Raw genomic sequence first — 144,179 nt, forward strand, 5'->3', positions numbered from 1 at the left:
TGTGTGTGTGTGTGTGTGATACCCTGCTGGTGTAACTACCTACATCAGCATGGTTTCCAACTTGTCCAAAACTGTTTAGTTATGCAGTACCCGTTTCCACCATAAGGTGGTGTATTTAGTCAAAGAAGTAGCGGATGGAATAACAACAATGTCTGAAGGTCTTACTAATACAAAGAGTGTAGTCAACTGTGAATAAAAGCCAAAGTACTAAGAGTGTGAAGTGTGTGTGGCAGACTTACAAGTACAGATGTGTTTACACCCCCACAGGGGTAAAACCAGGTCAATAATGTGATATTTTATTGTGTTATCGTCCTGTGATGGACTGTGACATGTCCCGGTGTCCTCTCCCATAGCGAGCCGGCTCAGCGCTCCTTGACCCTGAACACGATTTAAAAAAGAAACGTTATAGAAGATTGATGGATGGTCATGGTTTTGTCCTTCAAAATCTGTCCATCTTTTCATTTTTCTCCGCCCTGTCCTACACATTGGTGATATTTGCTTCCCGTGTTTCTGAGTGAGTGTTAGCATGTTTGTTCCTTCACTGGGATTATATGACGCCCGCTCCTCAAGCTGACATTTATCGCTAAGGAGAAAGTTCCAGAGATCTACTTCTTCTCTGCACTCGTTCCTGTAGTGGGACGGCAGATTTACAGCGTCCATGCTGACCTCCATTGCTGTTGGACCACAGACTGTGGACTCTGTAATATTATTTTTTTTTCTTTTTCTTTTTCTGTTCGTGGATGATGCAAGACGAGAATAAAGAGCCCCTGACAGGAGTGAAAGATAAAAGTGAAGGGGGGGAGTGATGAGGCGCTGAGATGTGAAGATGAAAAAAAAGGATTACATTATGTAAAAAGCACATTAGTGATGGTAATGCTGGTTACTAGATTCAGCGCTGTAGCCTTGACAACAATGCCTCAAAATTTGGCTGGAACAGTATTGACCCTCAGCAGAGCCTGTAGTATATAGATGAATTAATGCTGGGAATTAATGCTGGTAGAAGCCACGATGATCAAAGTCTAAGAACAGTAACGGGCCGACAGATGTGAAGCGTGAAACAGACGAGAGTTGGTTTGACTGTTGGACGGAAAAAGTTTCACGTTGACAATCTACGTGATGGAAACATTAATAATAAGAGCACAGCTGTGTGCAAAATATGCAAGAAGGAATTTACTAGTTATGCATCACCTCGAAAGCAATTGGAAAATTGCCTCATGTATAAAATACTGAGATAGATTTTTTAATCAGATTATTTTTTCACTCCTGTCCAATCAAAAATGATTACATATGATCTAATGTACAGTAGTGGTCCAAATAGGAGGTTTTCCACTGGGAAACAGGTGAGAAAAAGGGTCGTCTTCAATTCTGGGTGTAAAGAAAAAGTGAAATCTGCTTTTCTTGAGCTTTTTTCTCCTCGTCTTTGGAGCTTCTGGAGACAAGACAAAACCAAAATACCCCATTTTTAGGGTTCTATGGGAGGATTTCTGCTGCATTTGAGGATCTAATCAACAGGTTTGTCCATGTTTCATTCCGTGGTCGGTTGACAAAGCTGATGGCACGGTGTTGTTGTGACTCCTTCCTGTGCATGTGGCTTCCTGTACTATTAATGTTTTAACTCATTTACTTTCTAAAACAATCCGAACACAAGCTTGTTCAGTGGAATGGCGACGTTAAATTGGAGGAGATTACGTCTCTCTGTGTGTTTTCTCTATTGTCTCTGTTATGTCACTATTACACTCCGACACGACTATAAAAAGAAAAAAGGACATCACCCGTTTGCTCTAAATTCCTCCATCTGCGTCTCTGAGTCTTGAGCCCTGCCGGGGGCTCCGGGCTGGAGGTCATGTATCGGGACAGGTGGGAGGGCCGGGTGCCGTTTTGGGGGAAAGGCTCCCTTCTGGATTCCCATCTGTCTGACAATAGAGTGGAATTAGAATTTTCCATAATCTGTAAAAATAATCTGTAAACTCATTTGACCTATTCTCTGCACAAATTTTTTTTTTTAAAAATCTGTCATAATCTGTCTCTAAATCCAAAAAGTGTGTCATTCTGTCATCGGAATTCAAAAGTGTGATTTAGTAGAATTCTTCACATAAGTAGTCAAAGTGCTGCTCTACGTGCTCCAGAAGCTTATTTGACTGTATGAGAGGTTGAAAGACGGAGTACAGACGTCAGATCGAACAGCTACAGTGCGCGAGCAGGACGTGAAGGGGAACATGCTCTAAAACTGAAAGAAAACACAGAAATCAGCACCAGTTGTGACCTGGACCCAAGCTCTGACGGTTTGCACTAAACCACGCCGCCTACGCAGCCAACAGTTAAATGAGTCTTGACCATATAAGCGGAGCTCCTATTACTAGTCCAGAGAACTGAGCTGATTAAAGAAGAGCTGAAGCTGCTGGATGAAAACCAGGCAGACACGTTTTATTCATTTCATGTTTTTTTTTTTTTTTACTTTCTCAATCATGGAAATGAGAAGAGTTCATGACAGGTTAATGGGATGTTCTGATGAACGGTACCAAAAGAAGCACTGCAAACCTTTGCGTGAGGCAGATGATTTTCTTACGACCAATAACAGTTATGGAACCAAATTAGCATGAGCAGTGTTTACCAGACAAACAACTAGATATAAGTACATAAATAAATAAAAAAAAACCATAATGGACTCAGTTCTTCTTTTAAAAACAGTCAGTGTTGCTCTGTAAGATCAGGTTATTAATAATAAAAAGTCTTATTTGACTTTCTCTGTTTAAAGCAGGGGTCGGCTACTTTCTTGACCAAAAGAGACGTTTTTTACGATTTTCCGTCCCAAAAATCTTTTTTTCTGGATCCTCAAAAAATGAGAATTATCTCAAGTCAAGGAAAAAAAAATAAACACTTGAATACAATTTGCTACATAGCTACTAACAACTGGTGTTGGATTCATGACATTATAATTTAAACACATTTTATTGCTTTTGTTTTTTTTGCTTTTGTACCCAATTTTAGCAAGTTTTCCTTTTTTTCTATAGATTTTTAACCATTTTAACTATTTTAGCATTTAATAGGCACTGTGGATTTCTTAATGGTGATGACAGATTTAGCCAAATTAGCAATTTTAACCTCCTTTGGACTGATTTGAGTTTTTTGTACCATCACACCACTATTGTAGCTGTTTTTTCCAGTTTTTTTCCTTTATTTTTGTGTGTGTGTAATTTTAGTTTTCTAGCATGGATAGTGTTTTAGTTACTTTGCCTATATTGGCTGTTTTAACCAGGACATTAGACTGTTTCTTAAAAATAATACAATCTAATATATACAATACACAAAATACAATATAAAAAATGTACATCGAGCCGCAGGTTGCAGATTCCTGATGTCGAGGCGTCTGATGGTAAGCTGATGGTGGGCTGATGGTGGGCTGAATGACGCAACAAGTGCATGAAAGGGACAGCAGGTGGTGTTGGAGCTGGATGTTTGTGCGGGTACCATGAAGGAAGAGTGGGGGAACAATCATCAGGTGTTGAGTATGGAACCGCCTGCCGGATGTCGGAAGTGTGGAACTGGAACTCTTTGTGGAACTGCAGCTCCTGACCCGTGTCCCTCTGATCCGTCTGAGCTTCGGTGTGAACAACTTTGACTCCTCGCTTCATCACTGGGGAAAGAATCTGCTAATTGGTTTCCAGCTGCAACAACCAGAGTTAATGACTATAAATTCCAGCGTTTGTTAAATTCGCACATGACACGGCAAAGTGAGAAACGGAGGAATTGGTGTGGAGAGTTTTCACCAAAATTGTCAAAAGCTCTTGTGAAAACGGATATTTAGGTTGGAAGGGAGGCGTTGAATCCTGGTCCTGGAGGGCTCCAGCCCGGCATTTTCATAACACCTTATTATCATGAGCAGATTTTCTTTCTTTTTTTTTTTTTTTCTTCTCCCAGCTCAATCCTATGACCATTTAACAACACAACCTGGAACAAAACCACTTCAATCTTCATTCTCATTGACAATATTTCCTTTTTAGTGGAAACGATTCTGCCTCAGCCATTCTGAAACGACCTCCTTTCAGGATATAATTTAACTGCAGCAGGAACTTTTCACATTTTCCATAAATATCCCCCTGAAAGCTGAATATACCAAACTTTTTTTCGTGAGTAGTGCAATAAGCAAATTTAATAACCCTCACCACAATCTGTCAAACACTGCCCGTCGAGACGCCCGGCCAAATCAGCTGTGAGCCCAGAACTGCGGTGGAAACAGTTAATTTAAATGATTAACATAATGTAACACTTGAATACTGGAATACTGAAAAGTTCTGTGGTGGTGCACAAAATAGAAAATTAATTATTTCTTCTGTGATTAATTTATTTGAATTACCGTTTTAAAATTTCGTTGAAATACACACATACACTTTGCCAATGACGGACTAAAGCTCGGAAGTACAGATGAATCCCTCGTCCCGGTCGCCTCTAAGTGCACAGATGCTGCTTGTTTGTATGTGTACAAACAAAAAGGCGGCAACCTTGACAGGGTCATCGGCCACAATGTCTGCAGTCACCAGAGGACTGGAGTCCGGTCTCCTCACACCTCCCGTCTGCAAATAAATTACCTCACATATCTGGGCTGCAGCTCCAGATGCTCCGAGTCACCTTGAGACAAAAGGCTGTCCTGCCCTCCCTAATAGGTGAGGAGGAGGAGGAGGAGGAGGAGGAGGAGGAGGAGGGGGGAAAGAGGAGATGAAAGGATTGGGAAAAAAAAATGAAGAGAGTCAGAAAAACATGTGGGATGATGGTGGAGAGTTTCTGAACAAAGGATTGAGAGAAGCTGGAGGTGGCAGCGGGGAAGTGTCACGAGAGGAGAGAAGGAAGAAGTGAAGGAGGAGGAAACAAGGTTTAACTCTCTACGGAGCTTTAGTCATAACAAATGAGGAAGTATTGTGTAAATCTGTCTGGTATCTCTTCTTCTCTGTTGAGTAGCTGTTATAACGGTTTACTTTAACTTATATGTCATATACATATGAACACAAATATCTGCACTTTTTGTTCACAGTCCTCAGAGATCATGATGATCTTATGAGGCCCTATAAGACATTTGTATGGACAGAATACGAAGTTGGTTTCCTATTACAGGAGACTCGACTCTAAAACTACCAAGGAGAATATGGACAGGGAGTCATGACACATTACTTAGAATATACATCCCCCAATATTTCTCATAGTTTTTAAACAAACCTCTCGTTCATAAAACCAAACGCTCTAAATGGGAACTGAGATCCTGAGTGCATCCTGTTAGGAGCAGATCCTTCGTCAGCCCTTAGTTTCCAGGAAAGAGGATACAGGCGGAAAAGTCAGAGGAGGGAAGCATTAAGGAGCAAACAGTGTGAGAGCTGTCATGAGGACAGGTGGGAAGTGATCAGGAGAGCACAGCCAGAGAGATTTATTTCTCTGTCTCTGGCAGAAAAGGGATTATAATTTGAATCACAGGACGGCGATGATGATGATGATGATGAGGAGGAGGAGGAGGAAAATCTGGGAATTGTAGGAAGGAAATACATTTATTGATTTTTTACAAGCGCATGAGAATATTCTGCACATCCTCATCTCCTGCCTAAAGATTTGCAGTGATAGCCTCATTAAAGAGGGACGAACAAGCGTCCAAAAGACAACATCATTAGCGTTTCTCGGACGGACATGAAGAAACGTGATGTAACTGACAGCCGCTGTGGTTGTTTTGACTCCAGCGATCACATTAACCAAATCATCAAAGCAGGACAGCAGTGAGTGTGACAGCTGGCTGTGCATATGAGGACACGTCATTGTGCTACTAAACTTTGAATTGGAGATGTCGCGTGTGCGTGTGCGTGTGCGTGTGCGTGTGCGTGTGCGTGTGTGTGTGTGTGTGTGTGTGTGTGTGTGTGTGTGTGTGTGTGTGTGTGTGTGATACCCTCCTACCCCCCACCTCCACCCCGTCTCTGAGACAAGACGATTGGATCTGCCAGCCGGCAGGAACGTTAATTACTTCAGTAATCTTCAGGCTCACTTTCTACAATCACTCTCATCTCTGGGGCGGGAATGAGCTCGGCCATTCAGGAAGCCCGAATCTGTTTCCAGGAGAAAGAGAATCAACATGAAGAAGCTGACACACTTCACAACAACATTTGTGAACGTACTTTAGGTAGTATTTAGAAACATAAATACTACCTAAAGTATGTTCACAAACATGGTTGTTGTTACTGGGTGAAACAAATTAGTCACAATTTGAAAAATGGTGATCCGTGCACTGCACCTCATCAAAACGTTTTCTAGTGAAAACGCTAAACTTTTGTTGCATTTCGGCTCCGTTCACACGACAACGGTGCCGGGAGCCACTGAAAATGCATCTTATTGAGAACAGCTCCCAAGATGGAACCTTTTAAAAATGCTCCGTCTCCGTGGTAATGGCGTTTGGGGGAAACACATTCTTTGCTACTACTGCGCATGCACACCAAGGCCGTAGAGCAAATACTTCCTCTGCACATGCTCAGTAGAGGGACAATAACAAACATGGCAGCCTCCAGAGTGTCATGACTCACAGTCCATAATCTCTTGGGACTTTGTAGTTTTATAGTCGACAGTCACTGTAATAACAATCCTTCGTCTGTCCAAACAAATGTCCGTGTACTCCCACTGTTAATGTTTATAGTGTATTCTTCTCTGCATGTGTGTGTGTGTGTGTGTGTGGTTTCATTACAAAAATAAACAACAGCAGCCGCTAGTGGCCCGACATGAAAACTACATCGTTTTCAGGGCATTGCCAGGTAAACGTGAAACTTTTGCAGAAATGATGCATTTTCACTTGAAACGTCGCTGCATAAAGAGATACTTATTTGGTCTTCTTTTAATAAAACCCTGTTCATTTCCATATAATCAGTTTATTGTAACGAGCAGCCAGTTCATTCCTCCTGAGATCACTCACAGGCAGCACTATAGAACAAGCACTTTATTTACTCAAAAAAGCACTACAGCACACAGGACTTTAAGGATAATGTCATTTTAAAAGTATTTATTGGAAGCTTTTGTTGTTGTTCTAGGTCTAGTCGGGGTGCGTCACCAGTCAGGCCCCTCTGTGGAGGCAACATGCCAATCAACTAATTTAGTGTGGTGCAATATATGTGATATGAGAGGAGCTGATTCCTGTAGTGGTGCGCTTGGCAACATAGTTTTAACCAACCTGGTGTCACCTATGGAGTTTTATTGTTGTTGTTTTTTCCCAGTAAATGTATTTAAGGCACCTCTGAACATCATTCAAGGTTCTGCTGCTGGAGAAGCACTCCCCTTAATCCTCCACTGTACTTTCTTGCACTTTGCACTTTTTGTTATGTGTGCACTTTTGAAAATAAAAACAAAAAGACACGTGGACCACCGAACAACTTGCCTTGTCACATTCTTTTTTCTACTCACTGACCCAACCCCTCTGCAGCCAGTCCGGGCCACATCGGGGAACCGAGAGGCTCACATTCATCATCTCTTGAAGTGATGTATGTTTCACAGATTTCAGTGGACAAACTATTGAATCGTTCCTTAAATGTCGCATTTATCTTACGAGACCTTTGAAAGACTCTATTAAAAGCAGATTAACACGTCTAATGTTGGTGAAGCATGAGAGCCACTTGTGGATCCAGACTCTGGGGTTAAGTGAAGCCGGGATTCGTTAATGGGACTCCACGGTGCAGGCCGCTGGTCTTTTGGAAGAACTTCTGGGTCATCAGATGAAAACTGTGATTATCCGGTTTGGTGGGAACAAACGACACGATCACGCACGCACGCACACACACACACACACACACACACACACACACACACACACACTGTCGCCTCTCCTCGTCCTTCCAAGGTGACAGCTCCCGGGGTGTTTTGGCAACGGCTGGTTCGGCAAATTAACAAAACCCCACCATGAGTCCGCCAGCGGCACGGCTGAGGAAGCAGGCCACACATCCTCCAGTCTGCCAGCAAGACACACACACACACACACACACACACACACACACACACACACACACACACACACACACACACACACACACACACACACACACACACACACACACACACACACACACACACTGCAGGCAACAGCAGCCACTACCACAGTCCTCTAATTAACCAGTCCCACCCTCCTGACCCAGTAGCCAAGAGCGTCCTTATTATCAGCTCCATCTTCTCCCTCCCCGAATCGTCTTTCCGCTCCGAGGACGAGGTGGAAGACCGGAGCCAAGCGAGGAGAGGCGAGGGAAAGACTTTCGTTAGGACGTTATTAACAGAGACTCAAGCTTTTTGAAGTTGTTAACCCGTTTTAGCAGCTCAGGGGTGCGACGCCGTGTGAGGTTACAGCCTGTCTTTTCCACTCGCTGGATGAACTCTCCTCTGCTGCATCTGTTTTCACATCTCAGACAAGTTTCCTGTTGATTAGGTGAGAGCCTCAGTTTGGACATGTGGAGAAGAACCCAAATTCATTTTCAGACTCCAAATACTGAATTACAAAAAATATTCTCATGCAGAACAAATAGAAATACAAACATGAGAACAGCCGTGTCCATTCATAGTAACAGGATCAGACTCTAATTGATAAACAACCATGACAACTAGAAGTTTCTCTCCACAGACAAATTACTTTGTATTTCCTTCTCATTTTCCGTACATGCAACATAAATTATCAATAAAATCCTGTTGTCCGTTTCCAGGTATCTGCACTGTTTGTGTTTCAATAATGAAAGTTCCTCTAAATGAAATTGTTAAATGGCCTTCATAGTGTTTTTACACAAAGTTCAGGTAGTTATCACCTTCTGTTATTCTTCATTTCAATGGATTGTGTGAATCAATATATGACTATTTAAAGGGAATTTAAGGGACAAGTCCTGATGAATCGTTTGTGTCGTCTGAATCTTGAGTTGAGTCTTTGCTTGGTTCTGTATTCCTGGTCAGTGCATGCGGTTCACTGTGGAAGGTCGAGACATAGAGGAAAGGACATGTCGCTCATGTGACCTTCACTTCTCACCCTGCCGCCGCCTAAAAGTGTTATAGTGCCACGTATGTGTTAACCATTCTCACATAAACACTTCTCACATTTCTTCAAGGAAAGAAAAGTGACTTATAATGAATATTGGAAAGAAGCAAAAAGTTTTCATTCACACACGGTCTCCACGCCGTAACATCGGCCATGACTTTTCGTTGCACGGAGACAAGGTTATGGTTTTGTACAAGTGTGTGTGTCCGTGATTGTAAAGTGGTATCAGAGAGATCAGAACGGATAAATGTTGACAAGTTTGCACTTTGAGGGAAAAGATAAGATGAGTGTATCTTACCTGAGTCAGCACAAACCACCTCTTACTACACAGTTATTTACTGAGGTTTTGGGAGACGTCTATTTACAGTCGCTGCAATGAAAAAACGGGTTTGCTTGTTGTTGACGGGAGGGCAGGTTGATTGAGGTCAAATGTCGCCACAGTGGCAATAAATCCACCTCCACTTCAACCAGGTATTATTATCAAGCGATGTTGGAGTGCACGTAATCGTTAAGGTACTATTTTTCAAAAAGTTCCACTTTGGGAGCCGTTCTAAAAAAGTTGCATTTTCCGCGGCTCTGAGCACCAAAACGCCATGAGAGTTCTCCATCTCCACTTGAAAGCGTGTTAACGGGGCCAAATAGAAAGTGTTGATCTCACGGCTGTGGATTTCTGTCTGAAGTCTCTCCTGCTCTGCGCCAAACGTTCCAACGCCACCCGTCTGCTCTGCCGCAGCGTTGAAGCTGAACTTGCTGTGCCGGCGAGGAGTTGTAAGTTGAGTCTATGCTGACCAGGACCAAAGTGTATTTTCGGAACGACGGATAAATAAATCTCCCCTACAGACTATAAACTTTTATCACTTGTGATCGGGAGAGTGACTGGAGTTATTTAGTGTCTTTGTCTTCACCGCTCAGGGTTTAATCACTAAGATGCAGTTTTCCTCTGTTCTTCAGTGGCCACGTCCCCCCGCCTTCACCTGCACTCGCCATACTTCTGAGCCCGTCCATTTACGGAGGAAGGGAACATCGCACTTTCTAATCACTCGTTCCTGAGTCATCGGGCGGCGAGCCGAGGATGTGAAGCTCGTCGTACCTGTCAGCGCTCCGGGCGAGAGATCAGCATCAGCCAGCGATCAAACCAGACTCACTGGTCTGGACGTAATGAGAGAGGAGAGAGTGAAGAGGAGACCAGAATGTAAATGATCAAAAAAGGAAAAGAAAAGAAGAATAAAGAAGGAAAGAATCATCAATTTAACGATTCTCAGAATGGGAAAATAGAGAACAGTTAAAGGGAAAGTGGATATACGTAAAGAAAATTAGAGATATGGTATAGATAGGACGAGGAGAAGAAAAGAAAGTTCATAGGGTTTGATGAAAAATTAGAGGAAGGAAGGAAGGAAGGAAGGAAGGAAGGAAGGAAGGAAGGAAGGAAGCAAGCAAGCAAGGAAGGAAGCAAGCAAGCAAGGAAGGAAGCAAGCAAGGAAGGTGTGTGTGCGATCACTGATCATCTGCTGCTGTCGATTAGCACCCGGCGAGCGGACGCCGCCCATCAGCTCCCAGCCCGCTGCGCCCGCTAGTTTGCTTATTCAATCACGCTGAATGATCCCAGAAAAAAAACGGATCTGTGCCAAAGGTCTCTGTGTTGTCCTGCTTTCATCTATATTCATATCAGTGGCCGATCCCGGTTGACGTTGGGTGAACTCGAGGGAACAACTGAATGCTCTCTTGAGCGTTCTGATAGATTTTAGCCGCTACTCTTTTCCCCGTTAAAGTCGGAGTCACAATAAGTCTGAGATATCGCCGTGTCCCGTCTTTCCTCCGGGACACGGTGCACAGTGCGGTGGCCATCAGGGAGGTGACCGGGCTGGTTGCCGTCATCAATGACTTTGAGTTGTGTGTTAGAAAGATACGGTACCTCGAGAAATATATATAGAGAAATATAAACATACCACTCCGACTCTGTCTCCATGGTAACGGGGCATATCGTTCTACGCAGGTGTGCGTGGCTTCAATACAAAAAACAACCAACAGCGCCAACTCATGGCCTGGCATGGTAACTACATACTTTTTGCCATTTCCGTGGAATCTGACGGAATTTCTGAAGTGAAAACACAAAAACGATGCCTTTTTACTTGAAACGCACACGGCCTAATTGTTGATCCCGATGGACACAAACCGACAAATTATGCTGGAAACTGTATTAAGTCTCATGAAGTCACATAATCTCTTTTAATTTATTAAAATATCTTTCCAATAATCTCTCAGTTGGTGAAAACAGCAGCATACCCAATCTTTGCTGTCAAAACGCTAAACACTACTACTACTTTTGTTGTTGTTATAGAAGATGGATGGGTCAGCAAAGCTGCAAACATTTGAAAAAAGAAAAAAAACTGTTCAAAGCAATCTGGACACTGTTTCGTCATTTCTTCAGGGTAAAATATTGCAGAGGTCAAAAACCTTCGCTGCTTACTTTTCAAGTCAAATTATATGTGAAAAAAAAAATCAAAAATTACATCGCGCCAAAATCTGTTAACAAACCTGCCCGGAGTCATACAGGTGGGACTGTGTGTGTGTGTGTGTGTGTGTGTGTGTGTGTGTGTGTGTGTGTGTATCAGGAGAGGTAATGAATATCACTGTGAGGTTTGTAGACTGTCAGTGTGACTTCCAAACCCACTTAAATGTCTTCACGCTCTACATCCCGCCTCATATCTTCTGGCCTGCAAACTACACGGACACAAAAATGAGGCTATGCAATCGCAGGGAAATGAAAGTTGAACTGAACTCTGCCCAGGGGAGGTTTCCCCTTCCTCTGCGTCCACGTTCCTGCCTGTTGTTCTCCATTCGGGAGATTTTGACCAGTTGAAGCGGGGCCACTCGTTCATTTGGGGAAGAAATGTCCCCAAACTTTGCTCGGTTTGACTTTTTCTGTCTTAAGATTTGGGTTGCTAATTGGGGTTAGGCCGAGGTTAACCCTCCAAGGAGAGAATTTAAGTCGGTGCCGTGACCCTACGGATCCCTGAAACATGTTGAGGGGGGGGCTTTCATGCATGCTTTAATTCTCATGAGAAATCTGGCTCCTGTCAAATTATTCCTGTTCCCATTTTGTTTCCATTTATAGTCTCTTGACCTTCAGGAAATACATATATTCTGTGCAGGATTGAGTTTAAAATACATTTCCAAGCATTCAGAATTTTTTTTTTTATCTTTCCAAGACACTGGAATTTACAAGAAGACTTCGATATGTAGAAATTTGTGTAGCATCACTCATGAATTTACTGTCTTAGTCTCTAATGAAGTTTTTCAGTTAAAAAGTGAGGTGATTATTAACTATTTCATTAATGTGCACATGTGAGCAAAACATAAACTGTGATAGTGACAGCAGCGTTTATCTATTAACTTACTTCAGGGGTCTTGCAACCTTTATAGCCAAAAGAGCTGATTTCACTAAATAAAATTTGTCTGGAGAGACAAAACATGTTAATTATCTCACATGAAGAAAAAGCATCTAAAAGAAAATTGCTATTGGCTGCATGCAATAACTGACATTGCATTCATGAAGTGTCATAATAACAATTTAGATGCTTTGTTTTTGCTTTTTTTCATGCATTTTCTATCTTTAGCCATTTTATGCATTTTGTCTATTTTAGCATTTCTTTCTGTTTGTAGTCACTGTGCAGTTTCTAATCATTGTAGCGGTTTTGGACATTATCTTATTTTCCCCCATTGTTTCTTTATTTTCTATTTTTTTCCTTGTTTTTTTCTTCCATAATCATTTTAGTCATACTTTTTTTATTTATTTATTCCGTTTTGACTTCTTTGTGTGTTTATATCACTGTGGTATGCAAATAAATGAAAACGTAAACAAATGTTTATTGACATTAAAAATCTTCTGAAAGCTCCATGGAGCCACTAGAGAGGAGCTGAAGAGTCACGTGTGGCTCCAGAGCCGCAGGTTGGAAACCCTTGATTTACCTGTTTTTGCTCATTGGTTGACTGAAAGTATATTTCAGATGATTTGAAGGATGTTTTCTAGTTGCTGAAGGAAGAAGCATCTTTGTAATTGCCTCCTTCATCTCAGTGCTTTCATGAGAGGATATTTGAATAACTTTCACTATCAGTTACACATAAGTACTATGCTGTCATTTCTATAGGAAATATTGTTTGTAATTATGAAAATATCACCCAAGTTTATGAACACAGACTTTATCAATTATGTTTGGTTATGAGAGGTGACAAATGCCAATCTTCAGATAATTACAATAGATTCTCCAAAGCCAACGCCACGTCCTTATTTTAATTGTCATTACTTCTAATCAGACATTTTGAACTATTTCTGTTTATTACCTTTGCTTCTCTTTCCACGTGTTTTAATTTATGCGCTGACAAGGCCATGAAAGTCAACTACTTAACAGCCCCGCTTACTATAAATGGAGATAAACATATCTGCATAATTGCCTCTAAAAATAATCAAGCGTTTGAAACTGTGTGACCCTGAAACCCTGCTGCTTTAAGAAGTGCTGTCTTCTGACTGACTGACATAAAGTGCTTCCCATAGCCTTTTTTATTTTTTTTTTCTTTCCTCTCCAAGAAAAGCAATTCACACTCGGCTAACACGGGCGTGCACAATCTCGACGAGCCAATCAGAAGTTCTGACAGAAGCTGTTGAGACGTTCCTTCAAGTAGCCTTTCATCTGTCTTCCACTCATGCAAAAATCTGAGATGTTTGAGGAGGGCAATTAATTTTTCACCTGCAGGAGATCGCTCGGTGGACCGCTGCGATGCCGCCGGCGGGATGTTGCAGGAGCGCGCTACACGCTTGAGAACACATCCGGTTCATGTTACGTGTGAATTTTAACATTTTGTTCTCCCTGCTGTCTGAGGTTTCTTTAACTCCGGGTGGATGCAAACTAATAATACAGAGACTTTCATCTGCAAAGAAACGTACAACATCTACTACCTCTCTCTCTCTCTCTCTCTCTCTCTCTCTCTCTCTCTCTCTCTCTCTCTCTCTCTCTCTCTCTCTCTCTCTCTCTCCCCTTCCTCCAAGAGGTTAAAACGGAGAGAAGAAGCGCCTGTCTACATCATTCAATTCATTTCTTATTATTTATCAAGTTGAGAAGTTAGCTCTTCTATTAGGCGGTGCTCTTCTATTGGGAACTATACGGTAGTTAGCAAGCCACACCACTAGTGGGTGCTGTTGGTTGTTTTTGTTATCATCAGTATGAAGGCTACCTATTACACGTTTGAGTATAATCAGTAATTGTTCAGGCCCTGTTCACACGACATGTACAAACGCACATTTTTTGCGTTTTCATTTCAGAAAGGTGTATTTATACATCAGCGTTTTGAAAAAGATGTCCATTCCTATGGAAATGGCAAACAACGCTAAAAACAATGTGGTTAACATGCCAGGCCATGAGTTTGCGCTGTTGTTTGTTATCGTAGCAAAACCACACACGCATGCGTGCGTGCGGAGAGCAAAACGCTATAAGCATTAACAAAGGGAGTAAAAAGACATTTGTATGGACAGAGGATAAAGTTGGATTGTTGTTACGGTGACTGTCAAATATAAAACTACCCAGTTATATTTATATGTATTATAAAAAGTTGCATTTTCAGGCAGTTGATTTAAGTTCATTTCAGGCAGTTGGCTTGAATAAATCCAGAAAGTACAATTTACATCATGAATTTTACTTCACTTCACTTCTGTCATATGTTTGCAATTGTTCACAAAACAAAGTACGAGTATAATTTTTATATAATCATGAGTTTGGAATTTTGCTTCAAAAATATAAATCTTATAGAAATAATTAAAATTAAATTTCTCAGTATTCACAACAACAATTTAAAGCAGTTTAAGAATAACTAATGTTTCAATATTTCACAGAACGGTACAATGTTTTGTTTCTTGAGTAGATTTCTAACAATATTACTTATAATCAAGTACAGGATTGTACTTGAGTACAGGTTTCCAGAAATATGTTTGCTTTTCAGGGCCAAACTTAATGTTTCTATGAGTTTTCTTTAGATGCTGCAGCTTCTTCTTGCACTACAACAACATGGATATTATGTCAAGACATTAGGTCAACTGATGGCTCTACAAGGCCTGTGTGTGTGTGTGTGTGTGTGTGTGTGTGTGTGTGTGTGTGTGTGTGTGTGTGTGTGTGTGTGTGTGTGTGTGTGTGTGTGTGTGTGTGTGTGTGTGTGTGTGTGTGTGTGTGTAGCCTTGTGCAGATGTGTTGGCCTCTCCAGGGAGCTTCCTTTATGCTGAGCCATCAGAATTTGTTATGAGGCGTTGGGTTTCACTACCTTTTGCAGAAAAGGGACTGGAATGTGTTTTTTGATGTGAGCGTCAGTGGAAGTCATCTAAAGGACGACAGTGAAAGAATCTGCAAGAAGTAAATGTGTTCCGGTGCTTCCTGCGGCGCAAGGTCAATTTGACCCGGCAACAAATGATCATTATGCAGTTATGGTGTGTGCCTGTGTGAGAGAGGATATGACAGGTTAGCGCTCTGCATAGGGGAGAACTGACCTTGGCTGTTTGATTGAATTAAAGTTTTCATTACAGAGCGAGATGTCGTGGAGAGGGGAAGGAAAAAAAAAAAAAAAACATCCTCATGTCTGGAACGTGGCGCTAACAGCTGCAGTTCACGTCGCCGCTGCTGCGAAATCATTTTGCCACTCATAAGCGCGCCAAACACGGTGTTGTTTGATTCAACAGTTGTAGCAGATCTGGTGACGATTTGTTGGTAGTAGGAGGTGTAAATAAAACCCTTTAAAATAAAGCAGCGTAAATGGAGCATTGCTGTGACTTAACCATCAGACTCCAGCTGAATGTTCCTCGTCTTTACAGATCTGATCCTCAACAACAGTTTTTTCTTATGTGGACCAAAGTCTGCCGCTTCTGATAACACAGACATTTCTGCATGTTTTCAGATTGTCGCAGTCTGGCCTTGATGTTAAAGCTTTTCATGCTTTTCATGCACTGATCTCGCTTTCTGAACTCTATTAACGGAAACTGTACCATTCCAAGTGGAGTGATTCTTTTATAACAAGACATTACAGTTAACATCTTCTCTGTTGTTTGCAGGCCAGTTTGGACCCACAGGACACATACTTGAAAATGTTTTAAAAATCTTAAGCATAAGAGAGAAAGTGCAAGATCTTTAATTTCTATTTACATTTTGAATATGTTGTGTTGTTGAGCCCTGCTAACAGGAGCTCAACGGGTTGAAGCTGCGTTAACGTGTGTGTGTGTGTGTGTGTGTGTGTGTGTGTGTGTGTGTGTGTGTGTGTGTGTGTGTGTGTGTGTGTGTGTGTGTGTGTGTGTGTGTGTGTGTGTGTGTGTGTGTGTGTGTGTGTGTGTGTGTGTGTGTGTGTGTGTGTGTGTTCGACCTCAGTGGCTCAAACACATTCATAATGTGTGGATGAGTTCCACTGAGCAGCACTACAGGAGGGGAGAGGAGATCACACACACACACACACACACACACACACACACACACACACACACACACACACACACACACACACACACACACACACACACACACTAACATTGGTTTTCGGTGGTGAGGTTCTGTTGCTGGTTCAAATCCTGCAATGCAACAGGAAGTTTCTCTTGGAAATCTTCTCTCTCTGCCTTCATGAGTTCATTTATTGTAATAATTCACTATTATTTTGGATGTGTGCAAACGCGAGTGTTTGTGTGTCATCGATTGATGTTTGAAAGACACAATTTTTTTTCTCCATTTCATCTGAGCAACTTTAACATTTTTCTTGAGTCACGAACACGACCTGCTTAGACTCGGCAGGCTGAGACTTTCACAAGAGCAAATACACTGAAGCCATAGATTTCTTTTTCGTCGATGCTCGAGACCCAAAACACACGGGTTCATATTATTTTCCTAATATAATCATTTTAAAGGACATTTCAAGCACAGTTAGTGCCGACTGAAGTGAAAATGGAAATTTACTGAACATGGAGTGTCACCAGATGGGGTCCCCGAGGAACTCCGAGCACATCAAAAGTTGCTCGATGTGCTCTTTGGGTTACTTCATGTGAAAATATTCTGCACCGACATGACTTGAAGTAGTACGCCACGCCAACATGGAAACACGCTCGCACATAAATTATGTAAAAAAGTCTCCGTTTCTGGTGGCATCAAAGTTTTCTTTGCTCTTTCTGGCACCGCCACTGTTTGCGTAATACACACACGGGTGCAAATCACACCATCTTCACCACACTACCAGAAGCGGCTGAGATGTGCCAGTGTGTTGCTATCTTTCTGCCCAACTTTCCTCTTTTGGCAGGATTTCTTTCCTTCGGGTGCCTCACAGCCAAAACATTTCTGACGCAGCCAAATATTAAAGCAAGATCACACTCCTGTGCAGGCGGCAATGTGCTGTATGAAGGTGAGAGGACAAGATGGGTAATTGAAAAGTTCACTTTGTATTGTATTATAATGAAGATGGGCACAAAAAAAAAATGATCGTGTTTTTAAATGGAGTTGAAAACTGAAATTGGTCTTACTTGAACAACATCGATCTAAACTCAAATATTAAATATATTGCGATCATTTCAGACACTTCATAGCAAAACAAACTGCCTTTTTTTCCCCCCTGTATTTCAATAAGCATATGTCTCTGAAGCAGAAGACAAAAATACAAACCAAAAATTATACAAACAAACGACCAAAAAAAAAGCATACAGGACATCAGAAGCTTTAAATGGTGGTCATCGTTGCACATCTGACCTTCCAGTTTGGGGTGAAAGTCCATTCATCCCTGCCTCACCGTGATTCTGAGCTACGGCTTCCTCCGAAAATGCAAACTGACTGAGGACAAAGTGACCCGACACGTCACAGTCCTGAGGCAGAACTGGAGGACGCAAAAGCTTCACAACTGGTGTTCTCTCTCTCCCCCTCTCTGTCTCTCTGTCTCTCTCTCTCTCACACACACACACACACACACACACACACACACACACACACACACACACACACACACACACACACACACACACACACACACACACACACACACAGAGTCATCTGCAGTACATTGTCTCCGGGCCTCCCCTGCAGTGGTCTCACGCCGGGCGATGGAGTGTCAGTCCTGTTGGGCGGCTGTGAACGGGGAACAGGTGCAGCAGTCAACAGATGAGGCCGACCGGCTCTCCTACCTTCTGAATAAAACACCATCCATCTCAAACTTTCCCTGCACTCGCTCTCTCTCTCTACCGGCTGAAGGAAAAAAAACAACTCTGAGGCTCTCCCCCTGACTGAAGAATCTCTTGGTCGTTGTTTTCAGTTCAAAGTTAGTGTGTGTGCTCACTTTTACAGCACGGGATCTGACTTTACTTGAAAAAAATACAAAAATGTTCAGTCGTGGTGAAGTGAAAAGTGATTTTAGAGTTTTCTTCAGAACCTGGCACGACAAAGGACCATTAAGGCGTGTTTGAGATGGAGCTAAATCCTTGGAGTTCACACTAATAGATGGATGTACAATGTGGTTTAATGACAATCTGCTTGTTACTCCTCAACTTTGTCTTCTCAGTTCTTTTCCTTCTATCTTTTAACCTCCAACCACAACATCCGAAAGTCTCATACTCGCTTGAATATCAATAGCAAATGGTGTTAATGGAGCCTAATTGTTCTTCATCTCTGCTCTGGCTTCATTTCCCAGTCGTGATTTAACTATGAATATAGTTGTGTGTGTGTGAGCGGTTACTTGAAGGTGTTTTTGTGACTGCAGCCGTTAATGTGTCATTCCCGGTGTGGCCTGTCCCAGGTGCTCCACTGATGCTCTCATATACGGGGCTCGCATCCCTCATCGTTTACCGCGACGGGTTCTTCATCAGTCCTGACGTCGTCGCTGCACACGGAACGGAGATGCAGAAACACGCAACGCCACACCCTGAAGAGATGGATCTGAACCACTGTGCTCTCTGTAAAGATCAACACTGAAATTATACAGTCCGGGTTTTTTAGGTAGTTATATCCCAGTTGCTCTGTTGAAACTGCCACACATAGGTGTTTGTAAAATGTTTGAAATTTCATTAATGCTTCAGTGTACTCACTGAAAAGGGGGTATTTTACCGCCACTTGGTTGTTTTTAAATCTTCTATATAAATAAATTTGACATGACTATGACAAAATTACAATAACATACTTGCTAATGTACATCGCCTGCACACAGAATCCCTCCGTCTGTTTGAAAGAAGGTGGTGTTCTACTGTATCGAGGGCATGCTATTGATGTTTTCTATTGCTTTCTACTCGAGCTGCCTCTCTGTGTTAACGCTGCAATGGATTTCCCCGAAGTGGGCCCTTCTCACCACTTCAGACGTCTTTTTATACGACACGTCACCCATTCGCACAAACGATCTCACGCCTTCTCACGTCGATGTTGACAGCCGCCATGCAAGGTGCTGGACCTCCACTGGGAGCGGCGTCAGGTTTAGTGTCTCGACAGTTTGACTTGTGTGAGAAGAGTTAGATTGGAACATGAACTGCCCGAAAGTCACGCACGCAAAAAAAACAACAACAATTTGCTACTATAACTACAACGAAACATATTATTGAACTGCAAGTCATCTTGAAGGTATCAGAAATGCACTTTCATTTAGATTAGAACCCTGGAAAGCAAATGTGGCTCAGATGAAAAACCGCGAGCAGAAACCGAAGAAAGGATGTTGTGGAGCCTCAGCTGGCCCCGAGGGATAATGGAGAGTGTTTCCAGTCTGATGGCCGTTGAAATGAAAGACTTCCTCTCCTCCAACAGAGGGACGGAGAGGATTACAGTGTAATGAAGAGGTGAAATGACCACTTCATGAATGTCAGTCTGATCAGGATCTTCTGCTACGTGTCATTTAGAACATATATTCATGGGAATAATACTGAAATGCAAAAGGCCCCTCCTCCGCTGTGGATGGCTGCGTCAAGTGAAAACAAAATCAGACTTCAATCCTCTCCCGTTATGTTATCGGCCAATTAGCGACTCTGTCAGAATGGATGTTGCTCTAATCATTTGACAAATGTGCACCAAAAGTCCTCAATATAGCCAACACTTTAAAAAAAACAACTTCTACGAGCTGATTTTGTGCTGAAAGCCTTTGAATGTATTCTACAAACCAGACGGTGACACGTGAGTGTGGGAGTGCAGTTATTTTGGAGAATATCTTGATCTAAAAATACAACGTGTGAAATTATTGTCACTTTCATTTACTCTCACAACTTGGGCTTTTGTCATGTTTGATTTTGTGATAAAAACGCAAGATTAAAAACGTTTTCAAAGTTTCACTTCATCCTGGATCGGTCATTTTGTTCCCTTCTCCTGGCAACTAAAAGAATCGATGACTCATTTACCTCCGTAAAGGAACTGCTTTATAATTTCGGTGGCTTTATTCAAAGAAAGATTAAATTCTCTTCAGCGGTGTAAATCCAGGCTTTGTGTGAGACCAACAATCAAATCTTAATAGCACAATCACTAACGCACGCCGAGCTCCTTCCTGCTCTTCAGAGATCAAAAGAAGTCAAATTACCTTGAACTTTAAAAAATAAGGGATCAGTAGCTGAGCAGAGGATTAAATCAATATTCCGGTCCGATCTGCTGTAACAAAGCAGAGAGTAATGGAAAAATCAAAGTGCTCCACGTTTGGACTCTCCAGCATTACTCATCCAGCCTCCTGAATGGAAACTCGTCTCGTCATGTGGCGGCAGGCAACAGGTCACCTTGAGCTGGAAATATTTCCCAAGTGGGCGAAAATTTATTGAGTAGAGAACGGTAAAATTGAATTGAACCGAATGTTGTGTTATGCTGAGACTAAGGTAGCCCAGAAGGGTCGTCACAAAGGGGAAAAACCAAAAATCAAATGTCAGGTAAGTCGTCGGTACAAAGTTCCTGTGACGGTTCCTATACTGCAGCTGGAAGCAGTGAGCGAGCAGTTCTACTGTTTCTATGGACCACGTTGGGTGTTAAAACTTTCTGGGGTTCGATTTGTACCTATGAATTGTGACTTACATGGATGTGAACGTGTAGAACCCAGTCGAATCAGCAGGTTCATTTTCTGGGGCTGGGGAAATGTGAGGAAATGGTAACATCCTCTATTTTTATTTTTGATCTGTGATATTTGTTTGCAGGAACTATAGAAAATGAACGATTTGATTTGATAAAAGTTGACTTGTTGCTCTTCCTCTCACTTTCTGAGCTGCTGCCTGCAATCATTTCGGGTCTGATATAGGACATTTATTTGCAGCTATCTTGATCACCGCAAATATTCCCTCTGACACCTCCTCCAACAGTTTGGATTCAAGGCGTCAACACTGCTCTTCTTTGTCGTTTGGCTGCTCCCTTGAGGTGAAGCCACGTTGGATGATCTGCCACCTCTAATGTTACCGCAACCGACTCCATGAACCTTCTCTAAGGTCCTCTTCTTCTCCTTCAGCCTCCGTCATGAAACGTTGACATTTTGTAAAGTAGTGATGTGATTATCTGCTTCTAAAATTAAAAAGTCTTTTGGGTGGTGAAATGCAGTTGTGAGGATCTTCATCCCCGTCTGGATTCTTGGGTTGGATGTTTTTTGGTTTTAAATTAGTTTGCAGCATCACGTGTTGTGTTGTTGCATGTTGTGATGAAATATGTGAAGAATCGATGGTTCAGAAGGTAAACTAGCACGGGCTTCACATGTCAATGTGGATTCAAATAAACCTTGAAAGCTTCTTTCCCTGCAGACCAAACAAAACAAACCAAATCAATGTTGGTTTTTGTGTCTGTATTTTTTTTTATCGTTAAGCATGGCTGCCAACTGATGCGTGAAGAGTGAAACTCACACCATTAACTCTGTCTCGCGCCAAGTCATACATTTTTATGGCACGGCAAACTTTATTATGACTTTAACATTATTGACAAAAAGTGATCCATTTAAAAACTCTGGAGCCAATCCCAGCCAAACATGGACAAGGGCAAGGTAGATAGGTTACATTATATAGCTAAATAGATATCCTACAACAGTTGTGTATGCACAATGTGTAGTTTAAGAGTTGATTTTATTTATTCCTCTTAACAATTTAAAAAAAAACCAACATACTGGCCTGCAGTGAAAAGATACTTGATTCAAATCCAGGTTGAGGTAGCGGAGTGCTTGTTTGAATACTTCATGTTCTGTCTCTGTATGTGACGGTACTCAAGTATTTTGCGAATGTGAGTACCCGTTTACACAGCAGCGTTTCAAATTAAAAACATAACTTTTTTGAGTTTTTCTTACAAAAAATGTTTGGCGTTTTCACAGTAACTTTTTTAAAACGATGTCCGTTCACACGTAAACGGCAGAAGGGCTGAAAACGATGTAGTGAGCATGCCAGGCCATGATGTGGAGCTGCTGTGGTTTTTTTTGTAATGAAACCACATACATGCGCATGGAGAACAATACACAATAAAAATGAATAATGGGAGTGCACAGACATTCGTATGGACAGACGACCAAGTTGGACTGTTATTACGGTGACTGTCAACTATAAAACTATCAAGAATATGAACTGGGAGTCATGACATTCTGGAGACAAACGTTGTTGTTGGTGTCCATCTACTCACATACGTGAAGAAGAACTGTTTACTACAGCAGGTGCCTTTTCCCCCGTTTACACAGAAATGGAGTCGATGCCTTTTCAAAAAGTTCCACTTTGGGACCCATTTTCAAAAAATTGCATTTTCAGTGGCTCCAAGCGCTGTTGTCATGTAAACAGACCCTCAGACAACAAATGTCTTCCATTATCACCTGAAAACCTTGTGTACACAGGGCCTTAACGACTAACTTCTCACTGTAATCGTCATATATGAGTAATTAACTAATTTCCAAATTTAAATATCAAAAACAGAGTCGGAGCAGTTGAAGTTGCGTTTTCAGTGGCTTTGAGCTTTGCGATGAAAGTTTTGTGATTTCATTCGATAATGTCGTGTAAACGGACGTTTGCCTGTGGCGGACTGGCGACCAGTAAAAGGTTTAACTTGCTGCTGACCATAGTCAGCTGAACTCGTCTCATGCGCCCCAAACCCTTAAAATAATTTTGTATTTTTCATGGAATGTATCATGTTCCTGCAGGATCGGGCTTCAAGGGTCACATTTAAAATCTACCAACAGCTGCTCTCATCTGAAGTGGTCCCACCTCCACTACCAGTCCACCTCTCCTCTGTTTTTATCACAAATCTACAAAGTCTGCACAGGAAAATCAACAATGACTACACAGATGAGGCCCACATGAGCATTCATTCAAAAAGGCTCTTTAATTGGTCTAAGTGATTAAGTACAGGGTGAGGGAGACAGGTAATATAGATACTAGAATAGCTTTCAATTACCCCATTTAAATCTGATCATTACACAGAGAAGATGTGTGGAAAAAGAGGGATGACGAGGGGAATATAAAAGACTGGAAAAAAAAGGAGTGATGAAAATCTTTATATAGGCCAACTGATAGTTAATACAGTAATAATGAATATTTCAGTAAATCAATGACGGTGTTACAAAAGCAAAAAATCTGAATGTGCCAGATGTGTGTTTAGAAAAAGAGTGACTATAAATTCCTATTATATGTAGAATACATGAATATGACAATAACCAACCTCAAATAACACATTTTTCTCTATATTGATATAGTACTTAGAATACAGAATTTAATGAACGTGAGGCCCTGTGTGACGTTGTGCTGTACTGTGGCCTCACAGCGAGACCCATTGAGGAACAAGAGTCCACGGTTTAAGACACCTAGTGCTGGTCAGTGCTGTCCCAAAACTCTAGTCATCCTGCAGTTTGTGTTCATATGGACTGCTTTCACAAAACTTCCGCTGACTCGTCACTAAATGAAGACATGAGCTCCAAAACATTATAAATATTTAAAGAAGATACCTGAAGTTCGTTTACAGATGTCTAGAAATTATTGTTTCAATATAGAAAATTCCGGTCAAAATGTCTCTATATTGAACGTCTCTTGTTGGAGTTAAAGTCTCCACATCTACAGTTGTCTTCGAATGTCTTGCTACAGTGGCTACTTGTTTTTGGTGGCTGTATTTAAAGAGGCAAACCGTTATTCTTCCATCGTTTCTTCCCAGTGAAATCTACTAGACGACGGCCAAAGACTTTAATCCCGGCCATCCCACAATAAAATATACACAACATACACAGACACACACAGCATGAAAACTGGTTATAGTTTAACCATGTGCCAACACCAGGGACTGTTGTAGATCTTAGTGCACATTAAAGCACGGAGAACAAACGAGTATTGTTCGTGGGAGAGCGGCGAGTTTAACCGGCCAGCTCTCACGTCCCACAGCTTCCTCAACAGTGGAGTCCTCTCACTGTGGTCTGCGTCAAAATCGGTCATAAGCATCTGTCAAATTTGGAAACCCAAATCTTCACTCTTTCCTAAACAAAACCGGCAGCTACCTCAAACCGTAGCCTTAACCCTTTACGTTATTCTACTTATTGATCTCTCTCCACAGTGGTAGATTTTAAGTCTCCTGATTCAACCTTCGGAGGTCGTCACGGTTTCCCATCAGACTTCGGACTCCAGACTTGAGACCCGCCGCCAAGGCCTAAGTACACAGGGGCTCCCCATAGGCTGGCCCCCGGGGCCCTGACTAGCCTGAGCGTCAGATCCAGTCTGGGAGCCCTGATAGACCCCGTAGGCCCCGTACACGCTGTCCTGGTACAACAGGGCCCGTTGTCCTCCACACTGCACGCCACCACATGCGAGCAGCTGGCACACTGGGCTCGGGTGCGTGCTGGAAGCCTGGCTGTGGTGCTGCAGGTCCAGCGGCCCGTGGTAGAGGGGCAGTCCGGGGTATGAATTCAGGTAGTGTGCGTATTGTCTGCTGAGCAGGCTGGTGGCTCTCCGCACCATGCCCCTACCTAGCCCGGCCCCGTGTTGCACTGCTTCTCCATACGTGGGGAGGTGAGCGGAGTGAGAGTAGCGCAGCCTCTGGCCCTTTCGCCCGTTGGGCTTCCTCTGATCCTCCCTGATGTGGAGGTAGGACTGGTTCCTTGGGAGGCACAAGTTGTTTCGGAGGTGAGCGGGATTGTGGGGCTTGCCAGGTGTGGTGGGAGTTAATATGCAGGGGAAAAGGTCGGGCAGGGTTGAAGGTGACTGACTGGACAGGGAAGACTGGGATTCATCCACTTGCCTGATCTGGTCACTGCCCCAAGTCGCTTTAAGAAAAGAGGGGCGGCGGTGCCTGCGTCTCCCACGCAGCACTAGATCTTCCGGGGGCCAGGACCCGTAGTTTTCCACCCGGGGACACATCCCCTCCTCAGAGTAAATATTTTCGACGCTCGGGGCAGAAATGTGGTTGTTCTGTAGGTGGTTGGCTTTCAGCTCGCTCAGACAGACTGGACTTATCTCGCTCTTTTCCACGTCCCCGTGTTTTCTTCTTTCCACGTCTCCATCCTCGCACTGAAAACTCTTAGACCTCCTTTTCCGCCGTGAGAACCCGGCCTGGAGGTGCTGGCTCTGGGGCGAGGAGACCGGGTGAGAAGCGTAGACGTCCGGGAGCTGGAGGTCGGTGTAGGGGATGAAGGACGAGTGAGGTTGTGTGTCTACGTAGAGCCTCCCGGTGGTCTGGTAATGGTGCGGGTGCTGGTAAGGCAGCGGCTCTCCGATGGCCAGGTGGGGGCTGCTGAGGCTAGACACAGGAAGAGGTCGTTCGTAAAGACATGGTGTGGAGCGAGTCGGGAGCGTGTAGCGGAGTGGCGTGGGCCTCGTCACGCTCCGATGCTGTTTCAGGGAGGTCAGAGGTGGGGTGATGGAGCGCTGAGGAAGAGAGCAGTGATTCTCCGTAACGTAGGCAAACCCCCCCGGTATGGCCTCCGTGGCCACTTGTGGAACCCGGACAGGCAAGCTGCCGCCGTGTCGACTCAGCTGCTCGATAGTCTTGGTGGCGTTATCCAGGGAGCTCTCAACATTGGCAGTGGAGACCAAGTCCTTGGCAGTGCGAAGCATTTTAAGCATGTTCGCTTGAGCATAGTTGGACGTCAGGTCAGGTTTGGCCAAACCAGAAAAGCGACCAGGTTCTTCCACTCCATTGAAACAGCTATAAATACCCTGAGAGAGGAAAGACAAGGAAGAAAAGGAGGAAATTATTAAAGAGGCACAGAGAAGCGAGTGATCAAGCAGGCCATTTTCTTATTAAATCAATAGGTAGCCACAAACAGTTTAACCTCAAATTGCCCTAAAGGTCCTAAGGGGACAATTTCCCAGACTTGATATCAGTCAATTTGTGCTTCTCAAAGTTATGACCCTTCTTTTAACCATTAAAACCCGACTGGCAGTAAAATAATAAACCTGCTTTCATTATCATACCATTTTATCACCCAGGCAAGACTTAGTCACAAATTCATTATGCATTCTCCCAGGAGTCAAAGAAAAACTGTTTAAGCTGAGAGATTTGCCCCCAAAAAATGTGCACACACACACACACACACACACACACACACACACACACACACACACACACACACACACACACACACACACACACACACACACACACACACACACACACACACGCCTAAAGTCCTGTACAGAACAAACCGTCTCCGACTGCACGGACAAACAAAGAACCAAATCCCATGACTGCTCTCTGCTCAGAGTTCGCAGAGAGATCCTGAAAGAGCCAAATTTAATTTGGTCCTTGGGGCCGGCCACGTACGGATTAATGATCAGATAGTCAGTTAGCCGTTAATCTGATAAAACCCAGATCCAGCCACAATGGGATAATTACACAGTAGAGGAGGCAGGAGTCCATAGACATTTCAGTGTGTTCAGTGTTTTTTAGTTTTTTTTCCTTTTGTCTCAATAACCACATTCTACAACAACAGCATCAACCAATCGGGTGCTGATTTAGTATAATTGCAAAGGAACATCAGGCAATCAAACGTAAATGCTGAGTAAACACCAGAATTAGATCTGGCTGGCTGTCTTTGTCTCGCTCCACTTTCCCCCCTTCTCCCTCATTCTTAATGTGAATGCACTGCCATTTTAGCTAATATCACAGCGAGGTCCTCCAATAATGCAAATACGCATCCATTTGCATTAATTAATCAATACTTAAAAGCCACTTCATGTACTGCGGTCACTTAACCGGAAAATCAATGTAAAAACCAGTGAAGCAGCTTCACATTCAACCAATCTAAGATACTTAAACAGTCCAGCGTTTTCATAGAAACTGTGTAACGATCCTCTGAAGTAAATCTCACCCTGCTGATGGCCAGCAGGAAGTCCAGTTTGTTGGACTTGTGGATGGAGTGTCGCAGTTTCCAGTAGAGCAGGTGCTCCCAGGCGAAGACCAGCAGGCTGAGGCCCATCGCCACCAGGAGCATGTAGAAGACGCCCGCCATGTTGTCGATGTCCAGTTTGCTGCTCATCACCTCGTTCTTCTCGTTCTGGCAGATGCCCGATAACCAGACCGTCTCCAGGCGCTGCGTGTCTCCTGACGGGACGGAGGTTTAAAGAAAGAGCCTAAGAAGACTTTCCAGGAGGAAGACGAGAAAACGTAGCAAATATGCTGTGTCATCATGAAACGTAAAAACGATGCTTTTTCACTTGAAACGTGTCATGGAAACGGGGCCCTGGATCAATTACTAATCATTGCACATATAAACTACTTTGACTTGGTATTTTGTCCTGTAGATGGTTTTGAGTGGATTGGTGAGAAATATGGCAATACTATTGAAGAAGAGCTCCTTTTGCTGGAAAACTATGGCCAGAAGTAAATAATTCCACTGACAAGGAGTTGGTCCCAGTGAGGACAACACAAGTTTAGCATCTCAGTTTAAGCCTTCACAAAGAGACGGCATTATTGAGGATCCGATAAAAAATCTCAACTACAAACATCTCGAACATAGTTTTCTCAAAACACCAAGATCCATGAAGCCTAATTTCCTTGAATCACATGAAACATTACAGATGCTCTTTATTTTAATACCAAACTTCTTCAAATGGACCTTGTGGTTGCAGAAATTTGGTCTTTCCATTTTCTTGGTGTATAATTTTAAAGCAGAAACCAAAAAAAATAGGCTCACCTCAAAAAAGATTAAAGAAAGAACACATCAAAGTTTTCATCCTAAAGTTTCCAAAGATACACAATATCTGAAGCACCTGGAACGATTTTGAATTTGAATCCTAAAAGCCCTTCAGCCATGAGATGTGGTATTTCTTTCCTGGTTGAGCTCAAGTAAGTGTAATTAAAAAAGGAGATTCTCAAGTCAGGAAATTCTCATCATTCACCATCCTTCTTGTTCTTTAGTGCAATCTCCATCATCGTGACAGTTATGTCGTCTTTATTCTTCAATCTTTTCTCTCTGCCAGTGAAGCACCGTTTGTACGAGGAGAATTTAGTGCTTAAGCACATCCATTAGTGATCATCGCCACTCAAACGGCTCCTCCGGGCCTCTGAACAGGTGGCCACCTCTTGAGCTGAACTCTCCCCGGCGGCCTCCAGAGAGCACCGGCCATATTTTTATCATTCGATTTCCGTATGTTGACCAGAAAGACACTATTTATAAAGTCATCAAGGAAAGCTCAGCGTGGGCATGAGTTTAAGCGAGGGGTAGTCTTAAGCTCTCAGAGGGGGGGGGGGGGGGGGAGTCTGAGCTCCACACCGATGGGCCATCAAGGCGAGTGTGTTTATGTGTGTTTAGGTGAGTGTGTAACAGAGATAATCATATCCCTTACACTCCCTGCTGTTGTGCCGGATATGGACTCCTCCCTGTAAGCCCACCTCCCTGCTGATGCGGCACACGCTGAACTGGACTGATGCCAGTAACAGGGTTTCCGATGGTTCGTTATCGGGGCAGATCTGCGCTCACCGTCTCCGAGGAACTGCAGCAGAGCCAGGTCGATGGGCCGCTTCCAGCGGGAGTCTTTCTCCAGAGCGATGCCGTACCCCGTGGTGGCGAAGACTTTGCCGCTGCCGATGGTCACCAGCTTGCAGCCCTCGTCCTTCCCGGCCATGTAGTTGAGCACGGCGGCGTCGTAGATGAAAGCATCCAGCTTTCTGTGAGCAACCAAAAGCGAATCACAGTGAGATCCAATTATCCCCTGTTTGCTCAGGAGGAGTGTATTTAAAAGATCGTTCTGCACATTGAATACAAATGTTTTGTGCTGCACATCAACGCTGATTACAACTCTACCGAATTCAGCTTTTTCTGTTTTAATTTCCCGGCGTTGTGACTTTCACTACTTACAGATATTCACTAAAATAATTAGCCTGCAGAACCTTACGGCTTCATTGACATTAACAATCTCAATCAATTTTCCGAAAGAAAGATTGAAGCAAAACAATTTTAGATAGGGGTAATGGGCTGTGGACACGCTGACATATATTTGGACCATTTATTGGAAGATCATCCCTGTTTATTGCTGACGTAACTCAGACAAGTAAAAGAAATCTACAGCTTAACGCTCAGTAAGTCTAGATCGGAGTAGATTTATGTACAATGATACTTTGAGTGAAGAACTGATGTCATCACATTGGCTAAGAAAATGATGTGAATAGTTGTGGGAATAGTATTTCAGGTATGTTGAATAAAAATGGGAATCAGATAAGTGAGTGATATGAGTTCCAATACAACTATTGTGTCTCGTTCAGACATGTCACAAAAGACCAAAACCTCCAACCGAATCCGCCTGGAATCATAAACTCATGATGCTAAATGTTAATATGGCTGAAATCAAAGGTGACAAAATGTTCACACTAATAGATTTAATCTCTGAGCGTGTCAAGAGTCTGCACTGACATCCTGAAATCAATAAGAAATCTGAAGTGCGTACTCTCTCCCGGGACCTGTGTGAAGTGTGAGCGGGCTTCTGTGAGAACGCGGCTTGTTTGGCAGCACGTTTTTTTTATTAGAGAGTAACTTGCACTCGACGTGATTTTGAATCTAAAAATACACACATCACACTGGCCTAATTCCCAAATAGATGTAAAACACAAAGAAGCGTCAAATCCCTGCTGTATCATCCGAGTCATGACTGCTAATACGGCAGTGGCAGAAGAAGATGTAACTTCTTGTCAAAACCGAGCTGTGTTGTTGGAAGGAGTGAGGGACCGTACCCGGTTTTGAGGCTTTCTAGAGCTTCTTCCACCCCCTTCTGGTTGTACTTCATCATATGTGTGTGCATGTCGGGGTAGTTGCTGCGGATATTCCTCTCCGTACTCCCGTTTGGGACCGTCCCGAAGCGGAACGGAGGATAATGCTCATGAGGTTTCTGGAACTGGAGAGGAGGAGGAGGAGGAGGAGGAGGAGGAATGTGAGACGATAAAGGAAATAAATAAAGGGAGTTCAGTGAGAAGGGGGTAAAGAGAGAGATAGAAAGAATGAAGGAAGAGACTGAAGGAAGAGAGTGGAAGAGGGGGTGAGTAAGAGAGTAAAAATGGAAGCAGGAGGGGAAAAAGCGATGACAATGATGGGAAGAGATTGAGGATAAGATGAGAAGAGAGATGAAGAAAAAAAATGAAGGGATGGATTTAAAAATGATAGAAAAAGAAAGAACAAATACAGTAAGTACAGAGAGCCATGGGCAAAGAAACGCAATAAAAACAGGCAAAGTGAAACAGAAAGTATGTGCAGGGATGAACAGAGGAAAAGTAAAGTAAGAGAAGAAATGAGAGGAGGGGAAAACATCAGAGGAAAAGAGAGGAGGCAGAAGGATGTAGAGAACGAGAAACGAATGCCAAATGAGAAGAGCAGGCCTCCGAGTGAAGGAACGGGGTAGAAAGGAGTAAAGAAAACGAGCGACTCTCTCAGTTAAATGAAATCCATTTTCTTTTAAACCAAACTGATTCAATCAGCCACTGAACCAAAAGGCTCCATAAACAGACTGAAAGCCACTCGCTCCCTCTTCATTCCATTAAATCTGACATCAGTCAACATGCGTCTGCTTGAACCATCTCGCTGGCAACACAGATGATCCCGATCCAGTCCAATCTGCGCCCGATCGAAGTTCACATTTCATGAGGTGACGCAGAAATACGTCCGTTAAAGCTCAATTAGACCACGGGCGGGAAAGATCCATTCATCTTGGCTGTGGCATTAACCTTTAAAGCTGAGCGCAAATGAATGTGCCAATCGTGCATGCGTGCATGCGTGCGTGCGTGTGTGCGTGCGTTTTAATAAAATGACTCTTCAGCTGCAACAGCTATGGTTGAATTGGCACAATGTTGTAATCACCCACGTTGCAGACAGAAGATTAGAGATGATACTTTGAGTTTCTCTTCATTTATACCCAATAATAGAATTATTATCCAGAGGGGCTGTTTGAAACACTTTTACTGAAAGAAGTTTCATACCTTGTCCATATGGCAACAATTTCAAGTGGAAATGCAAAACTTTCGTTGCACTTTGTGTGTCTATTTACGAGACAACGGTGCTCGGAGCCACTGAAAACAACTTTTTGAAAAGAGCTCCTCAGGTGGGACTTTTTGAAAGCCTTCCAACTCGTGTGAACGGGGGAGAACGCACATTTCTGGAAAGGCTCGGGGCCGTTCTCCTTGTTGTAAATGCCCACTACGGCCGTGATGAATTGTTCTGAAAAGATTCATATTTACACGTCAACGTTTTTGAAAACAATGTCTGTTTACATGGAGACAGCAAAAACGCTGAAAATTCTGTACGTACCATGTTGGGCCACTAGTGGGGGTTGTCAAGTCAGTTAACTTCGTTTATCCCCTGGGGGCAATTCAATATCAGCAAATTGAGTAGTTCCTATTAAAGCATCGAAAAACCATAAAACATTCAAAACACAGAAAAGCATTAAAGAACCATAAATCACATAATAAATATCATTAATACAATAAATACCTATGTAGTTTGCCGTGTGGTGCGCTTATGCAGTAGCAGCATTTCCCCCGTTTACACTGTTTCCGAAAAGTTGCTGTTCACCCGTTTCCATGGAGATGAAGTTGGGCTGTTTTTAAAAAGTTCCACTTTATCAGCCGTTTCAAAAAGTTGCGTTTTCAGTGACTCCGAGCACCGTTGTCGTTTAACAAACACCCAAAACACTTCGGAAGTTTTCCCGTTTTCACTTACACGTTGTCGTGTAAATGAGGCCTTAGCAAACCGATAGAATTCCGGTAGTTTGATCATTCTTTCAAAAAGGGCCTCAGAAATGATGCTGCGCTAAGAGTTTTTCTCACTTCGCATTTACATTCGTCTGCACTCATCCTTCAGATTCATCTTTCGTCCCACAGTCCTCATCGTGGCTCTTTATGGGTTAAATTTGAAGATGATGGACCTGAGAGATGTGAACCAGCTTGTGCAACTAATCCTTTGTCGTGGGAGATTTCGTAATAAAAGGGCAGCCGATGCTTTGTTGTTCATTCAGATTGAGGGTTAATAAAATCATAGATCAGCGAGGTGGATCTGCTGATCCCTGCCTGGGAGTCCCTGCATCGCTCTGTGTGACGAATGAAAAGCTTTTCTGCAAAGCTCCTCTGAGGCGCCGTTTCCAGGATGAGCGAGCGTACACACACACACACACACACACACACACACACACACTTTAAGTGGTATGGAAAGAGCGTGGGTGTTGTTTTGCTCTGTGGCCTTTTTCTTCTTTCACGTCTCTCAATCATTTGACATTTTGCCATCTCGTTTTAAAGGCACGAGGGCGAGGAGGGACGGACGCAGGGCGAGGGGGAATATTGATGGACAGAGCCAAACAGTGACGGGACAAGTTGAGCGTCAGACACCATCTGTATTGACAGAAGGCAGTAATTGATTTGTCATTCATGCTGCTGGGCTCCCCGATGATCGGAAAAGGACAGAGACATTCACCACCAAATCCTTTTACTTGACTTTCTGAGAGTCTTTCTGCCGTCCACGGTTTATTAGTCAATGCTGAGGGTTGAATGGAGGAAAGAGTGGATGATGTGACACAAAGATATGGATAGCTACGTATCTCACACAAAAAGACTGTCTCTCTGTTTAAACGCTCAATAACCAAGCGGGGGCTTTGCGTCCCTTACCTTCTTGTCGGAGAGGCCCGACACCGTGTCGATATATTGTTCCTGGATCATGAAAGCAGCAAGGTTGGCAGTGTAGGAAGCCAGGAAGATGACGGCGAAGAAGGCCCACACCAGGACCATGATCTTACTCGTGGTTCCTTTGGGGTTCTCAATGGGGACCGAGTTGTTGAAGACGATGCCCCACAGCAGCCACACAGACTTCCCGATTGTGAATGTTGGACCACCAGGAGCTGGAAACAGAAGATTTAAAGGGGACATATTACATTATTTTTGTAATCGGCTTCAGGCCCGTACACTTATATATAACAGGAGCATTGTTGAGCTGCCATAAAGGAATGTGGGTTTTCATGCAGTTCAGAAAACTACACACACACACACCTTCAAGGTATATCCAACCACTGATGTTTTGGTCTTTAACCATTGCTTTGTTTGTCAAAGGTCCCATGTAAACAACAATAATTATGACTTGTATTGTTAAGGGCTTCTTTTGTTTCTATGTTGTGATGTGTTCACATTGTATATTGTAAAAGTCAAGTTAGGCAGAATCGTTTGTCTTTTTTCTCGGGTGGCAGTGTGTTTACATGGAGTTCAATATCCTGGGTTTTTCATCAGTGTTTGCACATTTTATCAAACTTTCAAACTCCGGTTTTGACAAACCTAATTTTAAACCAGAATATTGTTTTACTATGTCCAATATGAATGCACCTTTAATTGATTTTTAGCAATTTAATGAACAGTTAACCCTCTTCCTGGCCAGTTGTTGCAATCGTATTGTCACACTCATCTGGAATAAGCAGTAAAAGGATGTTGTAGTTATTCCATAACTTTCTTAATTTCAGATGATTTCATGAAATCAGATATCCTTCAACAGCTCCTGTGACCTTCATGGAACCAATGTCAGCCTGACGTCAGGGTGGAGGATGTGGTTCACATTTTCATAAAAAAAATTTCAGAGAGAGTCTGAAGCTCATAATCAAACCAATCAAATCAGACTCAGGAATTCAAAACTGCCACTTGGCTCCAGCATAAATATTAGTAGTCATTTATCAAGGTGTTATAATTTACCTTGTAGATTTTCTTGTGATATATGCAAAATGCCATGAACCAAATACCATGTATTCCCAACAGAGGTACTGGATTTTCTACTGACATTTCTGTTTGTAAAACCCCCCAGGTTGCCACGATAGGCCCCACTTACACGTTTGTAGTGAAAACGCATCGTTTCTGCCACAGAGAAGTTTTGCGTTTACACGGAAACGTTTTGAAAACTATGTTGTTTTTATGTTTGGCCACTAGTAGGCGCTGTTCAAAATGCAAGATCAATGTGTTTCCACTTAAAACATTGTCGTGTAAACGGGGCCTTAGTTCAGCAATAATCATGAGTCGGTTGGTTTTATTGACAACATATGAAACATCCGGGGCCAAAAATCTTTGAGACATCTTATTAATCGTTGGGTGAAATCCTGATGAAAAAAACTACAACGTGCATTTATTTCCTCAAAAGACACATATCAATTTATTCAAGACTAAATGTTTAAGTAAAACATGATGCAAACAAGTGGCAAAGCTTTGGTACTATTGGTGAAGTGTCAGCCAACAACATGTTGCTGTGGAAATACTGTAAAGCAAAACGATTCAATCATTCTTCTTTAATCAAGTTGTAATCTATTATTCACTTCTCACGGCTGTCTGCCTCGGTGCGCTTCCCCCGCGTGGTCGTTGCTCATGCGCGGCCATGTAGGGTTCCACCGCCATCAATCACACTTCGATTAGCACGGCGATGACTGTTAATTAAAACGGGAAAATGACCTTTCGGACCCGGAGACGAGGCACGCCCCGTCAGCGCCGCATACTGGGATTGATTAGCCCTCGACCCAAAGTCTGGTTGAGAAACTGTAACCTGGCGGGACGTAGATGTAGTGGCACGTATTGCCCCTCAAATGCTTGCTGGGATTCAAAGCCAGTAGCTTTTAAGCAATTCTGTGGAAACAGCTACGAAAACCGGCTGTTTATTTCCCTGCGAACGACAGAAGGAAGGTGTGAAACTCACCTTTGGCGCTCACCAGACTGCGGTTGTATCCGACCGGACTGAAGTATTCAAACACAAAGACGGTCACTGCCACCACGGTCAGGCACATCACAAACATCATGACCCAGACGGCCGGACTATAGGGCTCTGGAGCAGGAAGAGAAGTGGAGGGACAAACAGGGATTGAAGTGAGTCTCTTTTGTCCTCCGTGCCGCTCAACCTCAGCCGGTGATGGAGGTCACCGTGTGCGGTGCGGGGATAGAGGGAACGGAAAAGTGACTGATGTCACAATGAAGAAGAGCGAAATGCAATGTTGAGGATTTTGAGCTGAAATTTGTTGTTTGGAAAAGGGGTGTCTGTGTGTGTGTGTGTGTGTGTGTGTGTGTGTGTGTGTGTGTGTGTGTGTGTGTGTGTGTGTGTGTGTGTGTGTGTGTGTGTGTGTGTGTGTGTGTGTGTGTGTGTGTGTGTGTGTGTGTGTGTGTGTGTGTGTGTGTGTGTGTGTGTGTGTGTGTGGTGGGTAAGGGGATTTAGTTGTAGGCTACAGTTATTGGCGGGATAAAAGCTTAATGGGAAGTTTCCTGAAGCGTCTGCAGAGACTGAACTCGTTTAAGTAGGCCATCCTGGAAGAAAGTGGGGAAAAAAACAAAATTGGTGCAAACATGTTCTTCACACTGCTGGATAACAGATGCTCTTACCAAGTTTGAGCTCGAAAATCAAAATGAATATGAAGAGGCTCCTCATGGCTGTGATTTTAGCAGCTTAGGGGATCCACAGCAGTGGGAACTGTAACGTGGTTGGACTGTTGAAGGTGGACACCACCTTCATGTGTGATCATGGATGGATGGATGGATGGATGGATGGATGGATGGATGGATGGATGGATGGATGGATGGATAGATGGACGGACAGACCAAGAATCAGACCACGGTTCTATTTTTTTTATATTGTTTTTCTTATCGGTTTTACTGTGAAGCACTTTGTGACTCTATGTCTGTGAAAAGCGCTGTACAAATCAAATGTGCTTACTTACTTACTACAAATAGTACAATGGAGTCAAACATGAGACCCATGGGCCAAAGCCAGCCCGCAAGAAGCTCCAATTAAAAAAAAACATTTATTGTTTAAACAAATTTTTAAGAGTAGCAGACACAACACAACGCAATACAACGCTGAGATATCAGTGATGCTGCAGTCACATCAGTGTTGTCGAGTTTGAAAAAAACACCCATAATGCACCAGCGGTAGAATTCTTTGAGACATTTCACTGTATTCTGCAACAGAGGTTTTGATCCAAATTGGCTTGTAATAATTGTAGTCATTTTCAATCACCTATACTCTGTCACAACAAAGAAAGTCTTTAAAGTTTGAATTTAAAGGTTACTAGGGCACTATTTTACCGATCCGATCCACTCGAGATGAACGTAGTCTGTACGTGGCCCCTGAACTAAAGGAGTTTGACCCCCCCGAGCTAATCGCAAGTAAAAAAAAAAAGAAAAAAAGCTTGTGAGCGACCACCATGAGAACGACTGTTTTGATGATGTTGCTTTAATTGCCATCAATACTGGTTGTTAGCAGCAGTCACACTTTGCGGTGTTGTGACGGGGCAAAACCGTGGCAAAGTCCGTCTGTGAATCGTTTTCATTATTCTTGTAAGCCACGATCAAAGACGTGGTCTGAGAAAAACCCATTTAAACAGTGTGTACATACTGTAGCGTCTTTCATTGTGTTCCTTACCGAGAAAGGCCGATGGGGAAACCGTGCCGTTGCTGCGTGCCACCATCACACTGATGCCCGTCTCAACAAACGGCACGGAGAAGTCGATAATTTCAGAACGTTCTTCATTGATCGTGAGCGAGCCGATCGCCATGTCAGCTCGTTTGTACACCACCTGAAAAAAAGAAACCGAAAGAAACCCGTTGAGGAAGTAAGAGTGAAGATTTGCTGCATTCGCTTTTAGTGCTTGGTGTAGACCCGAACCTTTAATCACAACAGCAACACTTTTTTTGCTTTTTTTGCTTTTTTTACGTGAAAGAGGCAAAACTTTCATTTTGGGTCCGTTTGTACGATGGTTCACTGAAAACGGAACTTTTTGAAAACACTCAAATTCTGTCTCTGTGGAAACGGGATGGAAATGCAACCTTTCTGAAACGCTGCTACTGTACATGCGCACCATGGCCATAGTAAATAGTTCTTCTGCATAGTGCGATGAGCTGGACAAGAAGAACAACGTTTCCTCCAGAGTGTCACGACTCCCAGACCAGATTCTCCTGGGACTTGGTAGTTTTAGAGTTTCGTCACCATAATAACGATCCAACCTGGTCGTCCGTCCACTAGAATGTCTGCGTACTTCCATTGTTAATGGTTGTAGCGTTTTGTTCTCTGCACAAGTGTGTGCAGTTTCATCACAACAGCACCCACTAGTGGCCAAACATGAAAACTCCATAATTTTCAAAACTTTTCAAACCTTTTTCAAAACTTTTCTGGGATATTGTGGTGCAAACGGGGCCTTTGTTAGCGATGCCTTTTCAAAAGAGAAGCAGCAAACATTTTTTTGCACGGTTACTCCAGTCATGTCTGTCTGCAGATATAATCGGAAAGTATTTGTCACATCATTTGAGGATCTAGGAAGAGAAAATGTGGCGTCTTGAGAGGAACCATCGCTGAGGTTTTTTTTGTGTTGCAAAAAGATTTTGTCTTTTTTTTTTTTTTTTTTTTTTAATACAAACGCACACACAAGCACACGCACACACACACACACACACACTTTCATACACCTCCAGATGTAAAGCAGAGTGCCTTCAGGCAAGGAAACACAAGTGAGAAGGCTCTCCTGAGGAACACCTGTTTGGGCGTTTCACTTTCTGGTGCAGCCGTGTTTGATGTGACTGTGGGTGGGGAAGTGTGTGTTCGCTTCCTATGTATATGCATGACCTCACGCCACTGACCTACATTAAAGCCATCAAAGAAAACTGTCTGGCGCTGTCTCGGCTCACATTGTGCGTCGTTCGCATTAACTGTACGGAGCGCAGAAGTGGAAAATCACTGTGGAGGGGTTCTCAAACACTTCAAGACGCGTTTTGACATACTTTTTCAGAAGCTTCAATTGACGCTGCTGCGACGCCTGAAAAGTTTCAGGTTTAAGTGTAAACTTAGAGCAAACAATGACTTTTAAAGCAATTGTGTGTGTGTGTGTGTGTGTGTGTGTGTGTGTGTGTGTGTGTGTGTGTGTGTGTGTGTGTGTGTGTGTGTGGGTGGGTGGGTGGGTGGGTGGGTGGGTGGGTGGGTGGTGTGTGTGTGTGTGTGTGTGTGTGTGTGTGTGTGTGTGTGTGTGTGTGTGTGTGTGTGTGTGTGTGTGTGTGTGTCAAGATAATCATCTTTTCCTCTAGATTTAGCTCCATTATTCCATTCAAATGTGACATATTTTGTGACGGTTCAATACTTCAGACTAACCCTGATTTTAAACAACTCAAGGTGTATTTGTGAGCACGCGGGTTTGTGTTATTAGCACAGTTCACAATTGCAGCAGACTGCTGCAGAGCATTAAAGTTATTTGATAACTCCCACTGCGTACCCACCAAACACTGGATGTATTTATAGTTTCTCACATATGCACGGCTGATGCACTTAACAAGGAAAAACAAGTTGTATTGAAGAGCATCAAACAAGATTTATACAAATAGCTGAAGCTGCAGTAAATCAAGAGAAAATGAAAAATAGAAAAATTTGAATACATTTTTATGTACACACATATTACCAATCATAAGTTTTACGACACCCAAATTATTCCAGCTTTTTACAATCATTCAGTCGTTTTAAATTTTGGATTCATCAAAGTTTTGGCAGATATAACAGATGACAACACTTTTTTTCGACAATGGAAGTCAAACATTTTCCAGAAATTTCTTCCAGCTCTGTTGAAGTAACTTAGTATTTGTACATCTTTCATTTACTTATGTAGACTTGCTGTTTTACTTTGAGTATCACTATGTCTTAACCTTTCCTTATGCACATTCTTCAAACCGCTTTATAGCTTTAACCAGTTGATGGTTAAAGCAGTTGATGTTTCAATACTGAAATCTTGACAGTTTTCAAAGTTGAAGGTGCAGAAATTGACAATTTTAAGAAGGATCTTGCATGCTGACACCCCCTGTTCCCATTTTGAAAAATACATTCCTATATAATGTCCAGCTTTGTTATTATTACCTGGGTTTTCTTTCTACTGTGAAAATAATTTCAATTCAAAACTAACCGAAATTGAAAGATTAAGGTGACAAATCTGCACTGACAAACATCAACCACAAACATTTCCTGTCATTCTATGTTCTTTTTGGCAATATCCAACTAATGTATGGCACAATAAATATAGCAAGGACACAGTGTAGCCCAGGGTTTGGTTGATTGTCGTTAGATGAACACCAGGTTTGGATAATTGTCCTCAAAGCAGTTGGTAACTCAGTGCAGCGTCGCAGCCTGCCGCATTTAGGGATTTGTTGGTCTTTAAATAACTCGGACTTAAGTATTACCTCCCCAATCATGCCGTTCCAAGTCCCGCGCACCAGCTTGCCGTGTTTCCCGTTAGTGACCAGGTAAAGGTCATAGGAGAATTTGATGGTTTTGGACAGCTTCTTGAGGATGTCTATGCAGAAGCCCTTACAGCACAGTTTGGTGTAGGACTCTGTGTGGCCGATGATGCTGCAAGAAAAAGCAAGAAAAAACGCAGTCACAAGTACAGCAAATGCTCTTCAACATCTTGTGATCAGACACTCGTCTCTGCCGGCTGAGAGCGCTGCTATCTTTAGTGTTGGACACCAAAGCTGTTGTTTTACAGCAGGCGCTCATGCTGTCGGTGACCATCGTGAAGTGAAGGGCAGGCGACGGCTGGTTCATTAGCCAGAATCAATGCTGGTTAACAAGGTGTCTTTCTGGGAGACGGACGAGACGCCAGAAAAAGAAGCAAAACACGTTCAAATACACTTTGGCGCCGTGTGACAGAGCCCAGAGTGAATGGCTGAGTGACTGTGATGGCCTCTAATCAAAGCCCATTAAGGTGTGCAGCGTTTTCAGGACATAAACACACACACACACACACACACACACACACACACACACACACACACACACACACACACACACACACACACACACACACACACACACACACACACACACACACACACACACACTTCCTGGCTGTGGCCTCGCTACTTAATGGGGTGTAGAAGAAGAGAACAGACGAAATAATGGAATAAAAAAAAAATAATGAAGAACCTTGAAAAGTGACAGCAGACAGTTGGAGGTAAAAGATGGAGGTTTAAAATCTACAAGGGCCGAGTCATGCTGTGTCGGTGCAGCTGATTGATAACCTCGGAACGTCAACATAATGGACAAATGAGGAAAGTCAAGCAATTAGCTGTTTTCAAAGCTGTACAACATGGTGTTAGAAATATCTTCACTGTAGTCGCAGGGCTTGCCTCTTTCACGGGAGTCCACCGCTGATAAACGGAACGTTAATTACCTGCTGCAGGAGCAGGCCACCTGTCGTCATTACACACTAATTCTACTAACAATTCATTAACGCACACAAAAACACACCTAAACTGGGCCATCGCTCGCTGTCTGAAACACAAACAACACGTACACACACACACTGTACAGTGTCCTCGGAGGATTGGCAGCAGTTGTGTTGGGCCATGTGGTTGCCACAAAATGTCCAGAAACTGGTGCAGCACGAAGGGGAGGATGAGGCCATCAGACCAGAGAGAGAGAGAGAGAGAGAGAGACTTTAAGCTGCACAGCAGACAGAAAACCGACATGAACGAGATGAGCAACTTCAGCTTTGAGGGAAAGGAGGGCGAGAGCAAAAGAGGACAGATGGAGGAGGAGAGAGGAGAGGAAGAGGAGGTTAATATGAGAATTTACCATGCAAATTGACCACTGCATAAAACTTGTGTCCTTAAGAAATTTGCCAAATCCTCTCTGCTAATGCTAAACAGCTTTTGACTCTCGTTTTGCATCCATTTTTGGTCAAAGCCTGTATCTTAAAGATCCCAGCTCTGCTGACCTGTGTGGAGGCACAGACCATTTAGAACCTTTAAAAAATAAAAATTAAATACCAACTACTCCTTCTGTTCTGTTTAATTCTATCTATATTCTGTCTCAATGGAATTCTGCAACAGGTGGCAAGCCTATATCTCGACAAATCTCGACCAAACGAGATCTAATATAACGCTGCCCCTCCCACCCCCATCGATCAGGGTTATCTGAGACCACCTCCAGATTGATCATAACATCCTACTACTACTGGTTTCAATCATTGTATCTATCAGACAAGTTCCACTTCGTTCATGTTACTGATGACTCTTCAGCTCAACAGTTGACCATGGCGTTCCACAGGGTTCTGTGTTAGGACCTCTGCACTTCTCTTCACATGCTTCCTGTAAGGAATATTATTAAGAAGCCCTCCATTAGCTTACATTACTATGCAGATTACATACAAATCTAGTAATCTATGAAAGCAGATGATACTGATCAACTTGTCAAACTAGAAGTTTGTCTTAAAGCCATGAAAGCCTGGATTGATTGTAATTTTCCCTTCTGAACTCAGACAACAGAGAAGTTATATTATTTGGTCTAAAACATCTGAGAGAGAAATGATCAAATCATATAGTAACACTGGATGACATTACTTTGACCTCCAGTACCACTCTGAGTTATCTTTGACCAAGACTTCTCCTTCAACTCCCACATTACACGAGTCCGCAGGACTGCCATTTTTTTTCTTTTCAGCTGTAATGTCTATAAAATCAGGAACAATGCTCACTCAGAGTGGCGCTGGGAAATAGAAACGTAGCCCTACATGTTTGACCCAGAGCAGAACTGGAAGACGCGATTATATACGGCCATACACAAACCCCTGTTGAGAAAAATTAAACATGAAGAAGCTGTTTCACCAGACATAGCAGGCTGAAGCACAACATGCTGAGCGACAACACAGCTGCTTCGCCCCGAGCTAAATACTGAACTGCTTCTCTAACTCAGGTAAGGACAATTCAGGACAATGCATCAGGACTTGGAAAGATAAAAGCTGAAATCTGAAGTTACTTTTCTGGACATAATGGTACCAGTATGATGGCTGAAGACCAAATCAAAATATGTTTACTTCTGGTCTGTGGATAGAAATGGAGTCTGTCAGTTTGGTCAGGTGGAGCCAAACAACAGCCAATGGTTGCGTTTGGTTATTTTGTTCGTATAACTTAGGTTTACACACTATAACGCCCTCAAAACTATTTTGCGGCTCTGTACTTGCTTGTATCTTCCGCCTCTGGTTTGGTATGGTCTCCAAGCCAGACCATGGCACATGATTCCATCAAAGAGCTCATCAAATGATCAACTGTCGCTGAACTGTTTAACATTTGCAGCTGCAGCCTGAATGCTGTGTAAAATCATACAATATCAGAGAGCCACGTGGTTTAAAAAAAAAAAAAAAAAAAAAGAAAGCTGGATTTCAGTGTGTTATTTCTGCCCTAAATCAGTGCAGAGGCAGGCTCAGCCTTCTGGCAAAAGAAGTGCTCATCTGTCCAAAGAAAGCGTTTTTAATGAGCAAGACAAAAAAAGTTTTAATCACGCTAAACATCTGCTCCACGGGGAAGCTGCTCAGACCACACAAAAAGATTAACTGATTTATAAAGCAGTCGCCCTCGCTCGCTCTCTCGCTCCTGCTCCCTGGCTGTTGGTCACCTTCCAAATGGGACATGCCAGCCAAAGAGAAATGGAGAATGAAAACCAGAAAGAGGGTAGGGCGGGATAACAATGTCCCATGCTATGACAGATGTCTCCATGTTGGACAGATAAATCTTCTTTACTGGCAATCAATGCGCCATTGCACCCAACAACAGCCGCTACATATCTCTTTCTATAATTAATGTGCCGGCTACGGTCAGCTCTGCAATCTGCATAACCGATTCACACCCACAGACACACACGCAACACCAACATGTGGAGTCTCCCGGCATTTATAGGCTCCATTGTTTGGTTTCTGCTCTGTACAGGCTGAGAAGTGTATTTCATGTTTACGCAGCAGTTTTTGGAAAACGATGTCCGTTTACATGGCAGAATCGCTGAAAACGATGTGACTAGAATGTTGGGCCATGAGTTGTTTGTTTTTGTAGCGAAACCACACGCGCAGACAATAATATGTTACATTAACAATGGGAGTACACAAACATTCTTGTGGATAGACGGCCAAGTTGGATTGTTATTACGGTGACTGTCAACTATAAAACGACCAAGTCCCAGGAGATTATGAACTGGGAGTCTGGAGGAAAATATTGTTCTTATTGTCCAGCTACTGAGCATGTGCAGAACAACTATTTACTACAGCTGTGGTCCACATGCAGAGTAGCATTTCAGAAAAAGTTGCGTTTACCCATTTCTATGGAGAAGCACTTGAAGCCTTTTCAAAAAGTTGTGTTAGCTCCCCCATTTCCACGGAAACAGAGCAATTTCACAAAGTTTTGTGTTGACCCCGTTTTCACGGAGTTTTCCCTCGTTTCTACAGTGACAGAGTCCGAGCGTTCACAAAAAGCTCCACCTTTCAAAAAGTTGCATTTTCGGTGCCACCAAGCACCGTTGTCATGGAAACAGATTCCCAAAACGCAGCAAAAGATTTCCGTTTTCAGCTCAAATATTTGAGGCGTTTCAACTCAGTGTGTTTTGAATGAGCTTTTCCGTTCACCGACACATAAGCTGGAGCTTTTCTCTCATGAGCTCACGGTTCAAGATTTCACTTATCAGATTTCCTGCAGTGCACGGCGGATCCACGGCAGGAGCTTGATTACGCCGTGTTTTACTTATATTTTAAGTTCACTTTTTATAAACAAACATGCATTATTAATTTTTAAAAGGCCGTCATGATGACTCTTACTAATAGACTCCTAATATTGAGGCGACAAGTGAATTATGTGATGATTTATCAATGAAAGTGTGATTTCAGGCCAGCCAGATGGATTTTAAATATCAGGTTTCCCAGCAGTGGTTGTAAAACAATTATGTATCTGTCAGAGCGCTTATGTTGTCAAACTGACTGTAAACCAGGATGACAAAGCGGGTGATGCTGTTTGAGATCGGCAATTAGATTTATGTCCGACTCGTATTGTTCTTGGTTGCTTGATCATAATGAAGACGTTGTGCATTTGTGATGAGCGCCAGTTGTTGGTAGTCGGAGGTAATAGCTGTTTAATGGCTGTTTTCTTCCACGCTGCGATCCGTGTTTGACACCGGAGGTGTGTTTTTAAAGTGCTTAGACACTCAGCACACATAATTACTCCGCGCTTAATGAAGTGTGGAGGTTTGCGGCGTGTCGACTCAGAGCTAAACTAGGGCAGACGAACTGGCCGGGGGGTGGGGGGGGCGCAGATGTGTATGTGTGGGGCCGGGTGTTATTGGAAAAGTTTTGATACTCCTTCCAGACCGATCGTTACGTTTGGGTGAACATAGCAAGGCATTCATTTTTAGAACTTTGCAAGGTTTTGTTTTTTTTCTTTTCTATTTTATATAAGAGGTTAAAGCTCATAAATGGGTTTTTTTGACTATTTTTTTAAGGTAGAGTCGTAACAAAGCAGCAAAATGGTCAAGCACATTTTAGTTCAGGGGCCACAAACAACACAATTTCATTTTGAGGGGGCCGGAGTGAATAAACAACATTTAAATTTAATCTTTAAAGTTTTTCTTTGTTGTGGCGCAGAGTATACGTGATGAAAATGTTGATATTTTCGCAAAAACAAACAATTACTATGGAAAACGACTCCGATCTCGGCATGAAGCCAATTTTAATGCTGCAAAGTACAGTGAAATGTCAGAAAATAACTTTTACACCCAGCTTTGAAGTCAACAACAATGAGAAGCCCCCAAAGTGCTCGGCTATCCGTGCACAAAAACACAGTTCAAAGGAAACAATGACCAAATCTGCTGATGAAGAGAGAGTGCGATATTGTTAAACGCTATGGGATAAGTGAGTAAAAGCCCTTTGTACAGTTTTAAGGTCTGCAAGCTGAAAACTGCTGGGCTGTGCAAAATGGGAGGTGCATTTTGGAGCTGGATCAACACTCCTATAATATATCAATGTATCTGCTACTGAGACACAATCACTTGTTTTGTCTTTTTTGTTCACACAGAAGACAGCATAGAGAATGTTAAACATAAGGCCCGTTTGGCCAAATGTTTAACACAATGGCTCTATACAACAAGATCTGGTGTGCAACACCCTTTTCCAAATCTAATGGTGCTTCTCCACTAGTTCAGCCACTACTTGCCTTGCATTGCCTCTATTCAACTCAGCCTCGGTCGTTTCCCATTACAATATAGTACGACCACAGCGTGGGCGGAGTCATCTGAGTCCCCATCGTGCACAAGTAATCACCCCCGATATGACGCGGAGCGAGCATGCATTGGATATCAGCTCAAATAAAAAATGAATTAGTATATATTTTTAGATGTTTATTAATAATATTACACAATATGGATCGTTACGATCGTGCTTCACTCGCCGGTGTTTTGATCTAACCGGTGACACTGTTAACTGTTAGTAGCAGCTGATGTTAAAATAAGACAAACAAACGGTACGATACTTTAATCTTTAATGGAAATGCGGTTAAACAGCATTCGCCAGGACAGCTATGGATTTTGGTCGGGTTTTTTAACACCTGCTGTGAAAGAGGGACGCTCAAGGAAACCGGTCACCAGTTAACTGGGAAACCAGTTAATCCAAAACAGCGGTGGTATCCGTGCCTCGGAGGCCTCTAGAATACTCGTAGCAGGTCGCTCTGTCAATCTCCCACTGAATCCGCTGGTCGGCCACCAGACAAAAAAAACTGCCTGCACATCGTTGGTGCTTCACGGGGTTTATTTCTGTACATCCATCTCTGTTTCTGAGTTTTTTTTTTGTGATCAAGTTTAAAAAATGGTGGGGTGAACGAACCGCCCTGACTCATCTGTGTTGTGACACACCGGCCAATCAGCGGCCTGACGTTTTCTGACGTCACATGTTCTACTCGCCTCAGCTCGCCTGGAACCTCGGCTGCACAGGTACCACAAAAGTACCTGGTACCAGGTACTAACACGTAATGGAAAAGCGTCAAAAGCGAGTAGTCATGTCGAGTAAGGCTGAGGAGGAACAAGTCGAAAAGCGGCATAAGTCTTGCAGAAGCTGGTTGTCTCATACTCAGAATACATCCGTTACCTCTCCGTGGTATTGGACTGCCGCCTGCAGGGCACCGTGTTGCGGACGCAGGTTCCAGTTCCCGGGTCCACGTTCTCCACCATGACGAAGGGATGCTCCTCCAGCGTGGCCACGGTCAGGTGGCGGTCGTCGGACACGTGCTCCAGGAAGCTGCCGTATCGGGGCCATATGGGGTAGCGGACCTGGAGAATTCCCCGAGCGTAGGTGCCCACCTGCAGGGGGAGCAGTGGAGACAGGAAGCGTATTGGAAGCATCGTCAACATAAACCTTTGAATTTGGGCCTCGACCTTCATGTCAAACTTTTTTTTACCTGTCTCATCAGCTCTTACGTCAGATTGTTCTAAAAAAAATGAGCATGTGCTGACCTGGAGGAAAGGTGATTAGAAGATGAAAGAAGAGCAGAGTTCGTTAAGGCGTGCCGAGGAGACTTGAAAGTCTGTGCGAGACATTTTTGGGGTAAAAAAAAAAAAAAAAAAAAAAGCTGCCGAAACTAAAACAAAGAGCGAAGTGACTGCAGTACATTAATAATGCACTGCAGCATGTGTTGCCCTCAATCTGTGTTCATTTTGTTGACTGATTATTCAATTATTAATCTACTTTTTTCAACTAATGAACAAACTGAAATGTCAGGATTTATAAATTAAAACAGTTCAAGTGATTACAAAAAGTTATTATGTAGTTTTGTCGACTTTCATATTCAAAATATTCTGTGTAAAGTCCATCGGACTGACTAAGACAAACGCAGATTGTGATTAACGCTGCAACAGATCGCTGCTTGAAAAAGCAACAGATAGAGTTTTATAGTGCGAACCAGGACTGTTTGTCACATCAGCCGACCTAATGAGCCGCAGCGCATGAGACCAGCGCTGACTTAGTGCATGTGAAGCTCACTCCATCACAGATTTAATGAGACCTCTTCTTCAAACCAACTCGCTCTCCAGCTCACTCATGCTTTCTCCTCGTCATACAAGGACGACTTAAAGCGTCATGCGAAAGGCAGGCGTTTGTATCTCTGCAGCATCTTGAGTAACGTTGAATAAAATTCACTTCATCCGTCAACTTATTTTACTAAAATACCCAGATACCTCTTGGATAAGGGTGTCACACTTATTTTAGTGCTGCATGATAAACTACGAGGGATGAATCTTTATTTTATGTCGGTAAAATTACAAGTGAATTCTGAAATTCATCTAAATTAAAAAAATTAAATAAAAAATGATGTCCCGTTAACATGAAATCTGCTTTGCCACAAGGACTCTGTGTAGATTCTGTGCAACAGGTTACTACAAACAGAGTCGAGGATGTTTTTCAGCAGGTATCCCACATGATTCCACTTTTCTCAGTCGACAGCAGCCACGTGACTTTGTGTATTGCCCCTAATGGTCAATGAAGTCCTGGACCACCACTAACCGACACGACGAATACATTTTCGTTCGAGACCACCCTGAAATGTAAAAAAAATTTGATATGGCCAGGATCACTACGGATTTGGTCCAGGACCAATAAATCCAATCTGCTGACATTGTAAACCGAGTGGATCGGGAAAGATTTCCTGTTTGGTTGGTTTGGTATGTTTAATTAAGCAAATTCACTGAATGAACCAAACGACTTGGAATCAGCAAAAAAAGATGCTCAAAACCCAAAAATCTCCATCCAGCTGAGAGGAACCACAAAATGACACAATGGGCAATAAAACATTTTGTTCATGTAAACAAATATTCAGTGTTTCTGCTCTTGTTTTAAGACTCCCAGTCGTATCCAGCAGATCGTGGTGAGGAACAGCGTCATGTTAAGCGTGAAAGAGCCAGTACACTGTGACGCGTTTTCATAATACATGACACGAATAGGAGAGGAGGATCCAGCTGGGAGAGATCGGGGTGTAATGAGATGAGACTGAGGAGGAGATAGGCCGCTTGTCTGACGTCTCGGTTTAATGCGACTCGTTATCTGTAACTTCTGCTTATATCAACGCCACGGCGGAGCGCGAGGACGGAATGCGGGATCGAACGTGTGTGAGACTTTGAGCTCCAAAACAAAGTCCGCTTTAGTGCAATTACATGTCCGAGTACACACACACACACACACACACACTCCAGCCCTGAGGTGACATTGATAAAGTAGGCTGGTCTTTCCAGGACAGAAATAAATGGGTTTAAGTGTAGCTGTGAGATTACGTTCAGGACTCTCTGTTTAGTTGCACTTTTTCAATATGCCCTCAGGCTCTGAACGTGCGCTTGTGCTCTTGTGTGTGCGTGCAAACAGGAGGGGAAGTAATTTGGTTCGGAAGCATTGTTATGATGAAACTGAGACGAGAAGAGTGTGAAAAACAGGGTTTCAGTTTGAGTAGCTATATTTTACATTTAAGTACAGCTTAATGGAGATTCTGTAGGCAAATTGTGTAAATGTGAAGTTTTTACCCTGAGAGGTAGTGACATACACATAACGACCTTCTCAACGCCATTCTACATGACTCAAATCTGAACATGATGCATGTTTTTAGGTTCAATCTCATTTCTTCTTTCTATCAATGTTTACTTTTATTTCTTTCACCCATGCACATAATGTACACAAAGTGCTTTCAAGAACAAATCTAAAGACGGTGCTCTTTCTGTTGAGCTGCATCTGGGGACAAATCATTGTGATCAACTGAGGCCATGTTTACATGTACCTGTAGGGGGCAGTGTCATGAGAAGCATGAAGTCATACTAGCCCATAAGAATTCGGTAAACAATTACGACGTCACGAATTGTGGTGTAAATCTCCGCCTGCGTTTTCCCTCATGGTTCATGTTTGTGTGCTGTGCTTTTTATGAAGTTCTAAAGTCCCTGCATACTCCCATAAGAACCCACAGGAACAAGAAGAAAAGTTTGGCTGTTACATCAGCTGGCTGCCGAAAAAAACCGCTTCCTCGGCAGGAGAGTTCGTATTCCAAGAAGAAGCCGTCTAACTCGCAGGCCACGCCCCCTCACGGCAGGCACATCTCTGTGAAGCGGCGTTGTAACTTTTCAACTGCACGGGGTATTTCTCGCTTCAAAGGTTTTCAGAAAAACATTTCGCTGAACTGTTTCAGTATTAAAAGAGAAGGTTTATGTAAGAGCCATGACAGTGGTCTGGTTTTAACTGCAGGAGCTGAGAGCCCAGAGTGATGCGTTCAGGGGCCCCTCGACTTCCTCGCCCCATGTCTGATTGCTGCTGCCTGCCCTGATGTGTCTCACCTGTGTCTGAGTGAGTGATTGCCTTCACCTGGTGGTTGTGGTATAAACTGGGCTGCTCTGGTTGTCAGTCGGTCGGCGTTTCTCTGCCCTCCCGTGCGTCAGTGTCTTTTTGGGAACGTCCCTCACCTTGAATTGATGAACTTTTGTACTTTTTGTTTTCCCTTTATTAAGAGCAAAATCCCCATCATTGTTGTTTACACGCAAAATGCAATGAAAGTTTTACGTTTTCAAGTGAAAACATTGTGTGAACGGAATTACTTTCCAACATTCTGTGGGTTTTGAAACCCCAAATTAGATTCTCGAATATTGAGTCCAGTTTCTTAAAGAATGACTTTGTGAGAAACGGAGGAAGATTTATACACAGATACCAGAATCTGGTCATGGTTTCTTGAAGAAATCCTCCCAGGAAAGGGGCGAGTTTTAATAACTAGTGTACCTCAGTACGATTGACTTCACAATATCACTCTAAACGAAGCAAACCAAGAACAGCATCTTTCTCTTTGTGGTGTTTCTCGGCATGGAAAACCTCCGAATGGTGGCAGATGGAGAATATGGACGCGGTCCAGCATTTTACCTCTTCTGGAAGTGGCTCACTCTTGCTTTGGTGTCGTTGCTGTGATCACCCCATTGATTTCTACGGCATTTATTGGTCGTAAGTGGGAGCAGATCGTGGTCACGGTAACACCGTGCTTGTGTTGACTCACACGGTCAGAAAAATAATCCCCATAACCACGTCAACGCTTGCTGTGCCTGCTCCAATATGTTGTTTGACTCGGTCTTAATCCTCCATACCTTGTCCCAGAGTCGCTCCCGGTCCAAAGCAATGATGACCATGGAAGGGTTGGAGAGGAAGCCTTGATTGTTGAAGGACAGGTCTCTTCTTTCCCACGTCACATTCAGCATGTTCCTGCAAGAAATGTTTATTGTTTATGACGTACAAATATAAATCTCACAATCAAGAAACTTTTGACTCAAACGTTCTGCACATAATTTGCATATTCATTTACATGGATAAACGCACACCCGGCGATCACCTCCTAATTAAATGTAAAGCTCTCCCAGGAAGCTTTAATCTACCGTGGGAGACTGGAAGTAGCTCATTAGGTGATGATAGCAGCAGGTGATTGGCCGGACAGCGCCGAGTTCCTGCACAGTGATTTTGCTGTCTCTTAAATCCATGATAGACTCAACTATGAATAATGAATCCAGAGCGATTTGCATTTCAGACCACCACCCTTTCACTTGACGCCCCGTGCTGGTGAGATTAAAAGATAAAGTTCTCTACTTGCACCCGTAACGATGACTCTCTGTGTGTGTGCTATAGGCAGTAAATCTAGAAGTTGACTCTATTTTAACGCAGCGTTAATGATCTTTAGAGAAACCCTTCAATCTGGGGCTTCGAAGCTTGAATAGATGCTAATAACAAACAAGAGCAAAAGTTTTTAAGAATTAAAAAACAGAGTGTATGATGATATATTTTCAGATAATGAGAAAAGTTGCGAGAGACCTGAAAGAAGGGATTTTCTGAGTTTTCAGGGGGGAAGAAAAGCTTTGTCAGCAAAACTGAGTTTTGAACTCAGAGTAGGACATGAAGAAGAATTTTGATTCTGGAAACCAACTGAACTGAGCAAATCACTCATATATGGTGAATATATTCAGGAGGTAGTCAATTATGCCACGTTTAACCATGTTTTGAAGTGAAACCTTTAAAAAATTTCATAGCGTTTTGGGTGTACGTTTACACGACAACGGGTTCCCCATGAAAACACAACTTTTTGAAAAACACTCCCAAGGTAACCGAGGAAAAGGCAACCTTTCTCAGATGCTGCTACACGTTCGGTAGATGGACAATAACAAATGATCAACGGCAAATTAATTTTACTCATATTGTGCTTTTCTACTGCTGCAACATTGGGACCAGAATAGCAGTCCAACTTTGTTGTTCGTCCCTACGAATGTTGGCGTACTGCCATTGTTACTGTTTATAGCGTATTGTTCTCTGTGCCTGTGTTTGTGGTTTTATTACAAAAACAGCCTCATTTTCCTCTTCGCTTTCGTAAGCGAAAACGCCAAAAACAATGCGATTTCACTTGTCCTGTTTGTTCACAACCAAGTTTCATCGAGCTCCCACTCTGAGTCTTTATCTCAGTGAAGCTTCTCGTTGTCTTGTTTGTTACCAGTTTGTCTCTTTTTGTCCTTGTGTGCCCTTGATCACCGACTTGTCTCCAGTTCTAGCTTTACTTGACATGTCATGTCTTTTCTCATTAAAGGTTTGACCTTTGCTCTTGTTATTCTGCTATGGTCTTTGTCTGATCCCTCTGTGTCGTTGCTCTATGGACTGCCTCATGCGGAGCAACCTCTGCATGCACAATGAGCCTTCGACAAACGTCCTTCAAACCAAAAATCCAAGGAAAAAGGTCTCCTTAATGAAACTAAACAAAAAGAGGCTAGTATGACCAATCAAGCAGTAGATATATTGAATCCTTTGAATACCTGAACAGAGTATTGTTGTCTGAGTGTTTTGCCAGTTTGTTGCAGTCGCCGTGTCCCTCGGGTATAAAGCCGTACTGCTTCTTGAAACTCTCCGCGCCTTTGGATACGATGGCGACGCCCTCCCTCACCCTCTGCCGCAAGCTTTTCCTCCACTGGTCGGTGATCACACCGATCACGCCGATGGGGAAGCTGTCGGGCGGAGGGCTGTCGGGGTTGCCCACGGCCAGGCTGGGGAGGATCCAGATGTAGCCCGGCCCCAGCAGGCCCACCTCGGCTGCCTGGCGAAACAGGTACTGCGCCTCCTCGTGGGAGCAGTACGCCAGCAGGACCTGAGAGTCCACCTGCCGGGGGGGGGGGGGGGAGGAAGAAACAGAAGCAGGGGAAGTTTGACTGCCAAAAACTTCTCTCTGGGAGAAAAACATCGGGTTTGTTAATCATGAATCATTTCCTGAAATTCATATTTAATAAATCTTTAGGATTTTGACTCCTTTATGTAAAGGAGGGCCCTCTTTTTTTGTGTTTCTGTTTTTTTAATAGACGCCACATTTAGATGTATTTGACATTAGCAGGTTGTCTCTCTATGGGAATGTTGCAGGCTCAATTCCCCGAAGTATCCTCGAGCGCGACACTGAAACCCAAACAGCTCCCAATGGATGATTGAGCACCTTGCATTGGTGTGTGAATGGGTGAATGTGAATAACAGTGTAAAGACCTTTTGGGGACTGCTCAAGCTGAAGAAAAGCATCATATAAGAGAAATAAATAGAACACAAAATAGAACAAATTTTTGCTTAAATATATAAACTATAAATGTCTCCTACAATTCAACTTTATTTGCAGACAGTTAAATAGACCTAAAAGAGCTTTGATGCTTTAACTAACCCTACTTACTGGGTTAACATATAACCGGCTACAACTTGAATATACTGAAGGCTTTGTGTTGGGATAATCCAAAAATGAACATTATGATTATTTCTGAAAGTAAAGCTTTGTATATTTGGAAAACGTGACCATGATGTGCCGCTTATGGCATTCTCAAGTGAAAACCGAAAACCTTCGCTGCGTTTTGTGGTCCTACCTGCTGTAGCACACGTTTGGTCTTTGCGTCGCTGGCCCCGACAGACATTTCCAGAGACAAGATATCTTGCAGGTTCCACAGGAAGTAGGAAGTGTCTGTGTAGGTCTCAATTATATCCACAAAGGTGTCATAGCCTGGCAGCAAGCTGGTGATCACTGCAAACTCGCCCCAGTCATACTCCTCCATCATCTGAAATCAAGAATATGAGTTAAATATTACCCATATTGATTACAAAATATTACAGAAGAATATTATTAAGTACTCTAGTTTCTTGCCACAGCCCAAAAACATGCGTTTTAAAAGATTTATCACTGATAATTAAGAACCCACTTATGCAACATTTTAGGAGAAAACACATGGTATTGCAAGCGGGGATGTTTGTTTTGTTTTTGGTCTTTAACAGCAACCAATTTTTCCCCAAAGAGAACTTATAGTCCTTCTGCTGCACTCAAATAATGCTGAGTAATGTTGTTTGGACTGTCTTTATCTTTCACCAATAAACCAGCAGATCAAATAAAAAGTTGAAATGCTTTTCTACAAGTCACTCAAAACTGTTTGATAGACATAAGAACACAACACACTCTCAGGGATGTAATTATTTAGGCCCAGTTTACGTGACAATGTTTTAAGTGAAAATGTATCGAGGGGAATTTTTTTTGTTTTCATTTCAGAAATTTTCACAGCAATGTTTTAAAATTCAAACGATGTAGTTAACATGCCGGGCCAAGAGTTGTTGCTGTTGGTTGTTTTTGTCATGAAAATACACACACGTTTGTGCAGAGGACAATACGATATAAACCTTAACAATGGTTGAGAAAAGTTGCATTTCCCCCGTTTTGATGGCGCATTTTCAAAATGTTGCATTTTGGAAAGTAGCATTTTCAGAAAGTTGTGTTTTCAGTGACTTTGAGTACTGTTGTCACGCAAACAGACCCCCAAAACACAATTGCAGTTGTCAGTTTTCACTTGAAAGCGTTTGTCGTGTAAATGGAGCCTAAAGAATGAAATTTACCGGATTAAAAACTTTTATGTTAAACATGAAGCTGCAGTTCAACACTCACGAATTGGCTACATTTAGTTTTAAACCTTCAATTCCAATTCTGATTAAACAAACTGGCTAAAAAACAGAATTACCATTTATTGTCCTTTTAAATGCATCCCATCAAATGTAGTTAACCGGTAGTTCTGACTTGTTGAACAAGTTTAAAACCATCAACATTTTCCTACAAATTCTTCCAAGGCTGCAACTTGGGTGAAATTAAAGACTTGGTCTTGCAGATTTGCAGTTATTACTGACAGCCTGATTTGCATAAACAGCTCCGGACTTTCAATGAGGTCCCTTTTGTTAACAAAGTCTATTTCTGTACCTTGAACATGCCGAGGACCTGCTGCTCTAAAGAAGCCCCCATCTGCAAGAAGGACGATCCCTCCGCCTGCAAACCAAGAGAAAGGTCTCGTGTAATGATTCAGTTTGTCATGGGTGGAAAGGCAAATGATGCAGAAGCAGCTCCAGAGCTCGATCCATCAGCAGGGTTGATGTTTGCTGTCAAGACGAGGTTATGAAAAAGCTGTTAAACATGTACTTCTGAAGATGAATTATAAGTTCTGAATGAGTTTCGTGGGCCCTCGGGTCATGACATATTCTTCACCTGAGAAGACGAGAGCGCAGTAAACCGGCAGAGGGAACCTGTAGACGCACAGCTTGTCACAACACGAGCAGATTAACTCGGCTGCTGCTTCTCTTTTCGGCGCCGTTACAGCAGCGCAACGTTCAAATTTGGAGGAAACCTCAAGCTCAGTGAATAATTTGTCTTTTTATCCAAAGTAAGCCTATCATGGGTTGTAAAACCATCCGTGTTAAAAGTTGAGTGTCCAGCCGCCCAAACCAATTATAGAAATGCGGCAAATGGAGGAAAAGTGTTTGACTTAGACAAGGGCAAGCAGATTAACAAGGGTTTTTTTGTTTGTTTTTTACTTTATCCACAGTCCTTAAAGGCTGGCAAGTCCATAAAGATGCAAATCATAAGTTCAGGTGTGGTTATTTCGGCAAGGCAAACGTATTTATAGAGCACCATTCAAACACAGGCCAGTTCACAATGATTTACAAATAAATGAACGAAAAGAAAGAAATATAGAGAAGCTTTACAAAGGTATAAAAGAAATACTTTTATAAAAGAAATACTTTAAAAGAGATGAAATGAATACATTAAAACCAGTAATGAATAATCTTAATCTTAATCTACAGATCTTTAGGCCCAATTTACATGAAGTTTCAAGTCAAAAGGCATCGTTTTGCATTTCTTGCGTTTACACAGTAAGATTTTGAAAACAATGGAATTAAAATGCCAGGCCACCAGTTGGCGCTGTTGTTTGTTTTTGGAATGAAACTACATGCGTGCAGAGAACAATACGCTATAAACATCAAGAATGGCATTTACACAGACATTCGTATGGCCAGATGACCAAGTTGGGTTGTTATTCCAGTGACTGTCAACTAGAGAACTACCGAGTCCCCGGAGAATCTGGACTGAGAGCCATTCCACTCTGGAGGACACGTTGTTGTTATTGTCTATCTACCCACGCAGAACTACAGTATTTACTACGACCATGGCGCACATGTGCTGTTGCAGCATTTTCAAAAAGTTGTGTTTTCCCCCGGTTTCCATGGAGACAGAGTCAGACAGTTTTCCAAAAGTTGCATTTTCAGATATCCAAAACACTATCAAAGTTTTATGTTTTTACTGGAAAACGTCACGTAAACAAGGTATTCGACTCTGCAGATTAGGCCCACATTGTCTGTTTCTTGATGTTTCTCATTACAAAGTATGATGCTTCTACATCACAGGAATCCAGAATCGCCGGCTTCCTTTTTAAATGTACAAATTTCAATTATCCTCACTTGGCTCAATATCCACTGTGCAGTAATATCTAGTGCCTGGTTCTTATAACCACCATGTTAGGCCTCCTGTTTCCTCATCTCAAACATCTGTGTGTCTTTAATTCTCGTGACTGGGTTTGTTTGGAATAATGAACCATGAACATGAGATCGGCGTCATTATTCACTATGTTTGAGCTGCGGCTGTCTTCTCGCATTGCGATGGATCGTTCTTATTATCAGTGTGCTCAAACCCTTATCAGGGATCTCAGCTCTGGCAGAGAATACGCTCACTTCACAACCAGCCACAGTGTGGTGGTAACGTGTTACTTTCATATCTGTGCCTGTCATCATATTGATAACTGTCATGGAAACCTCCGTCGTCACTTTATGGTGGGACGTCCTTGAAAACTTGATGATAGAATCACAAGTTTATCTCGTCAGTAAACCTTTAACAACAAACATTTACAAGCTTGCGCACGAGTTACGAAAGTGTCACTGGTGTGTTTATCAGGCACAAATCTTAGTCACATGTAATGTTATTGACAGACGTCAAAGATCCATCTGAGCCCAGTATTATAGGTGTAATATTATGGAAAAGTACCATTTATTACAGATTACTGAAAATCTTTTTTTCTTGCACGCTTGATGCTTTTGTGTTGATAGACGGTGATTTGTAGATGAAACACGCATCAATAATAAAAAAATTTAAAAAGGGTCAGATTTGGGCGTGGAAATGAATATTTGTCCATAAATGTAGGTCATCTGTAATTGTCCCAAAAACATTTCTGGGTTGCTGGTGGTTACTGCAATTGTGAACTGTGAACAGAAATATGAGTGTGAAAAATCTTACTAGACGGTAGACATGTATAAGGAGAGAGAGAGAGAGAGAGGGAGAGAGGGAGAGAGAGAGAGAGTCAAAGTGCCATTTGGGAACAGGTCTCAGATCTTCTTCATCTGTTCTCGTCTCAGAGGTGACTAACTGTCATCCCTCCTTCCTGTTGCTCTTCTCTCTCTCCCACAGCTCAGAGGCTCCACAATGCCCCAGAGAGCGCCGCCGCCCGAGGAATACCACAGGAATATCACAGCTAGACTCTCCTTCACTCAGTTTTACCAGTTTTATCTCCGTCTGAGCTTGTTTGAGACTCACCTCCAGAGCTGAAATGTCACCGGACCACTGACTGGGCTCGGCACCAAAATAGCAATAAAAATAGCGGCAAACAAGCGCTTCGGGCTGTCGCTGAATAAATAAAGAAGTAGCTCGGGATTGGCAGCCCTGGTTAAGTATAGGGCCCCACTTCAGCTGACATGCCGGAGTGAGGTGAAGTGCATCATTCCAGAGAAGCGCCATTAAAATCCAATTAGCTGCGTCTGAGCTATTAAATAAACTATTAATGCAGCGACTCCGCTGGTCCAGTGAGTGTTTTATCACTATCCAATTAGCGGTATCAAATTACATATCAAACACAATGAGAAAATGCTCACGTTTCTCCTCCGACGGTGAAATCAAACAAGAATTCCAATAAAACTATCATGTATTCCATGTATGACTCTCAAAGTAACCCACCCACATGAGGAGATGGAGTTGCACCCCCCCACCCCCCCCCCCCCCCCCCCCCAGTCCTCCACTTCCCCCAGCCGTCTTGTTCTCGCCACCTTGGTGGTGTGGCTGTCACACACACGGGCGTAATTAGCAGTCCTACTGCAGGAGCGTATGGTAATGTGACAGGAAGATGGTGGACATGGTGGCTGCTCACACGCTTCTCTCCTCCCACGAGGAGATCTTTGTGCCGTACCTCCTCTCGGCGGAGAGACTGATGTCGGTCAGATGCTCACTTAAATGTGGACACAAGCACTTTGTACACACGGATGTCTTCTTTTTTTTCTTTCTTTTTTTTTTTTTTTAACAGCTCATATAAAGTTTGGACACCAGTGACCCTGGGTACACTCTGAAGTAAAATAGTCAAGGTCACCTAATTAACTGAGCAACAGTTCTTAGATATGAAGAGAATATGGAGCAGAGCAGCTCTGCTGTGAATCGCTGGTGAACGTCGTCCTCTCGACTCCATGACAATCGTCTCAGATTTTCAAACAACGCCAAGTGGAGTTAAAGACTGTATGGGTGAAAGAATCACCACACTCTAAAATGGGAATTCGAAGGCACTATTTCTTTGCCCACTGTACACGACACAGATGCCACAAGACAGAGCTCGGACAAGCAAGGAAGACCGATAAGAAAGTCTTATAATTCAAGCAACATACTAATAATCTGGATGTCGGCCGGGATTATGAGATGACAAAGTCGCAGCAAAACGGAAATATACGTCACGACGTGACCACGTGCACACACGGGTGTTTTGAGAAAGATAGCGGGAGCAGTAGCAAAATAACCCACGTTGCACCCTGTGCTCGTCTGTTCCTGATTATAATTTGAACCAAAAAAATGTCTCTATGATGTCGCAGTGGTGAAGCACCACCAACATTTCATTTTTGATACTGGCGGGCTTCCGGACCTCACAGTGCAAAGCATTATGGGAATTATCCAATGAAATTAAACGGGTCACATCTTGGTGCATATAATCCAACGCAACATTGTGATTACTTTATTTGGACAGTCTGAACCGCGAATCAGAAAGATTTCAATCAGTTTGATAAGAAAGTGAACATTTAAAGTATTTGCGGTCACATCTTGACTCTGAGGAACCTTTTCTACCGTCCCTGTGGCCCCTATCGTCTCAGCCCTGGTATTACTGGTTTCATTCACTGCCTTATCAGTGGGGCCTGCTGTCAAACTTAATGTGGTTTTACTCCCAGTGATCAAAAATTTTTTTTAAAAAACGGAATCCAAAGGGAACGCAGCGGCTCTGGGCTCGTCATGACCTGCTTATAGATTTTTCTGGTTTCTGGATCACGAGGCCAAGAGAGAGAGCCAGAAGGGAGCTGAGAGGAGACTGAGGGACAGAGGGACTAACACAGGAACCGGGTCACCCTGGCTACAGTAACGCTCATATCCCCCAAAAAACTGAAATGTACACTGTGATCCAATAAGACTGGTCACATGACTTCGGTCCACTATCTCACGGCAGAGAGAGACCTCAGACCACAGCAGCCATCAGACTGGAATATAATCAACAAGCTTCAAATCGTAATCAATGATCTTAAACTCGGAGCTCAACCTTTTCCGAGCTTCAGCCGTACTTTCACGTCTCCTTGTTCACTGCCGTACACGAAAAGCTGTCGGCTTTGTTTATCATCGCCTACAACCACGACCATCCACTGTCTGATGCCGGTAACTGGAACAAACAAACGCCGGTTTGTGAAAGGATCAAATGCTCACCGTGCAATTCCTCAAAAACAGACGTTTCGTAGTCGCCTTTGATATCAGATGACTGCAGTCAATTAAGCTTTTCCACTGACAAAATGTTTCACATCAACCAGGAAAACAATATTCACTGTATTATTGTTATGTGAGCCTGCCGGTGTTACAACAGCAGCAGTGCTTTTCAGAAAGCCTTCTTTCCGGGAAACCTGGTGAAAACTGTAATATTGAGATTGATCATCGTGTTATTTAAGAGTTTAGTGTGTCGCCGAGTCCAGGAAACAGGTTTGATTTTTGAAACTCAGTTTCTGGTATGTGATAAAACAAAATGTTTTTTTTTAATGCTTGGATTGAATTTCTTTCTCTCTATCAGTTCCGAGGGTCGACATGCACAGAGGTCTAAACTCTCATCAGGTAGGAGATTACTAATGAGACCAACAACGCCAGAAAGACTAAGCTTCGGTTGTTTCTGCAAACAATCATAAGGGAAGTTGCTCTGTCACTGAGGCAGTTGCAGTTGCAGGGTTAAATGGGTCGACAATCTCCAAAGTGTTTTACATTATTTGTCACGTTCACCCATAATATTGGCACAGCTCGTAGATGGGGGATTGAACCTGCAACCTTGAGATTGAAAGAGGACCTGCCATACCGACTGGGAACTGATTAAAACACATTGAACGGTGTGTTATCTTTAAATCTGTGTTTTTTTCAATTCGGGTAAATCCATATATCCACTTTCTACACCACAAAGAGAGAGACAGTTATGCACACTCACATTTTTAAAGGTTGTGGACTGTGGAAGAAAACCAGACTTTGGACTTTGAAGGAAATGCCAGTTTCATACTTTAAAAACCTAAAAATGTAATTTGGGTGCATTATGAATTGGTGTTTTACCTTTGTCACTTTGTATTCTGAGCTGGTTACGTTTATATTCTAATGTTTCATATTCTTTTTCTTCTTCTGCATCCACGGAAACGGACAAAAACTAAAGAGGAAACATGAACATGTGTAATTTAAAAAAAAAATAAAGCAAGATAGAAATAGAGAAATATTTGAGACATGATGTCATTTTATTGTCAGTGGCACTACAACTTAGTGCCAGCACAGAGGGCCAACAGACGTGGAGAATGTTTCACTCTGTTCTGTTTATACACTACAGCCTCGAAAGGAACAGATGATGTAGAAGAGGTTCCGGTTCTGGAGAAAGTCTCCACCTCTGAGTTTGGTTCTGCAAGTTTCTTCCAGTTAAAAAAGGGAGATTTTCCTTTTCCCCGTCTCCTCTGCTTGCTCACGAGGAATTGTTGTTTTTATTTTCTCTGTAAAAGCAACCACAGCGCTTCACTTTTTCCACATATTAAGTTACAGCCACATTTCTAAATGGATTAAATTCATTTTTCTCTCAAAATTCTACGTACAATACCCCACATAATGATGACAGTTCTTGCTGTCACAATATTATTCATTGTGGAAGAACCAATGAAAGCTTTGTTCAAGTTTCTTGCTGTGTCCCCTGCAGCCTCATCAGCGGTGTCATCACCCTCCCTTTGAATCCCCTCTCCCCCTTCTGCCAGTCGCCTCCTGCTCTTCTTCTCCCCTGGCTCGACGTCTGGGAGCAGCACCCCCTATTGATCACCAGGCACACTGCACCATCTCTCCAAACAGCCAAGAGCAGAGAAACGAGAAAACACACTCAACCTCTGATTTCCAACTCCTCAGAGAGAGTCGCAATATTTTTCCCCTCCCCTCGCGGGCCCTTATTGAACAGTCTTTATGCCTTTTTTCAGCCATTCCTTACGCTTTCTCATTTCCTCCTCTTCGCTTTTTGCTTGATGTATGTGGCGTCTGACAAAAGACGCACTTCCTCTCCTCCCTTCAATCTTTTCATCTTTGTCTCCTTCCCTCCTTCCTCGCTTGCCATAGAAGGATCACTGAGACAGAAAACCATAAATAGGCGGCCCGGGCGGCTGCTGCTTCTTTTTAAATCCGCCATCAAAGATATTCATCATCATCATCAGGCGATTGATAATCAAGCACTATTGATGCTCTTTTATCCCTTAAGAGAATCGCGCACTCTCGCATATGTCTTCCTCTGTCCAATCCACCTGTCCCATTGTGCCAGACACCTCTGGCAAGCTTTTCTTTCTCCATGACGACGAAGGAGAGCAAAAAAAAAAAAGAAAAAAGAAGAGCAATAAGAATCGTTAACAATGGTGGTTTTAGTGAACAATCTGCTATTTTTTCCAAACAAAAAGTTTAAAATTCATGGACCTTGTGGAGTTTAAAACTATTCAAATAATGTATAAAGAATAACATATTGTTAGGTAACATTCAGAATTTGTTCTGCGAAAGAGAGAAAGGTCACGATTAAAGGGGAAAGTCACGGTTAAAGACATCTGTGGAGTAAAACTATTATATGTGCATAAACATCACACCTAATTCAGTTTAAAAAGAGCAATAAAGAGGTGATTCTGGCAAAGTGCAGGGTTTGGTCATGACATTGATGTTTAATTAGGAAAAACTTAAAAATAAAGTTCATGACAAAGATGCACAGAGGTGGGATTAAATAACTTTACACTTATTCCTACACCCTTTCAAAGATGTATATTCAGATTAGCACATGTCGAAGACAGATTGTTGCCTGCTCTACATTTGCTTATTCATGAAGATATTCTTCTGTTTGTTTTGTGTCTTTTTTTATTTTACATGTTTGAAGTATTTAGAGAGGAGGAGACTTTAGTCTTTGTGCCACGTAAACATAGAGAGCTCAACATTTTGGGTCCTTTATCACACAAATAGGTGAAAGAGCAAGGACTTTATTAATCCAAAGTTGTCGATCACTGCCTTAAATACTTTGGCGCGTTAAAAAAACTGCTGGAGAAACGGAGCCGTCCGGCCAGTTGTTGAAACATGTTGGAGTCTGTGACACATTAAACAGTCGACCTGGGTTCAAATCACAAGAGACAGGCTACATCCTTTCCCTCCTCCCTCCGCCTCCCTCCGCTGCACAAGCCATGTTGCTTTCATGCTGGTGGCTTCATCATGAGAGTAACAAAACCCAGCGAGGTAAATGAAGGTCAAGTCTCTGTCTCTGTAACTTGCCAACTCTTTTCCGTCTTTAGGGAGATCAACAGAAGCTTCCTGATGAGTTTTCAACACAGTCAACAGATTCCTTTGCAATGGCCGTGGTGCTATTGGCGGTTTACGCGTTTTAGCGATTACTTTTCACACAACTGCCGCTCAGATCCCAACTGACCCTGGACAGGCGGTTCAGCTGTCCAGGGTTCTCCGTGTCAATTAAACATCTCCACTCTATCCGACCATTGAGGGTCAATATCAGTCTCCCATTTACACGACTTTTTCAAGTGAAAACAGAAAACTTGCTCTGAGGCACTAAAAATGGAACTTTCTGAAAACTGCGCATTTACCACTGCCATAGTAAATAGTTCTTCTGCACATGCTCAGTAGCTAGACAATAAGAACAATGTTTCCTCCAGAGTATCGACTCCCAGTTCATCTTCTCCTGGGACTCGGTAGTTTTATAGTTGACAGTCACCGTAATAACAATCCAATGTTGTCGTCTGTCCATATGAATGTCTGTGTACACCCATTGTTAGTGTTTATAGCGTTTTGTTCTCTGCAGCCTGTGTGTGTGGTTTCATTACAAAAACAAACAGCAGCACCTACTAGTGGCCCAACATGACATTTACATCGTTTTTAGCGTTTCTGCTGTTTCCATGTAAACAGACGTTGTATTCAAAACGTTGCTGTATAAAGGTGGAACTTTTCTGAAAGGAGACCACAAAAATGATGCGTTTCCACTTGAAGCATTGCGTAAATGGGATGTTAATCGGCATTTTAATGGTTTCCTGGAGCGCCGCGGGGCTCAGAGGAACACAGGATTTTAGGTTTTTTGTAGCCACAGGCTGTGATTCAGATTCAGATTCAGCTGGAGCAGGAAAACAGAAAGTGGACAGAAAAGTTATTGATAAAAACAAGTTGATGAGAAGGAAGAGAAAGGGAATATAAAACATAGAATAGTGGAAGGAATGTTAAAGAATGAAATTGGCATGAACAAGATCGAATATTCCACTGGTGGGAAAAAGAGAAGGGAGACTTATCTGTGAGACAGTAAAACACTGCCTTCGGGCAGCTGTCAGCAGAGCTTCATCGAAGCATCTTTCTCGTCTCCCTGCCTCTTACTCACTCGCTCCGCCATCAAAATACAGCAAATCAATCACCCTCCCGCAGCTACAGCTCCTCCTGTTTAATTCCCGTCTATGACGTGACATCTGCAGATACCTTTTGATTAACAGGAAGCTGATAAATACAACATGCTCTGGTTTACAAAATGTCGCTCGGAGGGCGTGTGGTTTGGGGGGGGATTGGGGGGGGGGTTTGAGATCCACCATTCGTAGCCGTGCTTTTTGGTTTTTGTCTTCTGGTGGATGAGTGAAGGAATGCATTCGTTTGTGTGTGTGTGTTAGTGTGTGTCAGTGTGCACGCCCGCTCTCATATGTGACCGTGTTCATTTGCATGTGTGTTTCTATGTGTGACAGTTGGTTCTATAAATACAAGGTGTTGAAGATAGCACTTAGGCAATTAAAGGAAGGGAGGGGAGAGGAGCAGAAAGCGTGCAGCACGGGAGGAAGGAAGGAGGGTTGGAGCCATTTTACAACTTAAAAGTGGAGGAAAAAGTATAAGATTAAGAATCCATCTGGCGTCATCAATCTCTTCTTTACAACTAACTACACAGCTCGCTGCTCTTCGTCTCAATTCATCAATGAGATACACGCTAAATCATAGCAGGAAAAACCTGCTGCTCTTCAAGTGCACTGGGATGATTGATTGAGGCGCAGATCGCCTGTAGCACTCGTCTCCCCATCGCAAAGTTTCTCTTCGCACAACGCCGACTTTTTAACAGGGGCTGATGAGGGTCGAAAGCTGCAGTCATCGCTGATAATTCACCCATCTGTATGCTCATATCCAAATATTTGCATGCAGGGAGAGTTGCTCGCCAAAGTAGGTTTCACCACTCTGACCTACTTAAGTTGTTTTAAGCTGAATGATGCCAGTGCAAAAGTATTCTGCCGAAGACAGGAGGCTGTGACGAGCGGCTGAATCTGCAGAGTTTATATTATATTACACATTGTTTGTTGTACACCAGGAAATATGTTGATGAATTTGCAAAAAGGTAACCCATTCACTTTTGATTTCAGCGATCCACTCATTACTTTGACAGTACCTTGTATGGAATGACGACTGCAGAGCCGCCGCTGATCCCCACGATGGGCAGAGACGTCTGAGTGGAGAGGAAGTCCAGGATTTGTGCCACTTCTGCCACCTGAAAACAACAACCAGCATCACATGTAGTTTTTGTAAATAGAGGAAAATGCACATCCCGTGCCAAATTACAGGTAAACCTTGTGAGACTCATTCATGCTCTGCGAATGAACGAAAACAGATAAAAGTCGGCCTTTTATACTTGTATGTGTCAATTTATCAAAAACTCCAACAGAGGATGTGACGTCAAGAAGGAGAGTTCTTGTATCAAGAGAAGAAAGGAACAGTCAATGATAACTTTTAACTTATCCATAAACTTCCTGGAAATGGACAGAAATACGGCGTCACTGAAATCACAACTTTTTCTTGAATTGAGTGAATTGGAGTGTTTGTCTCTCTGTGGTGAACCGGCAAACGGTCTACGTCGACTAGAAAAGGGATGGATGGATTTTTGGCCGCTTAAAGAAAAAACGTTTTGGACAGGTTTAAAGTTTCAAACTCTAGTTTGTAACACTTGTAACTGAATTATTATAAAATTTAGTTTCATGTCACTGAAATAATTGAATAAAAAAATAATACTTTCAAATTAAAGGTATTTTGTATATCCGTTCCCCAAGAAGGGCTGTTTAGACAACTATCTGCCATTTCGTTTGGTAATTTGATGTCCTTTGTCTTTTAACAGTGTAACCCATACCGATGCCATAATTTAATTTCAGCAAAGAAAGCACATGCTTGGTGTTTCAATTAGTTCGCTCTTTGTGATTCAAGCTGGCAGGACAGATGTTTTTTTTTTTTTTTTTACATAAGTGTTTCCTTGGGCAGCTTTAGGAGAAGGATGTGGGTGAATGAACACCGTGACACTTGAGGGGATGTGTTGGCACAAAAAATAAAAGAAGAAAAAAAAAAAGCATAATTTATTTTTTCACCTGAGCGCCAGCACCCGAGCCCACGTCGTCCTCAAACACCACGGCGTGCAGCTTCTCGGTCGCCATGGTGTCGCATAGGCGCGTCAGCAGGTCGCGGGGGTTTGTGTCGTTGACCAGCACGGTGACGGGGCTGACCACCACCGGCATGTCCACAAAGTTCTCCCCACTCAGGCGACCTCTGACCTCGTTCTGGTAGCTGGAGCCACTGAACACGACCGCTACGTTGATGGAGGACTGGAGGAGGAGCGGCCGGGCCTGCAGGGGGAGCGGGGAGGAGATGAGGAGGAGGAGGAGGAGGGAGACAAGGAGGAGGAGGAGCGGGGGCCAAGGATAAGGAAGAGGGTGTCCTCTGGGGTTGGCCATGTTGGCAGCCTACTGCCTGGAAGGGATAGGAAGAAAGGAGAGAAGGAAAGGAGAATGAAAGGAAAAGAGCAGCGGTCAAATATACGCTGCTTCACTTTTATGATGTTTTTGACGTAAGGCCTCATAATCCATCAGCACATATCATCCCATAATTTCCCTCTCCTGGTTTGTCCCCCTCTCTCTCTCATTCTGGCCCTTTTGTATCACAGTATTAGCCCTGCGTTTAGACTCGTGTGTGTGTGTGTGTGTGTGTGTGTGTGTGTGTGTGTGTGTGTGCGTGTGTGTGTGTGTGTGTCTATACCAGGAGTGTGCGTGCATGTAATCCCCCATAATCCAACCCCCAGTGTCATGACTGTAATCACCTCTCCATCTCTACACATCTCTGAATCAGCATAAGCACACACACACACACACACACACACACACACACATACACACACACACACACACACACACACGGCACAGAATGCCAAAAAATTGTCACACACAGGACTTGCCCCTCATCAGTGGGATCAGATTACATTACTCCATCCCGCCTCTCTCTGCTATGATGTCATCAATCCATCGCCAAAAATGTAGGAACTCACACTTGCGTGACAGAAACTGCTGAGTACTCCGACCAAGAGAACCCAAAAGACGGCTGGGTGACAACAGAGAAACTGAGGCACGAAAATCCAGATTAGACTGAAGGTATACGTACACAATATACACAAACCATTATTAAAAACTATTAAAAGAGCATCAAATATAAAATTCATTGTAGGTGTATAGATAAGAATATCCAAACACTATGATGGAGGACCAACGTAAACCCTTTCAGTTTATTGTCTGTGGATTCTGTCCATTACAAACATTGAGGTAAATTGCTGACTTCAAATTGCCCCTCGTTCTGAATATCATTGTTTCTCTCTATTGGCTTTCTAGTGGATGTTTGTCCCTGGGATCAAACCTCCATCGATTTATTGCAGGATGCACTTCACTCCAAACCACATGTAGAAATACAGCATCATAGTAACGCCTGAGCAACGGAATCCCTCAACAAATGATTCAGTGGTGTGAAAAGTTTAAAATGTGTCCCTTATTTACCTTTATTATGTATCAATTATCATGCCCAAAATAGAGATGCATAAATCAATCTCAAAGAATTTGCCCCAATTGTGGAAATTATAAAGTAATCTAATTTTGAAAAATAAAAAACCTCCTTTGAAATTCTGATTAAAAAAAAAAATGTTTGGGTGCCTCATGTTGCATTATTCCACCATGGGTCACCGACATGATCAGCACCTAATTTTAGAAGTCCATTCACTGAACCACTAGCTGCATTGATGGTTTCAACATCTGCATATGGATTAATACGCTTTAATGGAGCATGCTCTGTTTGAAGATCTTCTCTTATTGAATCAATAACCTTGAACCTCTAATAAAGGCAGGTGGGCTTTCATATAGCAAATAAAGCTCTCCATACACACACACACACACACAAACACGTATTGGATAGCGAGTGTGTCGGTTTCATCTGCGGCCATCAGAGACACTCTGATAATTAACAGCACCTCTCAGCTTTGATTCAAAGCAACACTGAGTGAAATGTGTCCCACCCTTCCAACACTTCTCGCGCTCCTGGCATATCAATCATTCATTTTAATAAGGTTTTAAGCTCCTGGGCTTAAGATGCTCGTGGCATTGAATATACAGTTTGAACCTCTGTGGGGCAATACGTCATCTTTATTAGATACAGTGGAATTATAAACCAATCAGTCACTAGGTTAGATATTTTAAAGGTTCTTCTCTAATGTGAGAAAGTGTTTAAACCTTTTCTAAGATTAGATATACAATTGCATCATCTGCGTATCGTGATGTACTTGAAGATTTAGACATTTAAACTGTCATTAAATCCATACACACATGAAGTTTATCTGAGGGTAAATACACGTAAGACCACATTTCAGAATCTAAAATTGGATTGGACTCAAAAGACGAGCAGCTTTTCTCTTGTAAATCCCAGGATTGCTTGCTCACTGAGATCACTTCACTTGTCTCCGATGAATCATTATATCTTGATGTAAGCATACAGCATCTGTTAAATCGCCACCCACTTGGCTTCAGTGGAGATTAAAAGACACACACACACACACACACACACACACACACACACACACACACACACACACACTAGGTAAATGACATTGAACAAACAGCACTTTATATTTTCGATAATCTGTCAAATCACAAAGTGCATTGGACTAATTCTACCAGATCAATATTGTGAACGAGTTGACACCCAGAGGGATGAAAGATCACTAAAAGATGTTTCTATTCTTGGATATATTCATACTTTATGCACAGAAATCACCAAATGAGCCTTGAATCTCCGAACATTTCTGAAAGCTTCACATCTGGGTGTGTCTTAATTTAGCAGTTTGTGCACTAATGTGGGGAAGAAAGAGCTTTTTTTTTCCACAGCAAACTGATCCTTAACTAAATCTTTTACATTTTCTTTTGTAATTTACAAGACGTTTTTTTTGTCTGTCACAAGAGTAAAGAAAGACCAATTCACTGGGTTTTTTTTGAAAGAGTTTGAGCTGGAAGAGTTGAGAACTTGGAAAACAGTAACAGACATGACGGCAGATTTGAAATTATGGCATAAGAGAAAAAAATGTGAAAAGCATGAGAAGGAGACTCGAAAGGACACAGTTGTGTGGCGCTGATGAAAAGCTTGAAACAACAAGAGGACTTAACAGTGACCGCGTGCGTCATGTGACTTTAGAGCAGGTCAAGTGTTCATTTAATAGTGTAATCTCTGCTGAAATGGATCATAATGGGGCCTCAGAGTAGCTGTGTATGTGTGTGTGTTTGTGCGTGTGTGTCAGTGTGTTTAAGTAGTGGTCTGTGGTGGGAGGTGATAGCTATTAGGAAATTAAAGGAGTGGGTCTGTCTGCTCCAGATTGGGGCGAGAGTGCAATTACAACATAGAAAGGATTACGAAGGAAAGTAGCACGCTGAACTATGCAACACAACTAATATTCTAAAAATACAGTGAGGGTTACTAGAGACCATACTATATGAGTATTGGGGGTTTGAACGGAGTGCAGATCTTCTGTGCAGAAATTCATCTTATCTGTTGTCAATAAATGTGATGATGCAGCCAGTTTGCATGTTCTTGGGTTTTCTTTAGTTTCATCCAACAGCCCAAGAACATGCATTTGACATTAACTGATCTCTCAAAGTTAAATGTGTGAGGCAGTGATGTGCAATAAGATGGATCTCAATCCAATACCAAATCAAACCTCGGCTCCAATACTTTAATACCTTGTCAGTGTGTGAGTGTAACTTTCATCTTATCTGGTGAAAGAAAGGATTTAAGGATGTTTTTCTTTCAAATCATAGCTATTAAAAAGACAGCATCTTTTTTAATTCTTCATCTAATTCGTTGGTTATGAGGGGCATTTGCACAACAGTAATGGCGTTAATCACATGTGTCAGACATGAGGTCCGTTTGCCAACACCACAATCGGAGCAAGAGACTACAATCCGGCCAAACCACCTAGACAATTATAAAAATTTATAAAAGAAAGCATTTTCTTTTTGTATTCTGTGCACCACATCAAAGAAAAACTTAAAGTTTCAATTTAACGGTTATTATGGCGCTAATTTACCAGTCAGGCCCGCGCAATATGAAATTAGACTAAATGTGGCTTCTGAACTAAAATATGTTTGACACCCCTGAGTTACACTAACCAGCAGAAAACAGGACCAAAATAGCGTAACAACCTTTAACTTTAGAAGAAAACTGACTACAATGTCACCCCGAGACACTAAACTGGATAAATCAGTATCGAAGATGATTCAATGGATACAGCAGTGATAACAATTAGTGGTGGTACAGTAATAGAAAAGGTACATCAATGCAACATGATGTCTGGTTGTGTTGATTTGTGGGACAACAAAAATATTCCCACAGTACATTGTGGCATCAGCAAGGCTTTTTGGGGGTTCACTGACGCTCCATTCTCAAGTGAAAATACAAAACCTTTCCGGCGTATGGGGTTTCCGTTTACACGACAACAATGATTGGAGCCACTGAAAACACAACTTTTTGAATTCACTCCGACTCCGTCTCCATGTGGATGAGGAAACACTCCTCCCATGCACGTGAACCGCAGCCGTAGTAAATAGTTCTTCTGCACATGTGCGAGTCGATGGACAATAACAACAATGTTTTCCTCCGGAGCGTCGTGACTCCCAGTCCAGATTCTCCTGGATTTGGTAGCTTTATAGTTGACAGTTAACTGTAATAACAATCCAACTTGGTCGTCTGTCCACTAGAATGTCTGAGTATTCGCTATTGTTAATGTTTGTAGTGTATTTTTCTCATGCATGTGTGGTTTTTGTGGAAATGGACGTCGTTTTCAAAACGTTGCCATGCAAACACAAAAGTTTTCTAAACCAAAAATGCAAAAACGATGTGTTTTCACTGGAAACTTCGCCGTGTAAACGAGGCCTAAATGATCGTGAATATCTTCAACCGCTCAACCTCTGATTAAGTGATTAAATTAATCATTTTAAAATAGATAAATATCCTTTTTCAGAAATTGCTACCTCTCAGCTCTTAAAGTTAAAGCAGGTTTCATCACACAAATATAAATGTCTTTTCACATTTACATGAGCTGTAGGACTGATTCATTGTCTTACAATATTTGCCTTATTAATTCCTGTCATTTTTACTATTGTTGTTATTGCAGTTTTTTTTTTTTTTTATCATTGCTGCTTTTTGTTAAAATAACATAATCCTACAGTTCTTCACCTGATCATCTATATATTACTCCCCACAAAAAATGTTCCAATGACATCCTGTAAAATAATACACATATGATACTGTACACACTGTACAGTAGGGAAACATTCAGTTATTTCACTACTTAGCTGGGATATGATGGAGTCCCTATACTGAGTCCCTGGGGGGTGGAGAGGAAAGGAGTACAGAGGATCTACTTGATGGGATGAGCATCATCACCAGAGAATTATCAACACGACTGCCTCAAACTTTGCCGTTTTCCTCCACAACCTTTGAAACCGACTCGCGTGCATTAATTGGGGGAGGGGAGGGGTTGAATAAAAGTGGGCTAGTGAGAACGTGGTACACTGCCAGCCTCTCGTCAACACATACTTGTAGCAGGCGAGGCGTTCTGACAGCTGCAGGGAACATCAGGAATCTCTGGAGCTCATTTATGCAGACTGCAGGTCTGAATCCCAGCGTGGGCATTTATGCTGCCTTTCATTTCCTGAACTGACCCTAGAAATTCCTCATTAGTCATCAACATCCTCTGATTATCCCCCAGATCCATAATTTAATCCAAACTACAGCAGTCATGTTCCCATTGTTTACATGCAAGTTTTATTTTGTATGATGAATTGGTCATTTCACCTATTAAACAGTCAATATTTTGCATTTTGATGACATTTTGATTTGATTTATCGACATAAACTAATAGTTTGTTTCCTCATTAGCTTTCTTGATGAGAGAACATTGCCCTATCCACTTTTCACATGTTCACGTTTTCTTCTCTGACATGTCACGTGTCTCATTTCATACCTTCATTTTCGTCAGGTAGCGTTTTCAGGCCCTGTTTACGTGACAACATTTCAAGTGAAAACTCATCTGTGTGCATTTTCATTTCAGAAAGGTTTTCCATTTACAAGGCAATGTATTAAAATCGATTTCCATTTACACGGAAAAGGCGAGTTGATGCTGTTGGTTGTTTTTGGAATGAAACCACACACACATGCGCACAGAGAAGAATACTCTATAAACATCAACAATGGTGAGTATGCGGACATTCTTTTGGACAGACGACCAAGTTGGGTTGTTATTACGGTGACTTTCAACTATAAAACTACCAAGTCCCAGGAGAGTCTGGACTGGGAGTGATGACACTCTGGAGGAAACAGTGTTCTTATTGTCCGTCGACTGAGCATGTGCAGAAGAACTATTTACTACGGCCGTGGTGCGCATGTGCAGTAGCAACATTTTGGAAAAGTTGCGTTTTCCCCCCAATTCCACGGAAAAGGTGTCCAGCAGTATTCAGAAAGTTGTGTTTTCAGTGACTCCGAGCACCGTTAAACAGAGCTCCATAATGCAATGAAAGGTTACGGTTTTCACTTAAAAACATGTAAACGTGGTCTCTTTGTTCTTGAATTACTTCATAAATACCTTGAAAGATCAACAACAAAGTCAACAAAGCATTTTTCCTAATGTGAACCAACGAAATGTGTTTGACAGTGAAACCAGAAGAGGGAACAGCCACTCTGTCAATACCCAACAGCTCAACCAAACCATAATTTCTCCTGATTTACATCCCTTCATTCATCCTTTGGAAGACTTGTGAGCGTTGCCATGTTAACCTCATAATGTGAGCACATGAGTGTGTCATACTAAACCCTGGAGCTTATTGTGAAACATTTCACATTGCGTCTGCCGCGTAGATTTATCATAATTAGGATTTTAAGTGCTAACATCGCCACCCCGTCTCCCCGTGGGTTCCTGCTCTCCACACACGGAGATGTGACAGCTTTACAGGAAATCGTTGCGGGCCGGACGCATCGGCTGCGATGACTGATGCTGACATGACGGGGGCACTTCGAAAGCGGCTTGGCCGCCTGCCACTGAAACGTATGGCAATCACAAGTCCCATTCATGGCACACGGAAATGTCCCAGCGCTCTAGTTAAAATCTACAGCTACTTGAGGAAAATTACGACATTTTTTAAAATGCTTTAATTTCTATATCACTCTGGGATCCTCTTTGGTAAATTTTTGAGCCAAAATTCTCTACACCAATTCATGGTTGTGGGGAGAGGCAGACAATCACAGCCACTCGCATACACCTATGGGACATTTAGAATCACCACTGAACCCTCTGATGCATGTTGTTGGACATGTAAGACTTCCAATCCGATTTGAACCAGTAATGTTCTCATTGTGACGCCTTTTGGAATGATTCAATTAACCCTGAAATGAGTGGGAAAGAATTACTTTTTTACGAGGTTGTTTTTTTTTTACTGTGTTTTTTACTATCTTGTGAGGCCTCCACTTTGTCAGTGGCTCTGACGGTTCACAGACGCCCACACATTTATCCTGACGGTCCTGCAATGGCCCGCAAACCACTGCTAGGGAACCAATTGCCCTATGTCATATTGAGATGTACCTGTAAAGAAGACAAGTGAAAGCAGCAACCTGCAGCTTTACAGGACCTATTGATGAGGAGACACACTAAAACATCCATGGTCTAGAAGTTAATGAGGTATTCTCAGACTGAGGGGGGAGGAGCATTTCACACACACCGAACAAGCCACTGAAACTGAGTGTTAAATGCTAATATGTCCTATTACAGTTGTTCCACTTATAGAAACAACTGGCTGCTCTGTTTCTGTCAGCGGCAGATGGAGGCTTTCTCTTGAGGAAACTCTTCATGTATGAAAACTAAAAGTCTGAGTGCGCACGTACTGTGAGACGACACTCCCCCGAGCTGCTGTCTCTTTTCTATCTATTGCTCCATATCTGTCCACGCTGCTTATGTATAAACTATGAATTTCTGGCAGAGGATCAAATTAAGTGGCAGAGTCGGGGGTGTCGTGGAGTGTGTGTAACCTATATAGACACACAAACACACACACACACGTGTGTGTGTGTGGAAATGTGTGAGAGTCTTACCTGTGCTTTCTGCTGTCATCCAACTTTAACTCCTTCAGTTCCATCGCTGCTTCCCTCCAAACGTGTCTTTATTTCTGTCCTTTCCACCTGGTTCTCACCTGCTTCCCTCTCTCCTCTCAGCACCTGTAGGAGTATGTATTTAGAGTCTCAGCGTGGGGTGTGTGTGTGTGTGTGTGTGTGTGTGTGTGTGTGTGTGTGTGTGTGTGTGTGTGTGTGTGTGTGTGTGTGTGTGTGTGTGTGTGTGTGTGTGTGTGTGTGTGTGTGTGTGTGTGTGTGTGTGTGTGTGTGTGTGTGTGTGTGTGTGTGTGTGTGTGTGTGTGTGTGTGTGTGTGGCAGCTCCCCTTGGAGGACTTCACAACGTGGCAGCAAGTGTATGTGATCTCCCGTTTTTAAAAACAAAACAAAAAACAAGCTGTCTCCCTGTGACTCTATCACTTCTCTCTAGTCCTCCTGTTCTGTGTGTCACGTCAAACACTTTCACAAGTGGTCATGAAAGTGAAGACAGGACAGCGAAATGGGACAGGAGGGAAAGTGAGGGAGAGCGAAGGTGAAAAAAGAGGAGAGGTGTTGGGTGCCTCTTGTTGAGCAGGCGGTCTCGCCATGTGTGTGTGTGTGTGTGTGTGTGTGAGTGTGTGTGTGTGTGTGTGTGTGTGTGTGTGTGTGTGTGTGTGTGTGTGTGTGTGTGTGTGTGTGTGTGTGTGTGTGTGTGTGTGTGTGTGTGTGCGTGTGCGTGTGCGTGTGTGTGTGTGTGTGTGTTGCATATGTGCATGGACCCACTGTGTTTAGCTCTCTGTCTGTATCCCTCCGGCTTCCCGCCGTTCGGCTGAGACGAGGTGGCGAGAGGGGAAGAAGGATAGTCCTCGGACGCCGGTGACACTTCAGTGACGCTTCCCCGCCGTCTTTTCCTCTCTCCCCCTCTCCGTCCCCTCTTTCTCTTTTTCCCTCTCCCTGGCCGGGGGTGAGACACACAACAGATCCATTGGGAAGTTAGAAAATCTCACAGACGCATGAGGAAGGGTCCCGTGTGCGCCGCTGCATCTTTGAAAGCAAAAGTTTTTCCCTCTTATTTGGGTCCAGTTACCAGCAAATGTACTCCAGCAGTTAGGGATCCCCCTCAGTGATGAAGGTGATGATGATATGCCTCCTCCGGTCCTGTGCGATCAAATGGGAAAAGATTTGGGTCTGCCACCCCCCACCAGCCCAGCTCCCATATGGAAGTGAGGTGATCCAGATGTTGGTTGCCGGTGGGAGAGCAGGAGCGGGACAGATGGCAGGTCTGTGGGGTCGGGCCGGCTGTGCACTAGCAGGTCCTCATCCTGTTGCTCTGATTTGGGTTTATTTTGCCAGCAGAGTTTCTCTCCCCCTCTCTCGCTCTCTCTCTCTCTCTTACCGTTGCGCTGCCGCTCATCTGCCTGTGCTGTTCCACCAATAATCCCGTGTTCCATTTCCTCTAGAACTCCATCTCTTCTGTATCTCTCTCTATCTGCTCTCACTCCATCACAGGAGGGGCTGCATGTGAGTCCTGATAATAATGGTGCGAGGATTTAGCCTGCCTCCCTTCCTCTCCTCCCTCTCGCTCACTTCAACACAACCCCTCCTCCTCTCCCAGCCCACTTTTGCTCCTGTTTCCTCAGAATTATTCACCTTCTCTGTGTCACCTAGCCTCTCCCGATATCACCTCACTGGAGAAATCTTTTGGGTGACGTGCATGATCTACCGATTGCACTGCGCAAAAAATTGACCTGTTATTTGTGCAAAGACCCGTTGATCGTGTTGACCAAATCTGAACCCTGACCCTTGGAACTTTGTTATCACCCATGCTTGTGCCCTAACCCCAACCTTTAGTGCTGCGCGATCTACAGATAGCGCAAACAACGTATCTGCTATTTGCACAAAGATCTGTTGATCACGCTGCCTAACCTTAACCCTAACCTTAACCCTAACCTTGACCCTAACCCTTCGCCTTGTGACATTGACCAATGTTTGCGTGATCTTGCGACCGTGATACGCAAATAATGGCTCCGTTGTTTACACAAAGATCCATCAATCGCTCCGCCTAATCCTAACCCTAACTGTTACCGTAGCCCTAACCTTAACCTCTGACCGATCAAGCGCTACCTGCTCTAGTTAAGGAGCCATCATTTGCATAGTGCAATTGCCCATCACCCAAAAGCGTTGGACTCTTTCATTCCTCTTCTCTGCCTTTTTCCTCCCTCTCCATCAATCCTGAAACGCTGAAGATCTCATAAGGCAACACACCAGCATGTCTATTTGCAACATTTCGTTTCCTATTTTCAATTTTTACCAAACTTCTTTCTTTTCACATCCTGTTTTACTGCTGGCATTCTCTGCGGACAGCAAAGAAAGAATTTCAATGTACAGGGGTTTCCTTCAGATGTGCACGAGATGATAAACTTTGACTTGAATTGAATTGAACATGAGCAAGATTTCAGACCGACAACTCGCACATCAGAATCAAGTGAGGCCTTTAATCAATAAAGTGGATGCGGACCCATTTCACTCTCAATTATCAATAACGATATGTAAATCTATGCTGTTGCACGCTGCGGCAGCAGCTGACACCAACAGGCTCAACAGACTCATCAGTCAGGTCGGTGACATGGTGGAGATGGACTCTGTACTGGCGGCCTCAGGAAGGATCCGTTCTGCTAACCCTGACCCGTGTATGTGGAGGATTTATTCTCGCAACCAGCCTCACCATTTTTCCTTTTGTCCAAACAAGTTCCTGATGCATATTCACAAATTATCCCGAGTATAATAATTTACTTTGTGAATTTTCCTTCACTTGTTAAAAAGATCAATAAATATCCACTTCTGGTATCGTCATGACAACAAGAAATGGCCAACCAGTTCAAATAAATCCTCAAATATACAGTAAACAACGTCGTCTTAAGAATCAGAATCACTTTATCAATCCCTGGGGGAAATTCTTTGATCGTCCATATAGTAAAGCTATCATCAAAAAGATGAAACAATGCATGTAAAGCCAATATTGATTATACTTAATTGATCATACGTAAAAGACAGTAGGAACACAGAAAAACTTGTGGTCACGAGCCAATGAACCAATGAAAATGTGGCTACTTGACTTTAACGGCGACGTCGTTACTTCATTGACAAAAAGATGCTCCATGTATTCATGAACAAATTACATTTTTTCTGACATTTCCTCATCCCTATGTGGGAAATCATGGTTGTATTTGTTCACTTAATAATTCAGCTAAATAATTGTTTTTAATCAATTCCCATGCCTTTAAAACATTTGCGTAACTTGTTGTTGTTGTTGCTGCTGCTGCTGCTGCTGCTGCTGCTGCTGCTGCTGCTGCAAAGAAACTTTCAAAATCTCTTTACAGCAGAATTGAAAATTGCCATTATTTGTCAAGCTAAAATCCACCAAAAGCACAATAGATGTGATGTGTGGCATCGTAAAAGGTGAATGTTTTAGAATTTAGAATTTATTTCTTGCCAGCCATCACAAATAGATGCACAAAAGTTATTAAAAGCACAATTGCTGATTTAGAAGCAGTAAAAGCATGAAGAAAGGTCCTACAAATACAGAAACCTTGGAGGCAATAGGCTACACATATATGCAAATAAGCAAGTTAAAAGCTCGAAAAGGATGTAAAGTAAACTCCAGAGTTCAGAATATTCAGTTGTAAGGTAATTTTGATTAAGTATGATAATCACAATTTATGTGTGTTTCTTTATTCTTTATTTGTACTTCATTCTTTGTGATTAATTTGAAGTAATCTTTGCTTTCAAGTCCTCACACAATTCATAATTTTCAGCTATTTCAGAGATTTAATGAATAAATAGATAAAGAGTGTTCCAACTGTAAAAAAAAAAAAAAGAAAAAACAAGCCCACAGACAGCACATTTTTTTCTGGGAGTATCAGCAGGATAAACACATAAAGCCTATAAAACCAACGGGATGCAACAAATACAACAGTGGGCCTGGAAGTGCTACAGCCAAACAAATGCGTCTCTCAGTGTTGTGTGCTGTCTGTCTCATTCACAGATCAAAGAGCTCCTGGTGAAGGCAATCATCCGCCAGCAAGTAAACTGAAAGCTGGAGCGAAATGAGACGAGAAAAAAAATAAATATAAGGAAAAAAAATAAATAAATCCATTATGAGTCTCGCATCTTTCGCTCTCCAAACAGAAAACACTGAGTTTTCAAGTGATGTGGAGTGGGATCGTGGTGAAAGTAGTGAGTAATGCAGAGTGCGACAGAGAAAACAGCATCCCCCCCCCCCCCCCACCCCCCCACCCCCCATCTCCTCATGGCTTATACTTTTGACATTAATTTAGCAGGAGAGAGACAAACAGTTTGGCTTTGCTCTCCTCCCTCACTCACGCCACCCGACAGGCATTTCAGAGTTTTAAAGAGTGCTGTCTTATGCAGGTTACCATCACTCTTAATAAAAAGCTGTTTTCTTCTCTTCCCTCGCTAGGCAGCTCGGTCAGGTGACAAGCCTTTTAACACAGCTCTATAAATACAGTGGAGTGTTAAAATAGAGTGTTTTTAGATGTGAGATGCGTGACTGAGGTGTTTATATCTGCATGGGACGTGTGTGTAGTAGATACAGTCATACCTCTGATGAATGGGAGCAGACAATGGTGGACAGATGTCTGGAGGGATTGTCAGCAGCTGGACAGTGGGTAAACCAACCAGCCGGGAACATATGTTCTCTGGACAGCAGCCCGATCATGTCCACAGATTAACTCAGATTGATTTGGCGCCTAACAAAATTATGTTTACAGCGAATGGCTCGCTGGCTGACAGGCAAACAATTAACTCCACAATTTTGTGAGTTGTCAAAGAGGATTTATGCTATATATGCGCCGTGATGATGTGGATTTGTTGAGGAGCGATGCAGCAATGCGACTGTCAGCAGCTCCACAAATGACATGCACGCTGTAGTGTATTGGAAATTAACATCTACAGCAAGCATTTTTTTTCAGTATCATGTTTGGCTAATGACGTAGGACACTGCTTCCCATTGTGGCCATTTCAAAAGACCTCAGGCCAGGTAATGCTCCTCAGGGTCCGTGAATCATCCTTGTGGCTCACAATTGTGGTATTAAGCCGGAGGTCGGGCTATTTATAAGGTTAGTTGTGCAACCTGTATTTCATTGGTTGTCTGTACAATAGCAGCAAGGATACCTCACCAATGGAACCAAGGTTTTGAGCCAAAAGAAGTTTCTCCAACACTGTTTACCATTCGATTTGCAGGGTAAAGCTGCGTATTAAAAAAGGAAAACATTTTTATTTAGGTTCTGAGAGAGATGCAAAGACGACTAATTATCTTTTCCCTCTGGAATTAATAAAGTATTTCCTTTAATTTTATTCCAATCTAATGACGCACTCACTCTGCACATTGGGCATGTTTTTTAAATATCTGTGTGAGAGGAGTCAGGAAAAGAAGCTGAATGGTCGACAGACACATCAAACAAAAGTGTTTTAACTATTTAGAAATAACCAATTCAAGGGGACTGGGGTCTTTCTATGAGGAGGTATTCAGTTTGTTCACACAGTCTAAAAAAATCCATCCATCCATCCATCCATCCATCCATCCATCCATCCATCCATCCAAACAGTGGACAGGTCACCAATGTGGGTCCATGAAAGGGTTGCCAGATCTGACATACAGTTTCCAACTTAAATGCAACTTAAAACCTGCCAGCCTCAATAAGAACCTGCCCAAATCTCAACCTTTGAAGAAACTCATGTTAAAACTGCAGAACTACGACAAGCGTAATAAAGAACAGCCGATGAGCACACAAGTGCACTACATAAAACAGAAAAAAACAATGTTACTCAAAAAGGCTCTCCAAGAAGCCAAGTGGGTGGAAACCTGCCCAGTCTGGCAGCAATGGTGCACGACCTTTTGTGGGAGTACTGATTACCTGCACAGGGATAACATGCAAACTCGGCAAGGAAAAGCCATCAAGCCTGAAACACACTGAAATAAATGAAATAAAAAGAGGTTTTCATCCTGCAGAGCCACTGCTGTGCACAGTGTGTACATCTCTGCTGTCTACTTAGCATTTAATCAGCTCCACCTCCACCTCAGTCTCCACCCGCCAGCTCCGGCTCTTGTCTTCTGGTGGAAGATGTCTCCTATCATCACTCCCCAATCTCTCTCTGTGTGGAGGATTACACTTGCGCTTCGGGGAGCGATCGGGTCGGAGTCTCGACACTCAACTCGAACTGTGCCGCTGTGCCGTGTGTCAATAAACTGAGGAATAATTTTACAGATTGGGAACAACCTCGGAGACAGGAGCTAAAATAGAATGGAAGTGACACCTTGTGAGAAGAACAGAGGAAAACCGATTAAATTAACTTGGGGGGGGGGGGGGGGAGAAGGCGCTGAATAAATGGCTTGTCGTGTTACAGTATGACTTTTGAATATCAGTGATAATAAGTGACTCTTGGTTTGGAAAGATTGAATAGAAAATGCTGTCATACTCTTGACAGCTAAAGCCTGGTCCCTTCTCGGGCCTTCAACCTAAGCTGCTCTGAAACTGACAGGAAACTAGTGCAGACAGACAATGTTACGGATAATATGATTCATCTATAAGTTAGATAAAAGCCTGGCAGGGATGAAGTGGCCACGATGGTATGAAGTGCAAGAAGTTAGTACAGATTCTGATTAAAGATAAAAGTATAGATAACCTTCTGGAGTGCAAGGAGAGAAAAAAAATAACTTATTTCTGAAGCCTGAACATAGTGACTGATAAACGACACCTCCGGGCCTAAATAAAGAATCTGACCAGATGAGACTGCTGCGTCGACTTGTTACTGATAATGCTGCTGAGAGTGATCTCAATCTCCAATTTAGTGGGGGGGGCTGAAGGAGGCTCGGAGACATCCAACACTTATTATCCAGGTCACAGTGTCGTCAGCATGACTGCCTTTCACTGAGACACAACACGGTATCATCCGCATAGCAATTAGACGCAATTTTATGCTTAGAAATGATCACGCTTACAAACTACGTAGCCTGCAGGAAGAATGCAAATTTAAAACAATTCAAGCAAAAAATTGAGCCCTGGGGGACAGAAACAAGCATGCAGAGCCTGGGATGAACCGAACTCTCTGTATTTGAGGAACACATGCAGTATGTGTACACAGAGAGAGTTTGGAAATGTTGTGAAGTCAGAGTCTGTGTCAGCCCACGTTTCCAGACAGGAAACTATCAGGTGTGCTCTCTTGAAGGAATCGCTTCAGTCTGGGAGCATTCCAAGCGAGAATCAAACTGAGGTGTCAAACTCTTTCCAGTTCGTGGGGCACGTAGAGTCCCACTGGATCCCAGCTGGGCCAGACCAGCAGAGCCAGAATACAATAACTGATGACGACCCCAAAATGTTCTTATCTAGGGCCCCGTATACATGACGCTTCAAATGAAGCCGCATTGTTTTTGCATTTTCATTTGAGAAAAGTTGTGTGATTATACTGCAACATTTTGAAAATGATGTCCATTTCCATGGAAATACAGGAAATGGTAACGTAGTTTTCATGTCGGGCCAGTAGTAGGTGCTGTTGTTTCTTTTTCTAATGAAACCACCAAGTTGCGTTTTTCAAAAAGTTACACCTTGGGAGCCGTTTGTTTCTGTGTCTCCAAGCTCTGTCGTCGTGACCGTCTCAAAACACAGCAAAAGGTTTCAATTCTCACTTGAATGTAAACTAAATGTCTTTTTTTTTTTTTAAAAACATCTAACAAGGCTGCAAACTTTTGTTTCTGCGTGTATGCGCACACACATACGTGTAGCGCAAAAGATTTATTAATTCAGTGACAAATTTGGGCCTTTTAGATATTAGTTGTACAAAAAAAATTACTTTTAACATGATGATGTGATGGTGTGACAATCCTGTCTCACTAAATAGAGATGCAGTTACACAGAAGCCAGAAAATGTAGATATGGGTTCAATAAGACGCCTCACGATGTTCAACAGATACATGTTGATTGGGAAGGAAGGAAGGAAGGAAGGAAGGAAGGAAGGAAGGAAGGAAGGAAGGAAGGAAGGAAGGAAGGAAGGAAGGAAGGAAGGAAGGAAGGAAGGAAGGAAGGAAGGAAGGAAGGAAGGAAGAGAAAAAAGGCAATGTTTTTCTAAACTAATCCCGTTGGGGAAATTCCTTTTTTCTACATTGATTCATTAAGGTGCAGCAGGGAGCTTATTGGGGTCAAGGGTCATACAGTGGTGACCTGTCAGCTGTGGGATTCGAACCTGCAAACATCCAATCCACCTCTGGCGATTACTAGTATCATTGATCCAGTTCTGGTTATTAAAAGACTCATATTTGTTATGAGTTTGTCACATCAATGAGAAATGACATTCAGTTAAAGGTGGTAGAGAAAGAAAGTTGGTTCTTATTTGCATGTGCAACAACACCAAAGTAAATACGCTCATCGATTATGTTTATCATTCTACTCTGTTTGCATGAGGAGGTTTTTCTGCAGCTGAAATCCAGATAGCAGCTCGTGGCACGGGGTATCTGAGGTGTGTGTGTATTTGTGTTTGTATGTAGCTGTGTACACTGCTGAGGACAGATGTTTAAACAGCCAATCATCACTCAACGAGCAAACACAGCGTGCGTGCGTGCGTGCGTGCGTGCGTGCGTGCGTGCGTGCGTGCGTGCGTGCGTGCGTGCGTGCGTGCGTGCGTGCGTGCGTGCGTGTGTGCGTGGAGGAGAACACAGAGACAGACAGTGAGACTGAAGAGACAGAGGAAGTTGACATGAAGAGGAAAAAGTAAATAAAGCCCATCAGCTCATGTTAGAGAGCAGCCATCAGGGCTGAATGCAGATTTGTGATTAGCCCACATTCGTGGTATTTTTATCGCTCAATGCGACTCTTTGATCACAGCTACGTGTCAGAAGTGGAAGAATCATCTTAAGGGACGTTTTCTCCCAGAGTGCCGGCTAAAATAAGAACTCCTCTGGGCTCCTCTGGCTGATCTCTCTGGCCGCTGGCTCATACACCTTTCTAAGCATTCAACCACTCTGTCTGTCCATATCTTCATCTCACCGCTCCTCCTCCTCCTCTTCCTCATCCTCCCTCTGATAAGGACACATTTGAAAGCAAAAATAGCTGGAGATCAGAAAGACATGAGAAGTGTCAGATCTGTAAATAAATTGGGTCTTTGTTCACATTGTTTGAGGTTGGCTGGCATTTTTAAAGCCTGCCAGGTATTAATACCATTTCTCCTGAGACAAAGAGTGTAGGCGTGGGTGTGCATAAGTCAATGTGTGTGTGTCTTTGTGTGCATATTTTTGCTGTGCACAGGGATACAGACAGGGAAGTATTCTTGTGATGCTTTTTCACAAAAGGCAGAGCTGGCAGATATTTTCCACTTCTTATTTTGTTTTCTGAATGAAATCCCCTGGACAGCCAGACGTGGTCGTGACCAAAGGGGTCACATCGATGCAGAGCAGAGCAGGACGTTGAGTTGTCTGGGCGAGGACAGCGTACACCTGGATACGTCTCCAGTCCATCCCAGGACAAACACAGAGGCTCCATTTACACCACACTTTGAAGTGGAAACCGATTGCTTTTGCACGTCAGTAGCAGAAAAAAACTGAAAATGAAGTCGTTTTCATGTTGAGCCATTAGTGCGTGCTGTTCGTTGTTTTTGTAATGAAATCTCACACACATGCAGCAGAGAACAATACTGTATAAACATTAATGATGACAGTACACAGACATTCATATGTACAGCTGACCAAGTTGGATCGTTATTACAGTGACTGTCAACTATAAAGCCACCAAGTCCCAGGAGAATCTGGACTGAGAGTCATGACACTCTGGAGGAAACATTATTGTTATTGTCCTACTGAGCATGTTCACAAGAGCTAGTTACTACGATCATGGTGCACACGCGCAAAAGCAAGCAACATTCCAACACAATTCTGACAATTCTGGCAAATCACAGTGCCTTACAACGAAATATGTTAAAGCAAAACGATAATTTTAGAGGGTTTAAAAACGGCATAAAAAGGAGAGTAAATAAAGTAAATTCTTTACAAAGATTTAGGTAATAAAAATCAGTAACCACTTAGATCCTTTGGATCAACTTTCTGTATACACGGAGACGGAGCCCGAGCATTTTCAGAAAGTTGTGTTTTCCTCCATTTTCAAAAACGTCTTCCTTGGGAGCAGTTTTCAGAAAGTTGCATTTTCAGTTTCCTGTTTTCACTTTAAACAAGTTTTTTTGAAGTGCAAAAACTGTTGATTTACCGTTGCTTTTATTTGTGTGCGTGTGTGTGTGTGTGTGTGTGTGTGTGTGTGTGTGTGTGTGTGTGTGTGTGTGTGTGTGTGTGTGTGTGTGTGTGCGTGCGTGCGTGCGTGCGTGCGTGTGTGCGTGCGTGCGTGCGTGCGTGCGTGCGTGTGCGTCACAAGACAAGACAAGACAAGACACACTGTTGCAGCAGACTCTAAAATGTAATGAAATACATAAGTAAATCATAGGAGTAGATTTTTTTAGGGCATCTCAATTTGTTTTGGTGAAGGTGGGGGCGGGGTCGGACACATACGTTATGTGTCCTGGTTTATGTCGGGTTATAGACAGAAACCCCTATGAACAGGCTCCCCAGATAAAAGAAGTGCTGAACTGGAGGCTGCATTAGCGGCAGAACAAAACCCAGATGTGACGATATGTGGGACTTCAGATCTCTGTAACCGCCGGCAGGGAAAAATCAAAGACTGAGTCAAGATCAGGTTTGGAGTGGATGATGTGTCTGTGTCTGATCCCAAGAGAAATAATCTTTTTTTCTTTAATGATATATTTCATCGACTGAGATTTGAAAAAGGATCATGTGTAAAACATTTTGTGGTTGTTTCCCATTGAACCTGCTGCAGCGGGTTTCAGTCACAGAATAAACATGTTTTTTTAATTGACTTTCTGAAGCAGAAAATAATCCCTGTTTAAAAAAAAAGAGAAGAAGTTGGTGTGACTACAACATAGCAGATTAGAGTGTGTGATAATAAACGTTCACTTTCTGCACACAGGAGTGTATAGAGGTTTGCACAGGAACATAAATCACCTATAAGTATCCTTTGTGTTCGTGTCCTCTGTTGTTTGAACATATTTCCACCCTCCTTCCTGTTTATGTCTCCCACACAAAGCGCTTTAGTGGTGTACCTCTTATCTCTCGTTGTACCACCACAGGAACTGAAAAGTCTTTCTGAAGACACTTGATCAATCGATGTTGGGCATTGTTGACAATGTATTTTTCTTTTTCGCGTAAGCGTTTTCATTCGACTCGGGTTAGGCTTGCCCTAAAGACCGAGGGCACATAAAACAAAACTGTTTATCTGCTTCGTGGGTTAGAAAATGTAAAACGTGTGAATAAATGTGTGTGTGTTTGAGAAACACGGTGTGCCGACAGGTTTATGGCAGAATTTATGAAGCTCTCAGATGATGCTGAAAGTCCCAAAGGGAAAGAGAAGGAAATCAAACAGTAGAGGAGGTTTGGAAGGAGTGTGGATGGAGAGATAAAGGCTAAAAGGGTGGAAGAGGTGAAAAGAAAGAGCTGTAAAAAAGATGACCTGAATATAAGTTGAAGTTTCAAGGTCATTTCTCATTTTATTTCTCGACACACACTTGATTTTTTCTCCTTGGTTGATTTTACGAGGTGGGAGGTCAGTGGTAATTATCTGCTCTGGTCAAACCCTGGAGGTTCAGTGAGACACACACACACACACACACACACACACACACACACACACACACACACATACATACATGCGTGAACAGTAAACCAGCAGACACACACACACACACACACACACACACACATACACGCACACACACACACACACACACACACACATACACACACACGGGCACACAGAAATATAAACGCAAGCACACAGACACACACACACACGTATGCATGTACAGTAAACCAATAGGCACACACACACACACACACACACACAGTCACTGCAGTGTTTCATTAAGTCTCTGATGGGGTCGTTCATCATGTTACCATGAGGTCACACACAGCGGCGAACACACTGCAGAGACAATGTGCACCTGCAGATGTGTGTGAAGCGCATGTGTGTGCAGCTCCCTGTTAAATTGCACATCAAATCAAGATGTACACGTTCGTCATTCACAGAACAGATTGTTTCAATAGCAGAGCCTAAACTGATAAAGTTGTATAAGTAGAAAGAAACTAAACAAAAGTGAATGTTTACATACATTTTTCTTTTACAGCATTAAATTGAATATTTGCATTCCGGCTCTATATTTTTGTGCTTTGAATGCACTTTCACGCTCAAAATACTGTTTTTGGGTTGTTGGGGGTTTTTTTGCGCACATGCAGCCAAATAAATTAAAGCAACAGAGGCAGCAAACACATCATGAAGAGATCAGACAAGTCCCATCAAACTGAGGCTCTGTGACCCTAAACCACACACGATGCTCAACAGCATAAAGATTAGAGCCCGGATGATGTATGGGTTCTGGTAAAACTCATTCAGGTGTGGCATCGAACTCCAAGGGCTTCATTAAAAAGATGATTCCCCACAAATGTATTTTAATATATGCACACCTCAGATGAATGTTAAGCGCCTTGAATAAATTTCCTCCCTAATGCTAGGCTAATGTATGAATGGACTGCTTGTGAATGTCCCACTGTGGGTATTGTGAGACAGCGATGGGACGGTTGTGTTCAGAGACACTGGAAACACACACAGTCAGATCAAAGCTCGGCCCCGGCCTCAGATCACGAACCTCGGCCATGCTGCTTCCCTCCAGCTCAGTGGCAGAGATGAGGGACGGCAGAAATTATGTTTACAAGGAGAACACTCGTAATTGGAGAGCGCAGCAATAACTGTGTTGATATTAGACCCAAATAACGTCCATATCGTGGTTTGAGTCGAGTTGTAGTTCTGCAACAATAGCAAAGGGCTTTGATATTGGGATGTGCATTGATTGTTTTTCAATTGTTCTGAAATATAATACAGAAAAATAATAACAAAAACCCGAATAAATGAATGCAAGCTGTTCTGAAGACATCTGGATGGTTTCTAAAAATCTGCATTCCTCTTACTGTGTTATATTGCCACCTAGCGTCTGGACACTGTCATCACAGTTGCTGCATCTCCAGCATTTACATGAAACTAACAGCCTTTTAGGATATGATGGAGCTTTACAGATTTAAAGACGAATGTTGAATTCTATTCTAGATTTAACAGGAAGCCAGTGAAGAGAAGCTAATATTGGAGTGATGGGATCCCTCCTGTTTGTTCTTGTCAGGACTCTCACTGCCGCGCTTCGAATCAATTGAAGACTTTTTAAACAGTAATTTGGACACTCTAATAATAGGGAATTACAATAGTCTATTCTGGAAGTAATGAATGAGTGGATTCATTTCTCTGTGTCACTCTGAGTCGACATGTTCCTGATTTTAGAGACAATCCAGGTGAAAGAAAGCAGAGCTGCAGACTTGGCTAATGTGGAGTTGAAGGATCAGTCCTGGTCAAAAATAACTCCTAGGTTCCTCACATTGCTACTGGAGGTCAAAGTAATATCATCAAGTATTACTATATCTTTAGATAATTATTCTCTCAGATATTTGGGGCCAAATGTAAAAGCTTCTGTATTATCTGAGTTCAGAAGTCCAGGCTTTTGTGTCTTTAAGAAAAGCTTGTAGTTTGACAAGGCTCAAGGTCATCTGGTTCATAGATAAATAGATTTGTGTATCATCTGCATATGGAAGTAAATGGAGTGTTTCCCACAGGTAACATGTATAATGTGAAAAGTACATATCCTAACACAGAACCCTGTGGAACTCCACGTTTAACTTTAGTCATCGTTATCATGAAGTAGAATCTGTCTGATAAATATGATGGAAACCAGTTTTGCACCGTACCTTTGACCCTGACATGTTCCAGTCTCTGTAGTTTGGTGTCGTACAAGTTCACTGATTTAAAGAGAAACAATAGGAAAACTTTTTTGTTAGGACAATCATTTATTGAGGCACTTGACACAAGCCATGGAATGTACCAGTCAAATACACAAATTAAAGGTATTTTTCACATTCTTGCATCTGTAAACGTGGTAAAGATAATACATTCTGACATTTTGTCCATGTCATAGTGTCTCTCCCGCCTCTCCTCGCTCAGGAGAGACGTCTCAGGGCAGTGTGCAGTACACAACAGCTACACAGGAGTGTACAAAACAGCATCAGACCCAAATACAAAACTCCGTTTTCGTCCTGCAAAAAGAGCCCGAGCAGCAGAAACATGTGGACAAACTGCACATGTCCCTGAAAGTTTTCAGTCTCTTTATGTGATGTGTCAAAGAGGCGTGAGACATCTAAGTCTATATTGCGGCACAAGAACATTTTCCTACTTCATCTCATATACAAATATACTGTATAGACACATTATATGTGTGTGTGCGTGTAGTATCTGTGCTTTGGCTGGTCCTTCTCCAGGATGTAAACACGATATTGTGTGTGTGTGTGTGTGTGTGTGTGTGTGTGTGTGTGTGTGTGTGTGTGTGTGTGTGTGTGTGTGTGTGTGTGTGTGTGTGTGTGTGTGTGTGTGTGTGTGTGTGTGTGTGTGTGTGTGTGTGTGTGTGTGTGTGTGCGTGTGTGTGTGTGTGTGTGTGCGTGTGTGTGTGTGTGTGTGTGAGAGAGAGCATAAAGCTGCTGCTGCTGGGCTACACTTCATTAACACACACAGAATGAGGTTTGAAGGTGAAAGCTACAGCTCAAGCCTCAAAAGCACCTGAACTTTTTATACACCCTGTTGGCCTCCCGCAACTCAGCTCGTGTTCACGTCAGTCAAGGTTTGAGATGATAAGGTTGCAGTTAAAAAACAATCCCCGTGAAAGATGTGCACTTGTTCCAAATATTGTTTTATGGGTGAAATTAGGCTAAACACACGTCGTCTGTTTGGGTCTGTATGTAACAGATAATACTTGGTAAAATAATTGTAGGTCAGATTCTCTTGAGTTTTAGCAACCCTGGGGAGATATTTATGTAAAATTATTCAAAGAATTTGTCATGATGGGGGTTTTATTCAAACACTAAGTGGGAAGTGGAAATAAGGCTTCAAAAGAAGCTTTACACTTGCAGACTGTGGGATTCCCTGTAGCGCAGGGGTATCAAACATAAGGCCCGTGGTACTAAACCGGCCTGCCAGAGGCTCCAAGCAAATAGGAGGAAAGAGTCTAAGAAAACTGATTTTTTTTCTCATATTTGCTAGGAGGAGCAAACACAACACAACACTGAGACCCGAGCCGAGATCCTGGTGATGCTGTCATGAAAGATAGCAACCGTGTTGCTATCAAACCAACCTCAAAGCCTTGTTGTCGGTGTGAGTTTGTAAGAACATGCATAATGCATCAGTTATACGAGGCGTTTTGGGGATAATTCGCTGTATTGGCAATATTAAAATTGTCTGTGTTGAGATCGTAGTCCTTTTCGGTAACAATTGTTTGGTGCTGCGAAAATATGGATATTTCATAACATATACTCTGCACCATAACAAAGAAAACTTTACAGTGTAAATTTAAAGCAGGCTCTATTCGGCCCGTGAACTAAAATGTGTTTCACACCCCTGCTTTGAAACAGGCCTTAAGATGTAAATAAATAAGCTATTTCGTATTTGAGGTTAGTGGGAGGCAGTAGCCGATCCCAGCTGACTTAGAGCGAAGGCAATGTCCACCCTGGACAATTTATTACAGGGTGAACACATTCACATCCACGCCCACAAAGTATATTCACTAGTTAGCCTCAAACACAAAACGTACAAAAAAACAAACGTCAACTGTGTCTGAAGTGTGGAGAGAAATCAACAACAAAGAGTCATTGTGAAGGTTCAATAGATTTGTAGTTTTCTTTGGGAGGAGTAAAGTTTGCATTAGAAAATGACTGGCAGGTGAAAATTATGAAAAAAATACTGATCACTAGAAGTTGATTTTAATCTTTCAAAAATTCTAATCCCAGTCCAGTCTCAGTGTGCGTAATAAGGGTAAACAGCGTTGGATAAACAGAGACATTTTGAAGAATTGATTAGTAAATCCAGACCGTGCACGGACCTGTGGAGCAGAGGATTACAGCAGCTGTGACACTGCCACCTTTCAATCCACCAGACGCTCAAAACTTTTTCTTTAAGGAGACTGTGAAGTGATGCTTTGTCCACGGTCGGCCAACAGACGTCTTCATACCATCCCACATTGAGTGTTTGTCCTCATCTGTGTCATACATCATGGTTCGGTCCTTTAGTTTTCTACCTGCCTGGTTAGCCGGTGCCGTTCTCTGGACTGAGACTCTCCCAGGGACAGATGATCTCTTTGGCTCTGACTCCTCGAGACGCAGCTCTGTGCTCCTCGTCCTCGTCCTCGGACTCGATGGGGTAGATGCGGCACTCTGGAGGAATGTCCACTTTAATCTGAAAGAAACTAAAAACAGCGTTGAGATCGTTCGGTTATCTTTGAATACGTCCTGACAATCACATGAAGACCCACTCTTGCATGTATGCGGCTCTTCTTTTTTTTTTATCCTTGTATGATGCCCTGATGAGATGCTATTGATTAGATCAGGGGTGTCAAACACATTTTAGGCCAGTGGATCAGATCAGTACAATGGTGCCATAAGAACCTTTAAATTTAAACTTTAAAGTTTTTCTTTGTTGTGGCGCAGGGTAGCTATACATGATGAAAACATCTTTATTTTTGCAAAAGCAAACAATTATTACCAAGAATGACTACAATCTCAACAAAAGGCCAAATTTTAAGAAACCTTCTGTTGTAAAATATTGTTAAATGTCCAGAACATTATCCTATATCTGTTGTATTATGCAGGTTTTCTTTTCGTCACGTTTTCTTTGAAATATTTACAATTGTCTTGGTGGTGTGGTGTTTAGCACCCCTGATTAAGATAGAACACCGGGATACATTTATGGACCATGTATTTGGTTGAGTGGAGAGCACTCCTAATTCAAAGCAGAGTCTTCAAGGCAAATCTTGTCTTGGCCAATTACCATTAAACGCATGGTTGAGATGTTTTAAAGAGACTGTAATACCTGTAGAAAACCCACACACGCACGGGGAGAACATGCAGACTCCACCCTGGGCTCTTTGCCAGATCACGTCTGACTGTCATGGAGCTTACTTGCCAATCCTCCTGGGTGGAGCCTGACTGGGTTCGTCTGGGCTGATAGGCTGGATGCGGCTGCTCGTCCCGCCAGCCGAGTGGCATTTCGGCGAGAAGCTGGCGAACATGGCGGCGGGGGTGCAGCCGCGCTTCAACAGGCGACGGAGGGACATGGGCATGCGCGACTTGGACGCGTTCCCTCCCGCAGACGTCCGGGCCTCTGGGTTTTTTTCAGCTTCGCGCTCACCGGCCTCCGAACGGCAGGTACTGTCCAGGGCCACACTGATGGGGGACGGACAGGCCGGGGTGTGGGCCAGGAAGGGCAGGGGGGGCGTGGTGCAGTCACCCGTGGGGGAGTCAGTGATGCCGGAGTAGACGGCGAGGTGGGGGACAGGGGTTGTGAAGCGGCACAGCTGTGAGGTCAAAGGGCAAAAGACACAGGTCAGAGGCAGAGGGCTCTCCAGATGCACCGTGCTCCAGACTGCAAGTAGCCGCTTCTTTTAGTTCAGTTTTTCTCTCAGATTACTTCAGAATTACCCAGATTTTGAATTCCAATAACAAGAAAGCCTCCTGATATCCAGATTAGAGCTGTATGGTATTAGTTACATGCAACAATGTTGACAGTGTGACTTATGATACATCAACAAAGGCTTAAGTATACGCTCTGTATATCAGACACTACTGCAACGGTTGTTTTTTTGCCAATCACATCACGTGTCTGCTTGATATTCATTTTGTGCTTCTAATTGCTGGCCTTTTGCCACCAGGTATGATGAAATGTTGATATAATGAAGTGAAATCTGCTGTCAGCAGGGCTTCATCTATTGACCTACAAGTTGAAATGTGCAGAGCATGCATGCACAGTGTATGGAAACAGTTTAGTTAATGTATGTGGTGTCCAAATGTTGTTATCCTGGGGACGGTGAATTTTCAATATGTTGTGTTGCTCTAGTGCAGATCATGTTAAAAGATTAAAATCTAAAGAAATCCGAGCTGTCGCCTCTCACTCCTCGAACGTGAAACCCACTGGATTAATTGTGAACTGACACTAGAAAAGGTTTCTCTTAGTCGAAGACAATGCTGGTCTTATTACACAGTCTGCAAATGTCACACACGTTACACAGTCTTGCCTTTTAAGTTATTTTCAGTTACAAGTAATTTTTTTACTAAATATGTGCATTCTAATAAATTTACTCCATGCTGTTTTTTCAAACGGAACGCCAGAAAGAACCCTCACGCCCCTCTCAACAACATGTATTGGACAATTAAGGCTTGATCACATCTACAAGCTCAAAATCAAAGGTTAAAATGTTTGCATGAAAATGTCGAGACCCTCTGTAAGCACGAGGAAAATAATTTGTTTAGTATCGGCTCCAGTTAATAAAGCAACTCAAAGTGAAAACAGCGATCATGAGTCAGTTAATAAATAAATAAAAAAAAACAAAGATGAAGAAATGAATCCCCGAATGAAAAAGAAAGGCTGAGTGAGCACAGAGTGAAGACAAACAGAAAAACATGAGATGGTTCTGTGGAGGTTTTTATTTGCTTGCGACGGACAACAAAGACACAGAAAACAGTGAGCGAACAGAAACGCTGAGAAAAGCAAAAGAAATACGGTAAACAAAAGCTTGAACAGGCGGAAACATGCTGCAAGTCGTTATGAGGCTTTTGAAATACCTAAAAGATCTGCTTCAATCAGAGTCACAAAGTTAAGATATTTCCTTACTTGCAACCTCTGGAGAATAGTGAGTGATATCCACCTGAAGGTTTATTTAAAAAGATCCCAAAATGTGTATGCATGAGTAAGAAAACTGCAAAAGAAGATTCTATATATTCATTTTTAATCTACTTTTCAAGCACAATCTGTGCAACGAAGTATTGTTCACATTTGAACTATTTGGTCAATAACTTCACTTTCCTCTTAGAATGACCCTCACGGGATTTCTGACATTATGATACTGCAAATAACAAACAGCAAAAGGTGTTTTCATTATCAGTTTTTTTTATATATATAAAAAAAAGTTCTCAGCTTTGGACGTGAACTTAAAGCTCATTGGAGGAAGACAACTTTTTTTGACAAACAACACTGAAAGTTCAAGCGCGTGTATAAGGACTTTAGAATATGACTGAAAAGTATTTTTGTAAGTGAATTCTACACTGATATCAACTGAAAAGTGTCACGCATTAATAAGAATTAGTGATATTTATTTATTATAAGTATTAGAACATTTAAAAAAAATACTGCATGTTTTTTTAGGCTAATCAGTGAAAATGTCATTGGATTAAATAGCTTTTTGAGAAGCTTCTAAATCTTTCTTGATGCAACCTAAAGTTAATTAATCAGCGGCGGTTCAGGTTTTGGAGGTTCGACGAGAAGGCGGCAGCTCCTTGCCGTCCTTGCCCTGCTTGCTCAGCTTGCTCATGACCTGTGTGATGTCGACGGGCGCGTTGGCCGCCATCTTGGCCCTCTGCTCCTGCTCCTGCTGGCGGAGGATGATGGGGCTGAGGCTCGGGCGCCTGTTCTTCGAGTTCTGCTCCAACTGGGCGTCGCTGGGAAAACAGAAAGGAAAGAAAGAGACGAGTTATGGATGGATGGATGGATGGATGGATGGATGGATGGATGGATGGATGGATGGATGGGAGGGAGCAAGAGAGGAAGGAATGGATGGATGGATTAAAATTTGATGGATGGATAATAGTTGGACAGAAGGAGGGAGGGAGGGATAAAAAGTTGAATGAATGAATGAATGGACGAATCAACAGATGGAAAGAAGGAAAGCAGGTGTAAATAAGATTGAAGTGCTTCAGCCAGAAGAACAAAAAGAGGAAAACCTTTCGCTCCCCTCACTCTCACTAACTCTTTCTTTCTATTCTTCATCCAAGCGTGACGTTTCAAACCCTGCTTCTATTCCATGTCCAACAAAGGCCAACTTTTTTTTAAGGATTTTCCCAAATGTGACCGGTGGTTGTTGGTACCCGAAGAAGTAGACGTGCGGGAGACGAGCGCAAACTAACCTGAACTTGTGCTCGTCAGGACAAATGGCTTTCTTCTGCGCGTCCTTGAACACTGGAGATTTCAGATAGCGGCCGTACGAATCCTGCAAAACATTCAGGACCTCAACAGGTCAGCGGAGTTCCGAGTGAGCGGGTGGCAGTGAGGTCATCCGGCGTGTTCACCGACCTTCTTCATGAGCATGTAGATGTGGGTTTGAGCTGGGTCCAGGACGTATCTGTGTGGGTGTCTGAGGCCGCTCACTGTGATCTCCATCGTCTTCCCGTCGATGTTGATCCATCGCGGCGCTCCACGGGCCAGGAAAGTCCTGATTTATAAAAGATGGAGAGATTTCTCAATACGTTTGAATGTATTTTAATGTAAGCTTCAATGTGAAGAAAACAAAGTCACGTTCCTGACCATTGTTCACAACCATACAAATCCCTCAGAAAAGACGAATGTTTTCTACAAAGAGAGGAAAATAAACTTTACTTGTAGATCTGCTCCGCCTTCTCCTTCATCTGTGTAGCAGTGCCCCACTTAAGATCCTCACAACCTTCCCAGAAAGCCAAGTTCTCACCTGAGAATGAACATAAATCAGTGAATCTGTCTCTTCATGCTTCAAAATGACAGTTTGGCCTTTTCTTACTTTGATCTTTGAAAAGATCTAGATATGAAAAGCTGGAAGACTTTGTAGGTGAACCAGAAATCCATTTTGTCAATTTAAAAAACAAGAATGCTGAAATCATGCAGCCTAAAAAGTTACAGGCTTTGTCCAACATTTTGAAAAACAATGGAATTTCAGATGGAATGAGGGGTTTGTTTTGTTTTTTTTTAATATGTCCGGTTGGTCATAGTTGGTTTTGTAGAATGTGCTCACACCTGTTTTCTGCACTAAAAAAGAGAAAAGAAACTGCAGTTTTTCCTTATTTATCTCTGTAGGTCCATGTGTTTTTTTACACCGCTCTGCCTCAGTGGAGGTCTATCTAACCTAAACATGTCCGATATAAAACATCCCTATGACCACAGCCAACGTACCGCTGAACTCTTTCTTCAAGAACATTCTGAAGTCGTCTCGTCCTCGCGGGTCCGACAGCAGCTCTCTGAAGCTGAACGTCCACCTCTCCACGCGCATTTTAGTGGGTATCTCCACGCTGCCGGTGAATAAGCACTTCATCAAACGACCCGCTGTGGTCGATGTGTGATGTTTGCTGGATTGGAAACGCTGAGCTAAACTCACTTGTGCATGTTTAGAGACCAGTAAGTCACGTCGTCAGTTTGCCAGGGGTTGCTGGGAAGACACCTGGAGAGGAACGGATCGTGACTGTGGTAGGTGGCGCAGTTCTTCACCAATCTGCAAGACAAAGTATGGGACGTCTTAATACAGTAATAGACGTTTACGTTCACACTGCAGACAAAAGTGGAATAAATCCAGTTTGTTTTTCCAGGCCACTGTCAAATGTGGTAGATTTTAAAATTGTCATATTAATAAGAGACAACGTCTTACGCTCCAATGGAGACTGATGACTTCACTCTGGGCCTCATGATGGCCTGCTGGGTGAAGATCATCTACAGGGAGCAAAGGGAGACACGACATTATACGAAAAACAGTGTTTGACTGTCGGTGGATTAAAGAAACAGGCTGATATAAAAGTCTAAGTCTCACTTACGATTCTCTCATAGAAGTCGGGTGTTTTTGTCTGTGGAGGAGAAACATATATCAAATACCAAAGAGTCACTGTTCTTTAGATTTTACATCTTCCATATTCAGTCCTCCACGCTCCCAAAAACCTGTTGCCTACATTTCCCACAATGCAGTCTGGCGGAAAAAAAACTGAAGACGCCAAAAGCAGCCGGTGTAGTTTACGCAGGCTGCAGATGTGGATTCCAGTCTTTTTTTACTCGACGCGACCAGATGTTTTACATTCTCTAACTTGTGCTTGTAGGCGTCGGCCGACGCCGAAGCGTTTCTCACACATGACTAAACTCCGGACACACAAACGGATCTCTGTGCAGATGTGGCCGCGCTCTACAACATCTGTGAACGGGCAAACGTTGTCCAATCAGTGGAGGTTAATCATGGATGAGGAAGAAAGCAGAATGCATTTCTCCAAGCACAAACATGAAGTGATGTTTGTGTGTGTGTGTGTGGGGGGGGGGGGGTTAGAGAAAGAAAGCCATGGGAAATGCCTGCAGGAGAGGAGAGAAGAAGAGAAAAGAAGAAGGGATTAATTTTACCATAAGAAACAGCAGCTCCAAAACAGAACGTCTTTTACAGGCCTGACATCTATGCATCAAAGCCTCTTACTGAATAAAAGCTGATTGACAGGAACTAAGCCCTAAAGGTCACTGCGACACTCACCTGTTACCTCGTCTGCGTTCGGATCCACTCGTCGATCCAGCCCGTAGTCCATTGCGCTCACCGTCCCCGGCTGCTCGCAGAAAAAAAAAGAAGAAAAGAAATCCACTAATTACACAAAGTGTGTTTACCCAATGACAAATTCATTAAAGCAGAGGGCTGCTTTGCAATGCTGATCACACTTTTCCAGCAACCTCGAGTCCCATTCAGGTGGATTCATCGATGGGACATAACAAATACACCCTGAAAGCTGTTTGTTTGGCGTTGCCACTCCACATAAAGCAGTTTTTAAATCCCGTCTCAAAACAAAAAATTTTTCTGTGGTATTTTATAACCAGATTTCAGAGTCATACACAGTATATTTCATTTAATTGTGTTATATCGGGGGGGGGGGGGGGGGGGGTTTAAGTGGCTTTTAAAAATAAAAACATGAACAATGCTTGAGTATCTGCTTTGAATCTAAATTGACTAATTATTCCTTCCACCAGTGTGGTATTAGGTCAATTTTTTTCCATTTCCTGTCCATTTGTCCTTCATGTAGTCACAGATTATGGGTTAGTTTTTCCATTGTATAGATTGATTCAATAATCATGAACCATTGGTCGTTTGTGGATGGATCTATCTTGCCCCAGTTCCTCATAATAGCTTTTTTACATGCCACTAGTAGTATTTAATCAAATATCTATCATTCACCATCACATTCTTTTCAGTGAAATTGCACATAAACAGAACATTGAGGCAAATTGGAATCTCATAACGCAGTATTTATTGCAGCTTTTCGGAAATCACTGTAATTTTCTGACATTTCTAAAAGATGTGTGAATGATCTACATTAAATTCCATATTATATTTTGACTGATGTGGTTAATTTATTTGACTGTTGCCTAGATGAAAAGCATTTAGTTTGATTTGATTGTTTTTTAACCACAAAATGGGATTCAGCTGGATTCCTGCAGCCGTGTAAACACGAGACATTTCTGAAAACGATGCGATTTCACTTGAAACATTGTCACTTCGACACCCTCCCCTACATAGTGTGCTTAACGTAATAAAATGACCACAATATAACACACACATGCAGACCTGCTTTGTTTGTCCCCCCGTCGGTCCGGGAAACTGCCGCCTTGTCGTGTGTGAATCATCATCTTGACACAAGACTCATGATGCGCACAAGGTGCAAACCACTGCACCACATTCTCCCATGCAGCGTGAAATATTAATCGGGTGTGCCCTTTTCCTCCGACTGGACATGTAACGATAATGAGGCATCATGGGTGGAGATAATGAGATACCCTGGGAAGTACGGCGCTGACGAGCGGTTTATTTTCACACGGTCCTGACGAGCTACTTATATCTCGACGAGACTGCATCCAGTCTTCATATGTGTGCGTGTTTCCTTACCGGAGGTCTGTGAACCACCCAGTAGGCTCTCTCCTGGCAGTCAAACACCACACGGTCGGGTTTCTTCCTCTCCTTTGCTGCCCTGAAAATCCCACACAGACACACCGAGTTGTAACACACAGTCCACCTTGTGACACGAGTCCCACTTCTCACACACTCCCACCTGTACTGTTCTTTAGCCTGCATCACTATGAAGTCCCATTTGTGATTCATCCACTTGTGCAGACGGTTGTACTGCTCCTGAGGGTATCAAACAGCCACTTTGGTCAACGCCAGCTGCGACAAAATGAATTCTTCTCGTGTGTCTCGGCCTCTTTCTGACCTGTTCGTGGATCTCCAGGATTCCTTTCTTACGGATGTTTCTCTTGGCCAGGTAGATGGCTGCAGTGGTGAAACAGAAGTGTCAACTCAATGTCTGTGACAGGATGAGATGTGCGACGACTGCGGTCGATCTCACCGTAATCTGTGTCTTCGACGGGCCACTGCTGTGTGGGCCAGAAATACGGCGTCTGAGGACAAAGGGCACCGTTTACATTGAATTGCACAATCAGATGTTGACTCGATGTACCCAAATCGAGGTGGTTGACAACATAAGAGTTCAGATTCTGTGGGACAAACAGCTGCTGGGTAACCAACACGAATAGTGGTGGTCGACCAACAACAGTGATAGATGCTGCAGCAACATCAGAAGAGAAACGGTTGAGAAATACCAAGAGTTGAAGGAACAGCTGGAACAGATGTGTAGGGTTAATTCTGTCAAAGTTTTTGAATATTAACTGTTGATGAAATTATTAATTATTTGCTCTATCCTTTTATTGGGAATTTCCTGCATTTTAACTTGATTCCATTCTTGCACATGACTGCCATCAGATGGTGCAGCAGCATGCGCCTCCACTTTAGTGCATCCACAACACGAAGCTCAATACTCGCAATAGAAACACAAACCACTATAATGTACCTTTAAATGAGCTCTGAAAAGTAGTACTTCATATTCTCGGTATCCAAAAGTTTGTACACTTGCTCTCACTCTTACTTACCTGAAAGCGATACAGGGATGCATCTGGTTTGATGACGAGACGTTTGTGGTCCTGTAGAGGATAGATGTATCCCAGCGCCACAAGCATGGAGCCAAAACTTCTTGCTTCTGAAGACAGAAGACAGAAATGAGCTGCTGAGACTTTTCTCCTCCTATAGGTCTGATTTATGCCGCTTACCCAACGTGATCGAATATTTAAAGACAAGTGTGTCTCTGTGATTTTCATTAGGAAGGTATCGTCCTCACCTTGCGTGTCTACCAGGAGCCGGTCTGCTAACCATGCGATGATGTCCTCGCCTGAGGAGGAAACAAACAGAAACATGAGCTCCAACAGCAAACAGTCATCAAGAAGGCTTGATCGTGTGAGTGTGTGTGTGTGTGTGTGTTTGTGTGTTTGTAAACATCAGACAGCTAATGAGGAAAGGACGGAAGAGAGGAGGGCGACTGGAGCTTTTTAAAACTGGGGTGTCAAACATCAGTGATCAGATGTCAGTGACGCTGCCATGAAAGTCAGATACCTGGTTTCTATCAAAGTGGCCTTAAAGCCAAGCTGTAAGGGCGAGTGTGTAAAAACATACATAATGCAACAGCTACAGGAGATGTTCTCAGGACATTTCATTGTATTTTGCATTGTAAATTTACTTTATGTTGCGATTGAGGTATTTTTTGGCAGTAATTGTTTGGGGGGGTGAAAATGTAGACATTTTCATGATGTATATGCTTCACCATAACACCATTATTTATATTTATTTAAAGGTTATGATGCCAGTATTTCACCGGTCTGGCCCCCTTGCCCGGAGAGGAGAGGACAGGACAGGACAGGACAGGACAGGACAGGACAGGACAGGGAGCATATAATAAAATAATAAAACCAAATAGTCATGAAAGGGAAAAAAGGGAACAGAATGAACAGAATATTATCTGCAGCTGGCATATCTGCTTATTTTCATTCATTCAGCTGCCCACATTCAAAGCTTGCAGATGACGTAGAAGTCTCAGTTCCCTCTCCTCGTCCTCCACCTACACTCAGTTTATTTCTCTCCTTTCTAGCCTCCGTCTCTGCTCGCTCACTTCCTCCTGCCCCCTTCGATCCTCCTCCTCCTACTTTTTTCCCTCTCCCAGACTCTGAGACGGAGGGGGTTGTCATGGAGATGAAATCAGTGGCGCTCCAGTTTGAGCCCGGAGCTCTGGTATCCTCCAGTGAGACTATGCAGGCCGCCAAATAACACCGAGTGTGTGTACGAGTGTGGGAGTGTGTCCTCCTCACCGGTGATAGCATGCGGTATTGTTGTGATAACCAGTCGCTGAGGCTGTGACTTCACTCCCGTATTGGGGTCCTGCATCTCCAGCAGCGTCTTCTCTGCCTGCAAAGTGATATAAGAGGGGAGGAGGTGTCATTACAGCGGCTGATTGCTCGGGGCGCCGAGGTCACATCATAACAGGTTGACGAAGGTTCGTGAGGGAAAGCTGGCAAGAAGGGAAACTCTAGAATATGACCGGAAAGCTTGGATTATTTCAAGATAAAATGTCATTATTTACATGATAGGGACCATGATGACGATGATCGTCATCATTATCATCATCTGGAGCATGTACAGCATCAGCTTTAACTCTTATTCTGCGTGCAGTTGTGCCTCTGGCTCACAATCAAAGCTTGTAATTAACACTGTCTATCAGAAAAAAAGATCCAGGTTTTGTGACACGGACCACGTCGCTATTCAGATCAGAAAATGATAAGAGGTGAGATGATGAGTTTGTTTCATGTCCTGATGTCACAGCTTTCGTTTGCCCCGTGTGGGTGGATTGCGATGAGTCACTGCCCTCCAAAATGTTTTTTAGTTATCCCATCATCTGACTCCACAGCTCCCACAGAGCCCACAACCCAGGTGTGTGCAGGAAAATCATTTGTTCAGTTGGCATGCAGAACGGGAGGGAGCGAGGCAGTGAGAGGGTATTTGCAGCTGACTCTTGGGGCTGTTTGAAGTGGCTTTGTGCTTTGATGTCATCCTGGAGAGGCTATGAGCTCCAGGCTGAGCCGGACCAAAGTGGGCTTTCATGGACCGAAACGCAAACCTCTCCTGGAAATGACTTCTTTAAACATTCCCCTGGAGAGTGTGGCGTTGTGTGTTCGATATTTTTGATCAACGGGCTCTCATAATAATCATTTTTCTTATCATTTCCGTGGGCCAAATGTTATTTCACAGCAACAAATATCCAGAGAATTTAATATGCGAGATAATGATTCAGTCCCAGCACTGGCCATTGGACCATTCTGCTGTTATCAATACAGTGTGTGCGTGGATTAACTTTTTTCCAGCAGCTGGTAGGTGTAGATGAAGCACTGATACTGATCCAGGCTTAATACTTATTAAACTGAATGACCTTATCACTGTGAAGAGGTTGAAAGGAAAACACTGCCTCACATTTAATGTGAAAGGCATACAAAGAAGTGCACGGAAAAGAAGATGGCATCTGATTGTTTAGTTTTTTTCAATGGCATGCATAGTTATTTGAGACCCTTTTACTAATCAAATGTATAGTTGAAATCGATCAATTTAGTGTGTTCTGTTTTAGTTTCATTTAAAGCAATCAATAGTTCAAATGGCACCTTTGGGATTTGTTGTTTTGCAAAAAAAAAAAATTATAATAAAATGGAATCTTTTGACTGAAGCATCCACGAACCACCTGTGGAAAATCTCAAGTGAGACACTAATGTTGTAATAAGAAAACATCTAAAAAAAAATTTGAATGTTGGAAATATCAGAGCAAAACTCTGAAACATAATTCTATAAGTGAGAGATCCAGTGATCCACGGACCGCTTTCAGGTACATATAAGCTCTATAAGCCTGAAGACAGGTGTGATCTGATTTCTGATGAGAATAATAACCTACCTTTTTGAGACTAGCCATCCGTGGTCGGTACCTTTGCCCATGGTCCCGGAGAGTGTTTCTGATGGTCATGTTGTCTGATGCTTACAGTCAGTGCTGCTGTACTGTCGTCTGTGGTGAGCCTGTGTCGTGTGGAGAGATGGTTGAGTACAATCGTCCACGGTGATGCTGCCTTCAAGTGTCCCACAGGAGCTTCAACTGGAAGCTCGGAAATTGTAGTTTCGATTAAAGCTACTTTCTCGTTTTTTCATTTATCGTGATCATACATTCAAACTAGTTAAATGAATTCGATGGAAGGTGGTACACGATTAAAACCAACTGATCCCAAATTGAAAATGATAAAAGTCTTTCATATAATGCAGAAAATACAAAACAGAAAAAAATAACAATTTAGTAAGATAAAGTCCAATCACACATTTTTCAAAATTTATCATACTGAAATATTTTATTGAAAAAGATATAATCTTACAACCAATCATTAATATTGTGCTTTTACAACGTTATTCCTTCTTTATAAAAGCGTTCCGTTGAGTTGGTTTTCAATTTTCCTGCTGCTTCTGAAGGCAGCATTCATGGAGCTGGATGGGAATGGACCAATCAGAGCACGTCTTTTGCTGACGTCGTTACTAAGCTTCACCAGCAGATGGCGACATACCACTTGCAGTCAATTTACCTTCTAGTTTCATTTATTTTAAATCATTTCAAGGTTTTTTTTGCTTTATTGCCCATGAAATGACACAAAGGGGAAAGTAGCACCTAAATGAATCGATCAAACGAGGTGCTTAAATGGACGTGGTGGCAAAAAACCGCGCAACGCCTGAGCGGCGGCACTTCCTGAGTTTAGGGAAGGGGCTTGGTCGTGTGCCCGCGCCGCGCGAACGCGCATCAAATTAGCATCGATGAAGTTTGTGCGAACATGGCGGACTTCCTGCCGACCAGGTCCGTGCTAAAAGTTTGCCTCCCCGTCTGCCTGCTCAACAGCGGCGAGGTGGAGCAGCTGCGAAAGTCCAAGGACATCGACCGATGCCTCTCCCGGGAGAAAACGTACGTGAAGCGGCTGGTGAAGATCCTGCTGCTCGGCGCGGGCGAGAGCGGCAAGTCGACTTTCCTCAAACAAATGCGGATCATCCACGGCCAGGACTTCGACCAGCAAGCCCGGGAGGACTTCAGAGCCACGATATACAGCAACGTTATCAAAGGTAAAATAAAATCAAGGATGAAACCACCTAAACTCGCATTCAGTGGCCCCGGGTGGGAAGCCGCATTGAGACGGAAAGTTCCCCCACATGTTGGCGAGAGGACATCCAGAGAGAGTCGGCACACCCAGACCAACCGCGTTTCTGCTCAAATCTTCCTCTTTAGGTCTCCTGCTCCCCCGAGCCTCAGCCTACACAACAGCTTCCACGTAGTTCTCGTAAAAAAATCAACGATCAATCTCCGCTGCTTTGTGTTGTGAGGTGTTTCTTTGTTTGTCCACGGGACTAAATAACCAGTAATGACCCAACTAAACTGAGCTGCTTTTAATTCGCTCTCTTTCATTTCAAGCTTGAGCTTAAAAACAAAGTGTAATTTACTCATTAAAGTCTCGCATTGGGACCATTTTACAAGCACTGGCTGTTCTGCCCATCTTTATTTTCTCTACAATCTACATCTAAATTCAGATTAATAGAAAATAGCAGCTATTATTTAATTTATAACCTGATTATATCTGTAAATGTCAAACTTTTTCGTGACTCAAGTGCTTTGCCAGTTCTTTTACACCTCCCAGCTGTGTCATTCTCTATTTTTAGGTTGATTACTTTCTGTTGTGAACTGTGAATTAGGGAAACGTTACACATTTAAGGCAAAAGCTACCATTTGTCAGACACGTTAATGCCCAAATATTTCTTTTCTGAAGTGAAACCTGAGTCCCAATCTTCCCAACTGTCAATATATCCACATATCTTTGGTAATTAATCATTTCAAATCTATTATTTTCCATAAGATTCCATTTCAAATCCAGCTTCTTCTTCTTTTTTTATTACCTACAAGATCATAAACTGATATAATAAATGGCTGCAGATTTGAATGTGCCGAATTAAATCAGTTTCTGTTTCTCATCAACCTCTGAGCATTTGTCCTTATTTTTCCAAATAACTTGTGAATTAATTAAGAAACCTATTTTCCAGACAGTTTAAACATACTGTATGATTTCAAACGTGTGGACCAAAGCGCGGCAAGAAACAAAGTAGCAACATTCATTAAGTGAAATGTGCAAATAATCTATTTGTAACTTTTGGCTGTAATCATACTTGAATATTGATGTTTTTGTTTTGTCAACTCCTGATCTGTCCCAGCAGGATTTCTGCACAGCCAAATGGGTTATTAAATGTTCCCTTGCTGGGGCAACATGGGACGATAAATAGGGAGCACATGGAACAAAATAAACCTTGTGTTCATGTCGTCCTACAGCCTCACTAAAAAGCTGGCGGAAGTAACGGCGCCAAACGTAGGACGCTTTTCTGAACGTCGTTTCTCTTCGCGTCCTCTGCAGGTGTGCGCGTGCTGGTGGACGCCCGGGAGAAGCTGCACATCCCGTGGGGCGACCCGGACAACCAGAAGCACGGGGACAGCCTGATGGCGTTCAACACCCGGTCCGCCAAGATGGCCAGCGGGCAGCTGGAGACGCCGGTGTTCCTGCGGTACCTTCACGCCATCAAGGCCCTGTGGGTGGACTCGGGCATTCAGAACGCCTACGACCGTCGCCGGGAGTTTCAGCTGGTGGGTCGACCCGCAGACACACACGAGCTTCACGTAACAGACGTGGCAGGCGACGGCGGGCATTTTGGCAGCTCATAGCGAAACGCACGGCTCCGTGTCAGAGGGGGTTTCGAGTTGTGCTTCCGAAAGTAGAAAGTGAAAGTACTTTTTTTTTTTTTTTTTGCACACCCTTTCCTCTGTCCTTGAATCTTTAGATCAGATTCTGGTGTGGCGCTCTCTCGTCCCCCCCCCCCCCCCCCCCCCCCCCCCCCCCCCCCCCCCTCTCTCTGTAAAGCGGTCAGACATGTGATTGAGTCAACTTCCTGTTTATACCTCTCCCCGGTCCTGGGTCTTTGGCTGTCAGCGTCGTGCGGCTCTGTGACGTCCGTCCCAGAGAAACAGCTGGAGTCCAGAGGAGCTTCGCACGTTCGCTCTGAGTTCTTCCGCTGCTCTGATTTGCTCTGATGCCACTTTGAGAACCTTCTTCTCAGAGAAGTCTCCCCATACCAACTAACTAGAACAGCACTCGGAGATATTGCGCAATCGTTTGGGGGGGGGGGGTGTAACCTCATGTTATTGTATGTTGGGTCATGTGATAAACTTTGCAGTGGACTGAGTGAGGACACACTTCTCCAAGTGATCACATAATGGCAGAACCCCCCCACCCCCCTGTGGAAGTGGTTCTCGGTGGCGTGTTGTGGGCTCCGCTGGTGTTCAGACAGAAAAAGGGGGGAATACGTGTGATCAGAGCAGGAATGTTGATCTGGAGTTAAACAGCTTTATGCTTACAAACAGCCCTGGCTCTCCCACTCGCCGCTATTTGCACACAAAACACAAAGAGTGTCGCACACCTCAAGTTACACAAGGACACACGCGCTTTGTGTATAACCAGTTTAGTTTTCAATTTGAACAAACTATCGTTGAATTTAACGCACGTTCCTGTATAAGTGACGCAAATAGGAATGGCAAGAAAATCGTTGCTAATTGCGGGTTTTCTTCAAATCTCGTTGGATTTAATGTATTTGGGGGGGGGGGGACGCGTGGTTTGTGATGCAGTAAGGTTAAATTAAATTCAGCTTGCTCTTTATAGTGAATGAATTAGTTTCAATTCATCTTTTATCAAACTTCCCATCTCTGGTGACGACAATCCAGCTGTTTTCACAAAAGTAACCGGTTCAAATGATTCATACAATCATAATGATAATAATGATAATGTGCTGGATGTGTGTGCGTTACAATACATCAAGAAGAGCAGATGGTGGCAGTAACATCAGTTAGGCTCCATCTTTATTTATAATACCTTTTTGATTATGAATGCAAAAAGAACATTTCGGACACTTTTTGAAGCTCAACCACAAACGTGCGGAAGCTGCTATCGATCTAAATAATAGAAAAAGTAAAATCTTTAAAGATAGAATCTAGAAAAAACGGGATCTGCCAGCTTTTCTCTGTTTATATATTAGATAAATAGAGAGAATGTAATCTTATTGAGCAGAATTGTCCTTTTGAGTACGTTTTCAGACTAACATCAAGGGACTCTCAAATAAGTCAATCACACTTTTTGGGGGGGTATTCTTAAGTTTCTATTAAATCTCTTTTAAAACTGGAATTTTTAGTTAAAGTACATTTGTCTTTTTTTTTTTAAAAGACTTGTACAAAAAAAGAAATGTGTTCGGATTTGTTTGACGACGACGATGAATTAAAAAAAATAAAAATTCTCGTCTGAAGCCTTTAACTCCAGTGTTCCGTCTTTCCCTCTGCTGTCGTGCGTGAGGACCACTTTGTTTCCCAACAGCAGCGTTTGCATCACAAATCACCGGTGCCTTCAGGCTCCCTTGTAATCGTCATTGAAAACACATGTACAGAGCGAGAAGTCGCTTTCTGTGGCCGAGTTCACCAAAGGTCAGCCGGTTTCATACATCACAGGATATTGAACCTCTTTTAAATGCTGCAGATTTCAAGCTGCAGACGTTTTACTCTGAGAGCAGGCGTCGACTCGTAAACAGGAAAAACTTGGGAGTGTTTGCTCTTCTTGTTTCTCTTCTCCTTTTTTTTTTTTTTTTTTTTTTTTTTTTTTTTATATATTTCTGAATCTTCACAAAGTCAAATCCGCCTCTCCAGAGTTGAAATAGCTTCACTTCTGTCTTGTCTTTTCCTTTCTGTGGCTGCTGTGTGAGCAGCGCGACACTCTGCTCCTCCCCGGTGTAATCTTACACACACACACACACACACACACAGGTTTTTCAGGTCAGGTTAGTTGGGTTTTTTTTTAAGATCAAAAGGTGAGAACAGAAGCTTCCAGTTGGGGAAATGGCCGGTTCGTCACGCTAGAACTACACCCGACGGGTGGATTTTACGTTTGTGTTATCAATGCAAATTGCTCACCAACTGATCCACTGCAAAGGGCGTGGCATGCAAAGGTCGACCCACAGCAGATCCCACAGAGGAAGAAGATGCACGGCCGGGGTTTCTTTTTCTTTTCTGCACCCGCTTCTGTGTTATTTTTTTTTTGTGTTTTTTTTTTTTTTTTGCTTTATTTCTGTGCGCATCACCCAGTCGCACAGATAAAGGAATGCACCTCGGTTATGGCCGCCCCGTGTCTGGACTTGTACAAAGTGCACAAGGCAGCGTCAGAGCAGTGCAGGGGAAACAAAATGCTCCTACACACACACACACACACACGCATGCAAAGCCACCAGGCCACGCTTGTGCATACATCAAAGACACACTTACACGTGTCTGCTGCTGGATTTTTATCGTGTGTGTGTGTGTGTGTGTGTGTGTGTGTGTGTGTGTGTGTGTTTTTAAATGTGCAAAATACAGCCAGTACATTAACCAGAATCCTTCCTCTGTCCTGTCGCAGGGTGAGTCAGTGAAGTATTTCTTGGATAATCTGGATAAGCTCGGCGAGCCGGTAAGTTGTTTCTGGCCGCACTGCGCGTTTATAACGCAACCTGTACATGTTATAGCTCATATTGCAACCAGGTTTTGCTTCCCACGTCGGTGTGGTTTCGCCACAGACTATCATGACATGTGGCCGAAGTAAATGTCATTTATACTGCAGCTACAGTCGAGTCCGGGCAACAAACAAATATCAACCACATGTTAGAAGTTCTATCGATGGAACATTAACGGTGTGAACGTTCTCAGATTAAAGCTAAATATGAATCGGGTCCTGATCGTTTCACTTTAGATCTTTTCTGGTCATTTACAAAACGTTTATCATCTGACTGTATTTATTAAGATCTGATAAATTATACATTGTGGGGGACAAAACTTCTTTTTGGATGTTTAAATGTGTTTTATTGGTTTTATTATTAACATGTTATTGGATAATCTTATTTCAACCTGTTTTCCACCCGACAACCATCGTCAGTTTATCTAATTTTACACTAATTCTATCATTTGTTGATGGATAAAAACAAAGGGTTTTTTTTTATCTCTTATTTCACTCAAGATCTTGCCGGTGTTGAGTTAGTTCTAGTGGTTGTCATTTCATAAATATTTACCTAAATTGTCTTCAGGTTTGACTTGAAAATGGAGTCCAGATGTTGGTGATGCTGCCCTAAAGGATAGCTCCCTACCAAACTAGCCTCAAAGCCCTGCTGTCAGCAGGAAAGAAAACAAACAAACAAGATATTTGTGATTCTTGTTTAGAAGCTCCTAAAAAAAAGTCTTCTCGCTGCTTTAATCAAAGTTGAAATAACCTGAGATGAGGTGTCGGGCGGCGGTCTCTGGAAATGTTACCATGGGTGTGGTTGTGTGTCTGCAGGATTACCTCCCCAGCCAGCAGGACATCCTGCTGGCCCGTAAGCCCACCAAGGGGATCCACGAGTACGACTTCGAGGTGAAGAACGTCCCCTTCAAGATGGTGGACGTGGGGGGGCAGCGGTCGGAGCGGCGGCGCTGGTTCGAGTGCTTCGACTCCGTCACCTCCATCCTCTTCCTCGTGTCCTCGTCCGAGTACGATCAGGTGAGAACGCGCCGCCACACACACACACACACACACACACACACACACACACACACACTCGATAAGTGGCACATTAGTGGGTTTGTTCTAGGAGATCACGGAGTTTGATGAGTTTTATATAAACAGTGATTTGCAGAACAAGAACTGTCGTGTGCCCCGTGGAGGTTTAATTCATTTATTATATGATATATTATCAGTGGAGCAGTTACTATTCTCTCTTAACCACTGAAAGATCCAGGGGAGGAAATAATTTTTTGTTAAATTAGATTTCATTATGATATATAAACAAATAAAAATCTATGATGGAAAATATATATGTATTTTTGAATTGTTTTATTTTTTTTTTTAAGATTTTTAGTTTTACTTATTTTTATTAAAAAGGTATACCGTGGGGGTTGGTATTTGGAAAACCACAGCAGCTTGCCTCAGACTTTGAGTTTGATACAAAGCTCTGAAGTAATGAGATTACTTTCAGTATATCAGAGCTCAACGTGCGAGTAAGATTAACTTGAGAGCGTTAACTTCCGCAGAAAATACTTCAATTTGTGTTATTGTCGCGGCGAATGTGTACTCTCCGGTCGGGATCCATGTGTGTACTGGACTAATGTCCCCGGACAGAAACAAAAATATTCAACCAGAGTTTTTCTTCCTTTATAAACCTGCTGAAAACTTTTTATTTATACTCTTAATCTTAAAGCTGCACTTTTCTTTTTCATGGAGGGAAATTAGCTCCCAAGATTATTCCTCGGGATTGTTTGGTTTGTATGTTATAGAATATTAAGATTAAAAAGCTTCTCGCCTGACTCCAAAGCTTTGTTAAAACAACAGAAATCAGTCTAATAGTTCACAAAGTATTTGAATAATTAAAAAAAAAAAAAAAAACATTGCTACACCGTTTATTAAAGAGACAGCTCCGCTGTAATGTTTGGACTATTGTGCTTGCACTTCTTAAGGAGTTGTTGTTTGGTAGGAAATGCAGCATTTTCCATACACAATAGGACCTTCCCTGTAGGGACAATATAGTTCATTGTTCTATATGTTCTTTTACACAATATGCCCATGTGTTTGAACAAAGTTTTAGAAAAAAGTATATTGTTTTTGTTGCAGAAATCAGACTTTCTTGCAAAATTTTTTTTTTAATATTTTTATCCGAAGCTATTTTTGCCCTGATAGAGAAAACTTATGAAAAATTATTATATTTACATTTATCACATTGGAGTTTGAAATGAATGCTATATCTATATTCTTTGAGCGGTTGTTTCTCAGACACAAGCAAAACTACCCAACCTCATTTATTTATTTATTCATTCCGCAGTTAAGCATTGAGCACTTGACTTAAAAAAAACGTAGATTATTGAGGAACAATTAAGCAGATTTTAATTTTTTTTATTTTTCTGGGCAGTAAACAAACGTTCAGCTGTGACCGCTGCCACACAGCCGCTGTGGAATTCTTTAGTTTCCAGTGACACAAGTTAAAGCAAATCCTTAATTCTTCTCTGCTTTACATACATAATTACAATAATAATTGTACACTGGACTCTGGGGAAAGCATGAACGAACTCCTCTTGGGTAGATGAACAGACGTATGATCACATAATGGAAAACAGGCGACATGAAATATCTGTTCCCTGACGTTCAGGAACGTTCAAACTTTTTTGGTCATGTTGATCATTTTCCTGCTTCGTCACTGAGCTCAGGTTTCATTTATGTTGCAGCGCTTTGGAAAAGTTAAGGTTTTTTTTCTGTCATCAGTGGCTCCGAGCACTGTCGTGTAATCAAAGTCTAGAAACGCATCAGAAGTTTTCTGTTTTCACTTGGAAACGTCGCGTCGTACACGGGGCCTTCGTAGGGTCGTCTTCTGTGCCGTTAGAGACCCCCCTAGTGGACACCACAGAGCAGCGCAGCGCGGGGTTGATTGTAAAACGTCACCTCAGACCTCTTAACGTCCACGCTTTGTGTTTTTTCCCCTTTTCTTAGTGGTTCATCTCTTCAGTCATCGATATGCACGTTTATTTTTGTCGCTGTTGTTCGCTGAATGTGGATCGTTGCTCCTCCTCCATTAACTAGCTGCTCTAATGAACAGCTGTCTCGAAACTTTGGGTTTCGGGTCGGATGCACCAGAGTCTTTCTTTATTTATTTATTTATTTAACAAGTATTAATACCTGCGCATGAGAATCACAAAAGAATAACTAAGATGTCTAAAGTTGAAAGCTTAAAGTTTGCTAGAATTCTCGTGAAGCCCGCTTATAGAATCAAAGTTCTTCTCGGGGGGGGGGGGGGGGGGGATCATGGCCCTGTTGTGTTCAGAAGAATTGGAGCCCCGTGTTTGGTTATCGTGTGACGCTGTAACCTTCGCCGTGGGGTTGTGATTGAACATCTGGTACATCTGCAGTGGTCGTTACTCCACTTTGTCTCCTCCAGGTGCTGATGGAGGACCGACAGACCAACCGGCTCCGCGAATCGCTCAACATCTTCGAGACCATCGTCAACAACCGCGTCTTCGTCAACGTCTCCATCATCCTCTTCCTCAATAAGACGGACCTGCTGGAGGAGAAGGTGAAGAGCGTTCCGCTCAAGGACTACTTTACCGACTACAGCGGGACGGAGCACAGCCTGCCGGACATCCAGGCGTTCATGGTAGATTGCTTCCGGGCCAAGCGGCGCGACGCCACCCAGAAGCCGCTGTACCACCACTTCACCACCGCCATCAACACGGAGAACATCAAGCTGGTGTTCCGTGACGTCAAGGACACCATCCTGCACGACAACCTCAAACAGCTCATGCTCCAATGACCCCTGGCGGACCTGTGAACACGGAGGACCTGATTGGGGACAGACCACCCCAGAGAGCAGCCTCAGAAGAATCGCCTTCAGATGTTTTTATATTAGTTTTTAACTCTCCTCTTTGAAGAGTTGGCCCTCTTGTTAGTTCAGGATTTCAACGGGGAAGAGTCGGTTGGGCAGACTGTGCTTTGGGAATCTTGGCGAATATCCGACCGCCACTTCTGCGACGGCACACGACGCGCTCGGGCTCTTCGGTCGCAAGGTGCCGGTGCTGGTGCCAGTGGAAGTCGGTTTGACAAACCATCGGCGTGTACTTAGTAAATAACAGTCAAAATCATGTACGCTGGGCTTAAATTACCAGTTTGTGTCAAAGCACTGAATAATTGTAATCCAAATTGACTCCTTGAATGCAGATTTACCCGGAACGAGGGTTTGCTGACGTTATATTAATCTAGTGGTGCCACCTGTTTGAGTTCAGCTGCTTCGGCTCGTCAAGCTGACGGACCACAGAAACCAGGGGAACTGTTCCAACCGGCTCCCGCACGGCCACCTTGTCGGCACGGCGACGGCTCGAAGAGGGCATAACCGTGAGACTGAACCTACGACGCCTTTCTGCATCATTTCCTAGGACCTAATCACTGTCAGTCTTCTTTAATACGTTAAGTCTTTTCTCGCTTCTGATCGTTCGGCGGGCAAACAGATTACCTTTGTTGGCGCTCGGTTGCAGGCGTGCCAGTACGTGAACATACAGTCCACTGTTTTCTCAGGGTTGAATCAAAACTGGTGGTAATGCTGATGTGATTGTTGAACTAACTGAATAATCTAACCTTTAATCCGGGCGGCGCAACCTCCTGAGGCTGACCCGGAACCCTTCCCCTGTCTCTTTCATTTTCAAATCGATGCCTTGTCTGAATGACTGTTAATAAATGTACAGAGAGTGTATGAATATACTGTAACCAGCATTGCTGTGGTGAGATGTCACCCATCATGTGAGAAAATCTGAATCGGCACTGAGTTGTGGCTTCAGGCATCTTTGAATTAGTAAAAATAAAATAAACCGTTTTATTTTCGAAATTAACACGAAAATGTAATATCTATATATATATATATATATACACACACAACTCGTGTGCGGATGATTTGCAGGCGCTGATAAAATCTGACAAATTAAAGCAGTGCCTTTATTAAAGTTTAAAAAAAAAAAAAAAAGCTCACCAGAGCTCAGGTGTGTCCTGTAAATACTGTAATCTGTTGCCTTGTAAATAATATTCAGGTTTATCTCCTTATATGTAAATGGTTGTAGAAATGGCTTTTTCTTCCAATTCTGAATGTTTGTTTGTTTTTGTTTTTTCAAATCACAGCTTTTCCAATGAAGATGATCCTTTTGATGTAGATGTATTTTGTAATTTTTCTTCCTTCACTTTTTTTTTTTTGTTTGAAATTCATTCTCGTGTCAAGTCTCATACCACTCTAACCCTCAATAAAATACTTTTCTAATGACATTTGTCCAATTTTTGTTCATGAAGAAAAGGCCACCATCTCTGGGTGTTTGACTGGAGCCACTTCATCTTGCTCAGATTGAAATTTTAATTAGCCAGTATTTCAAAGCAAAAGATGCATTCAGCTCTAATTTTGTCAGTTGCTTCACTTAAGCCGTATTTGATGTAGATTTCTTTGTAAACTCTTATTTTTGGTGGATTTCATCTTTCACAATTATTTTTCTCCTGCTGCTTGCGCTCAAAATGTAAACACTTAAACTTAGTCCTTTTGTGACATGAATTAATTAAATGCAGACTCACTTGTAAGTGATAAAAAAAAAAAGTGATTTCTTCCAGAAACTAAAGACACTAGTGTGATGACTCCAGGACAATATCTATAGTAACATACATATACAAGCCTTAATTTAGTCTGTTTTGTCCATCTACTATATACACGTGTAACATGTCATGCAAGTTAGTACATTTCAAAGTGCTTCAAACATGATTTTAAGTATCTTACATGAAAGTTGCATTTTATTGTAGTTGAGGGTTTACTGTATGCTCTTGATTGTATCGGTCACATAGTCTTTGATGCGAATGTCAACTCATCCACAAAGCCAACAAATGAAGACCAACCAACATGAAAAAGGCAGGAATATAGTTAAATGGATCCAGAGTCAAAACGTTACGCTGTGGAAAGATTAAACCCTAACTTTTGTGGGGGGTTTTAAACAAATGGCTTAAACCTAGCATGTCGTCTCATCTTGAGACGACAAGCAACAGGTTATGAGTTGTTGCTTTGAAAATAATAAAAACAAAATTAAATGTGATTACAAAGGGAAACTGAAACAAACATCTGCATTGTTGTGTGGTTCTAATGGGTTAAAACTAAATAAATAAAAAATATAACCGGTATGTTTGGAGATTTATAGCGAAACCGGAAGTACGCGGAGTGAATCATCTCAAAACCAATTGACGGACCACACCTACCAAACGGAACTTTTCATGTTGATATAGAACTATTGAGCGTAACTCTACCAGGCATCAGTTTTAATCCATGCTAAACAATTTTTGTATTTAAAGTCAGACATTATTTGATAGAAACAATAAATAAAGTGATTATTTTAGTGATTTTCATTCAGGCTCCAAAAGCGCCATCTAAAAGAAGGGGACCTTTCTGCTCCCATTGCACCACGACCCTTTAAGTAATATTTAGCGCACAAAAAGAGTTTTAAAGAGACAAACAGAGGATTAATGTAGCAACTAAGAACGATTAACTAAGTTTTCTGCTCCGATTTCCCTCCACATGATTGTTTTGAGTGGTGAAATAAGACCGAATGAAGCAGAATGAGCTCCGGTAAGTGTCACAGAAATGTCTAATTCAGAAAAACCACGTGGTACATCAATAACAGACCGTACGGTTTATAAGTTTCCTCTTTTTAATTAAGTGGGCACAGCTGCATTTTGAATAATATTACTTAAAATGTCAAGGTCACGCCTATAAGTTAATGTATGCATATATGTATTTATCTTAATGTGAAATAATTGTATCGCTTATGTCTGTTTGTATGGAGGCACTGCTTTGCAACAGCTCTGTCAAAGAACACAAAAAGTTAAAATAAAATAAAAGGGTGTGTGTGGTTGGGTTCTTGTCATTTTAATGTCGTTTGTATCCAAGAATACTTTAAAGTCACCACTACATGTCCCATCACAATAGAATTACACATATTGGAAGTTTTCTGGTAAAACTAATGACTCAATTGGTTTTAGCCCAACTTAAAACACTACAGAGACGTTATTTATTACTAATGTCCGAAAAATACAGTTGTCATCTATAAGAAATGCATTTATTACACTCATAATATGTGTGTTTGATAATAGATACTGTCGGTTTTTGTGGATTTGCTATACACAGCGCTAATGTAAAAGCAGTCTTGCATAAATAGCTTCCTTTTATTTTATAATAACTATTGAGAACAGAAAGAGATGGCCGCGTGACTAATTTAATAGTAATTCTTCAATATTATATGTTGAGTCAAACAAGTGAAATGTCAGGAATAATTTAAAAAGTTTGACAAAAAGCTGTCTTTGAGCATATTTTGTGTTACCGTGGTGACAATTGGCTGTACTGGGTCTCTTTGTGCAGAACTTTTCTGTGGATCACATTGTATATTTACAATTCCCTGACTATCTATTATTCCAGCTCAACAATCTGCCTAGGGTTGTCTTTATTTAACACTGGTGTATCTGTTCCTCTGCACAGAGGCGTGTCCGTTCTGTGGGAAATCGTTCAAGAGGCTGAAGACTCACCTGCCGCACTGCAAAGCAGCTCCAAACTCCAAAACACCTCCGAGCAAACACAATGTCAGAGCATCCGACTCATCAGTGACTGCAGGCGTACCAACAGAGAAGGTAAAGAAGGTGCCACTGTCGTCATCATCAGAATCACTGCGACCATCTTCTCCCCTGCTTACCACTTCTCCATCAACGAAGAAGAAGAAACTAAAGTCAGCTGATCAGCTGGACACCACCACATCTCTCCTGCCTCCGTCTCCACCTTCAAATCCCACCATCCCCAAGCCTAAAAAGAAAAGTCTGCGAGCTTTGATAGAAGCTGCAAAGTCTGACCAGCTCACAGGAGGAGGACCAGAAGACCCTCGTTCATTTTCGCCCCAGAGCCCCAGAGCCAAAGCAGACAAAGGGAGCCTGCAGTTTATTTCTGCAGATGCGAAACGCAAAGATGCGCCGAAGAAGAAGGTCAAATCAAAGAAAGTTTCTCAGTTTCTGGAGTCTAAAGTGAATGAATGTAACACAAGAACACGTACGAGAGACCCCCTCTGGGTGAACGATGAGGCGGAGGCTTTGACTGTCAAATTAAATCCGCAAGTGAGGATTTCCCTCCAGAATGTAAAGGCCACGTTGGGTCGCGCTAACGGCGCCCGCCGGCCTGAATGCGCCGACAGCCCGAGGAGCCGGATGGGACCAGATGCAAGGGAACAAAACGACGCAGTGACAGCAGCAGCTCTGTGGGAGCAGCTGCAGCCGCTCAGGAACAAAGACCCAAAGTCTAAACAGCAACACTCCATCCAGCTGCAGAGAGACGCTCCTCCTCCTCCTCCTCCTCCTCAGCCACACACTTGCCATCACGTGGCGGGACTCCTCGCTACGTCCCCGGCCCTCGGTCAGTTCCCCATGCCGCTCCGGTTCCCTCTGCAGAGTCCGCCTGCCAGAGCGGAGACGCTGCAGCTGCAGGCCGACAAACAGAACACGGCTGAGAAGCCGACAGAAGGTCAGGATTCAAATCACAAACACGGTTTCCAAAAACATTGTCTCAACAACTCTCACAGCGTACGTCATTCCCTTGTCCAGTGGTTCCATGTTTGTATGGAGCATTTGTGGGATGAGCAGCAGAGCTGAGTACGAGGTTTGCACTCATGAAAAAGACAGTTGTTCTTTGTTGTTGACTCCTATTTAGTGTTGTTTTGTGGATTTTATGGTTGAGATTTATTAATTTTGACAACAGAATCCTCAGTACCGTGAGGAAGAAACACCTTCCTCCTCGTGGAGCTCACGCTGTAGGACAGATTCACGGAGGGACCACGAGATCCAAACATTTGGCCGTGGCATTGGAGATTTGGCGAATGTTCCAAGGATGCTGCTCATCCCACAAATGCATGTTTCTTACAAAACGTGGCACCAAAGAGAAAACAATTACATTTAAATGTCCTGTTTGATATGTAAGAACCACCTGAAGAAAATAAACAAGAAAAATAACTGCACCTTTTCACTACCTCCACTATAACCATGAATTATTCTAAAAACACTGTATCACTATACAATCCTTTACAAGTATAATCAGTTTTTCATTCATATGTTTCTACATATAATACACACTGGATTTTACATTGGAATGAAATGTTGTCTGGAAGCATCATTCCAACAAAGAAATAACACTTTGGAGGATTCTAGAGAACATTTTTAGTTTATTTAAGTATGTAAGGAGGAATCATCAGTTTGGCATAGATGCACAGTGCTGGAGTTTAAAAGGTTTTACAAAATATTTCCAAAATGAGGTGTTTAATATTTACACACTAATTGTTATCTGAAAAAAATGTTTTAGTTCTTTAGACTGTAATCAGATACTTTATATTTGTGTATATATATATATATATATATATATATTTATTTATTTCGAGTCATTTAAAGCAGTTTTGTGGACTTGAGCTTCATCATTTGAAGGTAATTATAGTGTAGCGGCACTTTAACCCGTTTAAAGTTTGCTCTGGTGAAGATGAGCAACTTGGGTTCAACGCATATTCAGGTAAACAGATAAATCATATCCAGTGTGCAGCTTGTCTTTGGACATATCAATTCATTTATTGATATAAGATTCCAACAGTTGAACAGTTGATGCCTCTCATTTCTCTTCTACTCGGCCCAATACTGAGTTCCCATAATTCCTGCATGTGAAACTGACAGCCTGCCTGTCGGCTCATCTGTCCTGCACACCTGGATATCATTACATATATTGGCTCCCCACATTGCCCAAGCTCCCCCTAGTGGATGGACATAAGTCCTGCAGATATGCTCAGCCTACAGGGGAGCACAGAAAACACACTTAAACAATAAAAGTTTCCTATGAAGTAAGTTTCTGACCAAATGTCTTAACTTATTCTAGACTCTGTATGCACGTGGTGGTGCAGTGGTTCACGCTCTGGCCTCACAGCGAGAACGTCATTGGCTGGAATACTGACGCAGCGCAGTCGCAGTCTGGGACAGGTGACCCTGCGAGAGTTACCCGGGTGGCTCGCCTGCAGGACGCCCAGTCGCCCCGGAGAGGTGGTGGAGCTGCTACACAGAGGTCAGAAGGGAACACATAATAGCCACCAGAAGATGGCGCCAGCAGGCCTCTTCTTCATGTTCTCCTGTCCATTATCCAGGCTGGCAGTGGTATTACAGGAGGTACATTGACGTGAAGAACGGAGGCGTGGCCGGCGTGGGGATGCTGTTGGCGGGATACTGTGTGCTCAGCTACATCTGGAAGTACCCTCATACAAGTGAGTGTGTGGATCACAATTTGCATTTCAGGAGAATTTACACCATGTGTCCTACTTTGGTACAAATGATCTTGTCTGACAATTGAACTATTCTATTGCCAGCAGGTTATTTTTTTTATTAAGTTTAATCTTTATAAGCCTTAAAATAGATATTAAGTCTAATGGCTGCTATTGATGATGCAAAAAGATATGATTAGTTTCATTTTCCTTACTCTTTCTACTTTATATTTTTGTCATAACTTGACTGTTTTTGTTTTTTCTTCAGAGCTTGATCGCTGGAGGAAGTATCACTGAGGTCAGGAGACATGAAACTTTATGCTGCGACAGAAAGAAGAATCAGGAGTGTTTTTAGGTATCAATCATCCTCATTGAGAATTTGCAGAGAATTTATAAGACAAAAACTGTGAGCTCTTTTTTTTTTTTTTTCCTTTTCAGCACTTTTTTACAAGACCGAACAAATATTTCTTTTTTTGTTTTTTTTTGAAAAGTGGACATTCAGTGACCTCAAGGAGATTTTGCAGTGCGGTCGTTGACATTAATCTTAGGACCTGCTTGAATATTTATGGAGATTTGTTTGTAAAATGGCATGACGGTAATGTGTTTGCTGTTTTGTTTGGAGCTTATTTATCCTCGACGCCGTGGCTCTCATGATTTGTCTGATGTGTTCGTCGCCGTATTTTGACTTATTTTGTTTTGCACTGCTTTTGGAAGAGCTTTCCTTCTCTTTTGTAAAATGTAGTGAAGTCAATTCCATCTAATGCAGGGTTGTCGAACATACGGCCCGTGGGCCAAAACTGGCCAGCCAGAGGCTCCAATCCAGTCAAACCACAGAGCAAATTGTAACAATAGATTTTTCTTTCACAGATTTTATTAAGCGTAGGAGACACAACACAACACTGAGACCCGATGCTGCCATCAAAGATGGCTACCTCGTCGCTCCAAGCCATACTATAGGACGGCTATGGGAGAGGTTTTTAGGACATTTCACTGTATAACATCAAAAGGTTCCAATAAAATTGGATTTATATTGAGACTAGTGACATTTTCTGTAGTTGTCTGCGGTTTAGCAGAAAATGTAGACATTGTCGTCACACGTCCTCTGTTCCACAACAATGAAAAACTCAAACTTTAAAGGTTATTACGGCACTGTATTACCGGTCCGGCCCACTCGGGATGAGACTGGTGTGTACGTGGCCCCTGAAGTGAAATGTGTTGACGCTCGTGTTCGCGTGACAAATGCCTCGAACAATACGTTCGTGGTTTTGTGATCTTGGAAAAATTCTGAACTTTTACTAACTGCCACACATTTATGTCTCGTCACAGCGAGGGTGTAGAGTATATCAGTTTTCGATTCAGTGTGGAGTTTGCATGTTTTCTCTGGGTCCTGTGGGTTCCTCCCACAGTCCAAAGAGTTGTGTGTTTGGTGAATTGACTGTTTGTCCTGTGAAGGACCGCTGACCTGTCCAGGGGGGAATCGGCCAGTTTGTCATTGTTGGGTGTTTTTTTTTTTTTTTTCACTTTGTGTGTTTATTTATACAAATAACTAAATGTGCATTTTAAGTAAGACTCCATGGCACTTAATCCAAGCTCGTAAAACCAGTTTGATTCATGCGTTCGGGCCCACGTTGAGTCCCTCAGCGTCCACCAGGTGTCGCTGCCGGGTTGTGCAGCCGCCCCTCTCGGGGTTGGGCAGTCTAAAGTCTGCTATGCAGGGTTTTCTTAGCTCTTTTGTGCACAAGCAGGCAGGATTAAAGGGGACCAGCAGATTTTAAACGTGATAAAGTGCCGCTGTGGCAGCCGCGATGAAGAGAAACATGAAATCCGAATGTTCCGACCTCAGGATCCGTGAAAAAGATGCTATCTGTGGATAGCGGAGGCTGACAAATCTGTTTTTCTTTTGCAAATGCTTCCTCTGTCACATGATGTGATTATGCATGCTTCGTCCACCAGCGCCAGTGTGTGAACCCTCTCAGAATTGTAATGGAGGGACTGAAGGAGGCTCTGAGCCGGACCGCACCGCTCTGACTGTAATCAAAATCCATTTATTGTCTCCGCCGCTGCTGTAGTGAACACACATTTTAGCTACAAATGAAGAAATGACTTTTTTCTAACATAACACAATAAAAAAATCATTTCAATCTTCTCGACTTTCTTCCCCCCCCCCCCCAACATTCGTTTTTTTCTTTTACTCCGTACAAAAATTATAAATATTTTGCGTTTAACTTTTCAGTTTTATACAAAAAAACAACAAACTGTACAAATCAAATGGGACGTGAAACAATAGTGAAAATGCAGGCGGAAACAACAAATCTCTGAGAGCGAGAGAGAGAGAGAGAGAGCAGGATATGCATCCAGAGAACACAATGTGGATCAACCATTGCTCGATATGTCCTAAAACGTAATGTCCTTGTGGATGGAGGCACAGAATCTTGAAGCAATTACTTGAAAGTCTCACTTGACCCTCGTTTGTCATTGGAACTGTGCCAGTTTCTTCCTCGGTGTGGGAGACCGAGGAAGGCCCGGCGGAGAGAAAGGCAGGCTGCGATGGCCACTGGCACTCAAACAAAGAAATCTGGGTTTTCTATCCCCGTTTTAAAAAGGCCTTCAGTCTACTACAGTAGCCTATTTAACAAGCAAATTTCACAGACGTGTTGGTAGGAGAAAGGCTCCAGAATCGACCCTGCCAGCTTTTCAGAAGTTCCACCTCAGCTTTGGTCCCGTGTTTGGCAGGAGATCCTTTTTGTTCACACACTGCAACATTTGCTCCTAAAAAAAAAAAAAATGCAATTTGGACTAACTTCTTCATTGAAATGATTTATCACAGTAAAAACTTTTATCTCTGACAATGAACTTAAAAAAAATAAAAAGTGGACATGTTCAGTCATCGTAAACAGAGCCGCCGTTACCCAGCTGATAGGAAACGAGATCTCGGGTGGATTCTGGACGAGACTAGTCTCTCCTGTTAAATTTTGGTTGTGCTGATGAGAGCGTGAAACAAAGGAAACGTGAGAAACACTTAAACATTAAGAGCAGAGGTGGGTAGTGCTGGTCCGACAAGTCAGTGAATTTGTCAATATGAAGCTCTGTGTGTTTGTGTTTGTGTGATAGAGAGAGTGTGTGAGATTGTCCTGCCTTTGCCAATAATCAGCTGGCGTCAGCCCCCAAAACCTCAATTTGAACGGATCAGAAGTGCCCACCTCTGTCTTCTAGTTAAATAAGTCCAACAATCCAATTACATTAAAGTCGTCAGTCAGTGTGTGTGAATGCAGAGCAAGACAGACACCCATCAACTTCTCATACAGATATACTCGAAATAGAATTCTATGCAGAAGGCAGACAAACAATCAATGAACTCATTATGGCATTGAAACACCTCACAACAGAGGCAGCCTTTTTTTTTTTTTTTTTTTTATTCAAAAGCTGTTCCTTAAAAATAAAAATAAATCTAAATTAAAATATTTATTCTAACATATCATCCTCAATCTGAGGATTTCTAGCTCCACTGACACAAACTCACTGTAAAATTATTAAAGTGGTTTGGATCAAGATTTGTCCTGTGTGTGTCGGGACTTGCATACCTTTAAGGTATAAAAAAAAGAAAACAAAGAAAGAAAGAAAATGTGACTGAAGTGAGAAAGGTGTGTTTATGTGACGAGTATGATGGTTTTTCTAGTGTCATAGAAAGAGGTTATCCTTGTTGCAGGCAGCCGAAAGCAGGCAAATAGGTTTTGGTTCTGTTCCAAACATTCAAATTCAGCTTCGCCTCAAACTCACTGAAGTCCTGACACAAGCTAAAGCATCTTTAGTGCAACTTGTCCGTGTGAATGTGTTTCTACAGATCATCTACACCTCGGAACCACAAATCGTCTTAAAGGAGACCTATTATGCTCTAACTTGTAATGTTCACATGAAATAATGAGGTTGACTGCTTGTTAAAGTAACTTCTCATTCTTCTGACAGCTGGTTTGGACAAGCTGAAGTTTGACTTCATCCTACAAAAGGCACAGCTTAAAGGATGACGAGGCTGGTGTCAAACTACCAGGACTAAATTATGTCCATCAGCGGGCCAGGTAAGAATATTTATGACTACTTAAAGACAGTGTGATCGTAGAAACCCTTGAAAATGGGCATAACAGGTCGCCTTTGACATATTGTACAAAGGTCTGTGTGCGCGCTGCCCGTGTGTGTGATGCAAAAAGAAAATGAGTGAAATAATGTAATTGAATAGAACTTCTTCATGTAAACACTTCCATATAAAAACCTAGAATCAGGCACAGAGTCGTCACTTTGTCCCTCCTCCTGCCCCCATAGGGAGATCAAACTGGCACAAATCATACACTGATGCATAAAGAGAGGAAAACTCTTCTCTCTCAAAGCCCGACTGCAGTTTTAAAAGAACGCTAAAAGACATCAAACAACATTTTGAATCTGTTAGTCCGTGGGCATTGCACACATTCCCGGATCTTTATAGGTAACGGTAAGTGCTTCGGTTCACCCCCCCCCCCCCCAACACAACGACCCCCAAAGAAAAAAAACTTCACACATGCTACATAACTGCATATCACAAACATGATAGACCTGAAAGAAGAGTTCACCTCTCTTCACACGGTTTAGGATTCAAAACAGAAAGAAAGTGAGCGCACGTACAAAATCATTGGTTTGTGTTGAACCGAAAGCATCTGTCTTAACATTCGAGGATGCTGTTGACTGCGGCCTCAAGGGCAGAATCTGTGTCAGAGTGAGGAGGCGAGCTGAGCTGAGGTGTGTACGGGGGCTGCGTGGGGTTGGGGGACAAGTCATGTGGCACTTGGTAGTGCGCCTGCCCCCCCGACGCCGCTGCAAAACTTGACGGTTTACCTTGCGGGAGGCTGCCGGCCCCGTAATGCTGCCGAGATCTCTTCAGTTCTAGCACACTCTTGTTTTCTAAATATGTTAGGAGGGGTTTCTCTGTTGAACCTGTTCCTCCAGTACCGCCCCCTCCAGGGTCTCCATACCCGGGCTGGGGGTCTGTCCTGTATGGAGGCTCTGTGGAGCCTTGTTCTGATCGATTCCAATTACAACTAGATGCCGATTGAGGAGGGGGAGGGTCCTGGAAAAGTTTGGACTTCATCCCACAGCAGAAGTCCTCCAAGAAGCTGTCTGCAAAACAGAATAAAGAAATAATTGCAACAGCAAAAAAAATCTTAAGCTCAACAAAGATTTCAATTTGGCTCATTTCTTAGTACCTGGATCCACGAGTACCATGCGCTTGTCTTGTGTCAGGTTGCCGCGCTCCTCTTGGTTGAAGGTCCTGTCGATCATCACTATTTCTGACGACGGACTAGAACGCTGCGAGAGACGGAGAAGAAACCTGTTAATCTGGTGCGTGTCACTACATGACACTGGTAAATGTGTGCAGAGATGCGTGCACCCACCTCAGCCTCCACCATGAGGAGCCGCCTGTATTTGTTCACCATGGCGTGAGTCCGATTCAGCACCTGCGATGCGACTGCCTCAAACTCCTCATCCACTGGAAATGAGAAAACACGATGACACAAAGCTACTTTTCTGCAGCGCCTGTGAATATGAGTTTATCTCCGGTCTGTACCCTGTGAGAACTCGTCCTGGCTGGGTGGCGTTCCCTGGAACACGTGGTACGGCAGGAGTCTCTCCAGCGCATCATCAATTGTTCTAAACGGACGTCGATCGGGTGTCTGAACTCCAGCGTGATCCTGTCTCACTTGTTGTAAAATCCTTTCAAAACAATAAAAGTTATGAGTTGATTCAGTGGCTGAATGACAAACCAACTTGGAGCACTTCACTCAACTTGACAAATGTGTGACGTCAAACAAACTCACAATTCTGCTCTTGTAAGTGGTTGAGCGATGGGCCTCGTCTGTGCAGGAGAGAGAAAGTGCGCAAAGTTATATTTCCATTGGGACATTTCCTGTCAGCTTGCGTAGTAATAAAATTTACTTGAACAAGTAACACAAATACCTTACGTACCTCAGCATTTAGTGCTGCAGCTGGTAGCATGGTTTTCATTACTTGGACAAATCATCCAAAGAAAGCAATTAGATGAAAGTACAGCAGACTGCACACAGAAATATTATACATGAGGAACCATCATGCAATAGCATAGAAGCATTTCTTACCATGGATGTTGCCGAGATGTTTGTAGTCTTGTTGCTGTTCCTGCATCACATTACCAGTTAAAGGTGACAGAGAAGTGCAGTTTTGAGTTTGAGTCACTAGCAGGCGCTGCACAGGACTAGCAGATACTTGGCCTTGATTACCAATCCCAACCGCAGCCGGCCCGACCAGAGTCAGTCGCCCAGGCGCGCTTGACGTCTGAACAGGGATGGAGCTTGCACACGAAACGCCAGTCCATGTCTGTGTCACACCCCCTCCAACCTGACTCCCGCTTACTATTCCCTGATTCAAAATTAACTGACCCCCTGCTTGTGTGGTAAAGTTCTGCCCTGCAACGATCTGCACTGTGTTTTGACTGGCAATTAGGGCGCTGGAGTTTGGGTCTGCGGGGCCGTTGGGAACGGTGCTGGACGGAGTGAGCGCCAATGAGCTGGGGAGTAGGAACTGTCCAGGTTGTATGTTTGGCTGGGCCTGCATTTGTTGCTGCTCTGACGGCGGCTGCACAACTATGGAGCCATTGGCTGCATACTGTCCACCAGGAGGGGCAGTGTTAGCATTCACTACATTGGCCATGGTGGTAGGAGTGGGCTGAAGACCAAGGCTGTAGACAGTCTGAGCTCCAGTTTGAAGGGGTTTGGGCTGGATTGGTCTAACCAGTGTCTGTGTTCCTCCTGGGCCTCGCTGAATGATGATGTTTTGAAGAGGGATGTTTTTGAATGGCAAGCCAACCTGCCCTTGGGTAGGGGCAAACACCTGCCCCCCAGTCACTGTCCCAGTTGGAGCAACAGACACACCCGGCCTCAGCACGATCTGAGGAGTCCTTTCCAAGTTGCTCAGAGTCATCACGCTACCCGCCGCTCCAAACGAGCCCAACACCTGGATATGCTGGGTGGAGCCATTGGGCAGTGGAGACATTCCTTGCAGGAGCTGGCCTGCAGGGAAAGCAGCTGTTGCTGTGGTGACAACACCCACACCGCCTCCATAACCCCCAGAAACCAGCTGGGAGGAGAAGGGGACGGGAGCCTGCACCAGTGTGGGAGCAGGCTGGGAGTCCAGTAGGGCCTCCTGAGCCAGCGTCTGCTCCGTGATGTCGGCCTCCATGAGGGACTTCTGCAAGATGTCGAAGGGTTGGTCCTCACCTCCGAGATCCACCCCGCCAGGGGAGGTGCTAGACCCCAATTCGTCCTCGATAAATGAGAGGCTGCCAGAGAGCTGGAGGCCTGCTTCGGCTGAATCGTCTCCAAATTCATCCATTGTAGCAGAGCCATCCTTGAGATCTGTGTTGGAGCTGGTCTGGTGGGATACACCACAAAAAGGAAGTGAGCAATATTCTTCACAAATGAAGAAAAAATACAAAAACGTTTTGTTACCAAGAAAATTTATTTTTCTTCACTAACAGCTTGACTTGGCTTTCAAAACTTTCATGCGACTGGACACTGACCAAACCATCAAAATTACACTTATACTCCAATCCTCTAAAAAGCCTGAGAAAACACAGCTCAAAGACTGAGCCATAGTCCATAACCACATCTCCAATCACAGACTATAATCTGCTTATGTTCTGGTCGGATCCAGGTAATCAGCAGTACACTCACTGTGTCATTTGTGAAAAATGATCCATCAGACCCATAAGCTGCATTTGTCACATCATCCTCTTCAATCTGCACATGGTAAAAATTAATGTTTTAAAAAGGCAAACTACTGCAGTCGACAGAGCATCAATACAGTCCATTAATGTATACACAATGTTGATGTGTAGATGGGAGGTTAGTCAAAGAAGCTTTGATTTAATGAATATATTCGGCAAGAGTCACTCACAGACTTGCTGTTGCTTCCATGGAGATAATCATTGAGTGCGTCCACATCTCTGACAGGGGGAAAGAATAGACTTTAAAGGACGTGAAATACTTCGACATGTCCTAAAGATTGAGTTCACTGACCAAAAATACTTAAAGTAGATAATAGCTTGTGGAAAAAAAATTTTTTAAATCAAATTTAACAACAGTAATCATGTTTGCAGATATTTTAGGCTTTGAAGTGAAATAGATGTTTCCTAAATGAATTGTTGAACTCGTATTCCAATTATTTGTGTTGGAAATTATGCTTTAAAAACTTTTTACCCTAATATATCCAGAAGATGGCGATCGTCCTCATCATCCATGACACCTGTGAAAGTATGAAGGGATAGCAGTTGAGGATATAGAAGTACTTAAATTTGAATGCTTTAATGAATTGATCAGCTGATTTTATAGCTTTTTCTGTGAAATTATTCTTGTGCTGTAAGGTTTCAAACATGTCTGACTTGTATGTTTGCAGTAAGCACATCACACTCACAGATTTCCAGCAGGAAGCATGGATTCAGTCATTTAACACCCTTTCTTTCCTGTTAGAGGGCTGGGCTGCAGGGTGAGAAACTACATTTTAGTGAAATTGCAAAAAATGATGAGATGGAGGCGTGTGAGAGTGTTTGAGAGGTATGTGACACAGAAAATAGATGAGCGTGTGAAATAGGGGTGTGGAAGTAAAGTGGAGGGGAGGGCATGTTTGTTATCCAGTGTATAAGGACAGGATGGCCTTCATTCCCTCCTACACCAAACTCCCACCCATTTACCCTCCTCTGCTGTCCCACATTGGTTGTCTTTTGTGTCTGCACAGTGAAAATGGGCATTCAAGTGTAAATAACTCCAACCAGAGGTTGTTACATTAAAAGATGTGTTGGCTTCATGTTGGCTTTCAGTGCTGCAATTGAAATTGGACAAAGAACAATCAGACTGGTGGTCTTATCATGTGATTTAGAAAGGATTTGTGAATGTTTAAGAGTGCTAATAAGTTATTTTGTTCATGCAATTTGGAGCACTTTCACAAAATGGTACAATACTGCTCAATCGGGGTCATGTAAGTATTGGAACACACCTGGTATGAGGCTGGGAATCTGGGATATATGTTATTTGAGTGCTGGGAAACTTGTTTGTTGTGTATTCCTGCTACAAAATGGCTGGTCCATGCTGCAGGCTGCCTGCAGAGCTGAACCAGGCTCAGCCTCCATCTTTGATTCAGGGAGAACAAAGACTGTCTGCACCACTGAGAGATACTTGGAATAAAACGAAATAATCCCAACTACAGATTATATTCCGTTTGACTATGAGCTGTGAGCCTGTTGTCCTTTCACATTTGATAGAAAAAAAGGCGTTCTTGGGACACAAGTTAACGATTAAATTGCATTTTTATTACAAAACACGTCTGAGATGAGCCAGGAGACTGTTAAATTAATCAAAACCAAGGAAAACGTCACTGTTTTGTTGATAAATTGACAGAGACGCGACAAATTCAACGGTTTATTTGGGTTAACGTAAACAAAGCAATGTTTAAAAACAGCTACGCTTTTTTAGAGAACAAAACATGTCGATTTTCTCGTCTGGTTTTTAAGTAGAAGCACTAGTCTTCGTTTGTTTCGATTAAACAAAACCGTCTTTTTCGAAATATTCGAGCATTTAGAGCAACAACAACAACAACAGAAAATCCCCCAAATGGTCGAGGTCTGATCTAGCATGCCCGCCTCGGTGGAAGCTAGTCACCGCTGCCCCGGTGCTTCCACCCGTTAACTGTTTAACAAAAAAAAAGAAAAGGAAAAGGACGGGTAATGTTCAGCCGGCGAGTTTTATTTCCAAAAATAGACCGAATCGACAGAAAAGATAATCGCGTTCAAGCAGGAACAAACGACGCAGACGCGCAGCTCTTTCTTCCTCCGTCGCTGAGGGGGAAGGCTTCATTTTGTCCTCGATGCGGAGGGGAGATAAACGGCCACTTTAGCGCGGATGTACCCGAGGGGAAGCGCTCGACTCTCGGGCGTTTTCTTTTCCGTGTCGACTCCCGGTTCGGGGGCGGCCGGTCGCCATGTCGCCGCATTTCGTGCGTTTAACCGCCGGCCTGCGCTGGGTTTAGCTAGCCGCGGTGTCGACGACGCGGGTATGGCTGAAAAACGTCGGCGAGAAGCCGCTGGAAGGGCGAGAAGGAGCGAACCGCGGCCGAGCCATAAATATTTATCCCGATTAGCATAACATAAAGACGACTCGACGAGGCAAACCCTTTTTTTACTCCTGTCTCACTCCTCTTGAAACCCAATATCTCCATTTGGCAACTTTTAATTTGCTCCCCCTCCTTCTCCTCCTCCTCCTTCTTCTCCCTCTCCCACTCATATATTTTCTCAGTGTCCCTGTTCTGTCTCGAATAGATTTTTCTCTCCGCTCAGACTCTCTTCCCTCCCTGAAGGAAGGGAGGAAGGAGGCTGTGTGTGTTTTTTCCTTGAAATTTTTATCACAAAATTATAATACACTCAAAGGGAAACTCACCGTCATGAAAAAGCAGTGCCTTGTCTACGGGGTTTCCTCGCCATGGCCGCACGGGTTGTTGGGGTAGTGCACACACCGAGTTCAGCAGTCCTCAGAGGCGAACTCGCCACCTCATACATTTCAATGGAAAATGCACAAACTACGACATTAAACATTCTTATTCCTACGATAATTTTTTTTTATTACCCCAGTGAATTACTGGTAAATATGGTTAGAATTAATCATTTAACAACGGCAGGGGGCGGGCCTGGGAGGGAGCCACACCTTGATGGGGCTCAGGTATGAGAAAAGTTAAGTTTCAGGTTGAGTGGCATAAAAAATATCCTTAAATATTAAATACATGAGCAACCAAAGAAAGATCTAGCTCAAATAAAGTGGCCACGTGATTCTCTGCAGAGGAAATGTCTTAAATAAAACCAAATCAACCAAAAAAAAAACTTAATGTAAAGGCAATCACTGTTTTTGCTGTGAATGAGTTTAATTGTTAAGTTTTGTAATCTATAAAATGGGTTTCAAGTAATTTTGAAACTGTTGTCTAGTCAAGTTTATTTTGGTTATTGGAATTTAGAATAGACTTGGAAAGTTCATATCCAGCTTCATATATGTAAATGTAAAACAGGGGTGTCAAACACATTTTATACACACTATTTTATCTTGAGTGGCATATAAATATAATTACATATCAAATACATATTAAAAAAAAAAAAAAAAGGAACTCCGGGCAACCAGTAGGATCTATCACAAATAAAGTAAACACACAATTAGATTAGATCATACTTTATTTTTCCCACATGGGGAAATTCAGTCATCACAGCAGCTCCACATTGCACAAATAGTGAAAGACAGTTCGGATAGGTGCACACAAAAGACTACACGATAGATAGATAGATAGATAGATAGATAGATGTACAGGAGACCTAGATGGGGGGAAAATATAGTAGCAGCAGTAATATTTTCAGTGTTCAACAGTGTCAGAACAGTGGTATTTACACATATTCAGTTTGAGGCATGTGCAAAGAAATGTCTTAATTGGAACCAAACCAACCATAAATTACCCATATTGATTAAAACTGTGGCATAAAACCGGCCAATTTCATCTTGAGTGGCATAGAAATGTCATTAACTATTAAATACACAAGCAACCAATAGTGCTATAACAAACTTTAAATTTAAAAAGGTTAAGTTTTTCTTTCTTTCTCAGATACCTCATTAACCGTTATTCATAGTTAACCATAACTATACATACTGGGAGCAGTGGGCATTCACAGTGCCTCCTGGGGGTCAGGGGCCTTGTACAGGGAGCCACAGCGGTAACATGTGGAACATCAAACATGCAAACCAACGAAAACAAGCCCACTCCTCTGACCTGGGCCACCACTGTACTGGAATGTGAAATTCCAAATATGCTGTTCAGTTGTCTTTAAATTCAAACGTTGTGGGTTTGACCCCCACCCCCTGCCCCACTCCACCCTATCCAGGTTTCTAAATCTATTGCGTAAAACACTGAACAAAACAAAGTGCATACGCACTTCTGAAGCAATGAAAATATCTAATCGAAATCCATTTACCATATAAAATACTAGCGAGATGAAAACAACTGAAATAATTGTTCATGGATCGTGAAAGAATCAAAGAACACCAGAGAAATATAAAAGTGTGATTGAAATGTTACACTAAATAATAAGAAAATCCCTAAACTTTAAAATAAATCAAATCAATTGTACAAAGATGGGTAGGTGTGACACATAAACAAATATGAATAGGCATTATAGGCAATCACAAATTTGTAAATTAAACAAATGGTGTGAATGCTGAAGGCATTCACGTTATTGTTTTTCAAAATTATTATTAATCTGACATATTCCCCCTTGCAATCTTTAACTGATTAGAAACATTCAAATATCCTAATGTATAATAATGACATTCCTGCTATCCTGTATGCTTTTTAATATATTTTGAACTTTTAAGCTATTGCAATATTTCATACAGTCCAATCCTATACAAAGTGGATGGGCGAGACACCTCATGGAGGGGAGATATATATATATATCTATATATATATTAGTGCTGTCAATCGATTGAAAAAAATTAATTAATTGCAACATTTTCCACAATTAATTGCATTGTTTTTCTACTGAAGACTGAAACTTAATGGATATTTATTCAGGAAAAAACACAGAATTAATGTTGACTCAACACACAGAGACTATATTTAAATTCAAAGACTATTTCTATAATGTCCTTTTAGCTTTGCGTGAATGCTGTTTCTCTCCGAGATTAGCAAAATAATGAAAACATAAATTAATAAACTAATAAACATCGAACATAAGTCTGGGTTTTGTAAGAGTGCAAGTCCACCACTTTGACAATTTGAATATTTCTAGGAACAAAGTTGTAAACTTATTACATGAACAAAGTGGTAATGATATACATAAACACACACACATACACACGTGTGTGTGTGTGTGTGTGTGTGTGTGTGTGTGTGTGTGTGTGTGTGCGGTTTAATAGGCTAAATGACGACAGAAACACAAAGCATGTGAAGTATTTCCAGCATAAACAGTTCCATTAATAAAACTGCATGCCACAAATTGTCTAAGTGTTTTTGATGACTGTTTGTTCTACTTTGAGGGCCCAGAACATACGGGGGCCACTTGATGGTCCTGGACTTGCATTGGCTCTTGGAACACTTTGAGGATCCTTGACTTATGAGGATCTTTTAATAGTCCCGGACCTACATTTGCCCTTTGAGGATCCTAAAAACACGGGAGTCTTTTGAGGGTCCTGAACTTATATAGGAATTCTGAGGCTCCTGGAGATATGGGGCCTTCTGAAGGTCCAGGACTTAATGGGGGCCTTTTTAGGTTTCTGTGCTCAGGACTCTGTATTCTCATCCGTCTATAGTTGCTTTGTAGAAAGTAGTGCCTATTTTTATTTAATTTCATTTGTACAATGTTTTTGTTTTGTTTTTAATCCCAGTCGGCGTCCTGGTGCAGTTCATGCTATAAACCTCCCATGCAGTAGGTGGCGCGAAAGGTTCTTTTTGTTTTGTGTTTTACGTCCGTTAAACCGACGAAGAACAAACACTTCCACTTTAACAACATGGACGTTCCGGTGGAAAGCGGTGCTGCAAAGATGCAAGAGAGGCTTCAGAAGCGGAACCAAGCGAGGATAGATAGTGTAGAGCGGAGAAATGAAGATAAAGAGAGCTGGACTGTATCCGAGGAGAAGAGCGAGTATTTTTCGCGCAACTTCCAGAGCGAGCAGGCGTCCATCGAGGAGCTGCTGTCCGGCTGCTGCGGAGCGGAGCGTACAATCGTGACCCAGCACCTGGAGGAGGCCACGACCAGAACTACGCAGCTGCAGAAGTTTCTGAACGACAGCGTGTTGTTTTTAACCCAGTACGAGTTGCGGAAAGCTCAGGCGGCTCTGCAGAAACTCCAAGCCTCCCTCGAAGAGTCCAGAGAGGAATTCCTGCCAAAGAAGAAGTTCGCCTTCAGAGCTCGAGCCAAAGCCGCAGATAAAGTCCAAACACAGGCAGAACCAGCGCCACCCGTTCCAGAAACAGTCAGCACAGAGGTAGACGGAGCTGCAGTGGTGCCTGAACAGTGTGGCTTCTCCAACAAGAGCAATGACTTTATCACCAAGACTGCTGAGGAAATCCAAAAGCAGGATGTCCTGTTGACTCACCTCACCAACTGCAAGGTGCGTCTGTTTGGCTCCCCCAGCACCCTCCACCTGAAACACATAGATGGCTGCGAGATCCTCTGCGGGCCGGTGGCCAGTTCAGTTTTCATAGATCACTGCAAGAACAGCACCCTGGCTTTCCCATGTCAGCAGCTGCGGACCCACAACACCACGGACACACAAGTGTACCTGCACGTCACGAGCCGGGCCATCATTGAGGACTGCCACGGAGTGGCCTTCGCCCCCTTCACCTGGTCTTATCCCACGCTGGAGGAGGACTTCGCTGTGTCTGGACTTAACAGGGAAAGGAATAACTGGAGCCAGGTGGATGACTTCAACTGGCTCGCTGCAGGAAAACCATCACCTAACTGGTCTGTCATTCCAGATGAAGACAGAAGAAACAACTGGGACACTTAACAAGACCCTGATGGTTGAATTTACAATGAGATGTCACTCGAAGCATGAGACTAACAGTATTTAGTCTGAATGCACACTGTTTCGCCATTGTTTATCAAAACTGAAGTTGCACTTATGTATTTAATTGTGCCGAAATAAAGATAATGTACCTCAACAAATGATGCAATCACTGTTTTTGTAGTGAATGAGTTTATTTTTTAAGTTTTGTAATCTGTAAAATGGGTTTCGAGTAATTTTGAAACGGTTGTCTACTGAAGTTTATTTTGGTTAGTAGAATTTAGAATAGACTTGGAAAGTTCATATCCAGCTTCATATGTCCATGCCAGTGGGTGTGTGGACTAATGTTTTATCAAATCAGCTGATGGGTGTCCACAGCATTTATCAGAGGAAATGTAGGCCCTACAAGGGTAAAATAAAGTAATGAGCTGCTGCCCTAACTGAGGCATCTTTATTGATGACCAGTTTGAGGAATTCAACAATAATAATTCATAATGGGATGATGAAGTTGTAATGGTATGGCATTTATGATAGCAGGACAAGGTTTTTCAAACATGGTTCTGTCTGAAGAGAATGTGAATTGATATTGTAAAATAATTTTTTCAAAACCAAATAGTTCTGCACCTGTACTGTGCAAAATGACAAAGTACAACTAGAATGTTGTGGGTTTTGCATTTGGATGGGGTTCAACAATGTCCCAGTAGCTGTGCCTTCAATTACCTGATCACGCTAATAGTCCTTTAATCCCATTTAGGAACAATGATCTTGTTGACTAGAAAAAAAAAAGAAAGGAACAGATGCAAAACACCTTTATATTTCAAAGTACTTTTTCACTTTGTAGAGCAATAATTCTTTATGTCTCAGGGTATTATCACAAATTAAAAGTATAATTTTTAAACCATGTAATTCAGGATAAAAGACTGATAATCTACATCTATGTAAATTTTGCAGAAAATCATTAGATATTTAAAACTACCTCCTACCAAAAATTTGTAAAGATAAATTATAGAAATAATGTATGTTTACAATCAGAAGCATTTGTTTTCTGCATTGATATTGATAAGAATGCTATTTCTTCTTGTTAAACAATAGAAAATCAATACATTTCAATACATTGACTTTTATGTTTAAATAGACTTGTTATTGCTTTGACGTTTACTCAGATTTGTTGTTTATGATTCATAGACAATATATGATGTCATAACATACTATACTGTAGCTTTAAGGAAATACATGCATTAATGTATATTAAAGCATTTAAAGAAATGCTAACTATGTAGAATACATCTGAGAAGTGTCCATATAGATGTGTCCATTCATTTATGATTAATGCTAAAAGCTCCATGCAATGATGAAAAACAGCAGATTAAGACAATAAAATAGTGAATAATGGCAATAGACATGAGGCTCACAGGCTCCGAATAACTTTTGGCTACTTTATATTAGGAAAAGATACCATTTTGTCTCTTAATGCAGGAAAAAAACTACTAAATTTTGGCTTTTTCCATGTTGTTATTGAGAGGTATTAAAACTGCGAAGCTTCACTCGATGCAACATTCTGTAACACTGAATACAAAGAAGCCGTTCCAATAATTGTTTTAATTGCATTTGGCAAGCACTCAGCTCTGCAGCTCTCGTGTTCATCCACCAGGACTGGGAATAGAAGTCATTCAGGCAAAGAGTCTGACTTCTGTTTGCGCCACACACTGTGTTGATAATAACTGGCAAGACATCAAGTGATAAGAAGTAGGTTAATACAAGTGCTATAATGCTTTAAGGGGATTTTCTACAACTATCTCATGATAATGTTCATTTATGTGTGACCTCATGTTTTATTCTGTGTCTGGAAGGCTTTGTGTTTCTGTCAATGGGCTACTGGAGCGCCATTAGCTCAAACCATTTACTCCAGTGTGAAGACATCCGGTTCGAGTTGAACTTGTAGACCTGTGAATGTGTTAGCTCCATTATTAGCTCCACTTTCATGACCATGGTGTCTGTCGGCCGAGGCCATTACAGCTCCCAGTGCGCTCGATCGGGGCGGCCGTGACCACGTGAGCATTCAAACCAATTATGGCCTCAAGCAGCGGCTTATGATCAGGCTCATCTTGTGTGGAGGGATTTCTGTAAATTGGATCAGGCTGCTTACAGGGGCTTAGCATGACGTACTGCAACTTTGAGTTTAATCATGAGGATCCTCAGCAATCCTGCGGCTCTCCTGGAAAACAGAGCATCGCGATTAGCCTCACCTGCGTGCCGAGGTGGAAAAAAAAAGTCTGCAAAAGTTGTGAAAACTGAAGAATATGACTTTTGAAGCTTCTGGCACAATGGGAAAGGAGGAAACTTTGAAGAAATAAGGCTCCAGTGTTGCTCCGGGGTCCTCCTGACTCCTTCATCTCTGCTTGTTTGCCGTGGGATGGATTACAGGCTGAGCTGACTCCCCTGTCCCGTTGGACTCCGCGATATCAAAGAGACAGGAAAACAGGAATTGTAGGTTGGCATTATCAGGAGCACTTTCTGAGGGGCAATCTTGGATTTCTTTTTTTTTTGGGGGGGGGGTGGATACTCTTGCAGTGTAAGGTGATAACCTGCCTCTTTTCTTCCCACCCAGGAAACTTCACAGGTTGAACGATGGCTTTGATGTTGGTCAAGTTTGATCTGAAGAAGCGAGTGAAGCTCGCTCAGACTGTCTGGTTCATGTACTGGTTTGCGGTAATGGCCGGAGTGCTGGTCTTCAGCATGGGCCTGTTTTTCAAGATCGAGCTGCGAAAGCGCTCAGAACTTATGGACAACAACGAGAGCCACTTTTTGCCCAACCTACTCATATTGATGGGCCTAATAACATGCGGCATCAACGCCTTCGGTGGCAAAGTCTGCTACGACTCGCTGGACCCGGTGAAGTTCGCCAAGTGGAAGCCCATTTTGAAGACCTTCTTGGTGTTCTGCGTGGGCTTCAACGTCCTGCTGCTTTTGACGGCCCTGATGTGCTTCCTGATGAGGATCCCGCTGCAGTTCACCCTGGCCGAGGGGCTGAGGAACGGCATGAGGTACTACAAGGATACGGACACACCGGGACGCTGCTACATGAAGAGGACCCTGGACCTGATGCAGATGGAGTTTCGTTGCTGTGGAAATGACAACTTCAGAGATTGGTTTGAGATCCAGTGGGTTAGCAACCGCTACCTGGACTTCAGTGCGAAAGAAGTCAAAGAGTAAGTTGAAATAATTTTTTTTTTAAATCAAGTGTTTTATGACATTTCAAGTCCGTAGTGATTTAAGAGCAAATCAATGAGGCGAGGGTCGCCGGTGAGTGCGGGTGCACTTGGAGGCTGTTCAGGTGGGGTGCTTTAGGGGTCAGTATAAGTGGATTTGAGGTGTAGGTAGGTCACAGCAGGTGAATTATTTACTTTCTCCCACTGGGGATTACCATCGCTGAACTGATGACAGCTGAAGGTTACAGTGGCGAGCTGGGAGGGCGTTGGAAGTTACTTGACAGTTTTATGAGGGAGGGGCTTCAGTGAGTTGGGACAGAAACATTAACGGTCAAATCAGCACATGCAAGATCAAGCACATATTCACAGATTTGTGGTTATCTTTTCATTCACTACATGTGCCGCCACAGAGATTTTGTGTCGCAAAACTTTGAGTAAACAGTTTTAATCACTGAAACATTGTTCGTGTTTAATCTGCAGGATTACTGAGCCCTGTCCTTGTCCTTCAAGCATCAGTGTCCAGTTCAATCAGCAGAAATCCTGGCATGACACCAGGAGTCATTGTATTAGCGAGTATTTGAAACAATAACAAGACTCTATTAGACTCTGAGATTGGAATATCATCTGAAATACCATCATTGGAATTAGTAATGACTTCTTGACTATACATTTTAATGCTGTATGCTGGTGTCATTAGATGTTTAATGGACATTATTGATTCACTTTTGACCCATTTAGTTTTTTGTGATCCAATCCAACTTCTTTCCTACGACTAGAATCTACTTCTCGGACTGAATGCCGACCCCAAAATGCACATTTATGTTGCTGCTTTCACTTTTGTTGCAGTTGTTTACACCTTATTGTCTCTGAATACGTGCAGATCATCAAAACTAATTAGTGATCATAGTAACAATAATCAGTCTTGTCATGTTGAATTGATCAGATAAAGAACTTAGATGTGTTGAGATAATGAAGTGTTGCTTGTTGGATTGCTGTATGCAAGCGGTTGTATTTAGTTTTATAAAGATTATTGTTTTTAACTAGCGGTGTCGCAGAGATGCTGACTCAGCACGGTCGATGTAAAATTGTGCCAAGCCTCAAAACAACACAGCTCATCTGAGAAAGTAAAGGTGGACCATAAAGTTGCTATTTATACTTCAAGAGGTCTTAGCCCACTTATGACACAAATATAGAACGACTGGTTTGTGACCTTTAATCTCATTCAGCTGTCTCCTCCAACCCATCATAACATGACTCTGACATGACACGCTGCCTCATCCCTCTCAGCCGCATCGGGAGCAACGTGGACGGCCAGTACCTGATGGACGGCGTGCCGTTCAGCTGCTGTAACCCCAGCTCCCCGAGGCCCTGCATCCAGCTGCAGATGACCAACAACACCGCCCACTACAGCTACGACCACTACACCGAGGAGCTGAACGTGTGGAAGCGCGGCTGCCGCGACGCCCTGCTGTCCTACTATGGAGGCATGATGAACACCATCGGAGTGCTGGTGGTGCTGGTCGTCATGCTGGAGGTCAGGGTCGCGCAGGGTTCACGCACAGACACGATGATGCTGCACGCCACTTCCTACTCAACTCACTGGGACATGTTTTGTCACTACTTCTACTTTCTTAGGACTATTTAGATCAGTAATATTTGATGTGAGGGAAATATATATAAAGTATAACGCTCACATTCAGCAGGTTGTATCTTTTGAAGTGCGTCCAGAGAATTGGTGCACTTCAGTTGTACTATCTTTAATCCATCCTAATGATCACAAGAGCCATTTAGAGCCATTTGTACTGATTAGATTGCTGATATAAACTCTCCAGATTGCTCCTTAGTTTTTCTGATGAAACAATCTTTTGAGATCTCTTCCATTCAAATTCTTTAAATATGTAATTATTAGAATTATTTAAATCATAATTTAATCATTAAAAATTGAACATCATACTTGGATACCAACCAGACCATCTATCTATCTATGAATCTACACACGGGACAGTTTGCCAGTCCTTCACAGACGTCCACACTCGCATTCTCACACCAATTCAGATTTTCTAATTCGCTTATATTTACACGGTGGAAGGAAAGTTAAATACCCAGAGAAAACACACAAACAGGAAGAATATCCAGAATCAGTCCTGGGGAAAAGAAAACATTCTCACTGTGTTGCCTCCTACCGGGTCAAACAACTGGAAATAATGCAGTGACACAAACAAACTTTAAACTCAGTTTCCATTCCGACAGATTGATATCTGGAATGTGAAGCGCTGATGAATCGTTAAAGACTAAATGTAGAAATTAGCAAAACATCTTCCTGACTCACTGCACTAAGCCACAAAGGAATCTTTCCCCAAGGCAGCGTGCTTTAGTGAAACATTTCAAAGATGTGACTGGCCTTGACCCATTTGGCATCACGTCCAGGCTCTCCTTACTTTCCACTCCCATCCTCCTCCCTCCCAACACAAGCACTATCCACTTAATGCCTCTCCTTCCCAAACAACTCTTATCCTCTTTACCTAAATATTTTTCGTCCTGCACTACTGTTGGGTTACCTTATGCCACCTCTGGCATGTACGGGTGTGCGGCTTATCAACAGCATCTCACCTGCCACTTAGACCCAAAGGGTAATCCCGTCGCTGCCACATGGCATCTTTTCCCTCTTCGACTCTCTCCCCGGCTTCCACCGCCAACATCTGCTGCTGTTATTGAGGCCGATTCACCTGCCATCACACAGAGTAGACTCCAGGCGACAGTAAATGGAGCCGTTCATCATCTATGTCCTGGAAATCCAGCAGGTAAATCCTCGTTCTAAAAACTTGGATTAAGGTGGCACATGGAAGCTGATCAGACTCGCAGTTAGAGGAATCCCAGATTCACCAGTAGTTATGCAAGCGTGTCCACAGATAGTGGGCTCAGTGACGAGGTAATGGGTTAATCTACTGGAAGCAGCCGCAGACCCACTTCCTGGAGCTCCATCTTCAGTCTTCTCTATTCACAGAGTTGCTGTTCGAAAGTAGATATGTATTTTATTTGGGGGGGGGGGGGGGGTTCTAAATATTTGATTATCTTTTAAGTAATATTGACTGTACACTTCAATTACACACCATTCGTAGACATCACATGTCTGTCTAACATCACCTCATAGTGATTCCTACATGACACCATTTTGGGTGCAGTTTATTTTCAACCAGAAGACATTCGCTTTTATGAAGAAGCCCCAACTGAACCCATCAAATGTCATTTCCTTTCTTGCAAGACTTTTAGTCACACAGTAATTGAATTATCCACGATCTACAGTTAAATGGTGGCTATTATTATTGGTGTAAAGTGACTCCTGTTATTCTTCCACCACTTTCTGGTTGGTCAGGGTCAAACCACAATCATCAGGTTATCTCGTTGCAACGTGAGCAGTTTATGATTTAGCAGCGTGAGTTACAAACAACAACCCTAAAGCCAATCGGACCATTGGACGCCCGCGGGGCCACATATGTTCTTTAGATTGACCCGTTAGGACTCACCGAGAAGTGAGGAGTGAAATAGTAACACCGATGCAGTATTTCCAGTGTATTAATTGCTTTGTCATGAGCATACCTTCACCCATCTGCAGTGTATTTCAAGATTACAATTTGGATCGCTATGAACAGACAAAATCAGCTCATCAAACTCATGTCACACACCGTTTAGTCTGCGTGGTGGTCTGCCTGTGTTTGTGCTGTGGTGGACTATTGATGTGCCAAACCTAAATGAATCAAATCGGTATAAAAGTTGCTTCAAAGTAGAAATATTCTCAGAACTGAGCTGAGATCACAGTATCCTTCATCTCTCGCCCCTTTCTTGTCTCGCAGATTGCTGTGACCATCGGTCTGCAGTATGTCGACAGCTCCCTGTCCACCCTGGCGAACCCGGAGGATCCAGAGAGCGAGAGCGAGGGCTGGATCCTGGAGAAGACCGTGAAGGAGACGTTCACCGACATCATGGCCAAAATGAAGTCCGTGGGCAAGGGCACCAAGGTGGAGGAGGGCGGAGAAGCAGCAGCTGCAGAGAGCTGAGCTGAACCCGCCTGAACAAACTGACACCTCTCCCACCCGCCGAGGATACAAAAGGGGGACGTGTGAGATTACGATTTTCTTTTCTTTTCTTTTTTCTTTCTTTTTTTTTTACCAACATTTGTTTTGTAGCCTTTTACTACCCAACATATTTGGTCCTGAAGTCATTTCAAAAGGACTCATCACGAGGTAAACAACCTGTACGTCCATGCATAGAGCGGTAACAAGTAGGATGAATCAACCAAAGAAATCCATCTCGAGCTCCAAGTTTACTTCACAGCATGTCTTTTTTTTTTTAAAGAGACCTCGGGTGACATTAACAATTGCAAATGAGCCTTTTAAAGTTTGAGCCTCCAAGCCCCATAATTTCATACAGCCAGGCCTTGCAAAGGATTTCAAATTGTCGCCCCAAAAAAAACAAAAAAAAAACAAAAAAGAAAATGATTAGGTTGATTTATGGTTTCTATGGTTTATGGAGCAAAGCTCCACAGTCACTCAGCTGAGGAGAAGTGTGAGGTGAGAGGCCTGGAAGTAAAATTGATAAATCATTAAAAAGCAGAAGTACTTCTACAAAAGTGATTATTAATTTATGGAGTGGTCGCTTTGGTTTTTGAAGCTCTGAGAATAAATATAATTTTTTTTTTCCTTAAAATCATTACAATGAAGTAATCAGTGGGACATATTTAATAACATCACGTGTTTTCCAAGTACTTTATTGTTTTCACATGCAACCCACCTCTCATGGAAGCCAATTGTTGGTGTCGTGTTTTGGCCTGTAGCTGCTACTGTATATAGACAAAGCCAAATAAATGAACCCCCGCACTCAGCTGTGATGATATCACCGTCCACCTCTGAGGGTCGGACGCTCCTGAGATGGAGTGAGAATGTGAATCAGCATGGATGTTGCAGGACATGTTGGAGAGTGAGGCACGTGGATCGGGGGTGGGGGGGGGGGGGTGCGCCCAGCGCAGACACGAGGGGCGACTCCAAAAACTCACGGAGGGCGACTGAAATTGGCAGCTAAATCTTGGCTCCTGACCCCTGTACTGTAATCCCAGGTCAACGTCAATGTTTCCCTCGTGCGTTCACACACACACACACACGTATGTATGTATATTCAACAACCGGATGGCTGTATTTGTACATAGTGTAGAAATGGCGGAAAATAAAATTTTCTTTCTTTTCTTTTTTTCTAAAAAGAATGTAATTAACATTAACGTTTCATTTAAATCCATGTAAAGTTGTTTGGTTTTTTTTTTCCAACATATTTTTTTGGCTTTGTGTGTCTGTGTAGAAGAGATTATGCGGATTGTGTACATAAATAAAGGATTTTAGACATATGTTCCAAACCTGAAATATTGGCTCTTGTTGTCTCGACCTTCAGCTGCACAGATCAAACAGTCCAGTGTGCTGGGAGGGTTCCTGATTAAGTCAATAGGATGAGGGCAATTAAGGCATTACAGCTTTCACATGGACATGGGATGACTCTTCACATGTCTAAGGCAAGGGTGTGTGTCCGTGGGGGCTCACTCTTCGGATGCATCCAGAACTAACTTAATGCATGGGTGTGTATTTTGACATCTTCTCTCGGAAATATACAGCCTGAAGCTGCAGAATGAATCAATGTGACGCACCTTAAATCCACTCGGGGATGAGTTTCGATAAACATTAACCGGAGAGGCACAGTTTATCCAACCCTTTGAAAGACAATCCACTAATAACGTGTGCATTTGAAGTGAAATACACACAAATCCTGCCACGAGACACGGGAAGGCCTGATATTAAATCCAAGTGTGGCTTAGTTAGAGCAGATGGGCGGGAGCCGCGAAGAGTCAGCGGGAAATGGTAAAGAGGCCAACTCCACGCGGTATTTTTGTTGGACTAAAGCACATAACCAGTGCTGAGTAGATAAGAGGCGTAATCGGCTTTAGATTAGCATGAGCCCCTCAACCAGGTGAGCAGGTGATGTCCTGCTGCTGGACGCACGTCACGACAGACGCCGGGGAAAACAAGAGAAAGCAAAGAGCAGGAGCAAAGCGAGGCGAGGCCACACATTCTGCACGAAAGAGTATTGTGGTGTTTTTTTTCTTCTGCAATTCAAAGCATGAAAGAAAAGGATCTGGATCCAAAAGCGAACAATTCGATCTGCTTGTCGTGTGGATAAAGATGAGACGGTCGTCATTCCTTTTGATGCAGTAGCTGAATACGTTTTATTTTGTACTGATGACATTTGTTCCAAAAATAGGCGGCTTATATATTTTTAAGTAACGTATTTGACCAAACGCTTTAGCTCCTTGGGCAGTTTCAAATCACTTATCATTACCTTTCTATTGACTGTGCCGCTTTTTCATCTGTTGTATGTGAACAGCTTGGAGTTTACAGGGTTTATTGGGGGAAGTCAAGATACTGAGGCAAAAACAGCTTTTAAACATCATTATTTTTGTCCTCTTCATTTTGGCTGTATTGGTACAAAAATATGTTTGTTGTCCATCAGTCTTTTTCTTTGTTATTCAAATTTAAATCTTTCTAATAAATCGGTTCAAAACTGTGAAGAAATTACATTACTCTGAATCCATTTGGGGAAAGTAAAATAAAAATGGTTAAATCTGTTGATTAACCTCCTCAAAACTATCAACATGTAATTATTAGGACTTCACACTTTACACGCCAGTTTGATTACATGATGCTGATACGTCGGGAACATAATGTTCTGTTTTGAATGTTTATTTTGAAAATGTTAATTGTGGTTCTCAGACTTGTGCAAGTATTTCAAAATAGATTGTTATGAATGTGTTGCAGGATTGAAAAGAGTGGTTAGAAATGAGGAAGCAGCTGATTGTGATGGTGAGTAATGAGGAAGTGAAACTGAAAATGCATGATGATATTTTGTGTTTGTAAGAAGGCACGTTATTGGTTCTCGGGTAACATATTGTGAAATTATAAAATGCTTCAGATTCAAAGAAATATTTCAGCCATTGAACCGTCTTTCTGTGCAAAATAACACCTTTTTTATGTTTTATATTTAACAAATTGTGATTTGAATTGACAGGAATCAAAGAGTTCTCACAGAACATACAAAATATATCAAAATATATTATGGTTATATCAGTTTTTGTCCTTGGTGGCTTTCGGTGGTAAATGAACAATTAGTTTCAGTACTAATTGCAGAAGTATTCATATCATGTGTAAAGGTAAAAATCCCATTTAGTTTAGTGACACCTAAGTAGAAATTGTAATCTCCTTTGAGAGCATCTGAGGCTGCTCCCGTCAGGGGTCGCCGCAGCGGAGCAGGTTTACACCGGGTGACCTTCCTGACGCCTGCTGAGCGGTCGAGGGTTATGGGCCTTGCTCAGGGACCTGTGGGCGGAACTCTTTGGCTGAGGGATTAGAACCAGCAGGGTTTCACTGTCCTCTGCCAAGTAATCCACTTTTAAAATCATAAAATCTCTGCTGAGTATGTCCACAACTTGAATCAACTTCAAATCGGTTGAATAGAGAATGTTCCTGCTTTGTATCTACATTTGTCTACTTTTATTTTAAAAATCCAAGGAGTCAAGCTCAGCTTAAAAGAAAAACAGACAGCATACGCTCAAGACAGGTTACCATACCATCACAGGACAATTGCTTTCACAAAAATTCAGAGCGATCAATTAGCCTGAGGTTGGGCTCTTCACATGAAAGAATAGCACTGCTATTGAGGGCATAGACGTATGTTGACTAGAACTTTTATAGAATTATATCTTGGTCAAAAGCTTTTTTTACTGCGATTTTTATGAACGACGGTTGCTCTGTGTCACTTTTTCTCAGTCTTTCTCAGATTTTGTTTGGAAATGATGATCACGTTATTCTAAAATTTAATAAAAACATTTCTTTTTTTATTAACTGAGCTTACCCCCCCCACACACACACACTGTCAAACACCAGTTTTGTGTGGCAACAAGTCGTAGCTCTGCGAGCCACGGCGCTAGACCCAACTAGCAATGTAATCATCGCCAATAAGGTGAAAAATGCGATCCTTTTTAATCCCTATTTGATTCCAGATTTACCAGCTACACTCTGAGGGCCGGTCAAGCAGTGGCTGAAGTGCCACATGTGGCCTTGTGACGCCTGAGTGAGCCTGAAGTACTTCCTTTTGGACTGGCGTGCCAACGCAGAGACAACATGCAAACTCCAGAGAAAAGGTGTTGACTGAGGTGAGGAAGCCAACCGCTGCACTACCAATCAGCCAATCAACAGTCACAGATAAAAAAAACAGGCAACAAGAAAGAGGAAAATGAACTTTGCTTCCTCAACACTGGGAAGGGATGATCTGTGTCGTCTGTATTCTGCTGCCCCCTATTGGCGACTGCTGGTAACCAAAACTGAGATAAGGCCACACTGACCGTGTGGATTGAACTTCCCTAAAAAACCCCATGACGCCGAACGCCTCTTGCATTAACAGTCCACGAGAGGGCATCTTTTCATCAGTGATCTTGTACATGAAGCCGCCACACTGTTGAGAAAACTGTGGAGAAGAAAATACACTATTACGACCTCAAATTACTGAACAAGCTGGGAAACAATAATTCAACTGTTTGATCATTTAATGACTTTTTGTGGGTTAAAGAATGGCAAATATATTGTTTTTTAAAATTTGCATATTGCAACTCTTACAAGGATATCATTTTGTCACTATTTGTCTTTGTGTGGGAAAACTTTGCAAACAAGTTCACATTGAAAGATTTTTATTTAATGTAGGTACAGTACACTGAATATCAACCATACGGCGGTTAACCCAATGGATTTGTAATTACCATTATCTTAATCTGTGAGGAGCCTTTCAAAAACGTTCAAATACAATTAGTCTATAAGAGTTAAAATAATGATAAAATGCTTCCAGTTGCAACAATCTTCATTTGCATTTAACTTATCGAATGAAATGAATGTAT

At 42.7% G+C, this 144,179-nt stretch overlaps 7 protein-coding genes across 10 annotated transcripts; 4 read left to right on the forward strand and 3 right to left on the reverse strand.

Moving 5' to 3' along the window:
- Positions 1 to 23,281: 23,281 nt before the first annotated feature.
- On the reverse strand, positions 23,282 to 67,124 carry LOC308120285 (glutamate receptor ionotropic, NMDA 2C-like; the record flags this gene model as incomplete). The annotated part of the gene is made up of 16 exons (XM_080480799.1): positions 23,282 to 26,111; positions 27,266 to 27,498; positions 28,877 to 29,064; positions 30,124 to 30,284; positions 33,037 to 33,266; positions 35,087 to 35,212; positions 36,800 to 36,953; positions 39,589 to 39,757; positions 46,302 to 46,513; positions 50,309 to 50,423; positions 52,010 to 52,350; positions 53,087 to 53,275; positions 54,454 to 54,519; positions 64,523 to 64,614; positions 65,501 to 65,741; positions 67,119 to 67,124. 16 exons carry the CDS (start codon positions 67,122 to 67,124, stop codon positions 24,567 to 24,569), a joined length of 4,068 nt encoding a protein of 1,355 aa, XP_080336925.1. The 3' UTR covers positions 23,282 to 24,566.
- A 22,721-nt stretch (positions 67,125 to 89,845) lies between these two features.
- LOC308120499 (regulator of G-protein signaling 9-like) lies at positions 89,846 to 101,509 on the reverse strand (the record flags this gene model as incomplete). Its single annotated transcript, XM_080481131.1, has 19 exons — positions 101,380 to 101,509; positions 99,755 to 99,851; positions 98,734 to 98,784; positions 98,489 to 98,595; positions 97,909 to 97,960; positions 97,774 to 97,832; positions 97,615 to 97,691; positions 97,452 to 97,533; positions 96,061 to 96,123; positions 95,362 to 95,391; positions 95,199 to 95,260; positions 94,932 to 95,045; positions 94,730 to 94,845; positions 94,184 to 94,271; positions 93,881 to 94,019; positions 93,715 to 93,797; positions 93,126 to 93,249; positions 90,718 to 91,112; positions 89,846 to 90,005 (listed from the first exon to the last, which is right to left on the reverse strand). Exons 1-19 carry the CDS (start codon positions 101,446 to 101,448, stop codon positions 89,846 to 89,848), a joined length of 1,968 nt encoding a protein of 655 aa, XP_080337257.1. The 5' UTR covers positions 101,449 to 101,509.
- Positions 101,510 to 102,256: 747 nt separating this feature from the next.
- Positions 102,257 to 112,099, forward strand: LOC308108901 (guanine nucleotide-binding protein subunit alpha-13-like). Its single transcript, XM_080462207.1, has 5 exons — positions 102,257 to 102,575; positions 103,910 to 104,136; positions 106,979 to 107,029; positions 107,888 to 108,088; positions 110,511 to 112,099. The coding sequence occupies exons 1-5, from the start codon at positions 102,293 to 102,295 to the stop codon at positions 110,880 to 110,882; spliced, it is 1,134 nt and encodes a 377-aa protein (XP_080318333.1). The 5' UTR covers positions 102,257 to 102,292; the 3' UTR covers positions 110,883 to 112,099.
- Positions 112,100 to 113,507: 1,408 nt separating this feature from the next.
- LOC308114487 (uncharacterized protein) lies at positions 113,508 to 119,545 on the forward strand. Its single transcript, XM_080471390.1, has 5 exons — positions 113,508 to 113,708; positions 114,615 to 115,640; positions 117,030 to 117,212; positions 117,292 to 117,408; positions 117,674 to 119,545. The coding sequence occupies exons 1-5, from the start codon at positions 113,699 to 113,701 to the stop codon at positions 117,700 to 117,702; spliced, it is 1,365 nt and encodes a 454-aa protein (XP_080327516.1). The 5' UTR covers positions 113,508 to 113,698; the 3' UTR covers positions 117,703 to 119,545.
- Positions 118,930 to 127,933, reverse strand: bicral (BICRA like chromatin remodeling complex associated protein). 4 transcript variants are annotated; one of them, XM_080471354.1, is made up of 13 exons: positions 127,890 to 127,933; positions 125,875 to 125,939; positions 125,661 to 125,706; positions 125,359 to 125,407; positions 125,136 to 125,201; positions 123,543 to 124,833; positions 123,394 to 123,434; positions 123,246 to 123,283; positions 122,996 to 123,141; positions 122,823 to 122,917; positions 122,634 to 122,736; positions 122,266 to 122,547; positions 118,930 to 120,174 (listed from the first exon to the last, which is right to left on the reverse strand). In XM_080471354.1, exons 3-13 carry the CDS (start codon positions 125,699 to 125,701, stop codon positions 120,035 to 120,037), a joined length of 2,292 nt encoding a protein of 763 aa, XP_080327480.1. In that variant the 5' UTR covers positions 125,702 to 125,706; positions 125,875 to 125,939; positions 127,890 to 127,933; the 3' UTR covers positions 118,930 to 120,034. The 4 variants fall into 4 exon arrangements, with proteins under 4 accessions (XP_080327480.1, XP_080327477.1, XP_080327478.1 ...); XM_080471351.1 differs by having other exon boundaries at positions 118,942 to 120,174; positions 122,056 to 122,547; positions 127,890 to 127,917; XM_080471352.1 differs by lacking the exon at positions 118,930 to 120,174 and having other exon boundaries at positions 121,959 to 122,547; positions 127,890 to 127,917.
- A 3,047-nt stretch (positions 127,934 to 130,980) lies between these two features.
- tbcc (tubulin folding cofactor C) lies at positions 130,981 to 132,157 on the forward strand. The gene has a single exon (XM_080474457.1). The coding sequence runs from the start codon at positions 130,992 to 130,994 to the stop codon at positions 131,991 to 131,993; it is 1,002 nt and encodes a 333-aa protein (XP_080330583.1). The 5' UTR covers positions 130,981 to 130,991; the 3' UTR covers positions 131,994 to 132,157.
- A 2,014-nt stretch (positions 132,158 to 134,171) lies between these two features.
- prph2a (peripherin 2a (retinal degeneration, slow)) lies at positions 134,172 to 140,604 on the forward strand. Its single transcript, XM_080461344.1, has 4 exons — positions 134,172 to 134,477; positions 134,599 to 135,199; positions 136,487 to 136,733; positions 139,051 to 140,604. The coding sequence occupies exons 2-4, from the start codon at positions 134,619 to 134,621 to the stop codon at positions 139,252 to 139,254; spliced, it is 1,032 nt and encodes a 343-aa protein (XP_080317470.1). The 5' UTR covers positions 134,172 to 134,477; positions 134,599 to 134,618; the 3' UTR covers positions 139,255 to 140,604.
- Positions 140,605 to 144,179: the final 3,575 nt, after the last annotated feature.

Source organism: Lipophrys pholis, assembly GCF_963383615.2.
Source record: "Lipophrys pholis genome assembly, chromosome: 1".
In the NCBI taxonomy this organism is placed as follows: domain Eukaryota; kingdom Metazoa; phylum Chordata; class Actinopteri; order Blenniiformes; family Blenniidae; genus Lipophrys; species Lipophrys pholis.

Coding starts and splice junctions, on each gene's coding strand:
- LOC308108901 (XM_080462207.1), top strand. CDS start 102,293: ATGGCGGACTTCCTGCCGACCAGGTCCGTGCTAAAAGTTTGCCTCCCC. Junction 102,576..103,909: donor ATACAGCAACGTTATCAAAG/GTAAAATAAAAT, acceptor CGTCCTCTGCAG/GTGTGCGCGTGCTGGTGGAC. Junction 107,030..107,887: donor TGGATAAGCTCGGCGAGCCG/GTAAGTTGTTTC, acceptor GTGTGTCTGCAG/GATTACCTCCCCAGCCAGCA.
- LOC308114487 (XM_080471390.1), top strand. Junction 115,641..117,029: donor GGCTGAGAAGCCGACAGAAG/GTCAGGATTCAA, acceptor AACTTATTCTAG/ACTCTGTATGCACGTGGTGG. Junction 117,409..117,673: donor CTGGAAGTACCCTCATACAA/GTGAGTGTGTGG, acceptor TTTTTTCTTCAG/AGCTTGATCGCTGGAGGAAG.
- bicral (XM_080471351.1), bottom strand. CDS start 125,701: ATGGATGATGAGGACGATCGCCATCTTCTGGATATATTAGG. Junction 123,435..123,542: donor ACATCTCGGCAACATCCATG/GTAAGAAATGCT, acceptor GATTTGTCCAAG/TAATGAAAACCATGCTACCA. Junction 122,918..122,995: donor CCAGGACGAGTTCTCACAGG/GTACAGACCGGA, acceptor TCTCATTTCCAG/TGGATGAGGAGTTTGAGGCA.
- tbcc (XM_080474457.1), top strand. CDS start 130,992: ATGGACGTTCCGGTGGAAAGCGGTGCTGCAAAGATGCAAGAGAGGCTT.
- prph2a (XM_080461344.1), top strand. CDS start 134,619: ATGGCTTTGATGTTGGTCAAGTTTGATCTGAAGAAGCGAGTGAAGCTC. Junction 135,200..136,486: donor AGTGCGAAAGAAGTCAAAGA/GTAAGTTGAAAT, acceptor CATCCCTCTCAG/CCGCATCGGGAGCAACGTGG. Junction 136,734..139,050: donor TGCTGGTCGTCATGCTGGAG/GTCAGGGTCGCG, acceptor CTTGTCTCGCAG/ATTGCTGTGACCATCGGTCT.